At 42.6% G+C, this 111,320-nt stretch overlaps 3 protein-coding genes across 6 annotated transcripts in view; 1 reads left to right on the top strand and 2 right to left on the bottom strand.

Moving 5' to 3' along the window:
- The window catches only part of tekt2 (tektin 2), a 3,529-nt gene extending 1,357 nt beyond the window's left edge, over positions 1 to 2,172 (bottom strand). The window contains 2 exon segments of the mRNA XM_082970332.1: positions 93 to 914; positions 1,913 to 2,172. Of these exon segments, the coding sequence (XP_082826458.1) occupies positions 93 to 280 (188 nt within the window). The 5' untranslated portion in view covers positions 281 to 914; positions 1,913 to 2,172.
- Positions 2,173 to 17,852: 15,680 nt separating this feature from the next.
- Positions 17,853 to 72,841, bottom strand: i2c3 (Eukaryotic translation initiation factor 2C 3). Of its 4 annotated transcripts, none has more exons than XM_014176829.3 (19): positions 72,280 to 72,841; positions 55,432 to 55,603; positions 55,125 to 55,245; positions 54,786 to 54,994; positions 54,321 to 54,457; positions 53,903 to 54,037; positions 53,448 to 53,535; positions 49,284 to 49,431; positions 48,991 to 49,110; positions 48,643 to 48,765; positions 48,196 to 48,362; positions 46,626 to 46,810; positions 26,929 to 27,088; positions 25,661 to 25,751; positions 25,265 to 25,459; positions 24,942 to 25,076; positions 24,740 to 24,841; positions 24,260 to 24,459; positions 17,853 to 24,036 (listed from the first exon to the last, which is right to left on the bottom strand). In XM_014176829.3, exons 1-19 carry the CDS (start codon positions 72,296 to 72,298, stop codon positions 23,928 to 23,930), a joined length of 2,616 nt encoding a protein of 871 aa, XP_014032304.1. In that variant the 5' UTR covers positions 72,299 to 72,841; the 3' UTR covers positions 17,853 to 23,927. The 4 variants fall into 4 exon arrangements, with proteins under 4 accessions (XP_014032304.1, XP_014032305.1, XP_014032303.1 ...); XM_014176830.3 differs by having other exon boundaries at positions 48,196 to 48,329; positions 48,622 to 48,765; XM_014176828.3 differs by having other exon boundaries at positions 48,622 to 48,765.
- A 6,342-nt stretch (positions 72,842 to 79,183) lies between these two features.
- On the top strand, positions 79,184 to 88,796 carry olah (oleoyl-ACP hydrolase). Its single transcript, NM_001141261.1, is given in 7 exon segments — positions 79,184 to 79,227; positions 80,229 to 80,359; positions 85,941 to 86,079; positions 86,305 to 86,404; positions 86,573 to 86,742; positions 87,691 to 87,770; positions 88,107 to 88,796. Coding segments are annotated over 6 exon segments (759 nt in total). The 5' UTR covers positions 79,184 to 79,227; positions 80,229 to 80,232; the 3' UTR covers positions 88,250 to 88,796.
- The last annotated feature ends 22,524 nt before the right edge of the window (positions 88,797 to 111,320 follow it).

Below are 111,320 nucleotides of genomic sequence, written 5' to 3' on the forward strand. Positions count from 1 at the left end.
ACCAGAGCACATGGGACTCTGTGCAAAAGTAGTACACTATAAAGGAAATAGAGTACCATTTGGGACTCAATCTTGGTCAAATGGTTTCTTACAACAGCTCCTCAAAGGCCTTGTCAATGCGCTGCTGGAGCACCATCTTTGCTCTGTCGATCACCTCCACCAGGTCGCTGACTAGCTCGTTTCCAGGGCAACCCTCCCTCAGGGTCAGGCACTCCACCGTGACCTCCAGAGGCACTATGATGGCCCGCTCCGTCTCCTCCTTCCCCGAGACAGAGCACATAAATTCACCCACGCTGTACTAGAAAGTCAATACAGCACCCCAAATCCTGGCTTCTTTTTTTTTTACCAGGTACATTGAAACAACTGCATACCAGATTAATACTAATTTGAAATTGAATTGCAAATCTCATCAGGCATCCATCTCTTTGCCCAATTCCTGTGCGCAGGATTCCAAAGTCTCTCTCTAGTGGGAGATATCCCAGATCCTATTACTCAGCCTGTCACTCTCATCCCAGTTAGTCTGAGAGAGGGATAGGGGGAGAGATATACCGAGAGAGCGATGACAGGTTAGAGAGAGGAAAGAGAGATGGCATGAATACATGTGATGAGAATAAATAATAGTCCATAACAGTTTATGATATGAAAACTAACTTTGTGTAGGCCAATGTTACAATTCACTCACAACGTCAAGCAAGTCCTTACTGAATTGGTTGTTTCATTACATAGTCACATCTTACCTTGCTGGTTGTCTCATTGCGTAAGGTCCTCCCTTCCTGGCGTGTCTCATGTGAGATGTGTCACCTCTGTTCTGCTGTGTCAGACATCAGCTTGTTACTGAGGTCCCAGTCAGACACACTGTACCTGAGCCCAGGCTAGGCACTTAGCGTGGACATGATACTCGCAGCGTCACGGGACTAAAGGAAACAGGTGACACAGATATGATGAGACTGGAAACAAGTTGATGGACCCTGATCAAAAGTAGTGCACTATAAAAGTAGTGTACTATAAAAGTAGTGCACTATAGTGCACTATAGTGCACTATAAAAGTAGTGCACTATAGGAAGACGGGTTCATTGTAATGACTGGAATGGAATAAATGGAACGGTATCAAACACAAACATATGGAAACCACGTTTGACTCCATTCCATTCCAGCCATTACAATGAGCCCGTCCTCCTATTGCCCCTCCCACCAGCCTCCACCTGTGGGACTACAGCGCTGTCTGATGAGTAATGATCTGTTGAAATCATAATTTACATGGAGGTGTATTTCCACCCTCTCGACCCAATGATAAAACATACTACTCACTCAAGGAGGAAATGAACTTGGTATAACCTCTGTTTAAAAACAGCCTTTAGTTGATTAAGACTAGCTTTAAGGCTATATGAAAACTTGGGCTAGTTTGCACTGCAAAGTTCAATATTACTTATTACATTAACTTCAGTATGAAACAGTCATTATGTTGAATAACTCATTCCCTTTCATGTAAAATTTTGAACAATTAATTCGCTTTCATGTAAAATGGCCAAATATGATTGAGCCATGACAGTAGATCAATGCACACTATTGGAGGGCAATAAGACAATGTCTGCAATTTAGCTTTCCTATTACTCTACTTTTTCTTAGAAAAAAGATACTAAGCCTAATCAAATTGAAATGATAGGCAAGCTAGGCTAAGGGGAAAGGTTACGCTTAATTCAGCAAGCACACAGACTAAGCTAATTGTTTGTGATAATTCACATCAGGTGTTTGAATAATTGAAAATGCCTGCCGTCTTGTATTTATGGTGGTTCTGTTTAATAGTTAGTCTAATTAATTGGTGTTCATTTGATATAGAACCTAAGTAGACAAATGTATTCCATTATTCAAAATAGCTTTGGCATTATCGCACAAAAATGTTAGATTTACTTACCCAAAGTTCTCGAATATTCTGCAGTGTCTACACCGGTGGTTCTGAACTTGTGTCCAAAGCCGAAGGGCTGGTTTCCTCCCCAACTCTTGTAGACAGTGTCCAGGTAACAAACAGACGCAACCAATCAAACACGACTACTAAATCATTTAAATGCCATGGCAACGTTCAACAAATATTTCAAGGGCTTTAGTGATTGACAGTCTCTGTAACCGTCAGACAACGCAACAATGTAGTCTATCTACATCATACTGTGGAGCTCCCTGACTGTCAGATGACGCAAAAAGGTAGCCAAATAGAATAGTTGTCGACAGATTTGTCTCGGGTAAAGAAATGTCTCTACTGTATCCAGTAGCCTAGACTACATACTACTGCTCCCCTATTCATGCTTTTCTTTTCAGTGAAGCTAGCTGTGGTCTTACTCTAGTTCTACATAATCTACAAGAACTGAGTAATTTAAATGAGGAACTCCATAATAGAATCATACACATTTGTAATTCCAGCCAAAGGCTTAACTGTGTTGCATATTGGGGGGATCCGGGTCAATGGGTTCCAGGGTCACAACCCTTCTAGGGTGATTACTAGGTTGCACAAACATGAGTGCTTTCCTCCCCATAATTTTGGCCTTCAAATGTGTTTTCCAAACATAAATACAGTGCATTGGAAAGTATTCCGAACCCTTGACTTTTTCCACATTTTGTTACGTTACAGCCTTATTCTAAAATGGATTAAATAATTAAAAATCATCAATTTACACCCAATACCCCATAATGACAAAGCGATAAGAGGTTTTTAGAAATATTTGCACATTTATTAAATGTGACCCGATTCAGGAAACTAGACGTATGTCGTAAGTCACGACTTCACAGGAAAGCCTTTTGAACGTAAAAAAATATTTTTTAACAAAAAGCGTTTTTTGGCAGAAATGCCTTCTCGAACATGTGAACTTTCATATGCCTTAATATCAAATGTGTATGTCATCTGTAAATACGAATAAAATTGTTAAATTATGAGCCTAGTTGGTTTAGCCACAGAAAGACAGCAACCTTCCCGCTAGCCATGATTGGCTGAGATAATGAGTGGGCTGGACATGCCGAGAGATGAGTTTGGATTGATCGGTGTTGCATCTTGTGTCTATAAAACGAGCTGCTCGTAATACGTAAATAATCCTTTCTACTGCAGTTTTTTTTCCGAAAGATATTATGTTACCCATGGAGAACTGCAAATATGTTGCTACTGCTCTCAATAACATTGCTGCCCTGAATTTATCAGGCGCTATCGAAAAAGGTCAGTGGGAAAAAGTTGTGATGGACTACTTTCTGGACGACGATCGTGCCATGCTGACTCTCTCATTTCATAACACGTTTTGAAATCAGTGGAACACAACAGGCCAAACAAGCTGTGCAAACTAAACGGAAACAACACAGGATGTATTATAAAAGGGGTGAAGCTTTCAGATTCTGATATTATACGTTTCTAATTTGTCCGAAAGTTGTTTTCATTGCAAGCTAAAGCTTGCTGTTAGCTAGCCAGCTGGAGTTCGATGGCTGGCTTGCTAACTAACAATGAACCTAACATTATTTGGTTAACTTTAGCTTGCTATGACAATCGGTTTGTATTGCTAGTAATGTTACTCTATGGATTGGGATTATAGTCTATCTATCTATCTATCTATCTATCTAACTATCTATCAATGTTAACGTGACATGTCTAAACAAAAGATCCCAAGTTAAAGCTTGCTGTTAGCTAGCTAACGTTAGCTGAGGTTAGGTGGCTGGCTTGCTAGCTAACATTAATTTATGTGAAGGAAGTGTGTGTAACGTTAGTGATGTTTTCTCAGAATGCCATTTCACATTGCTAGTTATAGGCTAATGTTAGCTAGCTAGCATTGAACATATTAGTTAACTTTAACTAGCTATGACAATCGGTTTGTATTGCTAGTTAAAGCTTGCTATTAGCTAGCCAGCTGACGTTAGATGGCTGGCTAGTTACAGTAGCTAACATTACCTGTATGAACTGTGTGTAGTGATAACTCATAATGCCATTTCACATCTATTGTATAATAATGCTAAAATATTTGTATCTGGAATTTGTCTTTCAGCATTAATCAGTAGAACACGGCTGACTCTAATCCACCAGTCATCAAAAAGAGAGCTGGCCCAAGCAACTACATGCATCATTTCTTCACCAACTACAGAGTTGGGAAAACACGTGTGGACCTGAATAGTGATAACTGTAGTGGCCAAAACAAGAACAAGTTTGTGCTCTGGTATTGTGCCTGGTGGACCATGCACAAGCTCCAACACAATCTGGACCTTCAACTTCCTGATCACAGGCCACACCAAGTTTGCCCCTGACTTGTGCTTCAGCATCATCAAGCAGCGCTTCAGAAAGATCAGAGTGAACACTTTGTTTGAGATTGCTGGTGTTGTGAAGGACAGCATTGTGATAGGGGTCAACATCCCACAGCTGGTTGGATTGGAGGATGGTATGGTGCTGGTGGAAAGCTATGGCTGGCAACAACACCTGACTCGGTACTTCAGGCCATTTCCTCAGATCAAGCAGTACCAGCCCTTAAGGTAAAAAAATCATTTTCTTTGTATGAGGTTATTCTTGTTATCTAAACTTGGGAGGTAAATTGATGTTGTGCAGGGTTGTAATGTCTTCTGATTTCTTGTTATTCCCTATTTAACAATTTCGATGCTCTGGAGTTCGGACTCAGTCGTGAGCAGGTTTCAGCTTCTTCGCAACACTGTCATCCTTCCTCCCATAGATGCTCTGCCTGGAAAAGCACCACCTGGACTGGACACAGTTTGTCTAGCTATCTTTTTGACAAGATCGGGGAGTTTTGCGATGAAGAGGCTATGGACATCACATGCCCTGCACCAAAGTCAAGGGCCTGACAGAAACAGGCTCTCCGAATATAGATTCCCTTGTTCATGCGTGGTTTGGACGGACCAGTCATCAGCACTATCTGCAGTGCCTCTATTCACATGACTCCTAAGACACACGCCATAGGTTGCTGCTATTCTTTTTTTTTTATCCTGCTGCTCAGCCTTTTTACCCCTGATTGTATGCATATACAGTTGAAGTCGGAAGTTTACATACATTTAGGTTGGAGTCATTAAAACTCATTTTTCAACCACAAATTTCTTGTTAACAAACTATAGTTTTGGCAAGTCAGTTAGGACATCTACTTTGTGCATGACACAAGTAATTTTTCCAACAATTGTATACAGACAGATTATTTCACTTATAATTCACTGTATCACAATTCCAGTGGGTCAGAAGTTTACATACACTAAGTTGACTGTGCCTTTAAACAGCTTGGAAAATTCCAGAAAATGATATCATGGCTTTAGAAGCTTCTGATAGGCTAATTGACATCATTTGAGTCAATTGGAGGTGTACCTGTGGATGTATTTCAAGGCCTACCTTCAAACTCAGTGCCTCTTTGCTTGACATCATGGGAAAATCAAAATAAATCAGCCAAGAAAATTGTAGACCTCCACAAGTCTGGTTCATCCTTGGGAGCAATTTCCAAATGCGTGAAGGTATCACGTTCATCTGTACAAACAATAGTACGCAAGTATAAACACCATGGGACCACGCAGCCGTCATACCGCACAAGAAGGAGACGCGTTCTGTCTCCTAGAGATGAACGTACTTTGGTGCGAAAAGTGCAAATCAATCCCAGAACAACAGCAAAGGACCATGTGAAGATGCTGGAGGAAACGGGTACAAAACTATCTATATCCACAGTAAAACGAGTCCAGTATCGACATAACCTGAAAGGCCGCTCAGCAAGGAAGAAACCACTGCTCCAAAACCGCTATAAAAAAGCCAGACTACGGTTTGCAACTGCACATGGGGACAAAGATCGTACTTTTTGGAGAAATGTCCTCTGGTCTGATGAAACAAAAATAGAACTGTTTGGCCATAATGACCATCATTATGTTTGGAGGAAAAAGGGGGAGGCTTGCAAGCCGAAGAACACCATGCCAACCGTGAAGCACGGGGGTGGCAGCATCATATTGTGGGGGTGTGCTTTGCTGCAGGACGGACTGGTGCACTTCACAAAATAGATGGCATCATGAGGATGAAAAATATGTGGATATATTGAAGCAGCATCTCAAGACATCAGTCAGGAAGTTAAAGCTTGGTAGCAAATGGGTCTTCCAAATGGACAATGACTCCACGCATTCTTCCAAAGTTGTGGCAAAATAGCTTAAGGACAACAAAGTCAAGGAATTGGAGTGGCCATCACAAAGCCCTGACCTCAATCCTATAGAAAATGTGCGGGCAGAACTGAAAAAGCATGTGCGAGCATGGAGGCTTTCAAACCTGACTCAGTTACACAAGCTCTGTTAGGAGGAATGGGCCAAAATTCACCCAACTTATTGTGGGAATCTTGTGGAAGGCTACCCAAAACATTTGACCCAAGTTAAACAATTTAAAGGCAATGCTACCAAATAATAATTGAGTGTATGTAAACTTCTGACCCATTGGGAATGTTATTAAAGAAATAAAAGCTGAAATAAATCATTCTCTCTACCTATTATTCTGACATTTCACATTCTTAAAATAAAGTGGTGGATTATTGAACAAAACGAGCCAACAAAACTGAGTTTTTGGGATATAAAAAGGGACTTTATCGAACAAAACTACCATTTATTGTGTAGCTGGGACCTTTTGGACTGCCAACAGAGGAAGATCTTCAAAGGTAAGTGATTTATTTTATCGCTATTTCTGACTTTTGTTACGCCTCTGCCTGGTTGGAAAATGTTTTTAATGCTTTTGTATGCGGGGCGCTGTCCTCAGATAATCGCATAGTATGCTTTCACCGTAAAGCCTTTTTGAAATCTGACAAAGTGGCTGGATTAACAAGAAGTTAAGCTTTTAACCTGTTATGGCTAGGGGGCAGTATTTTCACGTCCGGATAAAAAACGTACCCAGTTTAATCTGATTATTACTCCTGCCCAGAAACTAGAATATGCATATAATTATTAGCTTTGGATAGAAAACACTCCAACGTTTCTAAAACTGTTTGAATGGTGTCTGTGAGTATAACAGAACTCATTTGGCAGGCCAAAACCTGAGAAGATTCTGTACAGGAAGTACCCTGTCTGACCATTTCTTGGCCTTCTTGATTATCTCTATCCAATACAGGGGATCTCTGCTGTTACGTGACACTTCCTACGGCTCCCATGGGCTCTCAGAAGGCGGCAAAAAGCTGAATGATATCGAGGCAGCCCCTGGCTGAAAAACATTAGCGCGTTTGGATAGTGGCCAGTCACACTACTATGAGACTCAGGCTCGTGCACGAGGGGATCCCATGCTTTTATTTTCTCTCTCTTTTGTACGTAAACACGCTTTCCCGGTCGGAATATTATCGCTTTTTTACGAGAAAAATGGCATAAAAATTTATTTTAAACAGTGGTTGACATGCTTCGAAGTACGGTAATGGAATATTTATAATTTTTTTGTCACGAAATGCGTCGTGCGCATGACCCTTATTTACACTTCGGATAGTGTCTTGAACGCACGAACAAAACGCCGCTATTTGGATATAACTATGGATTATTTTGAACCAAACCAACATTTGTTATTGAAGTAGCAGTCCTGGGAGTGCATTCTGACGAAGAACACCAAAGATAATCAAACTTTTCTAATAGTAAATCGGAGTTTGGTCAGGGCTAAACCTGGTGGGTGTCTAAATAGCTAGCCGTGATGGCTGGGCTATCTACTCAGAATATTGCAAAATCTGCTTTCACCGAAAAGCTATTTTAAAATCGGACACCTCGATTGCACAAAGGAGTTCTGTATCTATAATTCTTAAAATAATTGTTGTTTTTTGTGAACGTTTATCGTGAGTAATTTAGTAAATTCACCGGAGGTTTGCGGGGGGTATGCTAGTTCTGAACGTCACATGCTAATGTAAAAAGCTGGTTTTTGATATAAATATGAACTTGATTGAACAAAACATGCATGTATTGTATAACATAATGTCCTAGGCGTGTCATCTGATGAAGATCATCAAAGGTTAGTGCTGCATTTAGCTGTGGTTTTGTTTTTTGTGACATTATATGCTAGCTTGAAAAATGGGTGTCTGATTATTTCTGGCTGGGTACTCTGCTGACATAATCTAATGTTTTGCTTTCGCTGTAAAGCCTTTTTGAAATCGGACAGTGTGGTTAGATAAAGGATAGTCTTGTCTTTAAAATGCTGTAAAATAGTCATATGTTTGAAAAATTGAAGTTTTTGTATTTTTGAGGAATTTGTCATTCGCGCCACGCCTATCATTGGATATTGGAGCAGGTGTTCCGCTAGCGGAACGTCTAGATGTAAGAGGTTAACTGATGTATAACACTTGTATTTTCATGAATGTTTAATATTACTACTTTTGTATTTTTAATTTCGCGCTCTGCAATTTCACCGGATGTTGTCGTGGTGGGTCGCTAGCGGCACGCCTTGTCCAAAGAGGTTTTAAGTACATTGTACCCTTGGCTATTTAAAAAAAAATACAATTGTACCGTCTTGTTTAATATAAGGAATTTAAAATGATTTATACTTTTACTCAAGTATGACAATTTAGTACTTTTTCCACCACTGGATGGATAGCATTTATTTCACATGACCCATCAATTTACACAAGTGTATCTGGGTAAGCGTCATCTATTTTTATTTGGACACTTTCTGTTTACCTGGAATGTATCCTTATTGTAGGCTTTTTAGTCTTTAGCACATGACCTTGTGAATCCTTAAAGAGATGGGTGGACTAAGGCTTAAGTGGGTGTGAACAATGCTGAATGGGTGTAGACAAAGGAGAGCTCTCTAGTAGGTACCAAAACATTCAAAGGCCCTTTTCTCAAAAGTGAGTTTACAAGTGTATCAACTTTCAAAGTAGAATTACTTTCCCATTGTTCCTCAAAAATGCCGTGTATGATATACCATTTTGTAGCGCTGAGTCTCTACTTGTATCCAATGTAAGAAACTGAAATTCTAATTTTGCTACATAAGACCGAATCCAGGTGGTGAGTCACAAATATACAAAACTGAAATACCTTATTTACATATTCAGACCTTTTGCTATTAGACCTGAAATTGAGCTCAGGTGGATCCTGTTTCCATTGATCATCCTTGAGAGGTTTCTAGAACTTGGAGTCCACCTGTAGTAAATTCAATTGATTGGACATGATTTGGAAAGGCACACCAAGCCATGAGGTCGAAGGAATTGTCCGTAGAGCTCCAAGACAGGATTGTGTCGAGACACAGAAGGGTAATCTGGGGAAGGGTACTGAAAAATGTCTGCAACATTGAAGGTCCCCAAGAATACAGTGGCCTCCATCATTCTTAAATTGAATCATTTTCGAACCACCAAGACTCTTCCTAGAGCTGACCGCCCGGCCAAACCGAGCAATTGGGGGAGAAGGGCCTTGGTCAAGCCCACTTGGAGTTTGCCAAAAGCCACATAACGGACTCTGACCATGAGAAACAACATTCTCTGATCTAATAAAACCAAGATTGAAGTCTTTGGCCTGAATGCCAAGCGTCACATCTGGAGGAAACCTGGCACTATCCCAACGGTGAAGCATGGTGGTTGCAGCATCATGCTGAGGGGATGTTTTTCAGCTGCAGGGACTGGGAGACTAGTCAGGTTCGAGAGAATGATGACCGGAGCAAAGTACAGAGAGTCCTTGATGAACACCTGCGGCAGGGCGCTCAGGACCTCAGACTGGGGCGAAGGTTCAGGAGTGGCTTCGTGAGTGGCCCAGCCAGAGCCCGGACTTGAACCTGCTCGAACATCTCTGGAGAGACCTGAAAATAGCTGTGCAGCGATGCTACCCATCCAACCTGAGAGCTTGAGAGGGTCTGCAGATAAGAGTGGGAGAAACTCCCCAAATACAGGTGTGCCAAGCTTGTAGCGTCATACCCAAGAAGAGTCAAGTCTGTAATCGCTGGCAAAGGTGCTTCAACAAAGTACTGAGTAAAGGGTCTGAATACTGATGTGAATGTGATATTTCAGCCGTATTTTTGTAATATACATTTGCAAAAAATTCTAAAAACATGTTTTTGCTTTGTCATTATTGGGTATTGTATGTAGATTGAGGGGGGAAATGATTTAATCCATTTAAAAGGCTGTAACGTAACAAAATGTGTAAAAAGTCAAGTGGTCTGAATACTTTCCGACTGCACTGTAAGGAGGATAGGTTTCTGCTGCTGGTCAGTCTGTGAGACAGACATGCAGCCTCTGACTGGGGAGAGAAACAGGCTTGCTTGAGCCTACTGAGAAACAGCCCTTCTTGAATTATGTAGCCTACTAGAAACCAGCTGTTTAAACGTTTATAATACTACCAAAGTTGTCTTTGAACTCACAAAATGTAGCCCAATATAAGCGTGACCAATTATCACTCATTTTGAGAAATACCGCTCACACGTGAGATACGCATCTTGTCACAATAGAAACTTTCTCCAATCGAAATATATCCTTTTCTATACAATTCTTATTTGTGCTTATGAATTTTACATGTTAAATGTGACTGTACTTATTTATGTGTTACAAGTTAGCTCACATAAAGAAGAAAGAGGACAGAGAGCGAAAGAGGAACTATTGCTCAGTTCACTACGGAAGTTCAGAGGACATATGAATAAATAAATAAAATTCCCTCCTTATGGAGAGATCACAACTTATCTCATCACTACAACACAAAAGTTTTGTCAGATCAAGATCATTTTCTTGTGATCACGACATAAAATGTCAAGATAATCAAAAGTACCATGCTGCTGCTGCATAGATCGCAATGCGCTCGTGGGGCATTGAAGCCCAGAACGATACCGGACAGGCAGCATGGTCTCCCAGGCTGCGTGGCGCCCCCAAGACCACAGCCAATCTCATGCAGCCAATCTCATGCAAGGAACAACGCAGCTAACTTGGCTAGTCTTGTGAGCTAGTTAGGTAGTCTTGTTAGTTTATCTATGCTGGTTGTTAGCTTCCATAACTGATGTGTATGCCCCATGAGGGCATAATGCCACATGAGCTCTTAGCTCAAGGTAAAGGACATTTAGCTTGCTAACGTTTTAACTTATAAACTGATGAGCTCTAAACACAAATGAACGCACGATGTCTCAAAACAGCGACGGTGGGTTTGTGCCCATAGGCAATGTTGTTGCCGGTGATGTCTGGTGAGGACCTGCCTTACAACAGGCCTACAAGCCGTCAGTCCAGCCTCTCTCAGCCTATTGCGGACAGGCAGGTCCTTACCAGGCATCACCGGCAACAACGTCGCCTATAGGCACAAACCCAGCGTCGCTGGACCAGACAGGACTGGCAAAAAGTGCTCTTCGCTGACGAGTCGCAGTTTTGTCTCACCAGGGGTGATGGTTGGATTTGCGTTTATTGTTGAAGGAATGAGCGTTACACTGAGGCCTATTCTCTGGAGCGGGATCGATTTGGAGGTGGAGGGTCCGTCATGGTCTGGGGCAGTGTGTCACAGCATCATCGGACTGAGCTTGCTGTCATTGCAGGCAATCTCAACGCTGTGCGTTACAGGGAAAACATCCTCCTCCCTCATGTGGTACCATTCCTGCAGGCTCCTCCAGAAATGTCCAGGAACTTGTAGGTGCCTTGGTGGAAGAGTGAGGTAACATCTCACAGCAAGAACTGGCAAATCTGGTGCAGTCCATGAGGAGTAGATGCACTGCAGTACTTAATGCAGCTGGTGGCCACATCAGATACTGACCGTTACTTTTGATTTTGACCCCTCCTTTGTTCATGGACACATTATTCCATTTCTGTTAGTCACATGTCTTTGGAACTTGTTCAGTTTATGTCTCAGTTGTTGAATCTTGTTGTTCATACAAATATTTACACGTTAAGTTTGCTGATCCAAATAGGATCGGACCTCCATTATGGCATCTGCTGAGGGATTCCTTCGTGCTGCATCCCCAGTTGCTCTCTCGTCAAACAGCATCCAAACAGTAGACGTTTGTGGCACTACTGCTGGTGCTTCTGCTCCCTCTTCTTCCTGTTGCCCTGGTGCCTGACCCAGCTGACTGCTGGGGCTGTCCCTCCCTTCTGCTGAGGTTATTCTTTATAGAGCCTCATCAATCGCTCAGGCATCACTGAAGAATAACTTCTTAAACCTGGGGTCAAGTGCAGCGGTTTCTGATAGCATGTGATTATATTCCATTCTGTGGAACTTTCTGTCCATTGATGAACATAGGGTGTCCATTACATTTAAGTCATTTAGCAGACGCTCTTATCCAGAGCGACTTACAAATTGGTGCATTCACCTTATAATATCCAGTGGAACAACCACTTTACAATAGTGCATCTAAATCTTTTAAGGGGGGGGGTTAGAAGGATTACTTTATCCTATCCCAGGTATTCCTTGAAGAGGTGGGGTTTCAGGTGTCTCCGGAAGGTGGTGATTGACTCCGCTGTCCTGGCGTCGTGAGGGAGCTTGTTCCACCATTGGGGTGCCAGAGCAGCGAACAGTTTTGACTGGGCTGAGCGGGAACTGTGCTTCCTCAGAGGTAGGGAGGCGAGCAGGCCAGAGGTGGATGAACGGAGTGCCCTTGTTTGGGTGTAGGGCCTGATCAGAGCCTGAAGGTACGGAGGTGCCGTTCCCCTCACAGCTCCGTAGGCAAGCACCATGGTCTTGTAGCAGATGCGAGCTTCGACTGGAAGCCAGTGGAGAGAGCGGAGGAGCGGGGTGACGTGAGAGAACTTGGGAAGGTTGAACACCAGACGGGCTGCGGCGTTCTGGATGAGTTGTAGGGGTTTAATGGCACAGGCAGGGAGCCCAGCCAACAGCGAGTTGCAATAATCCAGACGGGAGATGACAAGTGCCTGGATTAGGACCTGCGCCGCTTCCTGTGTGAGGCAGGGTCGTACTCTGCGAATGTTGTAGAGCATGAACCTACAGGATCGGGTCACCGCCTTGATGTTGGTGGAGAACGACAGGGTGTTGTCCAGGGTCACGCCAAGGCTCTTAGCACTCTGGGAGGAGGACACAAGGGAGTTGTCAACCGTGATGGCGAGATCATGGAACGGGCAGTCCTTCCCCGGGAGGAAGAGCAGCTCCGTCTTGCCGAGGTTCAGCTTGAGGTGGTGATCCGTCATCCACACTGATATGTCTGCCAGACATGCAGAGATGCGATTCGCCACCTGGTTGTCAGAAGGGGGAAAGGAGAAGATTAATTGTGTGTCATCTGCATAGCAATGATATGAGAGACCATGTGAGGATATGACAGAGCCAAGTGACTTGGTGTATAGCGAGAATAGGAGTGGGCCAAGAACAGAGCCCTGGGGGACACCAGTGGTGAGAGCACGTGGTGCGGAGACAGATTCTCGCCACGCCACCTGGTAGGAGCGACCTGTCAGGTAGGACGCAATCCAAGCGTGGGCGGCGCCGGAGATGCCCAGCTCGGAGAGGGTGGAGAGGAGGATCTGATGGTTCACGGTATCAAAGGCAGCAGATAGGTCTAGAAGGATGAGAGCAGAGGAGAGAGAGTTAGCTTTAGCAGTGCGGAGAGCCTCCGTGACACAGAGAAGAGCAGTCTCAGTTGAATGCCCAGTCTTGAAACCTGACTGATTAGGATCAAGAAGGTCATTCTGAGAGAGATAGCAAGAGAGCTGGCCAAGGACGGCGCGTTCAAGAGTTTTGGAGGAAAGGAAAGAAGGGATACTGGTCTGTAGTTGTTGACATCGGAGGGATCGAGTGTAGGTTTTTTCAGAAGGGGTGCAACTCTCGCTCTCTTGAAGACGGAAGGGACGTAGCCAGCGGTCAAGGATGAGTTGATGAGCGAGGTGAGGTAGGGGAGAAGGTCTCAGGAAATGGTCTGGAGAAGAGAGGAGGGGATAGGGTCAAGTGGGCAGGTTGTTGGGCGGCCGGCCGTCACAAGACGCGAGATTTCATCTGGAGAGAGAGGGGAGAAAGAGGTCAAAGCACAGGGTAGGGCAGTGTGAGCAGGACCAGCAGTGTCGTTTGACTTAGCAAACGAGGATCGGATGTCGTCAACCTTCTTTTCAAAATGGTTGACGAAGTCATCCGCAGAGAGGGAGGAGGGGGGGGGGAGGGGGAGGAGGATTCAGGAGGGAGGAGAAGGTAGCAAAGAGCTTCCTAGGGTTAGAGGCAGATGCTTGGAGTTTAGAGTGGTAGAAAGTGGCTTTAGCAGCAGAGACAGAAGAGGAAAATGTAGAGAGGAGGGAGTGAAAGGATGCCAGGTCCGCAGGGAGGCGAGTTTTCCTCCATTTCCGCTCGGCTGCCCGGAGCCCCCGGAGCCCACATAGGGTGTCCATCAACTGTGTCACATGTCCTGTGGTTACCTCCCATTCCTCATGGGTCAGAGCATCAACAGGTGCATTGACCATGGCCAGGTTAGAGATGATGGCATCCTTTGACTCAAGAAACCGCTTCAACATATAAAATGTTGAATTCCACCTTGTAGTGCAGTCTTGTTAGGCCTCAGCTCAGGCATCCCCATCTGGCGTTGTGTAGACTTTAGTTTTTCAGCACCGACTGTGCTCCTATGGAAGTATTCCACAACTGCTTTCACTTTGTTCACAGTGGGCTTCATCACCTTCAGAGCATCTCTTACAATCAGGTTGATTGTGTGGGCAAGACATGGCTGATGGGTCCATTTAAACATTTTCATGGCTTTGGTTATGTTAGCTTCATTGTCGCTAACACAACAGACAACTTTTCCATCTACTTGCCATTCTCTGGCCACTCTCAACAGTTCCTCTGCCAAGTTCTCTGAGGTGTGTCTGTCGCTGAACTCAAAGCAGTCCAGAAGACAGCTATACATCGAAAAATCTTCAATGAAGTGACATGTAACCAATATGTAAGAAGTGGTTACCCTTGATGTCCAGCAGTCAGTGGTAAGGCAAACTGCAGTAGCTTTTTGAACTCTTTCCCGTAATGAAGCCTGTGTGCTCTCGTACATTGTGGAATAAGTGATTTTGAAGGGGTTTTCCTGCTTGGAATTGTGTACATTGGATCTAGACTATTGCTATAATTTCTAAAACCTCTGTCCTCCACGATCGACAATGGCTGGAAATCGGTGGCAAACATTTTAGCCAATGCAATATCAATTTGGCATAAACTGGTCCATTGAAGACTGCGTTGCTGTGGGTCGTGGAGTAGGCCTACTGGACTGAGTGGATACATCTCCACCACTATCACTAGCAGGCCTACTTGACTGAGTGGATACATCTCCACGTGTGGAGGTGCTGGCTCCACCACTATCACTAGTAGGCCTACTTGACTGAGTGGATACATCTCCACGTGTGGGGGTGCTGGCTCCACCACTATCACTAGCAGGTCTACTGGACTGAGTGGATACATCTCCACGTGTGAGGTGTTGGCTCCACCACTATCAATAGCAGGTCTAGTTGACTGAGTGGATACATCTTCACGTGTGGAGGTGCTGGCTCCACCACTATCACTAGCAGGCCTAGTTGACTGAGTGGATACATCTTCACGTGTGGAGGTTCTGGCTCCACCAGTATCACTAGCAGGCCTACTTGACTGAGTGGATACATCTCCACGTGTGGAGGTGCTGGCTCCACCACTATCACTAGCAGGTCTACTGGACTGAGTGTATACATCTCTACGTGTGGAGGTACTGGCTCCACCACTATCACTAGTAGGCCTAGTTGACTGAGTGGATACATCTCCACATGTGGAGGTACTGGCTCCACCACTATCACTAGTAGGCCTAGTTGACTGAGTGGATACATCTCCACGTGTGGATGTGCTGGCTCCACCACTATCACTAGCAGGCCTACTGGACTGAGTGGATACATCTCCACCACTATCACTAGCAGGCCTACTTGACTGAGTGGATACATCTCCATGTGTGGAGGTGCTGGCTCCACCACTATCACTAGCAGTCCTACTTGACTGAGTGGATACATCTTCACGTGTGGAGGTGCTGGCTCCACCACTATCACTAGCAGGTCTACTTGACTGAGTGGATACATCTTCACGTGTGGAGGTGCTGGCTCCACCACTATCACTAGCAGGTCTAGTTGACTGAGTGGATACATCTTCACGTGTGGAGGTGCTGGCTCCACCACTATCACTAGCAGGCCCGCTAGTTTCTCGAAGCTCCGCTACAGCAAGCTTCACAGTTGGGTGCACAGTTCAGATTTGCCGGTCTAGGTTGTGCTTAGAACCGGCTTTATATGAGATTTTGTTTTGGCAAATTCTACACTGTGCTCTAACGTTGTCTACATTATTAAAATGCATCCAAATGCTACTGTGCTTCCGACTCATTTTTCAGCTGTTGTTTTCACAGCTGTCCTTCCTCTCTCTCCTCGGCTGCTAAGTGTGTGACTGTGAATGAATTGGCTCTGGCCCTCCCTCACGCATCTTTGGTTCATTGGTTGACACTGTGTGTCTGATTGACAGGAACAACAGGTGAGGCTGTTAGTCTGAGCAGACAGTCAGAACGAATATGTGTGCACTTGAGCATTTAGGCCTATATTATTTTTTATTTTTTCGTTCTTTGAATTAGTTAATTCTATTCATTTAAATCTTTTGATTTTTCCCATTTTAATTTTTTTAAATAAATAGATTCGGCTCTTCTGACATGCGAGCCGGCTCCCAACGTTCACCTACAAGAGTCGGCTCTTGGAGCCGACTCGTTCGCGAACGACCCATCACCAATCTCCAGTTTAGAGAATATCAACTCGTGAGAAGTCAAGTGAGAAAGCTCCAGTCATCGGTGTGTTTTCCCACCCGTTAGCTTTCATTGTGTGTTAGCCAAGGCCAGTGTGTGTCCTTGTTGATATGCAAGTACATATTTCATATCTTTCAGGTGTTTATGTCTGAAGATGCACTCTGCGATAATGTGATATTTATGATTATGCTAATTAGTAGTTTCTACTGAGAGCTAGCTATTGCGAGCGGGCTCTCTGTTTTGGTTGTCATATTTCACACATTTAACCCTGTTTTTGTAAAGGAAAAGGTTCCCCAGTGTGTTGTTTATATGCCCTGTAATTGAATAGGTGTGTGGCATATCATTATATGGGTATTACATTGTATTTGACTGTTTGGGGGTATTCAAGTTAATTGTGCAGTTGTAGCCCTGTACTGAAGATGGTGCTATGCTTTGTAGTACATGTGCAGCGGCACCACTTTGATCTTAATTAGTGCAGTCACAGTCATTTTGAATTGCGTTGTATGGTCCTGTATAGCATTAAGTTATCACAGTCACGTTATAGCCATGCAAATTGTTTAAGAGAGGTGAATTGGAGATTGTATTCTGTCATTCACTGTTGTATCTTTATTTCTCTCTTGAACTTGCAGACCAAACACACTTTGGTTGAAACAAGTTGCCAGACCACTAAGTGCCTTTGCCCATCCATACTACATACACTGTGTGGTTCCGTGCCGGTGCATATTCAGTGTTATTAAACCACCTCAACTGGAATCCTACCCGTCTGTCATCTGTGCCCTTAACCCCCACAAGATAAAACCTAACCTAAAGAATATACAGTTCACCAAGTCCTCACTTACACAAATGAAAGCATGTTCGCATGAAATTGACCATCCCTTAGTGTAGCAATCAATAAAAACGTATGTGCCGATCCACCATGGGCTCACTGTCTCAGCCATACTGTCAATATGTCCACTCCTATTTCTAGAGTTTATTTCAGGATCTCGACAAAGCGACTTTTATGTCGTGATCATGATAAATAAGTAGCTACGATGGGAAAATAATTTCCAATCCATCATGGTATATTATTGAGGTGGTCAAATTGGCTTGTCTCAAATATTGGGGGCCTTGACCTCCCCGCAAGTTACACACCTGACTCCAGCACCATCACAGTTGAAAACCATATCTCAGTCTGGCTAGGAATGAAGCAGAAAAAGACAGCAAGGATCAACATACATTACTCATCCATTCTTAATGAATACACCAACACAGATTTCATACATACAGTATTTAATTAAAACAATTAAATATGACAAACAAATAAAAAGGCTCAACTTAGGACCAGGATCAGACAAAGACAAATCAAATGTATTTTACATATAACTATACTTCTAAAAGTGTCACAATAATTTCATAAAATCGGGCAAAAAATCTAGCGCATACTGTTACCGAAGCAATTTGTCAGTTGTATCTTATTAAGTACGATGTGCAGCCAACCACAATAGAGATGCAGGGTTTGGAGATATTCAGAGGAATCCTTTCTTAGGGAAGCGGGCACTCATGTGGCACAACTGGACCACTGCATATTGTTCTCTGTCTATAAACCTCTAGCTGTAACACGTCAAAGTTCTTTCAATAAAGATCTTCAGAAGAAATGTATAATGCCAGAGCAGTGGTCCTAAACAAATATAAATGTATTTCTGTCTAGCCTAGAATAATGGTTGGGTTACACCTGGGTTGCTTCCCAAATGGCACCCTATTTCCTATATAGTGCACTACTTTTGACCAGAGCCAACATTAGAGTACTATAAAGAGAATAGGGTGGCATTTGGGAAGCAATCCTGGTGTAACCCAACAGCCAGTTGCTCAGAGTCTAAAGATCACATTGTTTATTGCTATTCACTTTAGAACATACCATCACTAAACATCTACTAAATGATTAAAGGGAACCAGGGGTGAAAATCCCATGCATTACAGTAAACAGTTTGCCACTAGGGAGGCAGTGTAAAATATCCACTGTAGTGTCTAGTTATTAAATGCAACATTTTTGGTTGTGCATTGTGAGTGCCTGCCCACCTTATCATTTCCACAAGCTTTTTTGGTCCTGACACCTCAAAACTGATTGGTTCTGCATATTGTTGTGTTCTTGGCATACAGTATGTCAGTGGTACACACAAACAGACACCCAGGCGCACACGTTGGACAGTATTGTCATGTATCAATATATACGTATCAATGTAGAGAGGGACATATTGCCCTCATTGTTTTTAAAGTAAGATATCTTCTTTTATTTACTTGTTTTCAGCACCATCAGAAAAAGGCACGGTCTATGGAGTATAGTCCAAGGATGAACAACCCTTTCCCACAAAAAACTTTGAGAGATGCACACACACACACAAAATCAGACGAAATGTCTCAGATGAAATCAACACTCAAAAATGGAGTTCACATTCACTACCTGTTCTAGTAGACTAGGCTCTGTGAGATGAATGGAATCTACTGAATGGAAGCTAGGCTACTCTCCAGAGATGATTAGTTCAATGAACAGAGAGGAGGGTGATGGGAAATAGGGGGGAGGTTCATCCAATCAGTCATTACAGAACAACACCTGCCCCCCCAAAAAAAAAATCAACAATCCCCCGCACAGTAGGTCATTTATTTGCTACAGATGTAGCTTCGGTACGACACGCTTTGCTTGAACATGGAACAAATAAACACCACATCAGTCTATTGCATTTGGATTATTATTAGTGACCATATTACCATTGTCTTCTATATTTTATTATCATTATTGTTTTATTTTTATAGAATTTGTTAGCAAAAATAAGTGTTCATTATAATATACAAATATATCTCAATTTCAGAATTGTAAATGGTTTAGAACAACACGAAAGAAGACATCTGATGTCCAGTGTTTAGAGAGGGGAGGCATCACATGGAGGAGCCTGGTTGAGTCCCAAATGCCACTGATTACCTACATAGGGCTCTTAACAAAAGTAGTGCACTATGGGCCACTGCATTCCCTACATAGTGCACTACTTTTTCCCAGAGCCCTGGTCAAGAGCAGTGCATTACATAGGCAATGGGCTGCCATTATATAGGAAATACAGTACATTTGGAAACTATTCAGACATTTTTCCACATTTTGTTACGTTACAGCCTTATTCTAAAATGGTTTAAATTGTTTTTTCCCCCTCCTTAATCTAAACACAATACCTCATAATGACAAAGCAAAAACATGTTTTTATAAAAATAAAAAAATGAAATATCACATTTACATAAGTATTCAGACTCTTTACTTTGTTGAAGTACCTTTGGCAGCAATTCTTGGGTCTTCTTGGGTATGACGCTACAATCTTGGCACACCTGTAATTGGGGAGTTTCTCCTGTTGTTCTTTGCATATCCTCTCAAGCTGTCAGGATGGATGGGGAGCATTGCTGCACACATATGTTTCATCTGGTTCAAGTCCGGGCTCTGGCTGGGCCACTCAAGGGCATTCAGAGACATGTCCTGAAGCCACTCCTGCGTTGTCTTGGATGTGTGCTTAGGGTCGTTGTCCTGTTGGAAGGTGAACCTTCTGAGGTCCTGAGTGCTCTGGAGCAAGTTTTCATCAAGGATCTCTTTGTACTTTTCTCTGTTAATCTTTTCTTAGATCCTGACTAGTCTCCCAGTCGCTGCTGAAAAACATCCCCACAGCATGATGCCGCAACCACTATGCTTCACCGTAAAAATAGTGCCAGGTTTCCTCCAGATGTGACGCTTGGCATTCAGGCCAAGGAGTTCAATCTTGGTTTCATATGACCAGAGAATCTTGTTTCTCATGGTCTGAGAATCTTCAGTTGCCTTTTGGCAAACTCCAAGCAGGCTGTCATGTGCCTTCAACTGAGGAATACTTACGTCTGTCCACTCTATCATAAAAGGCCTGATTGGTGGAGTGCTGCAGAGATGGTTGTCCTTCTGGAAGGTTTTCCCATCTCCACAGAGGAACTCTGGAGCTCTGTCAGAGTGACCATCAGGTTCTTGGTTACCTCCCTGACCAAGGCCCTTCTCCCCCGATTGCTCAGTTTGGACGGGTGGCCAGTTCTGGGAAGAGTTTTGGTGGTTCCAAACTTCTTCTATTTTTGAATGACGGAGGCCACTATGCTCTTGCAGACCTTCAATGCTGCAGACATTTTTTGGTACCTTTCCCCAGATCTGTGCTGACACAATCCTGTCATGGAGCTCAGACATTTCCTTCAACTTTCATCACTTGGATTTTGCTCTGACATGCACTGTCAACTGTGGGACCTTATATAGACAGGTCTGTGCCTTTCCAAATCATATCCAATCAATTGAATTTACCACAGCTCAATTTCAAGTCTCATAGCTAAGGGTTTGAATACTTATGTAAATAAAGTATAATTTTTGTGCAAAAAAACAGTTTTTGTTTTGTCATTATGGGGTAGTGTTTGTAGATTCATGAGGAGAAAATCCATTTTAGAATAAGGCTGTAACAAAATGTAGAAAAGAGGTCTGAATACTTTCCGAATGCACTGTAGGCTGCCATGTGTCTCCCCTGTACTATCCCCCAGCCTCAGAATAATGCGTCATTCGTAAACCAAGTGGGAATTTACCACATACAACTGGGAAAATCCACTTGAATGGCCCTCCAACTGCTCATTACTAGTGGGAAATTTGTCCATCCTGTGCTCCCACATGGTGACCTCTGTCACCTACTAAGGAAATTACCTCGATAACAGCATTTTCAGAAGTTAAATGCAACAAAACATTTTTAAATAGCAATCTATTAATATGGTTTTTGAACACTAATTTGTTTGCAAGCATGAGAGCTGTACTTTTCATTTATGGTTTACGCAGCTTGTTAGCCATTAGCCAATCGGCATTTCTCAATGAGTTCAAAGCACGTGAATGCATCCCACTAGTATTTACGACTTCACAACTGGTAAATTCCCACCTCCCACAAACAGCAGCAGTTCCCCCCCCCCCCCTAGATGCAAAACCCCGCCCACTGGGCACTAGAGGTCAATTCCGTGGCATCTTAGAGAGATAATTCCTTCATGTTGTACTGCTTTAAAAAAAAAAAGAATAATAATAAATCACACAAGCAGGGCAGCTACACATTAGCCCACAGTTACAGTTGATCAGATCATACCTACACTGTTCTTTAAGTAAAATCAAATGCTGGTTATGTCTGACATCTTGCAGGAAAGTGTACATTTTGCTGGGACTTAATTCACACATACAGTTTGGCCCCCGGGGTACTGATGACTAAAATATCACACCCTCTGGGAATTAAAGCATGTCCCCTGTATCATAAGTGGAAAGTCCTCTCTACTGTTACTCCTGATCCTTTAAAACACCAATGAAGCTCATAATGTCTGAATACAAGAGGGGGTTCTACTACCCCCCCCCCCCCATACTGCACCTCTCAGCACCAGGGTATGTGTCTCACCTGAAACACATGCATCTTTAAGTGCAGTACATTGTCATATTTTTATAGTCTCTCTTTGTACGAATATATATGAACAAAATAACATGTGGTATAGCAGCTAGTTTGGTTTCTGGTAACACGTAGCTATAGGACAATGAGTGTGGCAGAGTGCTGGCCATGCTACAACACTGCCGCTTCTTTTGCAGTGAGAGCAGGGATCAGCTGTCCCCCAGTCGGACAAGGCTCATACCACCCATGCTTCAAGCCCCATGCAGATGACCCCAGTCCTCCCCCTCACAATCCCACGAGGCACATTGAGTTTCGTCTCGTTCCAGTTTGACCAAACCAAAGGCCTCACCTGGAGGATACTGCACAGCAAGGCAAAGGGAGAGAGACAATGCCCTTCAAAATGTGACAAAACGGCTTGATAAAACTCAAATTTGAAGGCTTACTTTGAACAGTGCAAAATGAGTCCTACCACTAGAGGGTTAAAATGAACGATACAGATCTGTTAGCTAACTGTCCCCACCTTCAATTGATCAGTCTACATATTAAAAAATAATTCACATTAAAAATGAAATCATGAAACTGAATCCATGCAGCCATACACGCTGTGCTCTCTAACCCCAGACATTCCTAGACAACATATCATGCTTACAGTAATGCCTGGATGAGATTATTTGACTGTATAACTAAACTAATTAACTGATCTCAGAGGAGCTCCAACTAAAATAGATACATCCTTGGTCTTTCAAATTCTTCTTTCCACCTAAAACGGGCACATAATTCACCCCATTTACTAAAAAAACACGTATTGTGTCATGTCACCCCCACATAACCCACAACCTAACCATTTTGTGGCATCAGTCCTTGCCCCAGTTTACATTCTTTATCCGTTATCACCTGCCCATATCCGATCATAATGGCCCAAAAACATAAAAATCGGTATGTTAACCATAGAACCCCTTTTCATGCATTAACAACTTATTGCACTAAAAGGTGTGACATCAGTTCCTTAGCTCAAATTTCACAAACAAAACGAACAGTGCTCTATTGCTGAAAATGATAAATAAGATTCATCTCAAATCACAGAAGGAGGAAAAAAATAAAGATAAAGTGAAATCTATAGCTACCACAGTGAACTCTGTAAAGGTTCTGAGTAGGTCCATGGTGTGGCCAGGGTTGATATTCTAAAAGTACGGCAAACAATACCTGTATAAAAAAAATAAAATGCCTTTTGATATTGAAAGAGGATTGCCGTGTTAAACTCTGACAGGCGCAATGACTGCAAGTAAATCACCATTGGCTTAAAGAGAGCAGAGTAACTGGGCGAGCAGCTTGCTCTATGAAAAAGGGCATAGCTGTGATTCACAAGCGTTCTCGACTAACAGGCATCGCCATGGCAATCGGACTTCTACAGAACATACAAAGACACACATATAATGACAACAAGCTAACGAAGACATTTAAAAGAGGTCAATTTATACAATTGAACATGGATAGGCAAGTCATCATATCAGCACTGGGTTGAAGAACAAGACTGATCCTCACTGGACCTGCTATAACCCCACCCACCACCTGAAACCATCCTTTCAATCAATTCCCCTGTCTTGTCTTCTACACTCTGGCATTTTGAAAGTAAGACAAAGCAAAAGTTGAGCACAGCTCAAGGAGCAGTATCAGAGACGATCCATTAATTAAAAACACAGCAAAGGAGAACAGGCTGGGAGAGGATTGGCTGGTTTCATATTGCATAACGTTGCTGTACTCCCCTCTGGTTGTTGTTATCCTTAGCTGCTTGATATCCCCTCATCAGGACCAGAGCTGCGCCAGCCCAGAGTCCGATGTGCGATGGCTGACCCCCACTAGGACACAGAGGCTGATAGGGTGGGGTGTTGGGAGGGGTATTCTACCGCTCAGGCGAAATACATAGTCCTCAGTGTGTCGTGATGAATCTGAACAGCCTTGGCGAGGGCCGTGGGGTCTCGGCCATTACTCTGCCCCGAGACGTGGCTGCCCTCCGCACTGCGTGTGTTCGAGAGAAGGAAGTGAGGAAACGAGAAAGGGAAAAGGACAGAAAGAGAGGGAGAGAACATTTATCTTGAATGAACTTGAATATTATTTTATAATCAATACATGACATCGGCCTCTAGTTTCTTTTTACCTGATAAACAGCACGAGACATTGATTTTAGCCCTACAGAAAAGTATACCGATCACACCGAAATGAATCCCTTTTCCCCCCTCACCTGTCATGTTCTTTGTCCACCAGGTGGTAGCGGGCGCGGAAGGCCACCAGGTGGGCATAGTAGGCTGGCGCGGGGATGGAGACGGAGCGGGTGCAGCGGACGTAGGTGTGGCACAGCTGGTAGGTGAGCAGCTGGAACTCGTCAGCTGTGAAGCAGTTGTCGTCCCACAGAACATGGTAGTGGGAAGGTCTGCTTGTACCCTGGAGGGAGAAGGCTAAGTCTGTAATACCACAGGAACAATGCAGGTTCCATGGAGAGAATACCAGCATTGATTCAACACTGACAATGAAGTGTAGTGGAAAGCAATAGAGGCCGACGAACCTCTGAGAAAGTATCAATGACGGCAAGAGTCGACATTAGGGAGAAATAAGCAGGATATTCTACCTGAACTTGTCCAATAAGAATGCTGACTTTAGTAGTAGAACGTTTTCCCATTTTATGCCTATTGAACACAACCCTGATATGAGTCTTGACACACACCTGTATTCCTGCGTGGCTGCAGAGGTAAAAGTCAAACTCATAGGGGTGAGTGATATCTGTGTCCACAGTGGTGCCTGCAGGAATGTTACCACTCCGTCCAACCTGCCAAAGAAACAACACCCCATTTAAAAACAGTTCAATCTAAGCCTGGCAGATAAAGTCAATCATTAATGTACAAGGCAAGATCCATAGCACCGCTTACCCGCTCATTGCGGTCTGCACAGAAGAGGCGTGTGTGGTGGCGTTTCTGCACCACGATGTAGGTGATGCCCGGCTGGTACTCCTTCTCCAACATGATACAGGCTTCCCTGATGGCCAGCAGCTCATAGTACAGCACCTGCCACACAGAGAGAAGTCAACTCACCAGCAAAGAGTGGCAAGCGGTGACGAATTTAAGTTTAAGGCTAATAGTCTATGAAGAACATTGCTATTTGTAATAAATGTATTTCTCACAATAGGGACATCATTTGGCTTGGCTGTCAACTTTAAATGAGAGACTGAGGGGGACAATTGTTTTTAACTAACCTGTCTGAACTGACCCTCTGACACGCCATCCCTGTAAAATATTATTCTGGTGGGTTTGTAGCGGGTGGACTTGTAAAACTGGATGAGGAGTTCCCGCACCATGGAGGCCAGGTCCTGGATCACCTCCTGTCTGGGTCTCTGGACCCTCACGGTGGCACAGTACCTGCTGGGGTGGGCGTCCATACTGCCCACCACCTGGATAGAGCCAGAGAGAGGAAGATGGTCAGAAACATGACTTCTGACACCATGTTTTCAGAAGGCTATTGTAGGGGTCTATGTAATAAAACAAACTAGTAGATTACCAATGTACTAGATCCATCAGACTCCATGACAACTAGATAGACAAGGCAGTGTTTGTGAGGAAAGTGGAAACTAGAGTGACAGGAAGAGACTGACCGCTGCGATGGATGGCTTCTTTCCGTCTCCAGCTGGAGGGTGAGTGACGTCGGCCCCCAGGAAGATAACAGGCTGCTGGAACACTGAGGGACTGGGTGGAGAGAGAGAGACAAACATCAGACATATACTACCGTCCAAAACTTTGGGGTCACTTTAAAATTTCCTTGTTTTTGAAAGAAAAGCAATTTGTTTGTCCAATGAAATACCATCAAATTGATCAGAAAAACAGTGTAGACATTGTTAATGTTGTAAATGACTATTGTAGCTGGAAACGGCAGTTTTTTAATGGAATAAGAGGCGTACAGAGGCCGATTATAAGAGGCATACAGAGGCCCATTATCAGCAACCATCACTCCTGTGTTCCAATGGCACGATGTATTAGCTAATCCAAGTTTATCATTTTAAAAGGCTAATTGATCATTAGAAAACCCTTTTGCAATTATGTTAGCACAGCTGAAAACTGTTGTTCTGATTAAAGAATTAATAAAACTGGCCTTCTTTAGACTAGTTGAGTATCTGGAGCATCAGCATTTATGGGTTCGATTACAGGCTCAAAATGGCCAGAAAAAAATAACATGCTTCTGAAACTCGTCAGTCTATTCTTGTTCGGAGAAATGAAGGTTATTCCATGTAAGAAATTGCCAAGAAACTGAAGATCTCGTACAACGCTGTGTACTACTCCCTTCACAGAACAGCGCAAACTGGCTCTAAATAGAATAGAAAGAGGATTGGGAGGCCCCGGTGTACAACTGAGCAAGACGACAAGTACATTAGAGTGTCTAGTTTGAGAAACAGATGCCTCACAAGTCCTCAACTGGCAGCTTCATTAAATAGTACCAGCAAAACATTAGTCTCAACGTCAACAGTGAAGAGGCGACTCTGGGATGCTGGCCTTCTAGGCAGAGTTGCAAAGAAAAAGACATCTCAGACTGGCCAATAAAAAGAAAAGATTAAGATGGGCAAATGAACGCAGACACTGGACAGAGGAACTCTGCCTAGAAGGCCTGCATCCCGGAGGCGCCTCTTCACTGTTGACTTTGAGACTGGATCTTCAGTTTCTTGGCAATCTCTCACATGGAATAGCCTTCATTTCTCAGAACAAGAATAGACTGACACGTTTCAGAAGAACGGTCTTTGCCATCCATCGCAGCAGTCAGTCTCTTCCTGTCACTCATAGGTGTTTTCCATCATAAAGTATATATGCGTTTCTGCTAAATAGGGGTTTTCTGCCTGTGGCCACACACACCCGTTCTTTCACTTTGCTTTACCGTTGGTGTGGGACCAGGATGTTGTTGATGCCCCCCAGTTTGACGTTGATCTTGAGGCAGAGGTTGGAGAGGGTCTGGGGGGACGTCTTCACCACGTTCTTCACCTGGACACACTGAGTGGCCATGCCGAGGAGGGTGTCTCCAACTCGCTTCACCTCAGCTGTTGGAGAGACAAAGGGAACCATTTTACACCTGGTGCCATATTGTAGGGCACAGGTAACAATTTACACCCAATGCCATATTGTAGACACCGGTAAACATCTTACACCTAATGCCATCTTGTACATGGTATACTAAGGCTATGGAAATAACCAAAATAAATACACAGTCGTGGAAAATTACATAATTAGTAGGCGACAGATTATGATTTTTCAACGCCGATACCGATTAAATCGGGTTTGTTTGTTTGTATGTATATACACAAATATATATATATGTGTGACAATTACAACAATACTGAATGAACAATGAACACTTATTTTAACTTAATATAATTTAGAAATAAAATCAATTTAGTCTCAAATAAATAATGAAACATGTTAAATTTGGTTTAAATAATGCAAAAACACAGTGTTGGAGAAGAAAGTAAAAGTGCAATATGTGCCATGTAAAAAAAAGCTAACGTTTAAGTTCCTTGCTCAGAACATGAGAACATATGAAAGCTGGTGGTTCCTTTTAACATGAGTCTTCAATATTCCCAGTTAAGAAGTTTTAGGTTGTGGTTATTATAGGAATTATAGGACTATTTCTCTCTATACCATTTGTATTTCATATGCCTTTGACTTTTGGATGTTCTTATAGGCACTATAGTATTGCCAGCCTAATCTCGGGAGTTGATAGGCTTGAAGTCAAACAGCACTCTGCTTCAAGCATTGCGAAGAGCTGCTGGGAAATGCAGGAAAGTGCTGTTTGAACGAATGCTTACGAGTCTGCTGCTGCCTACCACCACTCAGTCAGACTGATACATCAAATCATAGACTTAATTATAATATAATAAACACACAGAAATACAAGCCTTTGGTCATTAATATGGTAAAATCCGGAAACTATCATTTAGAAAACAAAACGTTTATTCTTTCAGTGAAATATGGAATCATTCTGTATTTTATCGTATGGGTGGCATCCATAAGTCTAAATATTGCTGTTACATTGCACAACCTTCAATGTTATGTCATAATTATGTAAAATTCTGGCAAATTAATTACGGTCTTTGTTAGGAAGAAATGGTCTTCTCACAGTTCGCAACGAGCCAGTCGGCCCAAACTGCTGAATATACCTTGACTCTGCTTGCACAGAACGCAAGAGAAGTGACACAATTTCCCTAGTTAATATTGCCTGCTAACATGAATTTCTTTTAACTAAATATGCAGGTTTAAAAAAATATACTTGTGTATTGATTTTAAGAAAGGCATTAATGTTCATGGTTATGTACATTGGTGCAACTACAGTGCTTTTTTCGTGAATGCGCTTGTTAAATCATCACCCGTTTGGCGAAGTAGGCTACGATTCGATGATAAATGAATAAGTACCACAGTGATTATTTGAAACGCAGGACAAGCTTGTTAAACTAGTAATATCATCAACCATGTGTAGTTAACTAGTGATTATGTTAAGATTGATTGTTTTTATTAGATAAGGTTAATACTAGCTAGCAACTTACCTTGGCTCCTTGCTGCACTTGCGTAACAGGTGGTCAGCCTGCCACGCAGTCTCCTCGCGGAGTGCAGTGTAATTGGCCATAATCGGCGTCCATAAATGCAGATTATCGATTGTTATGAAAACTTGAAATCGGCCATGACGATTAATCGGTCGACCTCTAATAATTAGTCAAGCTATCCTGTGTTTTACTGCTTAAAGAATAGTCTTGATATATGCTAGTGTTTTTTCTAACCTGATACAAACTTGTCTTGGTGTGACTTACAGTTGTCGGAAGTTTTAATGACTCCAACCTAAGTGTATGTAAACTTCCAACTTCAACTGTATATCCACAGTAAAACGAGTCCTATATCAACATAACCTGAAAGGCCGCTCAGCAAGGAAAAAGCCACTGATCCAAAACTGCCATCAAAAAGCCAGACTACCATTTGCAACTGCACATGGGGACAAAGATAGGACATTTCTCCAAAAGGTACTCTGGTCTGATGAAACAAAAATAGAACTGCTTGGCCATAATGACCATCATAATGTTTGGAGCAAAAAAGGGGGAGGCTTACAATCCGAAGAACACCATCCCAACCGTGAAGCACGAGGGTGACAGCATCATGTTGTGGGGGTGCTTTGCTGCAGGAGGAACTGGTGCACTTCACAAAATAGATGGCATCATGACGGAAGGAAAATTATGTGGACATATTGAAGCAATATCTCAAGACATCAGTCAGGAAGTTAAAGCTTGGTCGCAAATGGGTCTTCCAAATGGACAATGACCCCAAGCATACTTCCAAAGTTGTGGCAAAATGGCTTAAGGACCACAAAGTCAAGGTATTGGAGTGGCCATCACAAAGCCCTTACCTCAATCCTATAGAACATTTGTGGGCAGAACTGAAAAAGCGTGTGCGAGCAAGTAGGCCTTCAAACCTGACACAGTTACACCAGCTCTGTCAGAAGGAATGGGCCAAAATTCACCCAACTTATTGTGGGAAGCTTGTGGAAGGCTACCTGAAAAGGCAATGCTACCAAATACTAATTGAGTGTATGTAAACTTCAGACCCACTGGGAATGTGATGAAAGAAATAAAAGCTGAAATAAATCATTCTCTCTACTATTATTCTGACATTTCACAAAATAAAGTGGTGATCCTAACTGACCTAAGACAGGGGCTTTTTACTAGGATTAAATGTCAGGAATTGTGAAAAACTGAATTTAAATGTATTTGGCTAAGGTGTATGTAAACTTCCGACTTCAACTGTAGATACTTTTGTACCCGTTTCCCCCAGCATCTTCACAAGGTCCTTTGCTGTTGTTCTGGGATTGATTTGCAATTTTCACACCAAAGTACGTTCATCTCTAGGAGACAGAACGCGTCTCCTTCCTGAGCGGTATGGCGGCTGCGTGGTCCCATGGTGTTTATACTTGCGTACTATTGTTTGTACAGATGAACGTGGTACCTTCAGGCGTTTGGAAATTGCTCCCAAAGATGAACCAGACTTGTGGAGGTCTACAATTTTTTTCTGAGGTCTTGGCTGATTTCTTTTGATTTTCCCATGATGTCAAGCAAAGAGACATTGAGTTTGAAGGTTGGTCTTGAAATACATCCACAGGTACACCTCCAATTGACTCAAATGTTGTCAAGTAGCCTATCAGAAGCTTCTAAAGCCATGATATAATTTTCTGGAATTTTCCAAGCTGTTTAAAGCTATAGTCAACTTAGTGTATGTAATCTTGACCCACTGGAATTGTGACACAGTGAATTATAAGTGAAATAATCTGTCTGTAAACAATTGTTGGAAAAATTACTTGTATCATGCACAAAGTAAATGTCCCAACCGACTTGCCAAAACTATAGTTTGTTAACAATACATTTGTGGAGTGGTTGAAAAATGAGTTTCAATGACTCCAACCTAAGTCTATGTAAACTTCCGACTTCAACTGTAGCTGTAAGCCCTGTCTTATGACTAAGAGCCATTTGGGTGCAACTGCAGAATGTGACATCCCGTGGGTTTACTATCTACAGAAAGTCACAAACTTTGGAAACTTGCAGAAAGGAGTGCATAGAGTTCTTTTGAATGCAGTTAGCACAAGCTTGATAGCCCGAGGGCTCAACCGTCTATCTTAAGTCTGCACGGACAACTAATTACCTTTTACACACCATCAGCTGACTGCGACGTATACAGAAAGGGGTTGTATTTTCTCTATAAAGCAATTTAACTTTTTTCAACTCAGCCATTCTTGGTGATGGATGATTGCTTCATTTTTGCAAATCTTATAAAATTGTTGTTTGAAAGAGTCGGTCTCTCTCTTCCAATAGAATTGCTACCACAATTTGGCGATGAGGAGGGATGGCTAACTCCGCTTGCTGATTGCTCCCGAGGAGACCGAGGGATGATATATGTACGTCGTCCCCACAGTGACTGTACCCAACCAGAAGCCATGGATTACAGGCAACATTCGCACTGAGCTAAAAAGGGTAGAGCTGCCGCTTTCAAGGAGCGGGACTCTAACCTGGAAGCTTATAAAGAAATCCAGCTATTCCCTCTGATGAGCAATCAAACAGGCAAAGCGTCAATACAGGACTAAGATCGAATCGTACTACACCGGCTCCGATGCTCAACGGCTGTGGCAGGGCTTGCAAACTATTACAAAGGGAAGCACAGCCGAGAGCTGCTCAGGGACATGAGCCTACCAGACGAACTAAATAACTTCTATGCTTGCTTCGAGGCAAGTAACACTGAAACATGCATGAGAGAATCAGCTGTTCCGGACGACTGTGTGATCCCGCTCTCCGCAGCCAATGTAAGACCTTTAAACAGGTCAACATTCACAAGGCCGCAGGGTCAGACGGATTATCAGGACGAGCATGTGCTGACCAACTGGCAAGTGTCTTCATTGACATTTTTAACCTGTCCCTGACTAAGTCTGTAATACCAACATGTTTCAAGCAGACCACCATAATCCCTGTGCCCAAGAACACTAAGGTAACCTGCCTAAATTAATACCGACCCGTAGCACTCACGTCTGTAGCCATGAAATGCTTTGAAAGGCTGGTCATGGCTCACATCAACACCATTATCCCAGAAACCCTAGACCCACTCCAATTTGCATACCACCCCAACAGATCCACAGATGCGGCAGATGATTGCACTCCACACTGCCCTTTCACACCTAGACAAAAGGAACACCTATGCAAAAATGCTATTCATTGACTACAGCTCAGCGTTCAACACCATAGTGCCTTCAAAGTTCATCACTAAGCTAAGGATACTGGGACTAAACACCTCCCTCTGCAACTGGATCCTGGACTTCCTGACAGGCCGCCCCTAGGTGGTAAGGGTAGGTAACAACACATTCGCCACGCTGATCCTCAACACGGGGCCCCTCAGGGGTGCGTGCTCAGTCCCCTCCTGTACTCCCTGTTCACTCATGACTGCATAGCCAGGCACAACTCTAACTCCATCATTAAGTTTGCCGATGACAACAGTGGTTGGCCTGATCACCGACAACGATGAGACAGCTTATAGGGAGGTCAGAGACCTGACCGTGTAGTGCAAGCACCACAACCTCTCCTCAATGTGATCAAGACAAAGGAGATGATTGTGGACTACAGGAAAAAGAGGACCGAGCACGCCCCCAATCTCATCGACGGGGCTGTAGTGGAGCAGGTTGAGAGCTTCAAGTTCCTTGGCATCCACATCACTGACAAATTAACATGGTCCAAGCACACCAAAGACAGTCGTGAAGCGGGCATGACAATGCCTATTCCCCCTCAGGAGACTGAAAAGATTTGGCATGGGTCCTCAGATCCTCAAAATGTTTTACAGCTGCACCACCGAGAGCATCCTGATGGGTTGCATCACGGCCTGGTATGGCAACTGCTCAGCCTCCGACCGCAAGGCACTACAGAGGGTAGTGCGTACGGCCCAGTACAACACCGGGGCTAAGCTTCCTGCCATCCAGGACCTCTATACCAGGCGGCGTCAGAGTCATGGATTGTTCTCTCTGCTACTGCATAGCAAGAGGTACCGGAGCGCCAAGTCTAGGTCCAAGAGGCTTCTAAACAGCTTCTACCCCCAAGCAAAAAGACTCCTGAACATCTAATCAAAGGGCTACCCAGACTTTGCATTTGCATTGCCCACTCCCCCCTTTTTACGCTGCTGCTACTACTCTGTTATGATCTATGCAGTCACTTTAATAACTCTACCTACATTTACATATTACCTCGACACCGGTGTCCCCGCACATTGACTCTGTACCCCCTGTATTGTTACCCCCTGCTATTGTTATTTACTACTGCTCTTTAATTTGTTATTCGTATCTCATACTTTTTTTTAAAGGTATTTTCTTAAAACTGCATTGTTGGTTAAGGGATTGTAAGTAAGCATTTCACTGTAAGGTCTACACCTGTTGTATTCGGCGCATGTGACAAATAAAATTAGATTTTATTTGAAGTCACGTGTGTAAGAGATAACCAGGAGAGAGTCCTTATGAAAGCAATTCCAGAATAATATCCTGAGGTACTATAGCGATACCAGGACAAAGTCCTGAAGAAATATGCCATGGGTTACCATCGTAAGATGTAAATGTATGAGCTATGTGATTCCAGGACAGGGTCCTGAGGTTCAAGTCAAAAATATTCCTGCAGGTTAGACAAACATTGTAAAAGAAAATGAATGAATCAGTGTACTGGTAAAAGCTAGTTATGATTGGGAAACCAGCTATAAATTTAAAACCTACGTGGGAATTTGCATAGGAGGAACTGCCATGTGGGTATAACATTTAAAATAACATATAATAATGAAGAAAATATATTTTAGAATTATAAGAAAGGAAGATGGGTGGGTTCGGATTTCTAAACTTTAAATATGATTAATCATTAGTTATAATAGAGACATGAGGGGTGCCATAGTCTAGGGTCTGTAGGAAGAAGGTATATGGTGGGTGCAATTAAGCTTGGAATGTGCTGAGTGCAGGGAAAACGAGCACTGATAAGGGGAGAGAGCTGTGGATCAGTGATGAATGGGGTCGAGGTCAGGTCACATTAATGGAGAAGGAACAGTTTATTGCCCGTATCACATAGTTTCCTGCCTAGCAACAGAGATGTAGTGTTTAGAGAGAAGGAAGAGATTCCACCCCAAATTGGGGTATATATACCACCACTGGTGGAACCATGTCTTTGTCTGTTCAGCTTTTCGATCCTTCGGGGTGAATAAACTTGGTTTAAGCTTTCATAGTGTCCGTTGAGTTCTTACTCTGATATTTAGAACCTAACACAAATTAAACACTGTTTGTTTGTTTGTTTATATATATAGTGGAGTTTCACAATGGGAGCCAAGAGCAGCAAGGGAGAACCTTGCCTGACTGATATGCTCACGGGACCAGTGAAGGTAATGGCAGATAAATGGGGCAGGGACATTCTGGAACAGGTACCGCTCTGGCACAAAGTAGCAGATTTTCCCTTAAAAAGGCACATTGATTGAAATTTTATTAGCAGAATGTAGAAATAACTTAGAGAAGTTTGAGGAAACCAAGAAAGCCAAGAAATGTCTAATAGATTGGGGTATGTTTAGAAAGTGGGAGAGGGAAGCCAAAAGACAGACAGGAAAGTTAAAGGAATAATGCTGAAAGAAAGTAACAAGAAGAAACACACGGAGGAAGATAAGAAGAGGAAAAACATAGATGATGATGATGATGTTTCCACCCCCTATTATACCCCTGTATCCACTTCACCAGCACCAGCCCTGGTTGTCCGACAGCAGCTCGCTCAGCCGTCTCCCCCACCGCAGCTCTACCAGCAGACCACTCGGAGGAGCAGAAGTCCGATCCATGCATCGCCCACATTGAGTCCTGTCTCTGGTGTTGATGGACTCTGGGAACTTAGTCCACCATCGATGCCGACCCCTACCACGCAGCTAAGTCCCTTACCCGCAACGGTCACGACCAGAACAGATAAAAAAAGGGGACTTGAACACAACCTTTCTCCAAGCACCTCTGGTAACGTTCTCTAATTCACAACCGCGATCTGTGGACGGTGAGGAGGGCCATGTCGAATGGCACCCGCTCGTCGACATCCAGAAGACAGGACGAAATGAAGGACATTGCTAAAGAACATACAAATCTTACAAAGGACACTGGTGATTTTACCACACAGCTACTTAAGATGGCCCGACTGTACAAGCCATCTGCAGCTGAGATCACACACATTTGTCGTGTTAAGATGAGGTTGCGATGGGCAGACGTTGAGGGAGGCTTTGATGAAAACTACCAATGGGAAGAGGGTGGAGCGTATCAGACCCAACTGGTTACACTGTGTGATCAAATAAAATAAACATTACCCACCCATGACTGATTGGGCAGCTATCCATAGTTGCACGCAGAAAGCTAGAGAGTCATTGGAACACTAGACATGGGCTGGAAACCTGCTACTGAAAGCATAGCGGGCTCAAACCAATGACTGATGGCCGCCGCAATGACTATGACAGCCTCTTTAAATCTGACCTAATGAATGGACTTTTGCCAGCCCTTGGTAAACAGGTTAAAATGACCTGCATTGGCTGGGAAACTACCAGTCTACAAGCAGTTATTGAACACTGAAAATATGCTGAGAGGCAGCAACTGTCTCAAGAAGACAAGACAAAACAGAGAATAGAAAAAGAAGGAGTGAAGTTACAAGCTGCACAGCTGGCTTTTTAATCAAGGACAGGGCCAGCAGTGGCAGGCTCAGCGAACACCTCAAAATGATGGACAGAGGGGAAGAGGAACAGGTAGATGAAGAGGGGGAGCCAGTGCTAACGGGTGGGCCAGACAAGAGCAACAACAGGAAATTTGCTTGTTACAACTGTGGAAAGGAGGGACATTTCGCCAGAACATGTCGAAACGAACCTACCGACCAGGGGGCAGTGAGGTGGGGGGGAACGTAATCTGCAATGTCTGTCATAGATTTAGAATTGATGTCCAAACCTCCCACCACTGTAGGAGCTTCGGGAGTGACTATGAAAGAGTTGTTCACAATGCCCCTACCTGTTAAAGTTAATAACACATGCACTAACCATCAATACATTTTTGGGGGAATGTTGTCCTGTAAAGTTGGCAGGAAGCGATCTCTGTAAATTGGGAATTCATATTCTTTGTGAAGGAAAAGCCCTCACTGTTGTACAGCCTCAGGAGACGTCGCCTCATGATGTTGTCCGACACGGTCTCAACATGAGTGGTACTATGCATGGGACGTACAGGATATTCACGGGTCACACTATGACCCTACTGATGAAAATGTATCAACTGCTCGCAGTTGTTGGAAACAGAAGGTAGCTTTATGTCACAGACTGGCTTACATTGGATCGCACATTTCTCACTATTGACAAGAGATTTAGATTATGAACAAAGTTGGCTGACCGGGACCATACCCAAGAGAGCTTACTTTGCAGTGACATGTATAGTGGGCCCTAATTTTGTGCTTTAAGTGTTAAATTGACTACAGAACAGGCTTTGTTGTATGTATTTAGTGACAGGGTGCCACGTGTATCGGTAGCTAAAAACAGATGTTGCTGCTTGGGAGGATATTGGTATTTGGTTTAAGTCTGCGTTGCAGGGATGGGTCTAAATTCTCCCCCAGCATACATACTTTGTGTGTTCCATTTGTTGGGCTGTACATGTTCAATGAGATGTACATGGCCTTGATCGCACTAAACAGATGATTTCCATGGAGAATGAGTCGCCCTTGTTGATTGGTCTCCCGGACTCTATGGGCTAAAGATAAATATGACATTGGGCGAAGGGGGGGGGGGGGGGGGGGGGTTGAACCGCTTACTGTCACACCTAAGGGCCCACACAGACCAAGGTGAACTCAGTATCCCCTGAGGAAGCTGTCAAGGGGATTACCCGTTCATGCTTCATTGGTAGAAAGAGGAGCTATTGTGCCTTGTCCAGACTCTCCCTGTAGTACCGCCATTCTTCCTGTATGAAAAGTCTCAGGTGATTGCCGTTTTGTTCAAGATCTCAGACCTGTTAACAATGCAGTTTATGCAATGGCTCCTGTTGTGCCAAACCCCATTACGATTCTATCTTCTGTGTCGGCAAAATGGTTTTCAGTTGTTGATTTGGCTAATGCTTTTTTTTTTTGCATTCCCGTCGCACCAGAATCCCAGTTCTGGTTCGTGTTTACGTTTTTAAACAAGCGTTGGACTTAGACCATCTGCCCCCAAGGTTACTCGGTATCGCTGGTGGGATTTTCTGCTGCTTTGGCACAAAATTATGTTAATACAGTATGTCGACCAGTTACTGTGTTCTGAACAAGCATGTGAAGTCGACATCAGAGCTCTGTTAGTGTTTCTTGCTGAAAATGGCACAGAGAGCTCAGGGTGGGGTTTACAGACCTGCTCCACAATGCCAGCACAATCATGTGGTTCCCCATAATCGTCAGTTGGCAAATATTTTTAAAACCAAATACTTTCAGACTTTTACTCAAGTAGTATTTTACAGGGTGACTTTCACTTGAGTAAAAGTAAAGATACTTTAATAGAAAATGACTCAAGTATGAATATGTTGTACTTTTTCCACCACTGCCTACGGAGTTACTACTGCTGTAGATACTTTAGAGTGCAAAACTGCCATCACATCTGTCAGCTCAGGCTGCAGAATTGTTTTCACTGACTAGGGCGTGCATTCTAGCTAAGGATAAAACTGTTACCATTTATACTGATAGCAGATACGCGGTCGGGGTGGTGCACGATTTTGGAACATTGTGGCTGCATCGTGGGTTCCTTACATCATCTGGTAAGACGATTTCACATTCTAAACTGATTGCGAAATATGAAAAACTGTCTCTAAAGGGAATGCTATGGCTGACATGGCTGCAAAAGCAGCTGCCATGTTGATTGTTTCCCCCACTCTCCAAATGGTTTCACTTTTTGTTTCTGCAGCAAATATGGTCCCGTGTGGCTCAGTTGGTAGAGCATGGTGTCTGCAACGCCAGGGTTGTGGGTTCGATTCCCACGGGGGGCCAGTACGGAGAAGAAAAAAAAATGTATGAAACGTATGAAATGTATGCATTCACTACTGTAAGTCACTCTGGATAAGAGCGTCTTCTAAATGACTAAAATGTAAATGTAAATATGTTTTAATTACAGGGTGTTTCTGATCTGCAATCAGGCGCAGAGCCTGGGGAGGTGAGACAGTGGAGGAAGAAGTGTTCCTTTGACGGCCTTCCCATTTTACCCAGATCTTGCTGGCCAAGATCACGTGTCAAAGGGGGAGTAGTAGAAATTGTACATCATTTTTTGGTTTCCTCCTGGATTTTGTGCTAAGTGTTTGATTTGTATGACTAACAATGTAGGCAAAGGCTGCTTATGTCAGCCCACCCAAGGCCTGAAGGACCTTTTGAGCACATAATAATGGACTTCATTGAGCTTACTCTATGCCAGGGGTATACATACTGCCTGGTTGATGCCTTCTCCAAATGGGTAGAATAATTTCTTTGTAAGCATGCCACAGCAATGACTGTGGCAAAGGACCTACTAAGGGAAATCTTCCCTAAGTGAGGCCTGCCGTCCAAATTGAACGGCTCTCATTTTGTAAATAGTGTTATTCCGAACATCTCTGAAAGTTTGCAGATTGACCTGTAAATACATTGTAGTTATCATCCGTCCAGTGGTGATCTCAGAGAGAGCCAACCAAACACTGAAAATTAAATTGATTAAACTGATGGCTGAGACCAGATTGCCATGGGTAACAGTAATGCCTCTGATGTACATGTGTGGACACGCCCATCGTACCACTGGTTTAGCGCCTCATGAAATACACACAGGAAAACCCATGATAATGCTTAACACTCCATTCCCACAGAACAGGTTGACATTGATGGGTTGCAAGGATCAAATGGTAAGTTACTGTGCTGCACTTAACAATGTTCTGAAGTCTATTTTTCCCAGGGTAAAAGCAGCTTTACCTGAATAAAAGTAAGGACCCCTCCACAAACTTCAACCAGGCAATTGGGTGGTCATCAAGGACCTCCGCAGAAAGGCCTGGCACCAACAGCGCTGGACTGGTCCATTCCAAGTGCTCCTGACAACCCAGACAGCGGTGAAAGTTGCAGAGAGGTCTATGTGGGTTCACGCCAACCACTGTAGGAAGGTGCCCCACAACCCAGATGAAGATGTACCAGCTGATGTCCTGTCGTAGGCAACCCCAGATGCCATGGGAGGACCAGGACCGCACTCTACGCATCATGTTTGTTGCTTTCGTGGTCAGTCTTCTTATTGCAGCTGCTGTATGGACCCTGGGAGGAGCAGTACAGCCCAGAGTGAGAGAGTAGTGTCCACAATGCAACTGAAGAATACAACACCAGCATAGTCCCACGGTGTGACTTAAGTAACAGCCGCTCCAGCTCAGGACGGGAGTCCAGCAAACAATAGTCGCCTAGATACCAGGAGGAGGAGGAGGAGGAGGTCGATGCATCCACTTGATGAGCATCACAGCTGGAATCACGAGGGAAACACTTGATGGTCACTGTTTAATCATACAGTAAAAACTGAACTGATGGTAGAAAACAGCTCTTGCTATGTAAGTAGTCTTTCCACACTCAGCGATCTCACAACTCTTACAGTATTCAGTAGAGACCAGTATTAATGACACTATGTGCACTGGAAGTGCTCTTATCAACTGAACCTTCACGGGGTAAACCTTCACAGGGTAAAACGCATTAATGGTGATTTGTCATCGACAAAAAATATGAGGTGGATTTGATTGTCCACCAAAAATATTTTAGACCCAAGACACTGTACCAGAAGCTACTCTAATCCAAACCCGGTGAACCGCATTCCAAACATGCCATTGTCACAACCCAAGTAATATCTCCATACCACAATTCAACAAATCCTATCTGGGAATGTCAACATGTGTTAATTACACTGTCTTCCCAATAGGACGTAGCTGAATAAATGGAACATGTGCTTCTAGCATTCCCAGTAAACTAAATGTGGGGTACACCACTATTCAGACAGAAACAGACATTCACTCTCCACATCAATATGGCCACGTATACTGATCATTATTGGATCTGTGTTGATAAGGCATATCTTTATTTACCAACAAATTGGACAGGGTGCTGTGATTTTGGTCAACTAAATATCTCCATTGTTGTAATGCATAAAACCAACTGCTCCATTCCAAGCAGATTGAGACGGGTTAGAAGGAGCATTTCACAACTGAATGACGTTCCAATTGAGTGGTCCTTGAAACTTGAGATAATTGCTTGGTATGGAGCATCGGAAAATTCCCATGATTTAGATCGATTAGGATATCATTTAGAATCTTTGGTAAATTTAACCACTTAAGGATTTTCGATAATAAGACCGGCATTGCAGAATAGGGTAGCACTTGATATGTTGCTAGCACGAGAGGGGGGAGTGTGCCAAATGATAGGTGACCATTGCTGTACATGCATACCCTAGAAGGCCAGCATCCCAGAGTCGCCTCTTCACTGTTGACGTTGATACTGGTGTTTTGCTGGTACTATTTAATGAAGCTGCCATTTGAGGACTTGTGAGGCATCCGTTTCTCAAACTAGACACTAATGTCCTTATCCTCTTGGTCAGTTGTGCAACGGGGCCTCCCACTCCTCTTTATATCTGGTTAGAGCCAGTTCGTGCTGTTCTGTGAAGGGAGTAGTACACAGTGTTGTACGAGATCTTCAGTTTCTTGGCAATTTCTCACATGGAATAGCCTTCATTTCTCAGAACAAGACTGACGAGTTTCAGAAGAATGTTATTTGTTTCTGGACATTTTGAGCCAGTAATCGAACCCACAAATGTTGATGCTCCAGATATTCAACTTGCCTAAAAAAGGTCAGTTTTATTGCTTCTTTAAATCAGAACAACAGTTTTCAGCTGTGCTAACATAATTGCAAAAGGGTTTTCTAATGATCAATTAGCCTTTTAAAATGATAAACTTGGATTAGCTAACACAACGTGCCATTGGAACACAGGAGTGATGGTTGCTGATAACGGGCCTCCAAATGCCTATGTAGACATTCCATAACAATCTGCCGTTTCCAGCTACAATAGTCATTTACAACATTAATGTCTACACTGATGTTATTATCAATGGACAAAAAAAAAAAAGTTTTTCAAAAACAAGGACATTTCTAAGTGACCCCAAACTTTTGAACGGTAGTGTATTCAAAACCCTTTGTTGTGAGACTCAAAATTTAACTCAGGTGCATCCTGTTTCCATTGATCATCCTTGAGATGTTTCTACAACTTGCAGTCCACCTGTGGTAAATTCAATTGATTGGACATGATTTGGAAAGGCACACACCTGTCTATATAAATAGGTCCCAAAGTTGACAGTGCATCTCAGAGCAAAAACCAAGCCATGAGGTCGAAGGAATTGTCCGTAGAGCTCCGAGACAGGATTGTTTCGAGACACAGATCTGGGGAAGTGTACCAAAACATTTCTGGAGCATTGAAGGTCCCCAAGAACACAGTGGCCTCCATCAATCTTAAATGGAAACGTTTGGAACCACCAAGACTCTTCCTGGAGCTGGCCGCCCGGCCAAACTGAGCAGTCGGGGTAGAAGGGCCTTGGTCAAGTCTCTGACCTTGAAATGAGATTCCCTGGTCTGATGAAACCAAGATTGAACTCTTAGGCCTGAATGCCAAGCTTCACATCTGGAGGAAACCAGGCACCATCCCTACGGCGAAGCAGGGTGGTAGCAGCATCCATGTGGTGGGGATGTTTTTCAGTGGCAGGGACTGGGAGACTAGTCAGGATTGAGGGAAAGATGAACAGAGCAAAGTACAGAGAGATCCTTGTTGAAAACCTGCTCCAGAGTGCTCAGGACCTCAGACTGGGGCAAAGGTTCACCTTCCAACCGGAAAACGACCCTAAGCACACAACCATGACAACGCAGGAGTGGCTTTGGGACAAGTCTCTGAATGACCTTGAATGATCCAGCAAGAGCCCGAACTTGAACCCAATCAAACATCTCTGGAGAGACCTGAAAATAACTGTGCAGCAACGCTCCCCATCCAACCTGACAGAGCTAGAGAGGATCTGCAGAGAACAATGGGAGAAACTCCCCAAATACAGGTGTGCCAAGCTTGTAGCGTCATACCCATGAAGACTCGAGGCTGTAATCGTTGCCAAAGGTGCTTCAACAAAGTACTGAGTAAAGTGTCTGAATACTTATGTAAATGTAATATTTGTAACAATTTCTAAAAACCTTATTTTGCTTTGTCATGATAGGGTATTTTTGTGTTGATTGATGAGGGGAAAAATACAATTTAATCCATTTTAGAATAAGGCTGTAACATAACCAAATGTGGAAAAAGTCAAGGGGTTTGAATACTTTCCAAATGCACTGTGTATAGACAGTACCAGTCAAAAGTTTGGAAAATCTACTTATTCAAGGTTTTTTCTTTATTTCTACATTGTAGAATAATAGTGAAGACATCAAAACTATGAAATAACACATATGGAATCATGTATAACCAAAAAAAAGTGTTAAATACAAATATATTTTATACAGTAGCAAGAAAAAGTATGTGAACCCTTTGGAAATACCTGTATTTCTGCATAAATTGGTCATACAATTTGATCTGAACTTCATCTAGGTCACAACAATAGACAAACACAGTCTGCATATACTAATAACACGTTTTCATGTCTTTATTGAACACACCGTGTAAATATTCACAGTGCAGGGTGGAAAAAGTATGTGAACCCTTGGATTTAATAACAGGTTGAACCTCCTTTGGCAGCAATAACCTCAACCAACCAAACATTTTCTGTAGTTGTGGATCAGACCTGCACAACGGTCAGGAGAAATTTTGGACCATTCCTCTATACAAAACTGTTTCAGCTCACCAATATTCTTAGGATGTCTGGTGTGAACCGCTCTCGAGGTAATGCCACAGCATCTCAATCGGGTTGAGGTCAGGACTCTGACTGGGCCACTCCAGAAGGCATATTTTCTTCTGTTCAAGCCATTCTGCTGTTGATGTACTGCTGTGTTTTGGGTCGTTGTCCTGTTGCGTCACCCAACTTCTGTTGAGCTTCCTTTGGTGGACAGAGCCTAACATTCTCCTGCAAAATGTCTGGATAAATGAATTCCCAAGTTATTCCGTCGATGATAGCAAGCTGTCCAGCCCTGAGGCAGCAAACCAGCCCAAACCATGATCCTCCCTCCACCATACTTTACAGTTAGGATGAGGTTTTGATGTTGGTGTGCTGTGGCTTTTACCCCTCAACACATAGTGTTGTGTTCCTTTCAAACAACTCAACTGTAGTTTCATCTGTCCACAGAATATTTTGCCAGTAGTGCTGTGGAACATCCAGGTGTATTTTTGCAAACTTCAGACGTGGACAGCAGTGTCTTCTCCTGTGAACACCATTCTTGTTTAGTGTTTTACGTATTGTAGACTCAGAGATGTTAGTGTGTTCCAGAGATTTCTGTAAATCTTTAGCTGACACTCTAGGATTCTTCTTATCCTCACTGAGCATTCTGCGCTGTGCTCTTGCAGTTATCTTTGCAGGACGGCCATTCCTAGGGAGTAGCAACAGTGCGGAACGTTCTCCATTTTATAGACAATTTGTCTTACCGTGGACTGATGAACATCAAGGCTTTCAGAGATACTTTTGTAACCCTTTCCAGCTTTATGCAAGTCAAAAAAATGTAATCTGAGGTCTTCTAAGATCTTTTGTTCAAGGCATGGTTCACATCAGGCAATGCTTCTTGTGAATAGCAAACCCACATTTTGTGAGTGTTTTTTAATAGGGCAAGGCAGCTCTAACCAACATCTCCAATCTCATCTCATTGATTGGACTCCAGGTTAGCGGACTCCTGATTCCAAATAGCTTTTGGAGAAGTCATTAGCCTATGGGTTCACATACATTTCCCAACCTACACTGTGAATAGTTAAAATTATGTATTAAATATAGACAAAAAAAATACAATAATGTGTGTGTTATTACATTTAAAACACACTGTCTATTGTTGTGACTTAGATGAAGATCAGATCAAATTTGATGACCAATTAATGCAGAAATCCAGGCAATACCAAAGGGTTCACATACTTTCTTGCCAATGTATTTTGTCATCTTCAAAGTAGCCACCATTTTCCTGGATGACAGCTTTGAACACTCTTGGCATTCTCTCAACCAGCTTCATAAAGAATACTTTTCCAACAGTCTTGAAGGAGTTGCCACATATGTAGAGTGATAGTTGGCTGCTTTTCCTTCAGTCTGCGGTCCAACTCATCCCAAACCATCTCAATTGGGTTGAGGTCGGGTGATTGTGGAGGCCAGGTCATCTGATGCAGCAATCCATCACTATCCTTGGTCAAATAGCCCTTACACAGCCTGGAGGTGTATTTTGAGTCATTGTCCTGTTGAAAAACAAATGATAGTGGGACTATCAAGTGCAAATCAGATGGCATGGTGTATCTTAGCAGAATGCTGCAGTAGCCATGCTGGTTAAGTGTGCCTTGAATTCCAAATAAATCACAGCAAAGCACCCCCACACCATCACACTCCTCCATGCTTCACACATAAGGAGATCTGTTCACCTACTCTGCATCTCAAAGACATGGCGGTCTTTTGACTCCAGACCAAATGACAGATTTCCACCAGTCTAATGTCAAATGGTTGTGTTTCTGGCCCAAACTATTCTCTTCTTCTTAATGGTGTCCTTTAGTAGTTGTTTCTTTCCAGAAATTCCACCATGAAGGCCTGATTCACGCAGTCTCCTCTGAAAAATTGATGTTGAGATGTGTCTGTTACATGAACTCTGAAGCATTTATTTGGGCTGCAATTTCTGAAGCTGGTAACTCTCTGCAGCAGCGGTAACTCTGGGTCTTCCTTTCCTGTGGCTGTCCTCATGAGAGCCAGTTTCATCATAGCGCTTGATGGTTTTTGTGACTGCACTTGAAACTTTCAAAGTTCTTGAAACTTTCCTGATTGACTGACCTTCTTGTCTTAAAGTAATGGACTGTCCTTTCTCTTTGCTTATTTGAGCTGTTCTTGCCATAATATGGATTTGGTCTTTTACCAAATAGGGCTATCTTCTGTATACCACCCCTACCTTGTCACAACACAACTGATTGTCTCAAATGCATTAAGAAGGAAAGAAATTTAAACAAATTAACAAGGCACACCTGTTAATTGAAATGCATTCCAGGTAACTACCTCATGAAGCTGGTTGAGAGAATGCCAAGAGTGTGTAAAGCTGTCAACAAGGTGGCTACTTTGAAGAATCTCAAATTTAAAATATATTTGAATTTGTTGAACACTTTTTTTGGTTACCACATGATTCCACATGTGTTATTTCCTAGTTTTGATGTCATCACTATTATTCTACAATGTAGAAAATAGTACAAATAAAGAAAAACCCTTGAATGAGTAGGTGTGTCCAAACATTTGACAGGTACTTTATATATACAGGGTTGGGTAGGTTACTTTCTAAATAACCTGTTAGTTACTAGTTACCTGTCAAAAATTGTAATCAGTGATGTAACTTTTGGATTACCCAAACTCAGTAATGTAATCAGATTACATTCAGTTACTTTCCCCTGAAGAGGCATTAGAAGAAGCCAAAAATGCATGTTACCAATTGAAAGACATCTATTGCAGGATAAATCAATGTTAAAGTTTAGATATCTGGCCATATATGGATGTTACATTTTACTTTATGGGTTGGTTATGTAGGCTTCTTCTAACCCATACTACTACACATAATACGACGATTAAATTATATCTTTAGTCTATCAGAATTCCAGCCATTCCAATAAATCTTAAACCCCTTGAAATACAGAAGTATAGATTACCGGTAGCCAAATTGTTTTACCTGAGCATAACCCCAAAACAAAGGACTTAGACAGCCCTACTCTGTTGTTTATGGTGTGTCCAAACTTTTGACTGGTACTCTATATATTTGAGAATCTTCAAAGTAGCCACCCTTAGCCTTGATGACAGCTTTACACACTCTTGGCATTCTCTCAACCAGCTACAGGAGGTAGTCACCTGGAATGCATTTCAATTAAACAGGTAATGATAATTTGATAATTTGTTTAAATTTCTTTCCTTAATGCATTTGAGACAATCAGTTGTGTTGTGACAAGGTAGGGGTGGTATACAGAAGATAGCCCTATTTGGTAAAAGACCTTGCCATAATATGGACTTGAACAGCTCGAATAAGCAAAGAAAAACGACAGTCCATCATTACTTTAAGACATGAAGGTCAGTCATTCAGGAAAGTTTCAAGAACTTTGAAAGTTTCTTCAAGTGCAGTCACATAAACCAGCCCAAATAAATGCTTCAGAGTTCAAGTAACAGACACATCTCAACATCAACTGTTCAGAGGAGGCTGCGTGAATCAGGCCTTCATGGTTGAATTGCTGCAAAGAAACCCCTACTAAACAACACCAATAAGAAGAATAGACTTGCTTGGGCCAAGAAAGCAATGGACATTAGACTAGTGGAAATCTGTCCTTTGGACTGATGAGTCCAAATGTGAGATTTTTGGTTCTAACCGCCGTGTCTTTGTGAGACGCAGAGTAGGTGTGTGGTTCCCGCATGTGTGGTTCACACTGTGAAGCATAGAGGAGGAGGTGTGGGGGTGCTTTGCTGGTGACACTGATTTATTTGGAATTCAAGGAACACTTAACCAGCATGGCTACCAAAGCATTCTGCAGCGATACGCTATCCCATCTGGTTTGCGCTTAGTGGGACTATCATTTGTTTTTCAATTGGACAATGACCCAATACACCTCCAGGCTGTGTAAGGGCTATTTGACGAAGGAGAGTGATAGAGTGCTGCATCAGATGACCTGGCCTCCACAATCACCCGACCTCACCCCAATTGAGATGGTTTGGGATGAGTTGGACCACATTGATGGAAAAGCAGCCAACAAGTGCTCAGCATGTGGGAACTCCTTCAAGACTGTTGGAAAAGCATTCCAGGTGAAGCTGGTTGAGAGAATGCCAAGAGCGTGCAAAGCTGTCATCAAAGCAAAGGGTGTCTACTTGAAACAGTGTTTAGTCTGGGACCGTACCATAGACAGGGGTCTTCCCAGGTAGGATGACGATGATGAGCTGCAGGCCAGTGTAGGTGTTCTTCAGGTGCCTGAACATGGGCTCCACGCTGTCTGATCCCTGGGCGTATTTACAGAAACATGGCTGGCCCTGGATGGGCATCCCAGCATCCTTAGAGATCTTACGCAGCTGGTCAGTGAAACCCCTGGAGAGACAGAGGGAAGAAGAGAGAGAACAAGAAGGAGAGAGAGGACGAGAAGGAGAGAGAGGACGAGAAGGAGAGAGAGGACGAAGAGACCCAAAGAGACGATATGGACGGACACACAGAGACAAAGTGTGGCAGAAACCAACCCAAATAAATCACTGGAAAAATACATAAAATGCAACATTTAAAATGTTGGTCCCATGTTTCCCATGCACATGATATAGAAGATCCCTGACATTTTCCATATGCACAAAAAAGCTTATTTCTATATAATTTTGTGCACAAATGTATTTCTCCTTCGCCAAGATAATCCATTCACTTGACAGGTGTGGCACATCAAGAAGCTGATTAAAAACAGGCCACTGTAAAATGTGCAGTTTTGTCAAACACAATGTCACAGATGTCTCAAGTCCTGAGGGAGTGTGCAATTGGCATGCTGACTGCAGGAATGTACACCAGAGCTGTTGCCAGAGAATTGAATGTGCATTTATCTACCATAAACTGCCTCCAACGTTGTTTTAGAGAATTTGGCAGTAAGTCCAACCAGCCTCACAACCGCAGACCACCTGTAAACACGCAAGTCCAGGACCTGCACATCCAGGTTCTTCCCCTGCTGGATTGTCTGAGACCAGCCACCCAGACAGCTGATAAAACTGTGGGTTTGCACAACCAAAATTCTCAGCGAAGCTTATCTGAGTGCTGGTATGTGCAGCCATAGGCTACGGACAACGAACACAATTGCATTCTATTGTTGGCAATTTGAATGCAGAGATACCGTGACGTAATCCTGAGGCCCATTGTCGTGCCATTCATCCCCCACCATCACCTCATGTTTCAGCATGAGGTGACGTGTACGACAGCGTGTTCCAGTTCCCGCCAATATCCAGCAACTCCTCACAGCCATTGAAGAGTGGGACAACCTTCCACAGGCCACAATCAACAGCCTGATCAACTCCATGCAAAAGAGAGGTGTCACGCTGCACGAGGCAAATGGTGCTCACACCAGATACAGACTGGTGTTCTGATCCAAGCCCCTACCTTTTTTTTTTTTTTTTTTTTAAGGTATTTGTTACCAACAAATGCATATCTGTACTCCGAGTCATGTGAAATCCATAGATTAGGGCCTAATTTATTTATTTCAATTGACTGATTTCCTTATATGAACTATATGTAACTCAGTAAAATCTTTGAAATTGTTACAGGTTGCGTTTATACTTTTGTTCAGTGTAATAAATGTGAAATAACAGATATGATAATAATATTTGTATGTATATTATGTTATTGCATTGTACTGAGTAGTTAACTGTTGAAACAGAGACCTCTCTGTCTGTGTGTGTTTATGATGTACAGTATATGTCTGCATGTATGAGACAGACAGCACTCACTTGAGGATCTCCTCGCGACACTGCCTCTGCGTGGCGAAGCAGGCGATTGCCCACATCTTGATCTCCACCCCGGTGTGGAACTGTTTGCCCCTCATGTCCCACACGCCGTGGCTGGGCGTGGCCACCGTGCGGTTCTGCAAAGACACCACAGGGTTCACCTGCTGGGGCTGACACACACAGAAGGGGGGAGAGTATCATTTAATGTATCTAAAAACACTGTCATGCCATTTGTCATAGCCTTCACACAAGAAAAGTAGAAGAAAAGAAAAAGAGGGAAAAACAGAGGTGGGTGAAATGGTGGTAGAAGTTGACAGTTTGTCAAAAGCGACAAAAGTGAAAGAACCAGGGGCAAGAAAGAGATGGTGAAGCTAAATCACAGACATGCACAGAGACATGCAGATGAAGGATGATTTAAAGGGTAGATACCATGAAGTGTTCCGAGCTCACCCTGCCGCCGTACTGCAGCCCGGGGGCTGGCAGCACACGGCCCGTCACCTGCGCCATCTCGTCACGCACGCGGAACTGGAACTCCTGGACGAACGGGTCCACCTCATAGTTCGCACTCCGCACCTGGACACAGAGAGGGGAATGATAGAGGATAGAGGGAAAACAGGAAATCATTAGTTTGGTGGTGGATGAGGCGAGTTTCCAGACTTACTACAGTATGTAAGCGCTTTGAGCATCTGGAAAAGCAGTATATCAATGCAATCAATTAGTATGATTAACTATATAGACATGTCACTCAATAGTTGTAATACCTCCCAGTCATTGGAGGGCGCTATAGACAGTACTCACCAGCCTGCTGATCTCCTCCTGTCTGTCTGGGGCAGAGCGGGCCGTGGCTTTGATCATGGTGGACGTCTGGTTATCAGTGAGTTTTTTAATACAGCGCTGGCCAGCTACTATGTTGCACACCTGCAAGGAGACATAGGAATGTGAGTTCAAGTAATTTAATACAGTAGAGAGCTGTATTGGTAGAGTTTTATGCTTAGGGCCCTGAGTTTATCCTGAGCAGATGATCTGACCAGGAAAGACAATAACTCAAGGCTCTACAAAGAGCCAATGGCAATAGTATTATTGGTACTCACCTCCAGGGGCAGGTAGGTGTGTTTCTGCTCCTGGCCCACCTGGAGGCAGGGGAGGTGGGGGTACTTCAGCTGCAAGCTGTACTTCTCTCTGAAGTACTGGGCCACCGTGCGCTCCACTGTCTGACCATTCTCCAGCTGCAGGGGGAACCTGGGGGTTCAGAGAGGAGAAACATGGAGTTTTGGGTCTTTGTGCTCATCTAGTGTTCATGTTCAACTCTTAGGGGTGGTTTCTCGGGACACAGATTAAGAGAAGTCCTTGATCAAAAAGCATATTCAATGGAGATTCTCCATTGAGCTTGCTTTTTAGACTTAATCCATCACGACTGGTCTGCCGACGTAATCGTCCGATGTGGTTTCAACAGGCTTTTCCGTTGCGATGTCGCCGAAGACCCATCCGCTAGCCCTGGTCCGCTAGCTTTCTGAACGCCGTTGTTTCCCGCTCGCCTGGCGTAGTAGCAACTACCGAACGGCTCCCTGACTCACCTATTGCTGCTCATTGGACCCTATCATCACTCGGCTACACAGCTGATGTACTGCGTTAGTGAATAGTTCAGCAGGCCTCTGTTTATCTGTCGGCCCCAGCCTCGAACTCAGGTCCTGTATGTACCTAACTGACCCTCTCTGCCCATTCATCGCCATTTACCAGTTGTTGTCTTACCTCTCCCGATCAACACCCGTGACTGCTCTATGCCTCTCTCTAATGTCAATATGCCTTGTCTACTGCTGTCTTGGTTAGTACTTATTGTTTTATTTCACTGCCCCCAGTCCCGATCAAAACGCCTTAGATAGCTCTTTTGTCCCACCCCCCACACGTGGAGACCTCACCTGGCGCCTCCAGAAATGCAATCTCTCTCATCGTCACTCAACGCCTAGGTTTACCTCCACTGTACACACATCCTACTATACCATTGTCTGTACATTATGCCCTGAATCCATTCTACCATGCCCAGAAATCTGCTCCAGCGCACTAGACGACCAGATCTTATAGCCCTTAGCCGTACCCTTATCCTACTCTGGTGATGTAGAGGTTAATCCAGGCCCTGTAGCCCCCAGTACCACACCTATTTCCCAGGCGCTCTCATTTGTTGACTTCTGTAACCGTAAAAGCCTTGGTTTCATGCATGTTAACGTCAGAAGCCTCCTCCCTAACTTTGTTTTATTCACTGCTTTAACACACTCCGCCAACCCTGATATCCTAGCCGTGTCTGAATCCTGGCTTAGGAAGGCCACCAACAATTCTGAAATTTCCATCTCCAACGACAACATTTTCCGTCAAGATAGAACTGCCAAAGGGGGTGGAGTTGCAATCTACTGCAGAGATAGCCTGCAGAGTTGTGTCATACTATCCTGGTCTGTGCCCAAACAGTTCGAGCTTCTACTTTAAAAAATCCACCTTTCCAGAAACAAGTCTCTCACCGTTGCCGCTCGCTATAGACCACACTCTGCCCATATGTGAATTGATTGCCCCCATACCAACCTCATCCCGTCAGTGGTTATTCTTTAAAAGTGCTTTCCTCCCCATCTTAAATAAGCATGCCCCATTCAAAAAATGTAGAACTAAGAACAGATATAGCCCTTGGTTCACTCGACTGTCCTTGACCAGCACAAAAACATCTTGTGGCGTACTGCATTAGCATTGAATAGGCCCCGCGATATGCAACTTTTCAGGGAAGTTAGGAACCAATATACACAGTCAGTTAGGAAAGCAAAGGCTAGCTTTTTCAAACAGAAATTTGCATCCTGTAGCAAACGCCAAAAAGTTTTTGGGACACTAAAGTCCATGGAGAATAAGAACACCTCCTCCCAGCTGCCCACTGAACTGAGGCTAGGAAACACTGTCACCACCGATAAAATCTACGATAATCGAGAATTTCAATAAGCATTTTTCTACGGCTGGCCATGCTTTCCACCTGGCTTCCCCTACCCCGGCCAACAGCTTTGCAACCCCCGCAGCATCTTGCCAGAGCCCCCCCACGTCTCCTTCACCCAAATCCAGATAGCTGATGTTCTGAAAGAGCTGCAAAATCTGGACCCCTACAAATCAGCTGGGCTAGACAATCTGGACACTCTAAAATTATCTGCCACAATTGTTGCAATCCCCATTACTAGCCTGTTCAACCCCTCTTTCGTATCTTCTGAGATCCCTAAAGATTGGAAAGCTGCCTCGGTCATCCCCCTCTTCAAAGGGGGAGACACTCTAGACCCAAACTGTTATAGACCTATATCCATCCTGCCCTGCCTTTCTAAAATCTTCAAAATCCAAGTTAACAAACAGATCACCGACCATTTCGAATCCCACCGTACCTTCTCTGCTATGCAATCTGGTTTCTGAGCTGGTCATGGGTGCACCTCAGCAACGCTCAAGGTCCTAAACAATATCATAACCGCCATCGATAAAAGACAGTACTGTGCAGCCGTATTCGTCAACCTGGCCGAGGCTTTCGACTCTGTCAATCACCGCATTCTTATCGGCAGACTCAATAGCCTTGGTTTCTCAAATGACTTCCTCGCCTGGTTCACCACCTACTTCTCAGAGTTCAGTGTGCCAAATCGGAGGGCCTGTTGTCCGGACCTCTGGCAGTCTATGGGGGTGCCACAGGGTTCAATTCTCGGGCTGACTCTTTTCTCTGTATATATCAATGATGTCGCTCTTGCTGCTGATGATTCTCTAATCCACTTCTATGCAGACGACACCATTCTGTATACATCTGGCCCTTCTTTGGACACCGTGTGAACAAACCTCCAAACAAGCTTCAATGCCATACAACACTCCTTCCGTGGCATCCAACTGCTCTTAAATGCTATTCAAACTAAATGGATGCTCTTCAACCGATCGCTGCCCGCACCCGCCTGCCCGACTAGCATCACTACTCTGGACGGTTCCGACTTAGAATGTGTGGACAACTACAAATACCTAGGTGTCTGGTTAGACTGTAAACTCTCCTTCCAGACTCACATTAAGCATCTCCAATAAAAAATGATATCTAGAATCAGCTTCCTATTTGCAACAAAGCATCCTTCACTCATGCTGCCAAACATACCCTCGTAAAACTGACCATCCTACCGATCCTCGACTTCGGCGATGTCATTTACAAAATAGCCTCCAATACTCTACTCAGCAAATTGGATGTAGTCTATCACAGTGCCATCCGTTCTGTCACCAAAGCTCCATATACTACCCACCACTGCGACCTGTATGCTCTCGTTGGCTGGCCCTCGCTTCATATTTGTCGCCGAACCCACTAGCTCCAGGTCATCTATAAGTCTTTGCTAGGTAAAGCCCCGCCTTATCTCTGCTCACTGGTCACCATAGCAACACCCACCCGTAGCACACGCTCCAGCAGGTATATTTCACTGTTCATCCCCAAAGCCAACATTTCCTTTGGTCGCCTTTCCTTCCAGTTCTCTGCTGCCAATGACTGGAACGAATTGCAAAAATCACTGAAGCTGAAGACATATCTCCCTCACTAACTTTAAGCATCAGCTGTCAGAGCAGCTTACCGATCACTGCACCTGTACATAGCCCATCTGTAAATAGCCCACCAACTTACCTCATCCCCATATTGTTATTTATTTTTGCTCTTTTGCACCCCAGTATCCCCACTTGCACATCATCATCTGCACATCTATCACTCCAGTGTTAATGCTAAATTGTAATTATTTCACCACTATGGCCTATTTATTGCCTTACCTCCCTAATCTTACTACATTTGCACACACTGTACATAGATTTTTCTATTGTGTTATTGACTGTACGTTTGTTTATTCCATGTGTAACTCTGCTGTTGATTTTGTTGCACTGCTTAGCTTCATCTTGGCCAGGTCGCAGTTGTAAATGAGAACTTGTTCTCAATTGGCCTACCTGGTTAAATAAAAAATAAAAATATATATCTCTGTATCCAGGAAGCTGCCCATTAGTCCAATTTAGAGGCAATTCAAGGCTTCGGTCCAGGCTGTGTCAGTTACCCTACATTGTGATATTTGAAATTTTATCCAGAGCAACTTAGAGGAGCAATCAGGGTTAAGTGCCTTGCTTAAGGGCATATCGACAGATTTTTCACCTAGTTGGCTTGGGGATTTGGTTACCGGGCCAACGTTCTTAACTTCTGGTCTGCTTGCCGCCAAACTACACATATCCCTGTCTCTCTGTGTATAGGTACTCACGTCTGGTGGCTGGCAGGGCGGCGGGTCACGTTACACACTCTGTACTTCCTCCGCATCGTCCCGCAGTGGGTCACTTCCACCTTCAGACCTGGACACAGCAAAGCACGGAGGAGGTGCATATGTTTGAGAAGAACTATTCATTCAAAATTAATTATGGCCCTAATCTATGTATTTCACATGACTGCCCATTCATGTGAAATCCATAGATTAGGGTCTAATGAATTTATTTCAATTGTTGAGCTTATATTTTTGTTCAGTAAAAAAGGATTCAGCAATACAGAAAGGAATGAGTGAACTATCACAATACCAATATCCCTACAACCAAAACAAAGTTATGACAAAAACATTAGCCCTGGATTTCAATAGTGATGCAAGGAATCTAGCAATGTGTTCCATTAAAGTGTTAGTTAGCATTGTTGTGCCTGGGGTGGTGGTGGTGACGTCACTCTGCATACCTTTGATCTCTTTGGTGAACTTTACCCTGTGGGAGTCGGTGAGGGGCCGGGGCTGCTCGTCTATGTTATGGATGTCCAGGACCTCACACATGAACTGGATCACCGGCTGGGCCTTGTAGAAAGCCGTGGCCGATACTACAGAGGAGAAGTGGTCAAATTAAAATAAGGTATTTGAATGCGGCTTAAGATCCATGTTATGATAGTCAACAACCAAATTCAAATAGCAAGAGTTAGAATATGTAAATTCCAATCAAAGACATGACTGACTAAACAAAATGCAACTAAACACAGACAGAGACTGACTGAGATGCTACATCATTGTCATCCAGACAACATGGAAAGAAACAAGTCCCTGCCACCAGTGAAGAATACGTTATTATTGTCCATGTTCCTTACAGTCAAGGGAAAAGGCCCTCACCGTCAATGTTAAGCATCATCTTCCACATGGCGGGCCGCACCGACTGGTGGAAGCCGAACCACACCTCCCTGCCCCCGCCCAGGGGATGGTCGTAACCCTCAGGGGAGGAGAAGAATGAGCGCCCCACTGGGGTATACCTAGGGAGAAGAAAGAGAGGGTCACCTTTCACAGCCAGAAAATGTATTGAATTAGTCTACTCATGTTTTATTCAAGACATAGCTTCATTAGGTTGTATATCTTTTTTGAAAGAATCTATACTATAAACTACTACTATATTCTGGACTATGAGTGTTGATAAATACACACTCTTAAATTACACAACCAACAGAATAGCTTGTTCCACATCTGGAAAAACACAGCAAAGAGCTTCTGACAGCAGTTCTATAGTACATGAACAGTCCTAGGCCCATACATAAAGAGAAATCTGTAATGCCACTGCTGTCCAGTAGGGCGGCAGTGACTCACTTCATGGAGGGCAGGTGTCGCAGCACCACGTCCACAGCGTGGACAGGGTTGGTGCTGATGGGCTTGTCCAGCTCCAAGGGCTCAGGCATGGTGCGCCCTGTCAGGACCTCGTGCAGCAGGTGCCAGCTGACTAGCGACACAAACCTGATGGACACTTTGAAGGGGCGATCCTTACCCCCCTCCCCTGGCAGGGTGACATCCAGATCCACCTGAGGAGAATATAGATAGCTTGAACTTCTATGGCAACTCAATGAATCACCAGAACACCCATCTGACATTCAATATGGTAAATTACACTACAAATGTTATTGTGTGTGTGTGTGCGCGCGCGTATCTCACCCCTGCTGTGGCGACCGGTAGGGGGTTGGCTGTGTAGAGGCTCCTCTTCCCATCGTAGACTGGCCTTCGGTCCCCAAAGATGGTCACCTTGAAGTGCTTCACCATGGAGTCCACCACCTCCCTATAGGGAGAGACAAATATATCGACACTCCAGCACTGATCCATAACCCTGGTCTTTAATGTGGGTAAAGTGATGCTGAGTACAGTTCATGTGATCACATGAAAGATCTGCAGCCAGTTTGTGTTGTTTTGAGAATGTTCACACATATGATAGGTCTGTGGGTTTGATCAAGCGCAGCTTGTATACCTGTTGACGCGACGCGGGCACTTCTCGGGATTGATGTCTACTTCATAGAGGTAGATGTCCATCTTGGGGATATCCACCTGGAAGCAATTGGCCAGAAGCTTGATAGGCTTCCCCATGGTGCCAAAGCCAGGCCGCCGCGGAACTGAGAACAGGGCCTGGGCCCCAACATCTCCTAGAGAGAGGAGGGTGAGAGTAAGAGTGAGTGAGAATTCTCCTGACTAACACAAACTTTGTTGGAGAGTATAGTAAGGGTGTGCCAGCCACACTACACCCATACTCTACCAAAGCGCTTTCATGACAGCCTCGTCGAAAACTACTCCGGTAACCATGACATCACAAAACCACACACTACCCACACTTACAACTCAGATGAGCCACACACTAACTACTCTGACACACACACACACACACACACACAAAAGACATGACACTAGTGACGTGTAGTTTGTGAAGGATTCGTTCTTTTTTAACTACTCTTTCTACTGACTCGAGAGTCATGGTTTGTATTTCTGAGTGACTTGTTAATTTTAGTCGTTCGTTTGACCTGCTGGCCTCAATGAATTCTACAGCACGCGCTCCTCCGGTGACTCAGGAGAGGTGATCCAACCAACAAATGCCTGTAATATGCAGTGAGGGAAAAAAGTATTTGATCCCCTGCTGATTTTGTACGTTTTCCCACTGACATAGAAATGATCAGTCTATAATTTTAATGGTAGGTTTATTTGAACAGTGAGAGACAGAATAACAACAACAAAAAAATCCAGAAAAACGCATATCAAAAATGTTATAAAATGATTTGCATTTTAATGAGGGAAATAAGTATTTGACCCCTCTGCAAAACATGACTTACCGTAATTTCCGGACTATAAGCCGCTACTTTTTTCCCACGCTTTGAACCTCGCGGCTTAAACAATGACGCGGCTAATATATGGATTTTCCCGCTTTCAATTTTTTTTTTATAATAATAAAATAAAAAACACATTCTGTGACGTGCTCAGTTTTTTGGCGGCATGAAGCTTTCATTAGACCAATGAAATTGACGAATGGGTTAAGGTCAAACAACTTTTTTGTTTACTGTTTAGATTAAATCGAGCGCGCTCAAACTTCCCATCATTCTGATTACGGTAGTCATTTTGTCACCCTCATCATGGCAAAGACACGGAGAAATGCATATGATGCAGCTTTCAAGTTGAAGGCGATTGATCTGGCTGTTGGGAAAGGAAATAGAGCTGCTGCACGGGAGCTTGGTCTGGAGCAATGACTTTGTTGGTAGGCTACTGTTTACTGCTAAATTTTTCTTTTTTGTTACAAGCCGTGTTTCGTTAAAGCCTGTGCAAAGTTCATTTGTTTCAATGTACCGGTAGGCACCTGCGGCTTATAGACATGTGCGGCTTATTTATGTTCAAAATATATTTATTTAATTCAGTGGGTGCGCTCAATAGTCCGGAAATTACAGTAGTACTTGGTGGAAAACCCCCTGTTGGCAATCAGAGGTCAGACATTTCTTGTAGTTGGCCACCAGGTTTGCACACATCTCAGGAGGGATTTTGTCCCACTCCTCTTTGCAGATCTTCTCCAAGTCATTAAGGTTGAGGCTGACATTTGGCAACTCGAACCTTCAGCTCCCTCCACAGATTTTCTATGGGATTAAGGTCTGGAGACTGGCTAGGCCACTCCAGGACCTTAATGTGCTTCTTCTTGAGCCACTCCTTTGTTGCCTTGGCCGTGTGTTTTGGGTCGTTGTCATGCTGGAATACCCATCGACGATCCATTTTCAATGCCCTGGCTGAGGGAAGGAGGTTCTCACCCAAGATTTAACATCAACGTCCCTTTGATGCGGTGAAGTTGTCCTGTCCCCTTGGCATAAAAACACCCACAAAGCATAATGTTTCCACCTCTATGTTTGACGGTGGGGGTAGTGTTCTTGGGGTCATTGGCAGCAATCCTCCTCCTCCAAACACAGCGAGTGGAGTTGATGCCAAAGAGCTCCATTTTGGTCTCATCTGACCACAACACTTTCACCCAGTTGTCCTCTGAATCCTTCAGATGTTCATTGGCAAACTTCAGACGGGCATGTATATGTGCTTTCTTGAGCAGGGGGACCTTGCGGGCGCTGCAGGATTTCAGTCCTTCATGGCGTAGTGTGTTACCAATTGTTTTCTTGGCGACTATGGTCCCAGCTGCCTTGAGATCATTGACAAGATCCTCCCGTGTAGTTCTGGGCTGATTCCTCACCGTTCCCCACGAGGTGAGATCTTGCATGGAGCCCCAGGCCGAGGGAGATTGACAGCTCTTTTGTGTTTCTTCCATTTGCGAATAATCGCACCAACTGTTGTCACCTTCTCACCAAGCTGCTTGGCGATGGTCTTGTAGCCCATTCCAGCCTTGTGTAGGTCTACAATCTTGTCCCTGACATCCTTGAAGAGCTCTTTGGTCTTGGCCATGGTGGAGAGTTTGGAATCTGGTTGATTGATTGCTTATGTGGACATTTGTCTTTTATACAGGTAACAAACTGAGATTAGGAGCACTCCCTTTAAGAGTGTGCTCCTAATCTCAGCTCGTTACCTGTATAAAAGACACCTGGGAGCCAGAAATCTTTCTGATTGAGAAGGGGTCTAATACTTATTTCCCTCATTAAAATGCAAATCAATTTATAACATTTTTGACGTGCTTTTTGACATGTTTTTCTGGATTTTTTTGTTGTTATTCTGTCTCTCACTGTTCAAATAAACCTACCATTAAAATTATAGACTGATCATTTCTTTGTCAGTGGGCAAACGTACAAAATCAGCAGGGGATCAAATACTTTCCCCCCCCTCACTGTATGTGCACAGGCAAAATATACTGAACAAAAATATAAAACACAACATGCAAGGTTGTTTTCTTTACAGAAATGTTTGGCAATCGACTAGAATCGGTGGAATACATGTTGGCTTATAGAGCAAAAACTATTCTGGGTACCAGAGTAAAAGTATTGTAGGGAATACTCAGTAGCGTCTGTAGAACGTCACCGAACAAAAATATAAACGCAACATGTAAAGTGTTGGTCCCATTTTTCATATGCTGAAATAAAAGAACCCAGAAATGTTCCATATGCACAAAAAGCATATTTCTCTCATTTGTTTACATCCCCAGCCTCAACTGCAGACACGTGTAACCACACCAGCCCGTGACCTCCACATCTGGCTTCTTCACCTGCGGGTTCATCTGAGACCAACCAATATCCAGAAACCTGACAGCTGATTAAACTGTGGGTTTTCCCAACTTAAGAATTTCTACACAAACTGTCAGAAACTCAGGGAAGCTCATCTGCATGCTCGTCGTTCTCACCAGGGTCTTGACCAGAGGTCGACCGATTATGCTTTTTTCCCCCCCAACGCTGATACCGATTATTGGAGGACCCAAGAAAGCCGGTACCGATAAATCGGCCGATTTCTTCTTTTTTTTGTAATAATGACAATTTCAACAATACTGAATGAACACTTATTTTAACTTAATATAATACATCAATAAAATCAATTTAGCCTCAAATAAATAATGAAACATGTTCAATTTGGTTTAAATAATGCAAAAACAAAGTGTTGGAGAAGAAAGTAAAAGTGCAATATGTGCCATGTAAATAAGCTAACGTTTAAGTTCCTTGCTCAGAACATGAGAACATATGAAAGCTGGTGGTTCCTTTTAACATGAGTCTTCAATATTACCGGGTAAGAAGTTTTAGGTTGTAGTTATTATAGGACTATCTCTCTCTCTCTATACCATTTGTATTTCATATACCATTGACTATTGGATGTTCTTATAGGCACTTTAGTATTGCCAGTGTAACAGTATAGCTTCTGCCCCTACCTGGGCTCGAACCAGGAACACATCGACAACAGCCACCCTCGAAGCATCGTTACCCATCGCTCCACAAAAGCCGTGGCCCTTGCAGAGCAAGGGGAACAACTACTCCAAGTCTCAGAGCGAGTGACATTTAAAACACTATTAGCGCGCACCTCGCTAACTAGCTAGCCATTTTACATCGGTTACACCAGCCTAATCTCGGGAGTTGATAGGCTTGAAGTCATAAACAGCTCAATGCTTGAAGCACAGCGAAGAGCTCCTGGCAAACGCACGAAAGTGCTGTTTGAATGAATGATTACGAGCCTGCTGCTGCCTACCATCGCTCAGTCAGACTGCTCTATCAAATAATAGACTTAATTATAACACAACACACAGAAATACGAGCCTTTGGTCATTAATATGGTCGAATCCGGAAACTAGCATTTCGAAAACAAAACGTTTATTCTTTCAGTGAAATACGTAACCGTTCCGTATATTATCTAACGGGTGGCATCCCTAAGTCTAAATATTACTGTTACATTGTACAACCTTCAATGTTATGTCATAATTATGTAGAATTCTGGCAAATTAATTACGGTCTTTGTTAGGAATAAATGGCCTTCACACAGTTCGCAACGAGCCAGGCGGCCCAAACTGCTGCATATACCCTGACTGCTAGCACGGAACGCAAGAGAAGTGACACAATTTCCCTAGTTATAAGAAATTCATGATAGCAGGCAATATTAACTAAATATGCAGGTTTAAAAATATATACTTGTGTATTGATTTTAAAGAAAGGCATTGATGTTTATGGTTAGGTACACATTGCTGCAACGACAGTGCTAAATCATCACCCGTTTGGCGAAGTAGGCTGTGATTCGATGAGAAATTAACAGGCACCGCATCGAAAAAATGCAACGCAGGACACGCTAGATAAACTAGTAATATCATCAACCATGTGGTTAACTAGTGATCATGTTAAGATTGATTGTTTTTATAAGATAAGTTTAATGCTAGCTAGCAACTTACCTTGACTTCTTGCTGCCCTCGCATAACAGGTAGTCAGCCTGCCACGCAGGCTCCTTGTGGAGTGCAATGTAAGGAAGGTGGTTAGAGCGTTGGACTAGTAACCAGAAGGTTGCAAAAACGAATCCTCGAGCTGACAAGGTAAAAATCTGTCGTTCTGCCCCTGAACAAGGCAGTTAACCCACCGTTCCTAGGCCGTCATTGAAAATAAGAATGTGTTCTTAACTGACTTGCCTATTTAAATAAAGGTGTTAGAAAAAAAGAATAATTAAAATTGGCCACAACCGATTGTTATGAAAACTTGAAATCGTCCCTAATTAATTGGTCATTCCGATTAATCGGTCGACTGCAATTTGGCAGCATACCTGACTTTAGTGGGCAAATGCTCACCTTCGATGGCCACTGGCAGGCTGAAGAAGTGTGCTCTTCACAGATCAATCCCGGTTTCAACTGTACCGGGCAGATGGCAGATAGCGTGTATGGCATCGTGTGGGAGGGCAGTTTGCTGATGTCAACATTGTGAACAGTGCGCCCCATGGTGGCGGTGGTGTTATGGTATGGGCAGGCATAAGCTACGGACAACGAACACAATTGTATTTTATCAATGGCAATTTGAATGCACAGAGATACCATGACGAGATCCTGAGACCCATTGGTGTGCTATTCATCCACCGTCATCACCTCATGTTTTAGCATGATAATGCACAACCCCATGTCACAAGGATCTGTACACAATTCCTAGAAGCTGAAAATGTCCCAGTTTTTCCATGGCCTGCATACTCACCAGACGTCACCCATTGAGCATGTTTGGGATGCTCTGGATCGACGTGTACAACAGCAAGTTACAATTTCCGCCAATATCCAGCAACTTCGCACGCTGCATGAGGCAAATGGTGGTCACACCAGATAGTGACTGGTTTTCTGATCCATGCCCTTACTTTTTTATTTTAAGGTATCTGTGACCAACAGATGCATATTAGTATTCCAAGTCATGTGAAATCCATAGACGAGGGCCTAATGAATTTATTTCAATTGACTGATTCCCTTATATGAACTGTAACTCAGTGAAATTGTTGCATGTTAATTGATCGCATTGGGCAATATTTAATTATGGAATGTTATGATGGACACAGCTTTGTAGAGCCAAAACATACACAGCCTCTGCTCAACTAACTAGACAATGAATTGTTTGGGGTGCTGCAGTTCAAATTATATTGTGCTCATCACCCTCACGGCAGTCAAGCAATGCATTCTGCCAACAGTCGTTCACAATCTAGTCCGGTTGTGACCACAACTAGACCTTGTTTCAAATGTAACAATAAATAATCGTATTTATATGTCTAGCAATCAACAAATGTACATTGTAACGTTGGTTTTGTAGAGTCAGATTGTACTGTCTGTGATGCCGTGTCCCCAGTGTCTATCACTCGCTCCCATGTGTGTCATTGCCATGCCAACAGCACCCATGTAGATGCCACTTCTCCATGGCAACACAGACCATGCTGACAAGATGAAAAACAGACACACATACCAACCTAATCAAGGGTCCAGCTCAAAAGAAGATGATCTAATCATGAGTTGGACAATGCAAGGTTTTGCTAGCCAGGAACACAATTAGCCTATACACTCAAACCTTAACTCATACACTGACTGCACTACTAAACAACTAGCTAGCTACTGAACCTAAACCTAACAAGAAACAACCGAGTGTACAAGAGTGGGCGGCAATGGAGGTGTGGATGGCTAACTGCCTCTTATTTCTCATCCTCTTCCATTTACACTTAGGCTGCAAGTCTACCCACACAGAGCTCTGGATCATGGGCTCTCTTGGCTTCCACATACGGAACCTACACGACAAACACCATGTGGAAGTTGTAAGCCTATACAACATAGATCATCAAAGTGAGTGCCAGTGTTCAGCCAGGTACAGGCACTCAGCAGCTGTATCCTACATCTATGGCTCCACTCTCAAGGCATGTTAACACACATGGGTCATTTTGTGGGTGCAAAATGTATCAAAATATTTTAATTCCACTAAAATACAGTACAACAAAGTGTCCTTTGGAGGAAGTAGGCAACTTTACTTGGCATTTACAGTGGGGGGAAAAAAGTATTTGATCCCCTGCTGATTTTGTACGTTTGCCCACTGACAAAGAAAGGATCAGTCTATAATTTTAATGGTAGGTTTATTTCAACAGTGAGAGACAGAATAACAACAAAAATATCCAGAAAAACACGTCAAAAATGTTATAAATTGATTTGCATTTTAATGAGGGAAATAAGTATTTGACCCCCTCTCAATCAGAAAGATTTCTGGCTCCCAGGTGTCTTTTATACAGGTAACGAGCTGAGATTAGGAGCACACTCTTAAAGGGAGTGCTCCTAATCTCAGTTTGTTACCTGTAAAAAAGACACCTGTAAACAGAAGCAATCAGATTCCAAACTCTCCACCATTGCCAAGACCAAAGAGCTCTCCAAGGATGTCAGGGACAAGATTGTAGACCTACACAAGGCTGGAATGGGCTGCAAGACCATCACCAAGCAGCTTGGTGAGAAGGTGGCAAAATTTGGTGCAATTATTCACAAATGGAAGAAACACAAAAGAACTGTCAATATCCCTCGGCCTGTGGCTCCATGCAAGATCTCACCTCGTGGAGTGGCAATGATCATGAGAACGGTGAGGAATCAGCCCAGAACTACACAGGAGGATCTTGTCAATGATCTCAAGGCAGCTGGGACCATAGTCACCAAGAAAACAATTGGTAACACACTACGCCGTGAAGGACTGAAATCCTGCAGTACCCGCAAGGTCCCCCTGCTCAAGAATACATATACATGCCCGTCTGAAGTTTGCCAATGAACATCTGAATGACTCAGAGGACAACTGGTGAAAGTGTTGTGGTCAGATGAGACCAAAATAGAGCTCTTTGACATCAACTCAACTCGCCGTGTTTGGAGGAGGAGGAATGCTGCCTATGACCCCAAGAACACCATCGCCACCGTCAAACATGGAGGTGGAAACATTATGCTTTGGGGGTGTTTTTCTGCTAAGGGGACAGGACAACTTCACCGCATCAAAGGGACGATGGACGGGGCCATGTACCGTCAAATCTTGGGTGAGAACCTCCTTCCCTCAGCCAGGGCATTGAAAATGGGTCGTGGATGGGTATTCCAGCATGACAATGACCCAAAACACACAGCCAAGGCAACAAAGGAGTGGCTCAAGAAGAAGCACATTAAGGCCCTGGAGTGGCCTAGCCAGTCTCCAGACCTTAATCCCATAGAAAATCTGTGGAGGGAGCTGAAGGTTCGAGTTGCCAAACATCAGCCTCGAAACCTTAATGACTTGGAGAAGATCTGCAAAGAGGAGTGGGACAAAATCCCTCCTGAGATGTGTGCAAACCTGGTGGCCAACTACAAGAAACGTCTGACCTCTGTGATTGCCAACAAGGGTTTTGCCACCAAGTACTAAGTCATGTTTTGCAGATGGGTCAAATACTTATTTCCCTCATTAAAATGCTAATCATTTTATACAATTTGACATGCGTTTTTCAGGATTTTTTGTTGTTATTCTGTCTCTCACTGTTCAAATAAACTTACCATTAAAATTATAGACTGATAATTTCTTTGTAAGTGGGCAAACGTACAAAATCAGCAGGGGATCAAATACTTTTCACCCCCCACTGTATCTCCCAGGCCTCATTTAAGACACCAGATACAGATTAAGATTTGATATCAAACTGGCATAAAATCGGAAAACATGACAATCCACCAGACTGTGTCGAATGAGTGCTAAGATAGCAGACAGCACAAATCATATCATCCATCTCCAATCATGGTTGGTTTCAATGGTTTTGACAGCTCAAAAGTATGCCAACAAATATTTTTCTCACAAAGCAGCTGCCCCTAGGTGATAGTTCATTGACTTTGTGGCTTTCATGCTGAATTGATTGATAATTAAGCGAGCCAAATGGCGCAGCGGTCTAAGGGACTGCATCTCAGTGCTGGAGATTTTACTACAGACCCTGGTTCGATCCTGGGCTGTATCACAACCGGCCGTGATCGGGAGTCCCATGCTGGGCCAATTTTCGCATGGACACAGAGTTCCATGCAACAATTGACCCAGTATCGTCCGGGTTAGGGGAGGGTTTGGCAGGGGTAGACAGTCATTGTAAAAAAATAACATTTGTTCTTAACTGACTTGCCTAGTTAAATAAAGGTGAAAAAAAAGCACTATTCAATAACTTTGACACCAGCTGGTGTGGAAGGCAGGCAGGCAACTCCCAAACAGCCAGCCAGCCTCTCATGGGCTTGAGATAATTAGACACACCTGACGGGCTTGCCACCTGCTTATGACAGCCGTCGACAAACCTAATTTAGGCGTAAAAGAAAAGCTGGAAACTAAATACTGTCAGGGGAGATTCTCTTCTGCACTGTTCAACCAATCCAGTAAATGTGGAGGAGTTAAGATGGAGTGTTGCCTTGTTAACGTCCTAAAGCGTAAGTCACGTCACAGGCTCTCTTTCCATTTCCCCTGAAAACCAGAACATCCGGTTGTTGGGGACTCTGCAGAGGTCACGTCACAGGCTCTCTTTCCATTTCCCCTGAAAACCAGAACATCTGGTTGTTGGGGACTCGGCAGAGGTCACGTCACAGGCCCTCTTTCCATTTCCCCTGAAAACCAGAACATCTGGTTGTTGGGGACTCGGCAGAGGCAACCAACCAGCAAACACCTCCATTCCGCCAGCATGCAGCACAGGGAGAAAAAAAAAAAGAATCAAAATGGTCATAATATTTTACAAGGAAATGCTAGCAGACAGAATTTTAAGAATATGAAAAATTTGAAAAAATATTTTATAGCACAAATAATATTGACATTGTTAACAGTATAAAAAAAATTGATTACTATCAATCAAATATATTTATAAAGCCCTTCTTACATCAGCTGATATCTCAAAGTGCTGTACAGAAACCCAGCCTAAAACCCCAAACAGCAAGAAATGCAGGTGCAGAAGCACGGTGGCTAGGAAAAACTCCCTAGAAAGGCCAGAACCTAGGAAGAAACCTAGAGAGGAACCAGGCTATGAGGGGTGGCCAGTCCTCTTCAACCACCCCTCTTCTGGCTGTGCCGGATGGAGATTGATAGATATTTGTATTACTGTTGTTACATGATAACTAACTCAACTTTATAATGCTACTAATAATAACAACAAAAATAATAACAATACAATTATTTGTATAATATTAAATCAACCTTAGAAAATCCCACTGTTAATTTGCCCATTTGTATTGCACTACGTTCAGAATGTTTTTCATATTGGACATCCATATCACACAGCACATAATTCCCTGTACATTGTGTCGCAGTAAAAGCGGGGTCCATTCTACGCATAAGCACATCTACTGTTGAAGTTTACACCCAGAGGAGCGTCACTTCTGCAGCCCTTAAGAGTGGCCTATCAGCCTAAATCCATTTTTCATATTGGACTATATTGCACCGTACATAATTCCCTGTACAAAACAGATGAGTTTGAACAAAAAGCTTGGTCATAGGAAGTGTTAGACTTTCACGGTGGTCAAATAGGTTTGGGTGTGGCCCCTGGACACTATATGGTACAAATACACTGCTCAAAAAAATAAAGGGAACACTAAAATAACACATCCTAGATCTGAATGAATTAAATAATCTTATTAAATACTTTTTTCTTTACATACTTGAATGTGCTGACAACAAAATCACAAAAATAATCAATGGAAATCCAATTTATCAACCCATGGAGGTCTGGATTTGGAGTCACACTCAAAATTAAAGTGGAAAACCACACTACAGGCTGATCCAACTTTGATGTAATGTCCTTAAAACAAGTCAAAATGAGGCTCAGTAGTGTGTGTGGCCTCCACGTGCCTGTATGACCTCCCTACAACGCCTGGGCATGCTCCTGATGAGGTGGCGGATGGTCTCCTGAGGGATCTCCTCCCAGACCTGGACTAAAGCATCCGCCAACTCCTGGACAGTCTGTGGTGCAACGTGGCGTTGGTGGATGGAGCGAGACATGATGTCCCAGATGTGCTCAATTGGATTCAGGTCTGGGGAACGGGGGGGCCAGTCCATAGCATCAATGCCTTCCTCTTGCAGGAACTGCTGACAGACTCCAGCCACATGAGGTCTAGCATTGTCTTGCATTAGGAGAAACCCAGGGCCAACCGCACCAGCATATGGTCTCACAAGGGGTCTGAGGATCTCATCTCGGTACCTAATGGCAATCAGGCTACCTAGCACATGGAGGGCTGTGCCACCGCCAAACCGGTCATGCTGGAGGATGTTGCAGGCAGCAGAACGTTCTCCACGGCGTCTCCAGACTCTGTCACGTCTGTCACATGTGCTCAGTGTGAACCTGCTTTCATCTGTGAAGAGCACAGGGCACCAGTGGCGAATTTGCCAATCTTGGTGTTCTCTGGCAAATGCCAAACGTCCTGCACGGTGTTGGGCTGTAAGCACAACCCCCACCTGTGGACGTCGGGGCCTCATACCACCCTCATGGAGTCTGTTTCTGACCGTTTGAGCAGACACATGCACATTTGTGGCCTGCTGAAGGTCATTTTGCAGGGCTCTGGCAGTGCTCCTCCTTGCACAAAGGCAGAGGTAGCGGTCCTGCTGCTGGGTTGTTGCCCTCCTACGGCCTCCTCCACGTCTCCTGATGTACCGGCCTGTCTCCTGGTAGCGCCTCCATGCTCTGGACACTACGCTGACAGACACAGCAAACCTTCTTGCCACAGCTCGCATTGATGTGCCATCCTGGATGAGCTGCACTACCTGAGCCACTTGTGTGGGTTGTAGACTCCGTCTCATGCTACCACTAGAGTGAAAGCACCGCCAGCATTCAAAAGTGACCAAAACATCAGCCAGGAAGCATAGGAACTGAGAAGTGGTCTGTGGTCACCACCTGCAGAAGCACTCCTTTATTGGGGGTGTCTTGATAATTGCCTATAATTTCCACCTGTTGTCTATTCCATTTGCACAACAGCATGTGAAATTTATTGTCAGTCAGTGTTGCTTCCTAAGTGGACAGTTAGATTTCACAGAAGTGTAATTGACTTGGAGTTACATTGTGTTGTTTAAGTGTTCCCTTTATTTTTTTGAGCAGTGTATATCACTGTACAGGAATAAATATTAATTGTTTGTGTCCATAAAACCAGGGTCCAGTCTGCCCTTTTGTACTGTCGCTTTAACTCTTTGCTGACTGACTAATTCAGGACAATATCTTAATTACAAAACAATAAATGAGAAATGTTTGCTTCCAGTGTGAAATAAAATGCCATTCTATACCAGACTTGCACTCTTGGCTTGCCCTATAATGGAGGTGACAAATTCTGACCGTTTGGCATTTCATTAGGATCCCCATTAGCTGTTGCAAAAGCAGTAACTACTCTTCCTGGGGTCAACACAAAACATGACATAATACAGAACATTAATAGATAATAACAGCTCTAAATAAATGTTTAAAAAGGAACACGTAGCTTACATATCAAAGTATACACAAACTATCTAGGTCAAATAGGGGAGAGGCATTGTGCCACGAACTATTGCTTTATCTGTTTTTTGAAAACAGATTTGCTGTTTATTTGAGCAATATGAAATGGAACAGAGTGCCATGCAATAGTGGCTCTATATAATACTGTACGCTTTCTTGAATTTGTTCTGGATTTGGTGACTGTGAATAGACCCCTGGTGGCATGTCTGGTGGGGTACGTGTGTGTCACAGCTGTGTGTAAGTTGACTATGCAAACAATTTGGGATTTTCAACACATTAATGTTTCTTATAAAAAGAAGTGATGCAGTCAGTCTCTCCTCAACTCTTAGCTGAGAGACTGGCATGCATAGTATTTATAATCAGCCCTCTGATTACAATTAAGAGCAAAACGTGCTGCTCTGTTCTAGGCCAGCTGCAGCTTAACTAGATCTTTCCTTGCAGGGCGTGCTAAAACGTGCATCAGGTCAAGTGTTTTGGCCAAACAAACATGTATTTCTTTTAGGAAGTATCCGAAGAAACAAATCATATTTCTACATGTTGGTATAACCCCAATCACATAGATTTTGTTCTGAAAATGACATGGAAACTGTTTGTGCCCACTGGGCTGAGACTACCTGAAGAGGATCTTGCATACAATTTGAATCTTCTGTTTTACTGTTGATGTTTTACAGTTTCATGAAAAGTTTGATTAACTTTAGTGATATTTATCATGAAAAAATAATGCTTTTTTTTTACCAAATTGCACCTCATGAATCAACATATTGTTTGTTTGTAGAATGAGTGACTCAAAACTTTGTGGATTTGGAAAGGAATAGGGCTCCCGACACAACATACATAAAATGGTGTACATTGCAATAAATGATAGGAACACAAAAACAATGTTGACAATTTAGGCTTGAAAAATAAGCAAATCACAATATCTCAGAAATACTTAAATTATCCCATGAGATTTTCGAAATTGACATCAGGTGCATCCTGTTTCCATTGATCATCCTTGAGATGTTTCTACAACTTAATTGGAGTCCAATTGTGGTACATTCAATTGATTGGGTATGATTTGGAAAGGCGCACACCTCTCTATATAAGGTCCCACAGTTGTCAGAGCAAAACCCAAGCCATGAGGTCGAAGGAATTGTCCATAGAGCTCCGAGACAGGATTGTGTCGGGGCACATATCTGGGGAAGGGTACCAAAACATTTCTGCAACATTGAAGGTCCCCAAGAACACAGTGGCCTCCATCATTCTTAAATGGAAGAAGTTTGGAACCACCAAGACTCTTCCTAGAGCTGGCCGCCCGGCCAAACTGAGCAATCGGGGGAGAAGGGCCTTGGTCAGGGAGGTGACCAAGAACCCGATGGTCACTCTGACAGAGCTCCGGTTCCTCTGTGGAGATGGGAGAACCTTCCAGAAGGACAAACATCTCTGCAGCACTCCACCAATCAGGCCTTTATGGTAGAGTGGCCAGACAGAAGTCTCTCCTCAGTAAAAGGCACATGACAGCCCGCTTAGAGTTTGCCAAAAGGCAGCTAAAGAACTCAGACCATGACAAGATTCTCTGGTCTGATGAAGCCAAGATTGAAGGCTTTGGCCTGAATGTCAATCGTCATGTCTGGAGCAAACCTGGTATCATCCCTACAGTGAAGCATGGTGGTGGCAGCATAATGCTGTGGGGATGTTTTTTAGCGGCAGGGACTGGGAGACTAGTCAGGATCGAGGGAAATATGAACAGAGCAAAGTACAAAGAAATCCTTGATGAAAACCTGCTCCAGAGCGCTCAGGACCTCAGACTGGGGCGAAGGTTCACCTTCCAACAGGACAATGACCCTAAGCACACAGCCAAAACAACGTATGAGTGGTTTCAGGACAAGTCTCTGAATGTCCTTGAGTGGCCCAGCCAGAGCCCGGACTTGAACCCGATCTAACATACAGTACCAGTCAAAAGTTTGGACACACCTACTCATTCCAGGGTTTTTCTTTATTTTGGACTATTTTCTACATTGTAGAATAATAGTGAAGACATCAAAACTATGAAACAACACATATGGAATCATGCAGTAACCAAAAAAGTATTAAACAAATCAAAGGACATTTTATATTTGAGATTCTTCAAAGTAGCCACCCTTTGCCAAGAGTGTGCAAAGCTGTCATCAAGGCATTCTCTCAACCAGCTACAGGAGGTAGTCACCTGGAATGCATTTCAATGAACAGGTGTGTCTTTATTAAAAAGTGAATTTGTCAAACGTATTTCCTTCTTAACGCGTTTGATCCAATCAGTTGTGTTGTGACAAGGTAGGGGTGATATACAGAAGATAGCCCTATTTGGTAAAAGACAAAGTCCATATAAGAACAGCTCAAACAAGCAAAGAGAAACAACAGTCCATCATTATTTAAGATATGAAGGTCAGTCAATTCGGAACATTTCAAGAACTTTGATAAAGTTTCTTAAAGTGCAGTCGCAAAAACCATCAAGCACTATGATGAAACTGGCTCTCACGAGGACCGACACAGGAAAGGAAGATCCAGAGGATAAGTTCATTAGAGTTACCAGCCTCAGAAATTGCAGCCCAAATAAATGCTTCAGAGTTCAAGTAACAGACACATCTCAACATCAACTGTTAAGAGGAGACTGTGTGAATCAGGCCACATTGAAGACAGTGCCACATTGAAAGTCACTGAGCTCTTCAGCAAGGCCATTCTACTATTGTTTGTCTATGGAGATTGTATGGCTGTGTGCTCGAATTTATACACCTGTCAGCAACTAGTGTGGCTGAAATAGCCGAATCCACTAATTTGAAGAGGTTTCCATATACTTTTGTTTATACAATTTGACAAGCACTTGATAATGCCTCGAATTTCACGGCGGCATTCCTTCGTGGCCATGATGCACCCTAAAAAATCCATGCCTTTTGCAGCCAATGGTCATTGTGCCCTTGCCCCGGAGTGCTGCGTTGTGCCCTTCTCCCTGAGTGCTGCGCAATCCGAAGCGTCTCTCACTCACATGGCTCTCCATAACGTGATCGGGTCTTTCTCACAGGCTACAAGTGAAGACCGACACATCAGGGACGCAACTGCGTGCGTCGTTATTCAATTCCGAGGTGCATATTGAAGATATTGGAAGAACTGTCCACATTTACTTTTCATGCACCGGTCTCAAAACAGGGGCAGCGGGAAAAAAAGTACATGTCATCTATGCACTTAAATAGCGAATGGAGGATGCATTTGCATTGATGTCAGAGTGATAATAGAGTGCTGAGTACCAGGCAGTTAGCAAGTTTGGTAGGCTACTAATGACCATCAGCAGCATCAGAGCTTGGAGAAGACTAATTACCGTGACTAAACGGTCACATGTAATTTGACTGCCTTCATGACTCGTGGCCTACTCCCAACCACAGTTTTACCTCTGAACATTGAATAGTTTTTCCAGTATGTAAATGTTTAGGTCTACAGTGTATTGCATTGGGACCATTTGAGTGGGTGGAGTAGAAAGTGTTGCTGGGCATATAGACCTCAGTCCCGCATGAAATAACACCATATATAGATTCTACAGATCCTTCTAAGTATTTATTATCCTACGTTTCCTGTACAGTGCTATATTTGTACCGTATAGTGTCCAGGCAGCACATTTTTAAGCTATTTGACCACAGTAAAAGGCCAGCAACACTCCATAAAAGGCCAGCAACACTCAGAGCCCGATGAAATGACACCAACATATACAATTCTAGACTCTACTAAGTATTCCCTACAATACTTTTACGGCAGCACCCTGAATATTTTTTGCTCTATATAGTGATTTGCATTGTGGCCGCCAATGTAACGGTTGGAGTAAAGGGCCAACAACACTCCGTATTATTCAGATCCCTTGAAATGACACCGTATATACAATCTACAGACCCTACTGAGTATTCCCTATAACACTTTTACTACGGCACCCAGAATAGTTTTTGCTCTATAAGCCAATATGTATTCCGTATACAGTGATTCGCATTGACGGGATTTATTTGACCTTCAAACATGTTTTTTTAAAACCCACATTGAATGCAAATGATTTCTTAAATATGAACACATATGAATCATTGTTAATGTTTAGACACTTATTTGTCATATAAATAAATACAGGTATTTACACTTTTCTACTATTACGTGGGGGACTTTTATTTAGAAATGTTCCCAAATTCTGTGACCCGGAAGTACTTGTTTGTTGCTGCTGACGAGACGTTGATCCGGCAAACTATTTTACCAATGGTATGTCTGGTCACCCAAATTCGTTTTCTAACCCAGATAGTAGAGTGAAAGGCCTGAATGTGTTTATTTTCATGCATTATCTGATTGGTAGGCCTACTAGGCTTTTGGTTGGACTGTATGCTATCCTTTAAGGACAGCAACTGATAGTCAGCCTACAAAACTTCAACACCAAACTTCAGCAATTTAATAAGAATAAGGTGTTTGACAGACAGGTGTATGAATATACCTGAAGTTCCGATTTCCATTCATGAGGTCTCTGTCCCCGGCTCCCAATGGTCAAATCTCAACGCAGTTCCTGTTCGTCTGACGCTATTACCTCAGCGTTGGAGACGTTCCACCCGACCACTCGCTCAAGCCGACACCCCGGCTTCTGTCGCTGATTTGGACACGGGCCGCTGGGGTGTCCGCTTAACCCGAGATCCTCCCAAATTGCCCCCGTTGTCAACCGGCACAAGTTGAACGACGTGTCCCCTGCCTTTCGTTAAAGCACTAATTGTTCTCAGGTGACAAAATATATATATATATTTTCAAAGACTCAAGTCGCAGAAAATATTTCAGAGCCTCGGATACTCCACTGCTCCTATTCCTGAACGGTTTTAAGGCTATATCTCAATCGTTTAGGGTTTCGCCTTGTCATTAGTTGCCAGGATAATATCAACAACATGTTTGTTTTTTCGGACCATAAAAGGTAACCTTTTGGTGTTCTTCTGCCGGCAAAATTGGTGTTTCACTCCCTGGTGCGTTCTCTGTACTACCGCTGTGAAGCGGGCAAGATTAACTAAGTACTTTCCGGGTCACGGATATCGTCTTCTTCTGTGGTATATTGGCGATTGCACAATTTAATGTACATCCCGCCACCTACTGTGCGGGATGGAAACAGGATTCCCCCCAAAACGGCCAAACTACCAACAACAAAAAAACGACCAAACTACAAAAAATAAACTAAATCAAACAACTTTACTGTTTAAAAAAAAAAAAAGATTTTTGGCTTGTCATGTTTCGTAGGACGCATTACTCGACCTTCGCCTCTCCTGAGACCGTTGCAGCGATGAGACAAGATTGTAATTGGATTGCAATTGGATAACACGAAATTGGTGAGAAAAAGAGGGTACCTTTTTTTTTTAAATAAAAAGATCTGATCCCTTACAAAAGCTCAAGGGGAGCCTGGAAGTGCGAGTGGTCTTCTGGCGCCAGTACCCCCTGCAAGTCTTCAGATGTAAAATTCTTAATTCCCCAAAACTTTTCTGCCGCAGCCACAATAATGTCCGGTTTCTTTGACTTCTTTGAGACTTGAGCCGTACAGTTAATAACTGTGGCAACGAACGCCACAAAATCCACCTTTTTAATTAACACACTGGGTATCTTTTGACTGGCAGCAAACATTAACTACAGGCTGTGGTGTTTCCACTACCATATCTTCACTAGCATCACTTGTTTTCTCAATTAATTTAATCGCCTCCGCATAGGAGATTTGATTGGTCGCTCTTTTGCCACCTCAATCTCCTTCACCTCAATCTCCTTCAGGGCACTCCAGGAACTCGGTATCATGATCCGCACCACAATTGCAACACCGTTGTCCTTCTACACACCGTTCTTCAGTATAATCTGTCCGTCTGCACCCACTTGAAACATGGCCAAATGCTTTACAGTTCTTACAATGCAGTGGTTTGGGGACAAAAGCTCTTACATCTTACATAACTGAGCTTCACATGCATAGGTAAGTGCTCTTTAAAAAAAAAAAAAAAGAACAGGGCCGACAGACTTTCTTATTTTTCGCCATTCACCCAACGGGTCAGACGCCTGGCACCAACCACACCAGGAAATCTCTTCCTGAACATCTGTTGTCACCCCTAAGATGACTCCTCTGACAGGTGCTCTACTCCGAAGTTCAAAGCAGGAAACTTCTGTTGTCTGGATTCTTTTGAGGCCTACTGCAATCTTCCTCTGTTTTTCATGAATACAATCAATCAAAATATGACCACTCCTGGTCACTCAGACAGACTCCACTTTTCCCAGCGCATTCACACCTCAAACGGGTTTCCATCCTTACTCAACAAGCGCATCCCAACAAGAAGCGATTCATTATCATTCACAGACTTATCCTCCACTCCAATTTCAGACAATTTCCTTTTTGTTCCAGTTTTCGACCCTACTGTTGTCCATTCAGGACTTTCATCTTCATCAACTTTGCTCGACACACTAAATTGATTCGTACTTCTGCCATTTTACCTTACTGAAACGTCGCACTCCACACTCCTGGGGTGGCAGGGTAGCCTAGTGGTTAGAGCGTTGGACTAGTAACCGTAAAGGTTGCAAGATCGAATCCCCGAGCTGACAAGGTACAAATCTGTCGTTCTGCCCCTGAACAAGGCAGTTAACCCACTGTTCCTAGGCCGTCATTGACAATAAGAATTTGTTCTTAACTGACTTGCCTAGTAAAATAAAAAAATTGAACTCCTTAGCCAAACTGTAATTTCTACAACTTCCACTAGGGTCACGCATTTTTGGAGTCCTTCAGAATATGAGTCAAATCAAATCAAAGTTTATTTGTCACGTGCGTCGAATACAACAGGTTTGCAGTGCAGTTGCAGTTGCAACCTTGCAGTGAAATGCTTACTAACAGGCTCTAACAAATAGTGCAAAAAAAGGTATTAGGTGAACAATATGTAAGTAAAGAAATAAAACAACAGTAAAAAGACAGGCTATATACAGTAGCGAGGCTATAAAAGTAGCAAGGTTACATACAGACACCGGTTAGTCAGGCTGATTGAGGTAGTATGTACATGTAGATATGGTTAAAGTGACTATGCATATATGATGAACAGAGAGTAGCAGTAGCGTAAAAGACTTAGTCCTATCCTATACACTTATCCTATACACTTTGTTAATGAATAATTAGGGTGAAAATGTGCACAGTTATCAATATATTTTATACAAATTATCATACAAAGAATAATTAAAAGTATTTCTATAAGATATGTGATTTATTTGTTTATTTTTCATAGGGTGTCCAATCAAAAATACAGTTGTGTAGATACTACTCGAAGAAAACCAATGGTCCAAACCTCATGTCGCTACCATAATCCATTCAAAAGTTATTGGAGTTTTTACACTTGTAGAATGGTCAAGATTAGGGTGACTAAATCAATGGAGGCCAGAGAAAAAAAGTGCTCAAAAATCAGGACAATGGCATTGCGTCAGCTAAGCTGGATGCTGTGCGAGAATTAAGGCAAACTGACAGGCATGAAACTCTTCTTTTTTCTTGAATCCAGAAAACATACAGCAATATAGAGGTTAGGTAGATATTGATTTTGAGACATGACATACAGTATTTTCATATTTTAGTATATGATTTTGTGACACCCATAAAGTTATGTATCACATTTTATATACACTGAGTACACAAAACATTAAGAAAACCTGCTCTTTCCATGACATAGGTTGACCAGGTGGATCCAGGAGAAAGCTATGATCCCTTATTGATGTCACTTGTTAAATCCACTTCAATCAGTGTAGATGAAGGGGAGGAGACAGATTAAAGAAGGATTTTTAAGGATTTTTAAGCCTTGAGACATGGATTGTGTATGTGTGCCATTCAGAGGGTGAATGGTAGTAGGTGCCAGGCGCACTGGTTTGTGTCAAGAACTGCATGTACAAAGTGTTTGTTAGGTGTTAAGCCTGAGTTAAAAGATGCTTAAAATTACTAAAAGACAAAAAGCGATTGTAATTGTGTTGATTGTGCTTGGGAAAAAAGATAGACAAGGTTTTAAAAAGGTTGCGGTAATATTTCATTCAGTAGAGAAATGTGTCTGAGGCTTAACTAACTCTGTCCCCCAGCTCAATTTACCCCATAAGTTGTGCCAAGAGAGCCCTTTTTTTGAGGAAAAGCCATGTTTTCAAAACTGTAATGTTTACATGAACTCTGATAATCTCCAGGGATGCACAACATCCTGAAATATTTAAGCAATAAGGCCTGTCGTGCCTGGATACTTGAGTAAAAATAAATGTTTTGTTATATTCGTGGTATATGGTCTGTTCCCAAGAAAGCTAAGGTAACTGAGCTAAATGACTATCACCCCGTAGCACTCACTTCCGTCATCATGAAGTGCTTTGAGAGACTAGTCAAGGATCATATCACCTCCACCCTACCTGACACCCTAGACCCATTCCAATTTGCTTACCGCCCCAATAGGTCCACAGACGATGCAATCCCAATCACACTGCACACTGCCCTAACCCATCTGGACAAGAGGAATACCTATGTGAGAATGCTGTTCATCGACTACAGCTCAGCATTTAACACCATAGTACCCTCCAAACTCATCATTAAGCTCAAGACCCTGGGTCTCGACCCTGCCCTGTGCAACTGGATCCTGGACTTCCTGACGGACCGCCCCCAGGTGGTGAGGGTAGGAAACAACATCTCCACCTCGTTGATCCTCAACACTGAGGCCCCACAAGGGTGCTTTCTCAGCCCTCTCCTGTACACCCTGTTCACCCATGGCTGCGTGGTCTTGCACGCCTCCAACTCAGTCATCAAGTTTGCAGAAGTCACTACACTGGTAGGCTTGATTACCAACAACAACGAGACAGCCTACAGAGAGGAGATGAGGGCCCTTGGAGTGTGGTGTCAGGAAAATAACCTCACACTCAATGTCAATAAAACAAAGGAGCTGATCGTGGACTTCAGGAAACAGCAGAGGGAGCAGCCCCCTATCCACATCGACGGGACAGTAGTGGAGAAGGTGGAAAGTTCTAAGTTCCTCGGCGTACACATCACGGACAAACTGAAATGGTCCAACCACACAGACAGCGTGGTGAAGAAGGCGCAGCAGCGCCTTTAGTTACATCACCACACTCCCTCTCTTGCTCTTGGTCCTCATCTTTGTAAGTCACCTTGATTTTGCACCTGAGTGTTTTATCAGTTTCTTTATGAAAATATTTAGCAAACTCCATGACAGTACCTTAAGCAAGGTGCTATAGCAGCACACAAGTAGCCTACAAATGCATGCTGGGCCGGGCATGCGCTGAGCTAATTAAGTGAAGTAAGCGCTACTGGAGCGAAATTGGAGTGGGCTAGAAGGCCGATGCTTCAGCCTTTGCGAAACTCGCTCCAGACTCTAGTCAAATTGGGCATGCTCCACTCCTTGCTCCACTCCAGCTCACATACTCTGGTAGCTGTAGCTAGTTGGCTAGCTAGCAGCAAGCAAGGGATAAGAACTTTGCCACTGAGCATGGCAACGGAACATAAAGAACTAACGACTGGGTCATGTTTGTAAAGATCAAACTAATCTAACGAACGACTGGGTCGCGTCTCTAGCAATCAATAGATGAGTAAGTATTAATTTGCTTATAAAAAGTATGAAAATATCAACAACAAAAAAAGTTTCGATCTTGTCTCATCGCTGCAACTCCCCAACGGGCTTGGGAGAGGTGAAGGTGGATTCATGCGTCCTCCGAAACATGACCCGCTTAAACGCACTCCTTAACACCCGCCAGTTTAACCGGGAAGCCAGCCGCACCAATGTGTCGGAGGAAACATCGTTCAGAAAGCGCAATGGGACAAGGAAACCCGGGTCTGTACTAACCGCTATGCCACTAAGGAGGCCCAAAAAATAAGTTTTAATACCGGTAAATGTGTGCTTTAATATTTTTTGGGGGCAACTGTGGTATAAGGGGGATAAACGCCTCTGTTCTGTACATTAATGTATATCAGCACGTCTAATGTACAGAACGTCTAATGTACAGAACGTCTAATGTACAGAACCTTGGCATTTATCCCTTACATATCTTTGTTAGAAAGAATAGTATATTTCCCTTGATGGAGTGATGCTGATTGTAAAAATGGGATAAACATACTCGTTCTCCCCTACACCCAGAATGCGCTGATTGGCCTGTTAGGCATGATTGAATAAGGCTTCAACCAATGACCCACAAAAGAGGGCATGTCCCATAGTGAGATGTCGAACCAAATCGACTGAAAGAGAATTACACTTTGTGAAAGAAAAACGTTGTCAGTGATCCTTTATGTATAAGGGATTTGACAATGCAATGCATAGGGACAAAACACACTTCCATCTCTAGTCCAAACTTTATCACTGGCCTCAGTACTATGCATCCAGAATAACATTATTTATATATTTAATATGGTATATAGTACTGTACATCCATAATTAAGTTATTTATATATTTAATATGATATATAGTACTGTACATCTGTAATTAAGTTATTTATATATTTAATATATAGTACATCTATAAATAAGTTATTTATATATTTAATATAGAGTACTGTACATCTATAATTAAGTTATTTATATATTTAATATAATATATAGTACTGTACATCCATAATTAAGTTATTTATATATTTAATATGATATAGTACTGTACATCTGTAATTAAGTTATTTATATATTTAATATGATATATAGTACTGTACATCCATAATTAAGTTCTTTATTTATTTAATAGAATATATATCAATTATATTAAATTAATTATTTACCATGCAATTCCACACTCCAGACTTCAGATGGCACTTTTGATCTATTTCAGCATCCGTTTACTAACCAAACCTGAAGAAGAGAAGAACCAGGGCTGTGGTAGCAGAGGCAGGGAAATACTTGGGACTGTAAGGATTTGCTGCAGAACAGCTGCAGGGGGTGTTGAGTGATAGTGTTCTGACACAGGAGGTTGGTGCCACCTTAATTGGGGAAGACAGGCTCGTGTTAATGACTGGAGCACAATGGGTGGAATGGTATCAAATACATCAAACACATGGTTTCCATGTGATTGATGCCATTCCATTTGCACCGTTCCAGCCATTATTATGAGCTGTCCTCCCCTTCAGTAGCCTCCATTGGTTCTGGAATAGGACTAGATAGGGTTAAATAGTGGAATGGGTTGGTGTTTTTTAGAGAGGGCTAATAGTTGTCAGGGCAATTTTCCTTTTTCCCAATTTTGTATTTATTACCTTATTAGGAATTTGATGTCGGTTGGCCGTGAATGGCCTCACACACCAGCACAATAGGTGGCAGTGTATGCATCTAAAAGTTGGATGCGATCTGCCAGCCAATTCGCTAAGAAGAAGAACAGGAAGAGAAGAACCAGGAAGCTTTAAAATTGAAGGAAATGCTTTGAGAAAATGTGAAGTGCCACGTCTATTTAACAGGTATTTACAGTATGACATACTAGTTTACTCTTAGAAATTCTTCAGTGACGTGAGATTTAGTAAGCTACATCAAGTGTAAGAACTGGATCTGGCAGTAATGTGACCAGAATTCAAACAAACATGATTCGTTTGCGGTAGCTTATAAACCTATACATTGCACCTGGTATATATATATATATATATAAAAAATATTGCGTTTTGGTGTGTCCTTTGCATCCTGATGCACAGGAAATTAAGGGGGCTTTCGCACCAAATTGGTTTCGAGCGTTTTTTATGAACTCTCGCATATTCGCCCTTATTTCGGTTCGTTTGGACGGGTGTGAACTCTATCAGCACACGGGAGCGCACCAAAACAACGCACTGTGGGGGTGGTCTCGGTCCGATTCCATTCGTGACGTGGTGCCAGTCTGGACCAAAAACAGGAAAATAACCGGAGGCACGCAGTATTATTGGTTTGACTGCGAACATTCGATGATACTCACGCAGTAGCTTACCATAACTTGATATGTCTGAAACATTATGTGAGTAGTCAGCGCATTTATGAGAACATGCTGATTAGGGCCCGAGTCTATACCAGGGATAAAGACTACTGAATTTATTTACCCTATTGACGGAGTGGTTAGAGCGAGTGGTTATTGTGCTGTTTTCTCCTGCATGTTGTTGGAAGACGAAAGTGATATGAAGTTTGAGAGACAAGTTATGCTTCTTGATAATCAATAATGGATTAAACATGAGCATTTTTTTTCTCCAATAAACAAATACTTGCATGAACACATGGTTTTGTTAGGCGTTTTAGTTTGTTTGACATTGGGCAATCAGAAACCAATCAGATGCCTCAAGTCCTCAACTGGCAGCTTCATTAAATAGTACCCTCAAAACACCAGTCTCGAGGTCAACAGTGAAGAGACGACTCCAGGATGCTGGCCTTAGCAAATAGCATATTCAATTTTACCACATTATACATACATTATCCTTATCCTCATTTCTCTTGTCAAATACAGTAGAATGGACAAGGTGATCAACTGCTTCAGTAAGAGACCTGATGCCGTGGCCAGGCTGATATGCTTCCCATGGGCAGGTGGAGGCTCCATACACTATGCACGCTGGGGGAAAATCCTCACCTCCATTGAAGGTAATGATGATGATGATAATAATAATAATAATACATAGCCATTTTCAAAGACCCAAAGGCGCTTTACGTAAGGTACTATTATTTTTAGAGCCCGACCGATAAATTGGTTGGCCAATATTAGTCTTTCACAGAAATATTTGTCGGCCTTTATTCCGCATATAATCCTGCGATATTATATACATAGAAGTAACGAATACAGTAGGTCTTCTCATTTGCTGTCATTTTTAGAATTTTTCAATGGTTGCCTAAAGATGGCACTCTACGAGCTGCTTATTGAACAACATTCAGCCCTAAGTCGAGAGAGAGAGTAGGCATGGTGGTTTGACGGTGAGTAGCTTGCCACATCTAGTGACGGCATATTTGAATAAGTAAATAATCAGAAGTACACTTCACCAAGCAAACAGCCCTGTCCTCATCCCATTCTCACTTAGTTAATGTTAGCTGGCTAGCTAGACAGCTATGTAGTTAGGCTCTATCTAGCCGGCAAGATACCTTTGGGCATGTAGTGTGTGTGGACACCTGCTTGTCGAACATCTCATTCCAAAATCATGGGCATTAATATGGAGTTGGGCCCACCTTTGCTGTATAACAGACTCCACTCTTCTGGGAAGGCTTTACACTAGATGTTGGAACATTGCTGCAGAGACTTGCTTCCATTCAGCCACGAGCATTAGTGAGGTCAGGGACTGATGTTGGGCGATTAGGCCTGGCTTGCAGTCGGCGTTCCAATTCATTCCAAAGGTGTTCGATTGGGTTCAAGTCAGTCAAGTTCTTCCACACTGATCTCGACAAACCATTTCTGTATGGACCTTGCTTTGTGCACAGGGGCATTGTCATGCTGAAAAAGGAAAGGGCCTTCCCCGGACTGTTGCCACAAAGTTGGAAACACAGAATTGGCTAGAATGTCATTGTATGCTGTAGCGTTAAGATTAACCTTCACTGGAACTAAGGGGCCTCGCCTGAACCATAACAAAACATCCCCAGACCATTATTCATCCTCCACCAAACTTTACAGTTGGCACTATGCACTGGCATCTGCCAAACCCAGATTTGTCTGTCAGACTGCCAGATGGTGAAGTGTGATTTATCGCTCCAGAGAACGCGTTTCCACTGCTCCAGAGTCCAATGGCAGCGAGCTTTAACCTCTATGGGCTAGGCGGGACGAATTCGTCCCACCTACGTAACAGCCAGTCTAATCCAGTGGCGCGATTTTTGAATCGTTTGAAATACTATTACTTCAATTTCTCAAACATATGACTATTTTACAGCTATTTAAAGACAAGACTCTCGTTTATCTAACCACACTGTCCGATTTCAAAAAGGCTTTACAACGAATGCAAAACATTAGATTATGTCAGGAGAGTGCCCAGCCAGAAATAATCAGACACCCATTTTTCAAGCTAGCATATAATGTCACCAAAAACCCAAACCACAGCTAAATGCAGCACTAACCTTTTATGATCTTCATCAGATGACACACATAGGACATTATGTTATACAATACATGCATGTCTGTTCAATCAAGTTCATATTTATATCAAAAAACAGCTTTTTACATTAGCATGTGACGTTCAGAAAAAGCATACCCCCCGCAAACTTCCGGGGAATTTACTAACAGTTTGCTAAATTACTCACGATAAACGTTCACAAAAAGCATAACAATTATTTTAAGAATTATAGATACATTACTCCTCTATGCACTCGATATGTCCGATTTTAAAATAGCTTTTCGGATGAAGCACATTTTGCAATATTCTAAGTACATAGCCCAGCCATCACGGCTAGCTATTTAGACACCCGGCAAGATTAGCCTTCACCATAATCACATTTCCTATAAGAAAAATGTTCTTACCTTTCCTGTTCTTCGTCAGAATGCACTCCCAGGACTTCTACTTCAATAACAAATGTAGGTTTGGTCCCAAATAATCCATAGTTATATCCAAATAGCGTCGTTTTGTTCGTGCGTTCTAGACACTATACGAATGGTAAAAAATGTCAAAATATTCCATTACCGTACTTCGAAGCATGTCAACCGCTGTTTAAAACCAATTTTTATGCCATTTATCTCGTAGAAAAGCGATAATATTCCGACCGGGAATCTGCAATAAACTAAACAGCCGAATTAAAATACTCCACGGGGGCTAATCGCGCACGCGCCTCATTCCATTGTCACCTAATGGGACACTTGAATAAGGTGATAATCTGTTTCAGCCTGAGGCTGCCTCGTCAACCTTCATGATTTTCCCGGGTCCTGAGAGCCTATTGGAGCCCTGGGAATTGTCACGTTACAGCTAAGATCCTTACTCTTCAATAAACAGATGCAAGACGCACGACTCCTTGTCAAACAGGCCACTTCCTGCATGAAACCTTGTCAGGTTTTTGCCTGCCATAGGAGTTCTGTTATACTCACAGACACCATTCAAACAGTTTTAGAAACTTTAGGGTGTTTTCTATCCAAACCTGAACAATAATATGCATATTCTAGCTTCTGAGTTGGTGTAGGAGGCAGTTAAAAATGGGCACATATTTTTTCCAAAATTCTCAATACTGCCCCCTAGCCCAAACAGGTTAAACTACCCCAGCCGACGCTTGGCATTGCGCATGGTGATCTTAGGGTTGTGTGGCTGCTCGCCTGTGGAAATCCATTTCATGAAGCTGCCGACCAACAGTTACTGTGCTGGCGTTGCTTCCAGAGGGAGTTTGGAACTCGGAGTGAGTGTTGTAACTGAGAACAGACTATTTTAACGCGCTTCAGCACTGGGCGTCCTGTTCTGTGAGCTTGTGTGGCCTACCACTTTGCGGCTGAGCCGTTGTTGCTTCTAGACGTTTCCACTTCACAATAACAGCACAGTTGATTGGGGCAACTCTAGCAGGGCAGAAATTTGACGGATGACTTGTTGTGTTGGAAAGGTTGCATCCTATGATGGTGGCACGTTGAACGTCACTGCTCATTCTACTGCCAATGTTTGTTTATGGAGATGGCTGTGTACTCGATTTTATACACCTGTCAGCAATGGGTGTGGCTGAAATAGCCGAATCCACTAATGTGAAGGGTTGTCCACATACGTGTGTGTGTGTGTGTATATAAGTAGTTAACCTAGCTAGCAATCTCTGTGCTACTCATGTGCGAACACTGGACTGGCGCCAAAGTGAACACTCCTTGATACAAAAATAGCACTTACTGTGTCGGCCTATTATGTTAGTGGGCTTATTTAGTTAGTTTTCCACAAACTGCAAGATAGTTGGCGCAGATCTATCATCCGGGTCATGTGCTTGCAATCATGAGATAGACAGCTAAATTAGGTGTATGACTAAAACGCAGGAAAACGGTTAACGTTTTCAGTCATCAGTGTATACCATTTGCAGTTGAAATATACACTGAGTGTACAAAACATTGACACCTGCACTTTCCATGACATGGACTGAACAGGTGAAGCTATGATCCTTTATTGATGTCACTTGTTGAATCCTCTTAAATCAGTGTAGATAAAGGGGGGAGACAGTTTTAAAGATGGATTTTTAAGCCTTGAGACTCCTGCGACATGGATTGTGCGTGTGCCATTCAGAGGGTGAATCGGCAAGCCAAAAGATTTAAGTGCCTTTGAACGGGTTATGGTAGTAGGTGCCAGGCGCACCGGTTTGAGTGTGTCATGAACCGCAACGCAACAGTTTCCTGTGTGTATCAAGAATGGTCCAACACCCAAAGGACATCCAGCCAACTTGACACAACTGTGGGAAGCATTGGAGTCAACATGGGCCAGCATCCCTGTGGAACGCTTTTAGCACCTTGTAGAGTTCATGCCCTGTCAAATTGAGGCTATTCTGAGGGCAAAAAGGGGTGCTACACAATATTAGGAAGGTGTTCCTAATGTTTTGTACACTCAGTGTATAGCCAATACATGTTGTATTGAATATCAGTGTAATTTACATTATGGTTTCTGTAAGAAATCATTGGCGTAATGAACAGCTAGCATGTGCACTAACCAAGATCTCAATGCAAGGTTTCCATAAAGTGTTTGCTTACATGACCTTTGACTATTGACAAAAGGAACACCTATGTGAGAATGCTGTTCATTGACTACAGCTCAGCGTTCAACCCCATAGTGCCCATGATCACTAAGCTAAGGACTCTGGGCCTAAACACCTCCCTCTGCAACTGGGCTGTAGTGGAGCGGGTCGAGAGTTTCAAGTTCCTTGGTGTCCACATCACCGATGAACTATCATGGTCCAAACATACCAAAACAGTTGTGACGAGGGCACAACAAAACCTTTCCCCCCCTCAGGAGACTTAAAAGATTTGGCATGGGTCCCCAGATCCTCAAGGTTCTACAGCTGCACCATCGAGAGCATCCTGACCGGTTGCATCACCGCCTGGTATGGCAACTGCTCGGCAGCTGACCTTAAGACACTACAGAGGGTAGTGCGAACGGCCCAGTACATCACTGGGGCCAAGCTTCCTGCCATCCAGGACCTATACAATAGGCTGTGTCAGAGGAAAGACTCCAGTCACCCAAGTCATAGACTGTTTTCTTTGCTACCACATGGCAAGCGGTACTGGAGCACCAAGTCTAGGACCAAAAGGCTCCTCAACAGCTTCTACCCCCAAGCCATAAGACTGCTGAACAATTTATAAAATCGCCACCGGACAATTTACATTGACCCCCCCCCCCTTTTGTACACTGCTCCTACTCACTGTTTATTATCTATGCATAGTCACTTCACCACCACCTACATATAGAAATTACCTCAACTAACCTGTACCCCTGCACACTGACTCGGTACCAGAGCCCCCTGTATATAGCCTCGTAATTCTTATTGTGTTTCTTTTTATTTTAGTCTACTTGGTAAATATTTTCTTAACCCTTCTTGAACTGCACTGTTGGTTAAGGGCTTGTAATTAAGCATTTCACGGTAAAGTCTACACTTGTTGTATTCGGCGCATGTGACAAATAAAGTTTGATTTGAAAGCACTGCATTGAATCTACTCAAAACAAATACTGACACCTAGTGGTGACATGAACTGCATTTCACTGCATAGGTTGTGAACTTGTGAACAGTGAAGTTTCAGATTTGAGACTAAGTGTAATTCATTCATCCCTTGTTTAATTAATAGTTTGCTTGTGGTGCTTCAGCAACAAAACAATTCTGCATTTTTATCCTCTGCTATAGATGGACAAATCTTTAAGTTCTACCTAAGAAGGTAAACTGAACAAGTGTTTTGTATTTATGGAGGATTTAGTAGCTTTTTGATGTAAACCACATTTTTAATATTTAGTTAAGAAATCATCCTTTATAGTATCTGTTAATCCTTTGGAGCACAGTTTGTGTAAAAAAAAAAAAGAACGTTGTTTTTCATTCCACCTTTAATTTTTTTTTTTGATAATCAGTGACTTTTTCCTCCCTAAAATCAACATCGGACCCAAGAAACCCATATCGGTCGGGCTCTAATTTATATTATAAAAATAGGATTGGTTAATTGAAATTGCATCACGATTCATGAGCAGTAGGTTTAGTGAAGGGGAAGGAGAAACATTGTCTGTTTTTAAAGACATTTTCTATCTCCCACTTTTTTCTTTGCTAGTGTTTGCTGTTAAACTTCCTGGCAGGGAGGCTCGAGCCAAAGAGCCCTTCTTTCAAAGCATGGAGCAGATTGTAGATGAGGTCATCAATGTGCTACTGCCGGTGCTCAAGGAGAAACCATTTGCCCTCTTTGGCCACAGGTACAAGTAGAAAAATGTCATCAGTGTCACTTAGGTATGAATCTCCTCACCTAGAACCAAATCAGGTTGTCACGAGTACAGTTAGTAATTAAGTGTGCCATCAAAAACTGAGGGTACTGTTTGCTCTATAATCATCATGGTCCTTTCTTATCTGAAGCTACATTTTATTGATCCAAAGTTGTCAGAATTGTGATTACCTTTTATAGCTATTCTGCACTGTCACAGCTTTGGCGCCATGACCAGCTTTGCTATAGCAGATACTTTGAAAAGAGTCCACAAGTTGGAACCAATTCACATCTTCCTGTCTGGTGCCTCAGCACCCTACGTGAGTACTATAATAGCAATCATGTAAAAACGGAACAGCATTTATACAACTTTACTACGACATTTGTATGACATGTAACCATATGGCCATTTCTGATAACTTTTGAAATGCTATTACTTAATGTACTGACCTAAAGCAGTCATCCTTTAGTTTTTCCTTGCTTTCTAGTCTGAGATGCGTATCCAAGCCCCAAAGAGAAGTGATTTATCAGATGAGGAGTTCCTCCAGTGGATGACCAGGATTGGTGGGACTCCCCCCGAGTTACTGGCCAATCCTGAGGTTGTAAAGCTCTTCCTACCTGCGCTGAAAGCCGACCTCCACGTGGTGGAGAACTACAGGTGGGCATCTCTAACTTTGTCACAATTCTCTCTTTCCTCCCAAAGTGTGCACTTTCACTAATTTGAAAGGAAATTGCTGGTATAAGAAATATGGTGGAAATTTCCCCTAGTAGTGAACAAGTGCACACTTCAGAAGTAGGGAGATATTATTGGGACGCACATTCTATTAGCATCTCTGGCCTGTAAATGTTAATTAGCAACACGTTTATTGCGCCTTATACCATGGCATTGTTGAATACTCAATTCTGATTGTCAAGAAGGGCAATCTAGAGCGTGCATTATTTCCCTATAATGCACTGTATAATTCAATGGCTATGAAGTTAAAGAGCATCTGAACACGCCGATTGGCGCGTGTGTTTTTCTGTTTCTCATTAGAAAAACAAGATTTCAGTCTTGGAGGTGTGTTTCCTGACCGATTCCGCGGTCTGTTAATGTTTGGCCCCAATGAGACACTGTAGCCTATTTCAATTCCTCAAAATCTTCAGAATGAATCTAAGATAATTCAAGAAATCTGTAATAAATGTTGCCGTTTTTTGTCGGATGTTTTAGTTGAGTAATTATTTGGGGTATTTCTCAAGTAAAAAAAAAAAAGAAAGTGCAACATGTCTTAATCAGTCGGAGCTGCTGGGCAGGTCTGTTTCGCTGTCTATGCTATTGGATGGAGTGCAATCATCGCAGCTGTTCACCACATGTTAGTGGGAAAATAGACAGTCAAATTAAATTTACCCATTGTGGCGCACGGATGTTCCAAACTCCATTTTAGATGAGACTGACTTAATAACAAAAATAACTTTGACTTTAATCGATTCTACATAGCCCGTTTTCAAAGGGATTCGTTGCTTTTTAAAGGCAGTCGCTCTTTAATTCTAACATGGTCTGTTTGAGCTGCTTTTGTATACATTATTACACATGTATAAATATGTAATAAAGATTGTTCTTGTGTTCCAGGTGTGACAGGCCAGAGAGTCCTCTCTCATGCCCAGTCACATGCTTCGATGGAAAGCAGGACATGCCTCATGACTTACAAGGTCAGAGCTCTGATGTCTCGTGCATGTCTGCTTTCCATGTGATGTCTAGCGATTCTCTCCATAAGTTACACTGCTGTAACACCCTGTGATTAACACAAATTGCATGACTATGAGTACTGCACCTGTGTAAAGAAACATGGCCATTAAGTCCTAAGTGATGAGCACAGTTCAGCTGTAGGTTCCTGGCTGTTTGTGTAAGGTCTTCAGAGAACTCTTCATCAATTCTGTGGTCCTTTTGAAGTTGCTTTAGAACTTTAGTTGCTGATAGCGAATTGTGATCTGTTTCCATTGCAACTGTAAATGTGGTATGTGTCTTTCCCTTTTCTCATTTAACAGCATGGAAAGACATATCATCTGGAGATTTTACAGTGCAAATGCTACCTGGAGCTCACTTTTATTTAAAAGATGCAGCCAATGAGAAGGTCATATTGGACTACATCACAAAGTATCTGGAGATGGCGGAAATTGACTACTTGTAGCTATGAAGGGCACAGTGGCAGAAAAGGAAATGTATCATGTTATGTTTCCATTGTAGTGACACAACCAGTTTTACTTAGTTTTTGAAGAATAGGAGTCCAAGAAGCATTTCAACAGTAGTATCTATGCCTTTGAGCAATAATGCAAATGATGGAAGTAGGGTTTGTTGACCATGTGAATCTAGCCGATGTGTTTAGGATTTTACGAGTGACGTAAGATGTATTACAGCCTAAAATGGAATCCAGAGAGATTGCCTGACTAGTCCTCAAATTAAATTGTATTGGCCACGTACACATGATTAGCAGATGTTATTGCGAGTGTAGCAAAATGCTTGTGCTTCTAGTTCCGACAGTGCAGCAATATCTAACAAGTAATATCTAACAATTCCACAACAAATACCTAATACACACAAATCTAACTAAGGAATGGAATAACAATATATGGATGAGCAAGACAGTGGCATAGGCTAAGATGCAATAGATGTATTAAATGCAGTATATACATGAGCTGAGTAATGCAAAATATGTAAACGTTATTAAAGTGGCATTATTAAAGTGACTAGTGTTCCATTATTAAAGTGGCCAATGATTTCAAGTCTGTATGTAGGCAGCAGCTAGTGATGGCTGTTTTAACAGTCTGATGGCTTTGAGATAGAAGTTGTTTTTCAGTCTCTCGGTCCCTGCTTTGATGGACCTGTACTGACCTTGCCTTCTGGATGGTAGCGTGGTGAACAGGCAGTGGCTCAGGTGGGTGTTGTCCTTGATGATCTTTTTAGCCTTCCTGTGACGTCGGGTGCTGTAGGTGTCCAGGAGGGCAGGTACTTTGCCCCCGGACGCGTTGTGCAGACCACACCACCCTCTGGAGAGCCCTGCGGTTGTGGGCGGTGCAGTTGCCGTACCAGGCGGTGATACAGCCCGACAGGATGCTCTCAATTGTGCATCTGTTAAAGTTTGTGAGGGTTTTAGGTGACAAGCCAAATTTCTTCAGCCTCCTGAGGTTGAACAGGCGCTGTTGCGCCGCCTTCACCACACTGTGTGAGTTTGTCAGTGATTTATACGCCGAGGAACTTAACTTTCCACCTTCTCCACTGCTGTTCCGTTGATGTGGCTGGGGGGTGCTCCCTCTGCTGTTTCCTGAAGTCCACTATCATCTCCTTTGTTTTGTTGATGTTGAGTGAGAGGTTATTTTCCTGACAGTACGCTCCCGTGTGGGCCCCCAGTGTTGAGGATCAGTGTAATGGAGATGTTTCCTGCCTTCACCACCTGGGGGTGGCCCGGAGGGTACTATGGTGTTGAATGCTGAGCTATAGTCAATAAAGTCCTCTGTATACTAATGTTTGCCTCCCAAATTGCACCTTATTCCCTTTTATAGTGCACTGCTTTTGACCAGCACTATGTAGGGAATTGGGTGCCATTTGGGACATAGTCTGTTACCATTACTGTAACAATGACATTCTTCTGAGCCTGATGTCTGTAAGGTTGGTGAATATCTGCCAGTTTTGGCACCATCTGTGCATCTGTCACTTGTGTTCTGATCAAAAGTGTTAGCATGCTAGCTGTTCCTGTAGACTTCGAGTCTTTGCGCTAAGCTAATTAGCATTTTCACACAAAACGACCTCTAACTTCCATCATACTGGATGCAGGTTCTTGAATTCATCAGAAACTGTGGGAGGTGCACAGTACTACATCGAGCCATGACTACATGGAACTCTATTCCACATCAAGTAACTGATGCAAGCGGTAAAATTTGATTTCAAAAACAGGTTAAAGAAAAAAAAACACACCTTATGGAACAGCGAGGACTGTGAAGCAACAAACAGACATGCATACATACACATGGATTTAGTACTGTAGATATGTGGTAGGGGCCTGAGGGCACACAGTGTGTTGTGAATGTATTGTAATGTTTTTGAAACTGTATAAACTGTCTTAATTTTGCTGGACCCCAGGAAGGCAGCAGGTAGTGGGGATCCATAATAAATACAAACCAATGAATGAAACCAACTATGGAAGTGTATTGTAGCGAATCAAACGTCTTGACTAACTTACAAAAGCGGATGGTTAGGGTAGTGAATGGGAATCTCAACACAATACATTATGCAGTGGTGAACTTAACATTAGACAGAGGCAATTGCCACAGGCCTCACATCAACAATGGGCCTCGTGAGCTGGACATAAATAATAGTAATCATTAGCGATATGATTGCAGCTAACATCCTATCGTGCTTAGGGTCATGTATAAAAATGAAATTAATAATATTGTGAAAGGAAACTTCAATAAGATGCCAGAAAAGCTAACATGCTGACCACACCACTCGCGTTGCTTCTATTTGTGGAGCAGAAAGCGCTGCAAGTCCTGTCTCTCCCATCTCCTCATTGGTTTGCAGATGCCCTCGTGCCATCTCATTGGTTTTACCCACGTGGGTGATTGAAAGATGAACGGATGTCGGTCAATTGTTTTGTGTGTGGATTCATGTACACATACACTAAGTTGACTGTGTATTTAAACAGCTTGGAAAATTCCTGAAAATTATGTCATGGCTTTAGAAGCTTCTGATAGGCTGTTTTTAGTCAATTGGAGGTGTACCTGTGGATGTATTTCAAGGCCTACCTTCAAACTCAGTGCCTCTTTGCTTGACATCATGGGAAAAGCAAAATAAATCAGCCAAGACCTCTGGAAAAAAATGGTAGACCTCCACAAGTCTGGTTCATCCTTGGGAGCAATTTCCAAAATCCTGAAGGTACCACGTTCATCTGTACAAACAATAGTACGCAAGTATAAACACCATGGGACCACACAGCCGTCATACCGCTCAGGAAGGAGACGCGTTCTGTCTCCTAGAGATGAACGTACTTTGGTGCGGAAATTGCAAATCAATCCCAGAACAACAGCAAAGGACCTTTGTGAAGATCCTGGAGGAATCAGGTACAAAAGTATTTTTATCCACAGTAAAACGAGTCCTATATTGACATAACCTGAAAGGCTGCTCAGCAAGGAAGAGCCACTGCTCCGAAACCGCCATAAAAAAGCCAGACTACGGTTTGCAACTGCACATGGGGACAAAGATCGTACTTTTTGGAGAAATGTCCTCGGGTCTGATGAAACAAAAATAGAACTCTTTGGCCATCATGGCCATCGATATGTTTGGAGGAAAAAGGGGGAGGCTTGCAAGCTGAAGAACACCATTCCAACCGTGAAGCACGGGGGTGGCAGCATCATGTTGTGGGGGTGCTTTGCTGCAGGAGGGACTGGTACACTTCACAAAATAAATGGAATCATGAGGTAGGAAATTTATTTGGATATATAGAAGCAACATCTCAAGACATCAGTCAGGAAGTTAAAGCTTGGTTGCAAATGGGTCTTCCAAATGGACAATGACCCCAAGCATACTTACAAAGTTGTGGCAAAATGGCTTAAGGACAACAAAGTCAAGGTATTGGAGTGGCCATCACAAAGCCCTGACCTCAACCCTATAGAACATTTGTGGGTAGAACTTAAAAAATGTGTGCGAGCAATGAGGCCTACAAACCTGACTAAGTTACACCAGCTCTGTCAGGAGGAATGGGCCAGAATTCACCCAACTTATTGTGGGAAGGTTGTGGAAGGCTACCCGACACGTTTGGCCCAAGTTAAACAATTTAAAGGCAATGCTACCAAATACTAAATGAGTGTATGTAAACTTCTGACCCACTGGGAATGTGATGAAAGAAATAAAAGCTGAATTCAACTATTATTCTGACGTTTCACATTCTTAAAATAAAGTGGTTATCCTAACTGACCTAAGACAGGGAATTTTTACTGGGAATAAATGTCAGGAATTGTGAAAAACTGAGTTTAAATGTACACTGCTCAAAAAAATAAAGGGAACACATAAACAACACAATGTAACTCCAAGTCAATCACACTTCTGTGAAATCAAACTGTCCACTTAGGAAGCAACACTGACTGACAAATTTCACATGCTGTTGTGCAAATGGAATAGACAACAGGTGGAAATTATAGGCAATTAGCAAGACACCCCCAATAAAGGAATGGTTCTGCAGGTGGTGACCACAGACCACTTCTCAGTTTCTATGCTTCCTGGCTGATGTTTTGGTCACTTTTGAATGCTGGCGGTGCTTTCACTCTAGTGGTAGCATGAGACGGAGTCTACAACCCACACAAGTAGCTCAGGTAGTGCAGCTCATCCAGGATGGCACATCAATGCGAGCTGTGGCAAGAAGGTTTGCTGTGTCTGTCAGCGTAGTGTCCAGAGCATGGAGGCGCTACCAAGGAGGAGCACTGCCAGAGCCCTGCAAAATGACCTCCAGCAGGCCACAAATGTGCATGTGTCTGTTCAAACGGTCAGAAACAGACTCCATGAGGGTGGTATGAGGACCCGACGTCCACAGGTGGGGGTTGTGCTTACGGCCCAACACCGTGCAGGACGTTTGGCATTTGCCAGAGAACACCAAGATTGGCAAATTCGCCACTGGCGCCCTGTGCTCTTTACAGATGAAAGCAGGTTCACACTGAGCACGTGACAGTCTGGAGACGCCGTGGAGAACGTTCTGCTGCCTGCAACATCCTCCAGCATGACCGTTTGGCGGTGGGTCAGTCATGGTGTGGGGTGGCATTTCTTTGGGGGGCCGCACAGCCCTCCATGTGCTCGCCAGAGCTAGTCTGACTGCCATTAGGTACCGAGATGAGATCCTCAGACCCCTTGTGAGACCATATGCTGGTGCGGTTGGCCCTGGGTTCCTCCTAATGCAAGACAATGCTAGACCTCATGTGGCTGGACGTGTCAGCAGTTCCTGCAAGAGGAAGGCATTGATGCTATGGACTGGCCCACCCGTTCCCCAGACCTGAATCCAATTGAGCACATCTGGGACATCATGTCTCGCTCCATCCACCAACGCCACGTTGCACCACAGACTGTCCAGGAGTTGGCGGATGCTTTAGTCCAGGTCTGGGAGGAGATCCCTCAGGAGACCATCCGCCACCTCATCAGGAGCATGCCCAGGCGTTTGTGGTGGCTATTTTCCGCATTACCAAATGAGGAGTTAAACACACCAGTCCGAGTTAAACTACATCTTTAATACTTAAGATACTTTTGCAAAAGTTCTTGACCCCCAATAAATGCACTCTCTCGAATGAATCATTGAATGAGGTGATTACCCAATGGCTACAGGGATCTTTTATAGCAACGATACACCCCCTTCAACGTACATTGACAAACCACAGATACTTAGTAACAGTTCAAAGGTTAAGTTTTGTATGACAGATATCAATAAAACACATCAGACAGTAACTGCTATGTCAACAGGATTAATGGTATAGCCCAGTATCTGGTCTCTTTAGAACCGTCCCTCCCTGGTACGGTATTGAACAGAACTATTTCATCCAATGGCATATATCAGTTGTCAACTCTAGATACTCCCATCTCAAGCAAACCCCCTCTTGACCCCACTCCTGGACAGGCTCACTGGGGGGAGTGAGCCTCTAGGCCATATATTATCACAGGATAAGTGTGAGATCTAAGAGGACATACAAGGGTCCATTTACTGCCATAATCCTCCCCACAATAAAGAAAAGGAGGGAGTGACTTGCTCACAGATATTGTGGAGACAAGTCATTGGTTCCCCATTAATCACGCATCCCTTCACATGGTTTAAGAAATAGGTGAAGACACACTCCCATGATGACAAATCTGACCTCTCCCCTCTCTGGGCCCCAAGTGTCTGAGCCCCAGCTAAGGTAGACGTGCAACTGAAAAGACACCAGAGTCCAATGGACACTTTCTAATGACTAGTACCTCAAATAAGCATATTATAATAATGAAACGTTGTAGGGAGGTCATACAGGCACGTGGAGGCCACACACACTACTGAGCCTCATTTTGACTTGTTTTAAGGACATTACATCAAAGTTGGATCAGCCTGTAGTGTGGTTTTCCACTTTAATTTTGAGTGTGACTCCAAATCCAGACCTCCATGGGTTGATAAATTGGATTTCCATTGATTATTTTTGTGTAATTTTTGTTGTCAGCACATTCAACTATGTAAAGAAAAAAGTATTTAATAAGATTATTTCATTCATTCAGATCTAGGATGTGTTATTTTAGTGTTCCCTTTATTTTTTTGAGCAGTGTATTTGGCTAAGGTGTATGTAAACTTCCGACTTCAACTGCATATACTCTATGTAAAGAGTTTACAATGTTTAGTGAATATTGAGACCTAATAACAGTTGAGTTGACATGTTTTTCAAATGTTATAATACAAATATACTGAACAAAAATATAAAATGCAGCAATTTCAATTAAGATTCCTTATATGTATCTCAGTTACTGAGTTACATATAAGGAATCAGTCAATTCATTAGGTCCTAATCTGGATTTCACTTGACTGGGCAGGGGCACAGCCATAGATGGGCCTGGGAGGGCGTAGTCCCACCCACTTTGGAGCAAGGCCCTCCCACTGGGAATTAGAATTCGTTTTTCCAGACGAAAGGGCAGAAATACTCCACAGTTTCATCAGCTATCCGGGTAGCTAGTCTCAGACGATCCCGCAGATGAAGAAGCCAGATGTGGAGGTCCTGGGCTGGCGTGGTTACACGTGGTCAGCGTTTGCGAGGCTGGTTGGAGGCTGGTTGGATGTACTGCCAAATTCTTTAAAACAATGTTGAAGGCAGCTTATGGTAGAGAAATTAACATTTAAATTCTCTGGCAACAGCTCTGGTGGACATTCCTGCAGTCGTCATGCCAATTGCACACTCCTTCAAATCTTGAGATGAATTGTGACACAAAACTGCACCTTTTAGAGTGGTCTTTTATTGTCCCTTGCACAAGGTGCACTTGTGTAATGATCACCTTGTTTAATCAGATTCTTGATATGCCACACCTGCCAGGTGGATTTAAAAAATATATATTTTACCTTTATTTAACTAGGAAAGTCAGTTAAAAACAAATTCTGATTTTCAATGACGGCCTAGGCACAGTGGGTTAACTGCCTTGTTCAGTGACAGAACAACAGATTTTTACCTTGTCAGCTCGGGGATTCGATTTTGCAACCTTTCGGCAACTAGTCCAACGCTCTAACCACTAGGCTACCTGCCGCCCAAGATTAATTATCTTGGCAAAGGAGAAATGCTCATTAACAGGGGTGTAAACACATTTTTGCCCCAGATTTGAGAGAAATAATCTTTTTATGCATATGGAAAATTTCTGGGATATTTTATTTCAGCTCATGAAACATGGGACCGGCACTTTACATGTCATGTTTATATTTTGGTTCAGTGTACATAAGTTCATATTTTATTATCAAACTAAAACATAAACCTTTTTATAACCTAGAGGATAGTTATTTAAGTTTAATTTGTGTTATGATAATGATTTACAACCGTGATCCACTTGCTTTTGGGTTGATAGGTATGCTCAGTTAGTCCTAAATACAGACAATCCAGACACATGATTGTATAACTCTCTGTGTTGTAAAGGAAAGAATGTTTGTGTTCCTGGCAATATGAGCTTTCAGGAATGGGGTCACAATAGTTGATATCCGCTAATTGTGGATATCAATGGTTACTCATCAAGGTTCTATGAGCTAAAACTCATTCTGCTGACTGAGATTGAGAACAATTTGCACTACACATACATTTAGATTATTGTTGCGATTAGAGTAGCAATCTACTGGTGTTTTAAAAGTTACTGGAATTTTCTGTAATTTTGTTATTTAACCGTATCGATCTAAAAAGGTAATTTTAGAATTGAATAACTTTAACATATTTTTTAAGATAAAATAAGATTAATAGAATTAAAATAGAATGACAACTCAATGAAACATTATCCTAAATAATACAACCAACTAACTGAATACCTTTTTGTGTTTAATATGAATGTTTCAGCATGGAAGGTCCTGTATATATTTTTTTACACACTTATTTTTAAAGGTGCTACACAGGATTTTTGCAGTGATAGTGGAATTATAGTGTTTCACAGTATTACCCACTGTTAGGTTCTAATTTTAGGAGTAAATGACTCCACGGACACTAGGAAAGCTTAAGCAAGTTTAATTCTTCCCAAAGGGTCGATTCAGCTGTAATTCAGACAAATGACATTTCACACAAGCACTGATATTTAACCCTTTCTCCTAGGCCGAGTCTCCACCTCCACAACTGAACAGCCAATGCATCTGTTGCTTGACAGAACCTTAGTGATATCTGTTCTTCCTCACTTCTTCTTCCTCACTTCATCTGACTTCAAGTGCTCACTCCTCCCCAACTCAAGGCTGTCATGGTTATTGATACCAGACTGTCTCTTCTCCTCCCAGAGGATCCCTCCCATTAGATCCCTGATGGCTAACAATAACATATCCTGACATAATGTAAACGTTATACATTTCCCTCTCTCCCTCAGTGACATTGTTAGTTTCTAAGATCTCTACCCGTCTCCCCTACACATTCCAAACCCATCTGACTCCTACAGATAATCATTAACTTCTGATGTAAAAACCAGTCTCGTTCACTGTTAGACACTCCTGAGTATAACAATGTTCCAAGTTCAACCCAGAATCTAACACCGCCAATCACAACACTGGCGGGTAAGTAATACACTGATCACGCCGGCATCTGTCAAAATGGGAAAGCTGTTTTGATTTCGTGGCTGTGGAAAATCGGGTCAAGCGGCCAATGTAGAAAACGCTTTGTCATTACCTGGTTGCTAAAATTCTACACTCTATTTCAGTTTATGTGAGAAAACAAGCACTGAATAGTGTAGGGAATCATTGTACCATCGAAATCGCTCTGAGATACATTTTCAATTACAGCTGTTCTAAGCTGGTGGACCATAACCGAAAGTAAAAGGTTCAAGCGCAAGTCTCCGACATGTTATGGGGAAATGGGAGACTTGTTATGAATGCAACCTAGTGCTGTTACAATTCACATAACTTCCACATAGGGGAGAAATGAGAAATTCTATGTAGCACCTTTTTAATATGTCATGTCTTTGTTGTAAGTGTTTTGGCACCAAACTGTTGGCAGTTGCAAAACAAAGTCAATAGTTGTAGAGTTAATTGCCGATGTCATTGTTGACTTGATTATTTAGACTTCTCTTGAACCATATGGTATATCCACTAGAAACTCGTAGATCATATAGACACAGCTAGAAAGATTAAGAAACATATTTTATATGAATACAAGTTATTCAAGTAAAAACTACTTTTCTATAGATCAACTGTACCAAAATTACTGAATGTCATTAAATTTGTTAAAATATGTCGCACATCACTACACAGGAGCGCCTTTTGAATGCAATTTTTTTTTATATCAAAATGTTTTTTTGCAGAAATGCCTTCTGGTACATGTGCCTTTAACAAACTTGTATGCCATCTGTAAATACGAATACAATTGTTAAATTACGAACATAGTTGGTCAGCATCCTTCCCGCTAGCCATGATTGGCTGAGATGAGTGGGCTGGACATACCAAAAGATGAGCTCAGATTGGTCTGACATGTAGCACACCTCTGTCTATAATATGAGCTGGTCAGTATGTGTAGGTAATCCTTTCTAATGCAGCTTTTTTGAAAGATATCAGGTAGTAGAACTGAATAAGTGTTGCTCTCCACTTTCTGGAGGACTGCGTTTTGAAATCAGTGGAATTAGAGTATGATAGCTCAGTAGATGGAGAAAATACTGCCGTTTTGATTGCAAATATGCAGACGGAGTCGAAAAGAGAACACAGGAGGCTCCAAATTACATCTTCAAACCATGGCATCCATGACAGAGCGGGAGAAGCGTCCATCCATGTATTTATTTAACCAGGTAGGCAAGTTGTGAACAAGTTCTCATTTACAATTGCGACCTGGCCAAGATAAAGCAAAGCAGTTCGACAACATACAACAATAGAGTTACACATGGAGTAAAACAAACATACATTCAATAATACTGTAGAAAAATAAGTCTATATACAATGTGAGCGAATGAGGTGAGATAAGGGAGGTAAAGGCAAAAAGGCCATGGTGGCAAAGTAAATACAACATAGCAAGTAAAACACTGGAATGGTAGATTTGTAGTAGAAGAAAGTGCAAAGTAGAAATATAAATAATGGGGTGCAAAGGAGCAAAATAAATACAGTAGGGGAAGAGGTAGTTGTTTGGGCTAAATGATAGATGGGCTATGTATACGGGTAAGAGAGTCTAGCTAGATACATTCAGATATTACACATTTCAAATTTTGTCAAAGTCGTTTTCATTTCAAGTTAGTGTACCATTAGCTAGCTAGCTAATGTTAACTAGCTAGCTAATGTTATGTGTATGATCTGTGCAGTTATATTTACATTTACATTTTTTACATTTTAGTCATTTAGCAGACGCCCTTATCCAGAGCGACTTACAGTAGTGAATGCATACATTTCATTTCATACATTATTTTTCTGTATTTGCATTGCTAGTTATAGCCTTATGTTAGCTAGCTAACATTGAACCTGATTGGTTAGCTACCTGCAGATTCATGCAGGGTAGTAACATTATGAGTTGGGATTATGGTTAATTGTTTAGCTAGCTAGCTACATGTTTTCTTATTTTTCTTAATCTTTATCCTGTTTTAGCATATAAAAAATGCTTGGAAAGATCAGAGGTTGGACCTAAGCAAGTGTTTAAATACTTCCCTACACATAGAATATTTTTGTAAGTAACTGTTTCAATAGAATGTTTGTCACTGCGACAACTATCGATAGACGTAGCTAGTAAATTCACTCTGGCTATCTACTCTGATTTCAGAGCACTCTTGTTGGAGTGTTTACCAATTCTCAACAGCCGTTGAATATGGCCGGTGTCAGTAAACTTTGGCAAAAAAAAGCGTAATTACATTTTTGCCAGCAGCACAGTTACAGTCACCAATGCTCTGGATAATATAAAAACAGCCTAACCAGCTCTGCTAGTGTGAGTAAAATGGTCAGAATGAGCTGTTCTCTCATTTGTGTCTGGAAGTAGTTAGCCAGTTAGCTTGGGTGCTTGACTGCTGTTGTTTGGTCAGAACACTCGGAATAACCCTCCTTTTCGGTCAGAGTGTCCAGTGTGCCCTCTGAGAGCGAAACGCTCTGACTTTACGAATGGCCAATCTGACAAAGCTCAGTTTATGAACACCCAGAGCACACCGGCAGTAAAAACCAGCCTTTAGTATTGATAGCTTTGGTTATTTAGTACATAGCCTCAAATGTGAATACTTAGAGATGGGTGAGGCTAAAGCTTAAAAGGGTCTGAACGATGCTGAATGGGTGTAGACAGAAGAGCTCTCCAGAAGGTACCAAAACATTCAAGGGCAATTTTCTCAAAAATTAGATTACAAGTTTATCAACTTTCAAGGCAGAATTACTTTCCCATTGTTCCTCTCTACTTTTATCCAATGTAAAAAAATAAAATGTTTTCTACAATGTATGCTTTGTTTTACCCATCTACCAATAGGTGCCCATCTTTGCGAACCATTGGAATACCTCCCTGGTTTTTGTGCTTGAATCTGTGCTTGAAATTCACTGCTGGACTGAGGACCTTACAGATAATTGTATGTGTGGGGTACAGAGATGGGGTAGTCATTTAAAAATCATGTTAAACACTATTATTGAACACAGAGTAAGTCCATGCAACTTATGTGACTTACGTACATTTGTACTCCTGAATTTATTTAAGCTTGCCATAACAAAAGGGTTGAATTCTTATTGACTCAAGACATTTCAGCTTTACATTTTTTTAATACATTTCTAAAAACATAATTTCACTTTGACATTATGGGTATTGTGTGAAGGTCAGTGACACATTCCCAATTTAAAAGTCAGGCTGTAACACCACAAAATATGGGAAAATTCAAGAGGTGTGAATATTTTCTGAAGGTACTGTATGCGTTGTGCAATTTGTGTTCACTCAGTCAGCAGAATGTACCTTAGCTCACAGAACCTTACCGTAAATTCCGGACTATAAGCCGCAACTTTTTTCCCAGGCTTTGAACCTCGCGGCTTAAACAATGACGCGGCTAATATATGGATTTTTCCCGCTTTCAATTTTTTTTTCTCCAAAAAAACACATTCTGTGACGTGATCAGTTTTTTGGCGGCATGAAGCTTTCATTAGACCAATGAAATTGCTGAACGGGTTAAGGTCAAACAACTTTTTTGTTTACTGTTTAGATTAAATTCGAGCGCTCTCAAACTTCCCATCATTCTGATTACGGTAGTCATTTTGTCACCCTCATCATGGCAAAGACACGGAGAAATGCATATGATGCAGCTTTAAAGGTGAAGGCGATTGATCTGGCTGTTGGAAAAGGAAATAGAGCTGCTGCACGGGAGCTAGGTCTTAATGAGTTGATGATAAGACGTTGGAAACAGCAGCGTGAGGAATTGACTCAGTGCAAAAAGACAACTAAAGCTTACTGCAAATTTTTTCTTTTTGTTATAAGCTGTGTTTCATTAAAGCCTATTTATTTTTGTTACAAGCCGTGTTTCGTTAAAGCCTGTGTAAAGTTAATTTGTTTCAATGTACCGGTAGGCACCTGTGGCTTATAGACATGTGCGGCTTATTTATGTTAAAAATAATATATTTTTTTAAATTCAGTGGGTGCAGCTTATATTCAGGTGCGCTTAATAGTCCGGAAATTACGGTAATAACATGATTAACCGTCAATATCCACCATTAGTGGTTGGGACATGCATACAGGTTTATATCGCTTCTCCTTGCCCCAATCTGGGCTTGAACAGGGGACCATCTGCAAACAGACAGCAGTCACCCACAATGTATCGTTACCTATCGCTCCACAAAAGCCACGGCCCTTGCAGAGCAAGGGAAACAATTTTAATGTCTCAAAGTGAGTGGTCAACAATTGAAATGCCTCACAAAATGCCTTGCCAGCAGTTCACAAACCAAGTAGTAGGCTTCTGGGAAGGCAGGCAGCACTTAACTTCTTACATCTAGACGTTCCGCTAGCGGAACACCGCTCCAATATCCAATGATAGGGCGTGGCGCGAAATACAAACTCCTCGAAAATCCGAAAACTTCAATTTTTCGAACATATGACTATTTTACAGCATTTTAAAGACAAGACTCTCCTTTATCTAACCACACTGTCCGATTTCAAAAAGGCTTTACAACAAAAGCAAAACATTAGATTATGTCAGCAGAGTACCCAGCCAGAAATAATCAGACACCCATTTTTCAATCAGACACCCATGGTTCCAAATAATCCATAGTTATATCCAAATAGCAGCGTTTTGTTCGTGCGTTCAAGACACTATCCGAAGGGTAACGCGCGGACGCGTATCGTGACAAAAAATGTCAAAATATTCCATTACCGTACTTCGAAGCATGTCAAACGCTGTTTAAAATAAATTTTTATGCGATTTTTATCGTCAAATAGCGATAATATTCCGACCGGGAGACGTCGTTTTCGTTCAAAGACTGAAAATGTAAAATGGACTCTTCACGTGCACGCCCGTTTCATTGTTCTCAGATCGACCACTATCCAAATGCGCTACTGTTTTTCAGCCAGAGACTGCAGAGTCATCATTCAGCGTTCTGGCGCCTTCTGAGAGCCTATGGGAGCCTTAGAAAGTGTCACGTTACAGCAGAGATCCTCTGTTTTCAATAAAGAGGCTAAAGAAGGCCAAGAAATGGTCAGAGAGGGCACTTCCTGTTTGGAATCTTCTCAGGTTTTGGCCTGCCATATGAGTTCTGTTATACTCACAGACACCATTCAAACAGTTTTAGAAACTTTAGGGTGTTTTCTACAATTAAACAATTATATGCATATTCTAGTTGCTGGGCAGGAGTAATAAACAGATTAAATCGGGTACGTTTTTTATCCGGCCGTGAAAATACTGCCCCCTATCCATAACAGATTAAAGTAGATGGCCCTAGCTAGCAAAAAGACAGTACTAGACAACGTATAGAAAAAGTATACTTATGACTCCTGGGTATATCAGGAGACCTCCAGCTATAGAAAGAAGCACCAAGCTAGTCATTGTGGTAAAACTCCTGGCTATTATGAATGACACCATTGTAAGTGAATGAGTTTTGCAGCCTCACCATCTGTGAATATGTCTCCCCTGATAAATATTCTGCTTCGTGGTGTGTGAAGACCTGTATATTCCTGCTTGTTGGCTGTTACGTTCCCCATTTTCTGTGTTGTAGTTTGTATATTTGTGAGTGTGTTTCAGGTAATGGCTTCCTGAAATTCTCCAAGCAGCTGATTGGCCGGCCCCATTGCTGATTGGAGAGCTGACCCCGCCCCCTCGTCAGGACGCAGCTGTCTCCAATTAACAACCCCACCTAAAGCTATATAAGCCAGTGTGCTGTTGCTCAGAAGAGGAGACCCAGAGATATTTGCTGAGAGGTATTTGCTGAGAGAGGAGGTTGATGGCAGAGGGATATATATGTTGGTTGTTTCTCAGAAAGAGACTTTGGTATGTACTTAGTTGTTGCTGAGAAACCTTATTATGTTCTGTGTTTGTTGCTCAGAGAGAGAGAGAGAGAGAGCTTCTTTAATGTCCTGAGGTTTTTCTCAGTTTAGTTGTGAAATTGTTTGTTATTCTGTTTCCTTTGTTCCCAGGGGGGAATGGGAAGGCAAGAGGCCCGCGGGCATACATGTACCCGTAGTAATTTATTGTCTATGCACACTAGGAAAGACCTGGGCGGACCATCCCCTGTATTTTGGTTAGTGCACCAGGTGGTGGTAGTTAGGTAAGTAGTGGCTAGGCAGGTAAGGTAGAAGAGGGGGCTTTGATATTTAGTTTCTTTGCTTTGGTTCCGTCCAGCCCCTTTTCCCCAACCTTACCGCGTGAAGGAATAAATTCCCTGTTAACGGTATTCTCTGCCTATTTGTCATCCTTGCTCACACCTACACTTCCCTACCTTTTTCACAACACGGGGAGTTAAGTTGTAGCAGGGTGTTGCGTTCCCTCTTTCTAGAGGCGTGCGTAACATTGGCTACATTTGTTGGCCAGGAAAGAGGGTGGCCTGGAAGGGTAAGAGCCTAATTACACACACCTGAATCTAATTAGCGTGAGTGGTGGCTGTTTTAACCTGGCTTTGGCCAGATTTCTTTTGTTGATCTGGAGCAGCAACAGCTGACATGCAGGGCCCTCCAACCCTGGGATGAATATCGAACCCAACTGGACAGGAAACTACTGGACGTTACTTTTGGATACGCCGGTAAACAGCTTAGCTGTCCGGTTGCAGAGAGAGACTGGAAGACCCATGTAGAAAAGCTCAAAGACGAGTTTTGTTTTATTGTTACCCGGTGCATTCTGTTTCTTTCCCTGAATAAAAGTCCTGGGTTGTTTCCCTGGAGAAAGGTACATTTTTATCAACGCTTGTGTTACTTCACTCGTCAGTTAATGCAAAGGAAAACAAGCTGATACAAGTCTCTCAAAAATAGAAAAAAAACTAAGCAATTAAGACTGATAAAATTGCAATATCTAAAATTGCTATATCAACAATATAAATGTAGGTTCTTTGAGGGGTGATGTCACAAAAAGGACTGAATACATGCGCAAAACTTGCTTGTTTGGTCTCATTCTATGGACTTATGGTGAGGTTTAACTTTTACTGTCAGGCAACATGGGATCTAAGCGAGCCAGTCAAAGCCTGGGTTGTTTAAGGGATTGGTTTTGTCAGGTAAACTGAGTCAGAATTGATCATGAATTTGGACTGCGAGGTCACATGTCCAATCGTTCTTATTTGGTGTTGGTCTCATGATTATCTCCCTGTGTTACTGATAAAAGAGTTTTATATCTTGATAATAATCAATCAATACGCCTTGACTAATGCCCAAGGTTTGTTAGACAATGGGTTAAATAATTAGGCAAGGACTCAGCTTTCTGCAAAAGGTTTCTGTAGCTTTATTCAGAGAACGTTCTGAGGTCAGGATAACAAAACAGTCATTATATAGTTTATTCCTCACTTACGCACATGCATTTACACACAAACTGTTGAACTGCATCCCCCCTTTGACTTCCCACACTGTTTATCACTATCCTGCTCAGCCTGTTCCTTTCCCTCAAGGTTAGAAACCCCTTGAAGTTTTTACTCCTTTTACCATCTGTCCTCTGTTCCCATGGGCACACTAAATACTCACACACATTTCTTTCCCTCTACAGCCTCTACTAGATTTTCTGGGACTAATCGATCACTACATTGATCATTACATTGATTATTCATTAACCATGGTGTATGACTAATAATTCATCATGGTTTATTGATTAATTTACCTTTATTAGATAATTCTCTTATCAATTCCACCCTTAAATGATTAAATAATTCACCATGATGATCAAACGCTATATGGGAACCCAACTAATCACATGCTACTGTGGGGCAAAAAAAGTATTTAGTCAGCCACCAATTGTGCAAGTTCTCCCACTTAAGATGAGAGGCGTGTAATTTTCATCATAGGTACACTTCAACTATGACAGACAAAACGAGAAACAAAATCCAGAAAATCACATTGTAGGATTTTTTATGAACTTATTTGCAAATTATGGTGGAAAATAAGTATTTGGTCACCTACAAACAAGCAAGATTTCTGGCTCTCACAGACCTGTAACTTCTTCTTTAACCTGTTAGGGCTAGGGGGCAGTATTGACACGGCTGGATAAAAAACATACCCGATTTAATCTGGTTACCACTCCTACCCAGTAACTAGAATATGCATATACTTATTACATATGGATAGAAAACACCCTAAAGTTTCTAAAACTGTTTGAATGGTGTCTGTGAGTATAACAGAACTCAAATGGCAGGTCAAAACCTGAGAGATTCCTTTACAGGAAGTGGCCTGTCTGACCATTTCTTGAACTTCTTTTCCATCTCTATCTTTTACTAAGGATCTCTGCTCTAACGTGACACTTCCCACGTCTTCCATAGGCTCTCAGAGCCCGGGAAAAAACAGAATGTCGTCATTCCAGCCCCAGGCTGAAACACATTATCGCCTTTCTCAAGTGGCCGATCAAGGGACTCTGGGCTTATGCGCGTGACCCGACCGCCCCCGCCTTTGTGATTTTTTTCCTCTGTTTGCCGAAAAGGAGATTCCCTGTCGGAATATTATCGCTTTTCTACGAGAAAAATGGCGTAAAAATTGATTTTAAACAGCGGTTGACATGCTTCGAAGTACGGTAATGGAATATTTAGAATTTTATTGTCACGAATTGCGCCATGCGCGCGACACTTCTTTACCATTTCGGATAGTGTCTGGAACGCACGAACAAAACGCCGCTATTCGGATATAACGATGGATTATTTTGGACCAAACCAACATTTGTTATTGAAGTAGACGTCCTGGGAGTGCATTCTGACGAAGACAACAAAAGGTAATCAAACTTTTATAATAGTAAATATGATTATGGTGAGTGCTAAACTTGCCGGGTGTCTAAATAGCGAGCCCGTGATGCCTGGGCTATGTACTTAGAATATTGCAAATTGTGCTTTCACCAAAAAGCTATTTTAAAATCGGACATATCGAGTGCATAGAGGAGGTCTGTATCTATAATTCTTAAAATAATTGTTATGCTTTTTGTGAACGTTTATCGTGAGTAATTTAGTAAAATGTTAGCGAATTCCCCGGAAGTTTGCTAGTTCTGAACGTCACATGCTAATGTAAAAAGCTGTTTTTTGATATAAATATGAACTTGATTGAACAAAACATGCATGTATTGTATAACATAATGTCCTAGGGTTGTCATCTGATGAAGATCATCAAAGGTGAGTGCTGCATTTAGCTGTCTTCTGGGTTTTGGTGACATTATATGCTGGCTTGAAAAATGGGTGTCTGATTATTTCTGGCTTGGTACTCTGCTGACATAATCTAATGTTTTGCTTTCGTTGTAAAGCCTTTTTGAAATCGGACAGTGTGGTTAGATTAACGAGAGTCTTGTCTTTAAATAGCTGTAAAATAGTCATATGTTTGAGAAATTGAAGTAATAGGATTTTTAAGGTTTTGAAAATCGCGCCACAGGCTGCAAGTGGCTGTTACGTAGGCGTCCCACCTAGCCCATAGAGGTTAAGTAATTATCCTCTAGGCCATCACTCTTTCCTAACTGCTCTACTATCCTAACTACTCTACTATACTTCCCTCCCATTGATACATTGCTTAGCCTATGTATCAATATTGCTGCATATGATTTTAAATGTCTATGTGCTTGTCTGTGTAAATAGTAACTTTTCTCTCCTTTCTTGTTTCACCGGTTCTAGTCAATGCTACTATTTCGGCCTACTGTGCAGAATAGTGTCTGGGCAATGGTTGTGTCTAACACCTGAAACCAACTAAGCTTTCATTGCCCTTTTAGTTAGGGTAACAATTACTTTGAACAAAATTATCATATCTCCTCCTAGCGAATTTACCAAACATAAACTTAAAATCAAAACTAAAATACATGCCTGCCAACGGAGCCGATAGTCTCTCCATGAATTAATATCATAGAGCTAAGTGAACCAAATTCTCTTCCTATCTAGTCCTGCTGCCCCCCCCCCCCCCTCCTTTCTTCCTGCTTCTCCCCAACCCTCAAGGTTTCAGCAGTGCAGGGGAGGATTTCTCAGTCTGCCCTTTCTTCTATCTGTCTCCTGCTTTTTCTCATTAACAGTCAGTATCAAATATGGGTTGTTTCCAAATATTTACTAAATGTCTCATTGTCTCCTTGGTTGCACTCCTGAATTTTAGAAAAATCAACCTGCCTAGATATTGCATATCTAGTTAAATTTATCTCGATACCCTCAATGATCCTGGATCACCTACAGATGTCATATATCCCTGTCCTGTTAACATAAGTCTACCATTATTAAACTTATTCACAACAAAATATAGTAATACTATTATATCAATTCCACAGCCTTGTTGTGTTAAATCTCTTCCACTGACTATAACAATAGCTGACTTCCTAAGGGAAAATACTTGTCTAGATAATGTAAAAAATACCCCTACTACTGGTCAAAATATTTTCAAATAACATAATCAGATCAAAATGACTAATCTGAATTACTCCACAAAGAAAAATCATTGTACCCTTATCGTCATCCTGTCTTCTCATTGGTTCAAATTATCAATTGTGTCTAAGAACTTTAACTCCATCGTAATTATCAGTTCTACCAATTTCCTTAAAATCAATATCACCAATGACCTTAAATTCACCATCCAAATGGCTTTTCATTGCGGCTGATCAGACCACAAAAGGAAAGGTCACCAGAGGGGTCAAAATTCATACCACCCTTTCAGAACCGTGTTTCTTACTACATTAACCTGTTGGGGGTAGGGGGCAGTATTTACACGGCCGGATAAAAAACGTACCCGATTTAATCTGGTTATTACTACTGCCCAGAAACTAGAATATGCATATAATTATTGGCTTTGGATAGAAAACACCCGGGTTCTGAGAGCCTATGGGAGCCGTAGGAAGTGTCACGTTACAGCAAAGATCCTCAGTCTTCAATAAACAGAGCCAAGAAGAACAAGAACTTGTCAGACAGGCCACTTCCTGTAAGGAATCTTCTCAGGTTTTTGCCTGCCATATGAGTTCTGTTATACTCACAGACACCATTCAAACAGTTTTAGAAACTTTAGGGTGTTTTCTATCCAAAGCCAATAATTATATGCATATTCTAGTTACTGGGCAGGAGTAGTAACCAGATTAAATCGGGTACGTTTTTTATCCGGCCGTGCAAATACTGCCCCCTATCCCCAACAAGGTTAATTAAAACTCAGAAAACAAAACTTCCAAAATGCCATGTGTGTATACCCCTTTAAGATATCCTGTCCCTAGGAATTTTTTCCCAAAGAGAGCTAAGCGCTCCTTTTTCCATAAAATAGAACCACTTGGTCAGCATTTCATCATACTACACAGATTCAGAAACGAACTCAATGACCTTGTTCAATAGCCAAATATAATAATACTTCTTATTCCATTGTACTCCCCCCAATCATTCGTTTTAAACTTCCTCAATGGTTTATGTGATTGAACATGCCTTTCCTTCCTCCTCCTCTGAGTCTGGCTGTGGGCACCTGACCTTCTTCTCTCTGTATTTGTCTCAACCCCCTCTCTGGCCTCTCTTACTTCCCTCAGATCTGCTAGCCCCCACCCTACGAGGTTCTGTTTGATGGCACGACTTATCTCGGGACGCGTTCCACTGAGGAAAGCAATTTTTAATTGCTGATAACACGGGGCATCAAATTCATCCACTACCAGGGGTTCTATTAACTCACTATTTGCGTTGAACATGTCCTTTAATCTCTCTAGGTATTGGCTTATAGTCTTATGAAATGTCCAAGGGTTTAAAAAATATCATGTATATCGCCACAATTCTGTCGCAATTATTAATTTCCTCTCCTTATAATTCATTAGATTTAGGTAACTGCCTTTTCCTTGATTTCGTCATTCAAATACAACTCCCATTCTCTATAAATCCTTTAAGCAGGCCATTTAGACCACAAACAACGTACTTCATCGAATTCGCCTAGCTATTATTTTGAATGAATCTGTCTTTCAATTTAACCTAAACAAGCTATCAAAACATTCGGTTTCTATCTTAAACAAACACTAACAACCGTATCCTTTCAGTCAAAACATAACAATAATTAAATACAATTTTTGTCCGATGGTGCATGGGCTGGGATCCGAACTCGGGCCTCCCGCATGGCAGGCAAGAATTCCACCACTGAACCACAATGCTATTGAACTGATGGACACTCCTCGCAAATAACCCTATTTATCAATGTCTGTAGTCGTAAAATTAAGCACGTACTATCGATACAATTTCCAGAACATAGCCCTAATGTAAATGTCTAAGCCTTTCTCCTGCGACCGTTGACTCTGCCTCACTCTTTTTCTACACTTGCATTCTTATGCGGGCTTCAGACAGCCACACCCTGGCTATGTCTAACCCTCGACATGCTGTTTCCCTGTCTTGTCCCCACATACCTTATGCATCTTCCTTACCATTAGTCCCAACTTTTCCACATCCAAACCTCCATCAAATTCATACTTCCTTCTCCACATTGGACCGAAATAAATATTTATTTTATAACCTTTAACTCCATGTATCGCTCATCTCCCGTTAATTCCTGCACCTCCTTTGAGGATTTACTACCCATGTTTGTTAAATTACTATCGTAGTTATTCTGCTCCTTCTCCCACTCTAGAATTTTTAGAAGGAGTATTTGTATGAATCCTGAATTATCTTTTATTCTATGTGTATGCTAGTTAGTATTCGTATGGATCCTAAATGATCTTTTATTCTATGTGTATGCTAGTTACCGTTGTTAATCTAGAATTGAAGAATAATTATTCGTATGCTCCATGACACATTGCTTCTATCTCACGCGTAGAAGAACAATCCTGTCCTTTCTCGCGACTGTCGACTTGAACAATATATACACCTCACACGCGACCAATTATCTTTTACCATTATTAACCTGGAATTGAAGAATAATTATTTGTATAGACACATTGCGTTTATCTCACGCATAGACAACCCTGTCTTTTTCGCGACTGTTGACCTGAACAATATATTCCCTTCGCACGTAACTAATTATCTTCCCACTCCATGTGTGTTTTTAAGTCAATTTAAAACATCTATGTGTATCAACACCCTATGTATTTCCTTCTCACAATATAGAATTTTGTTCCTAGAATGATCATTCGTATGGACCCTGACACACTGCTCATATCGCACGCATAGACAAACACGGCACCCAGTTTTACTTTTAGGTCTTACTGCCTGTCTTTTCTCGCGATTGTTGACTGGACAATATATTCACCTCACACGCGACCAATCATCCCAGCATAATCATTCTATCTCTCTCGAAACTCACAATATAGAATTGTTTGATCGGACATTAGGTCGCATACGTATGCAACTATAAACTATTTTCCAGGGGTCGTAAAGCCCTAGTTAACAGCCTATTTATCTGTTGCTCCATGTAACTGTTGACAATAACATCTGTATCTCACTCTGCCATATTAGGTTTCCCTTTTTCCCCGTGGATATCAGACTTAAATGGACTCCCCCTTAAAGCTCTGACTATCCCCTTATGGTTATATTTTGACCCGTTGTTTTACATTATCAGGTCTCACCATAAGCATTAGTTTAGTTTTATGCAGTAGCCACAGTTGCACAGGGTCGTTCCGGACCCTGTTTCGTCATTTTTGAATTCGTCGTTTTTGAATTTACAACTAATTCCTGCCTTCCATTTGCGCAGAATACTTGGTTCCCTTTAAAACTGTTTTCTCCACACAAACTCCTGAAGCCAGGTCACCAGCTATAACATTCACCAATTTCAGCGTCTAACACCCAGAGTACATTAAAATCCTCTACTTGCTCCTGCCTTTCACTCTCACATCAATCGCTTTTGCCTTTCACTCACATCAATGTTTCCTCATTTAATGCCAACACCCAATTGTATCCCTTATTCCATCATGCAATGCAGACATACAGGTGTATTACTCATTTCATCATGTAATGCAGACCTACAGGTGCTTCACTCATTTCATCATGCAATGCAGACATACAGGTATATCACTCATTCCTTATTTAATGTAATCATACAGGTGCTATTCCCCAAAAGTATGAATAAAGCTTACTAACCTTGTTATTTGCAGCTGAGTTTCTCAATGTTCGTTGAATCTCGTCACCACCTCTGTCGCATACCAGTTTGCCACTGGACTAATCGATCACTACATTGATCATTACATTGATTATTCATTAACCATGCTGTATGACTAATAATTCATCATGGTTTATTGATTCATTTACCTTTATTAGATCATTCTCTTATCAGTTACGATGGAGTTGCATACAGTACTGACCCCTTTCCTTTGAAAAACTTAACCTACAACTAAACACAGTAAGAATAGGGAATAGTTCAGTAAATTGTGCAAAACCCAAAGCCCTATTTGGAGAGCACAAGGTTGACAGGACCTGGGATGATTTGTCTGGAATACAAGGCTGATTACACAACTGAACAGCACAAAAACATGTCTGATGTTTGCAGTTTGATCTTTGCCAACTGGGGTCAGGACCTGGACCCAGGGTTAGGGGTCAAAGAAGGTCAGTTTGTGGAAGGGTTACA

Source organism: Salmo salar, chromosome 27 (assembly GCF_965601325.2).
Source record: "Salmo salar chromosome 27, fSalSal1, whole genome shotgun sequence".
In the NCBI taxonomy this organism is placed as follows: Eukaryota; Metazoa; Chordata; class Actinopteri; order Salmoniformes; family Salmonidae; genus Salmo; species Salmo salar.

What these genes read in the sequence shown, in the direction of transcription:
- i2c3 (XM_014176828.3), bottom strand. An exon ending in AGGAGGAGATCAGCAGGCTG is followed by an intron (nt 48,766 to 48,990) that starts GTGAGTACTGTC and finishes CTCTGTGTCCAG; the next exon opens with GTGCGGAGTGCGAACTATGA. An exon ending in TGAGCTCGGAACACTTCATG is followed by an intron (nt 48,363 to 48,621) that starts GTATCTACCCTT and finishes TGTGTGTGTCAG; the next exon opens with CCCCAGCAGGTGAACCCTGT.